This window comes from Eretmochelys imbricata, chromosome 9, assembly GCF_965152235.1.
Source record: "Eretmochelys imbricata isolate rEreImb1 chromosome 9, rEreImb1.hap1, whole genome shotgun sequence".
Lineage (NCBI taxonomy): Eukaryota > Metazoa > Chordata > Testudines > Cheloniidae > Eretmochelys > Eretmochelys imbricata.
The window spans coordinates 32,823,002-32,967,180 of NC_135580.1; the positions used below are offsets into that span (position 1 = coordinate 32,823,002).

The 144,179-nt window shown below is 41.3% G+C and overlaps 2 protein-coding genes across 6 annotated transcripts; both read right to left on the reverse strand.

Annotated features, from left to right (window-relative positions):
* Positions 1-1,404: 1,404 nt before the first annotated feature.
* On the reverse strand, positions 1,405-115,201 carry RASA2 (RAS p21 protein activator 2). Of its 5 annotated transcripts, XR_013347109.1 has the most exons (25): positions 112,609-112,726; positions 95,341-95,458; positions 87,461-87,564; positions 85,475-85,569; positions 65,777-65,853; positions 42,500-42,583; positions 41,171-41,243; positions 38,916-38,992; positions 36,928-37,026; positions 27,417-27,573; positions 26,323-26,471; positions 23,990-24,104; positions 23,277-23,351; positions 22,329-22,452; positions 19,766-19,872; positions 16,819-16,905; positions 16,657-16,734; positions 11,318-11,391; positions 9,807-9,913; positions 7,947-8,029; positions 6,961-7,169; positions 5,071-5,174; positions 4,201-4,390; positions 3,292-3,379; positions 1,405-3,043 (listed from the first exon to the last, which is right to left on the reverse strand). XR_013347109.1 is itself a non-coding variant. In XM_077826369.1 (24 exons), exons 1-24 carry the CDS (start codon positions 115,096-115,098, stop codon positions 3,349-3,351), a joined length of 2,421 nt encoding a protein of 806 aa, XP_077682495.1. In that variant the 5' UTR covers positions 115,099-115,201; the 3' UTR covers positions 1,405-3,348. The 5 variants fall into 5 exon arrangements, 4 of the variants coding, with proteins under 4 accessions (XP_077682495.1, XP_077682494.1, XP_077682491.1 ...); XM_077826369.1 differs by lacking the exon at positions 112,609-112,726 and adding an exon at positions 115,095-115,201 and having other exon boundaries at positions 1,405-3,379; XM_077826368.1 differs by lacking the exon at positions 112,609-112,726 and adding an exon at positions 114,845-114,987 and having other exon boundaries at positions 1,405-3,379.
* Positions 115,202-133,222: 18,021 nt separating this feature from the next.
* On the reverse strand, positions 133,223-137,121 carry ZBTB38 (zinc finger and BTB domain containing 38). The gene has a single exon (XM_077826716.1). The coding sequence runs from the start codon at positions 137,119-137,121 to the stop codon at positions 133,537-133,539; it is 3,585 nt and encodes a 1,194-aa protein (XP_077682842.1). The 3' UTR covers positions 133,223-133,536.
* Between the last annotated feature and the right edge of the window lie 7,058 nt (positions 137,122-144,179).

The following is a 144,179-nucleotide window of genomic DNA, read 5'->3' on the forward strand; positions in this document are numbered from 1 at the left end:
AGCAGCAAAGGAACAACTTCAGTGACTGGCACAACCAAAAGAAGCATCTCAAGCGGTGCAGGTCCTATTCCTATAAAACTATTCTATGGTATACTGACCACACGTTTAGACTACAGATTTTGCTGATACACATAAAAGAAAAATACATATCCTTAAATCATGGTGGAGAGGAGACAGAATAAAAACAAGGTAAGGTAAAAGACAAGTGTGAGATAAAGGCGGCTTGTTTATAAAGTAATTTATCAAACCTATTTGAGTTACAACAGAGAAGATGGTGGTGCTTATTTAGCACTCCTCTTTAGGACAGGAAGTGACAGACAAGTTAAAATGCCAATCAAAATGAGCATGTCATACAATGACAAAGACACCCAAATATCCTTAAATGCATCAGACCACTCACCAATTTAATAGGGTACGCCTTTCAAGATTGACCACACTGCTACCCTCCTGTGCAAATTGTTATGCTAAGGGACCCTCTATTAATAGTGCTTTTCTCTCCACTTAGTAGTCCTAAATCAGAAAGTAATTGAATCTATGAGGTAGCCATACAGGATTACTGAATTTCACTTCATGTTGTTTCTGTAAGATGGAAGATAGATTGTAGCAAATAGTTCTACTTCACTATGCAATTAAGCTACCAACAATTTTTAAGAGAACCAAGCCTCACAGAAAATACATAGCCCGAATCAATATGTCATCATTTATTTGTGAGTTGTTCTCAAGCAATGTTACAAAAGTTTTTAATATTTTATAAGAAAATAAATTTAAATAAAAATACATTTTCAACAATACATCATCCTTACACAAATTAAAAAACATTAAAAAAGAATTTACAGTCCAAATAAAACTAATTACTGAGCAATGTTTTAATGTCTAGGCTAATCAAAGTGAAAGCAACTTGAATATTAATCTCTTATTTGTACCTAATTTAATTCTAGAGTACCTACTGCATTTTTAAACATACTATAAAATGACGAATTACATTTTAAAGGCCTAAGGTCTTAAAGGCCTAGCTGTCCTTTTCTATATAGTCTAGTACCATCAAAGCAAATGAAAAGTGCATTTTCAAAAGGTTTTTTTTTCCTTACAATAATATAAGATTTAAGCTTGTTATATATTTAACTTTGCTGTTAAGTGACAGAAACAGGCTTCAAGAAACAGACACAAGCACATTTTGTAATAAGGCTGGTCACAATAAATAGCAAAACTTAATTCTAACAGGTTTCAGAGTAGCAGCCGTGTTAGTCTGTATTCGCAAAAAGAAAAGGAGTACTTGTGGCACCTTAGAGACGAACAAATTTATTTGAGCATAAGCTTTCATGAGCTACAGCTCACTTCACTGGATTCCGATGAAGTGAGCTGTAGCTCACGAAAAATCCAATGAAGTGAGCTGTAGCTCATGAAAGCTTATGCTCAAATAAATTTGTTCGTCTCTAAGGTGCCACAAGTACTCCTTTTAATTCTAACACTTATTAGTGCTGTTCAAATCTGGCAAACCTTGTTTCTTTGGCAAATAGCTAGGTCAAATTGACCTTGACAGAATACATTTCTGGGTGTCAACAACAAATTGAATTTTTTCTAACTGAAATTGAGGGCAAGTAAAATTCTTTTAAGAATACATCCAATAGTAAAGTAATGCAAAAACAGGACTATACTTGTTGGTAAAATGGCAAGTAGTAATAAATGATTTGATGTTGAAGACACTGGTATCAAATCCCAACTGATTTCAATCAGTTGCTTTAATACTAAGAAGTGATTGTCCTAATAGAAAAGTTACCTTAATTTCAACAGTGATTTCAATCCTGTGATACCAACTGACTGGATTTTAGAAGAAGGCACCCTACAACAGTATTTTAAACAGCTTATTGTTTTGTAAACATTGTGGATCTACATTTGTACTGATGAATTACATTCTCAACTCTGACTGGGGCAAATCATGATTATAAAAAAACAGCAAGTGCTCCAAAAATGAAGTACTACCTGTACACAGTGTGTTTTATTTTATTTTACTTTACCATGTATACCATAATATTTAATACTGGTGAAGGAAAGTTTAGCCTTCTCTTCTCCAAAGTGTTACCTTGCTTCTACGGATTATGTACAGATATGGTTTTCAGCATAAACATTAATTCTCAGAGGAAGAGAGCAAGAATCAAAACTTTCTAAACTCAAGAATGCCAGTTCATATTTGTTGGATCTGACAAATAAAAACCCCCGCATAACTAGAAATTAAAAAATAGTCAAAGCATTTTTTTAACACGTAACAGCACTGATCATTCAACTGATCATAAAGATTAGATACTACAAAGTATCTAAAAATATAATCTGGGGCAGTCCAGATATCTAAAGTGCTTGGAGTGATTATTCTAGAGAGATTATTTAATATAGCTGTAATGAGAGGTGAGCTGGACCGAAATGTGCCAATTTTTTATTTTCAAAAAAATCCTAGATGGGAAGATGTAAAGTGAACAGTATCCAACCAACCACAGCATTGTCACATTTGCATTCTTCTCATTTGCAGGAAAGCTAGCTTCCAAAAAGTGTTGCTAATCTGCATTTTAAAAATAAATAATAATAATAATTTAAAAAAACATCAAGAAAAATTAGTACCTGATTTTTTACAAAAGAAAAACAGACTGTGGTCTTATGTCACGCCATCCACTGCTCACCCCAAATGTAAACAAGAAGTACAATCTAATAACAGATTCCCTGATTTCTCCTTCTTCAGTAATTTTTTTTAAAATAAAAATATAACTAACATTGGTGTCTGCAGTACACAGAACACACTGCATGATTTTATAAAACTTCAGTTGCAGTTACCTTGGAGACCTGACAAAATTAATAGTTTGACAAAGGAAGAGAAAAAAGTCATGCACTGAATGTGAAGGTTCAGATCCTTTTGAGTCATCATATGTTGGGATTTCCACTGCAAGACTTTCAGCACAGCAGGCACTGATGGTGGATTAAATGCGAGTCCAGTATATTGAGAGATGTAATCCAATCAACAATTGGTGTTGATTTTCCTCCTTCAGAAAGCTAATTCCTTTAGGATGTTCCAAGAAAAAAAAAAAAAAAAAAAAAAAAGCAATTGCAGAAATATTTAGATTTACTCACAACTGATACTTCAAGAACATGGAGCTTCAAGTTCTTCATCAAAACAGGAATAACCCTCATGATCAGTTTCCCAAACATACTTCTCTATTAAATATTAAATAGATTGTGAACACAGGTAGCATTTCTGTTCATTCTTAAATACTTCGGACAAGTGTACACCATGAATAAAAAACCCACCAAAAAAAACACACTTCCAGTTTCTTCCGAATCCACATAAGCCACAGTTTAGTTTTGTTAGGAAACTTTTCCAACAATTGGGTTTTCTCTGGAAAATAAAACTGCATATAAGTATTTTTGCTGGAAAAATAGCTGGTTTCTAATAATCATATAATTTAACTTAGTTTGTTTTAAAATGTCAAGCTATACTTTCTGCATAATTTTTAGTGCATGTTGGGAAGTCTCATTATTTGCTCAAATCCTGATGTGCTATCACACGAAAGCAACATTAGCCCCGAAACAGACCTGTTCAAATCACTGAGCAAACAGGAAATCAATGTTAAGAGGTCTCCTTCTCTTACAATTTGGGTCTTCCTTACACAAAGGAAAAAAAACCCCATGACAAACAAAGTATGAATATTCACGATTGACAGTTAAGTCTGAAGTTCTAGACTAGCCTGACTGCTGATGTAACCCACCTTTTACCATGGCCAATGGTATGTCAAACTGACAGGTGTTCACACCAGTCATTGTTGCAGTACTTTTAGTAGTGTTAGTGTTTGCTGACTTGGTTTCCTGGGAATCCTGTTTCAGAAGCAGTACTTCTGGGGAATACTATTATGCCCCATGAAGTGTCATGATAATCTGGTGGTGAATCAGCTCGTCTAAATACCTGATTTATGTATTAACAGTAGTAGTAATACACTTTTACATTAAGATAGTCCCCAAATGTCCAGTTGGGTTTGGGGCCCCCATTTGTGTTGCACACTGAACAAACACTGAAGAAAAGAATCCCTGCCCTGACAGGTTTAAACTCAACAGCTATCATCCGAAGGTGTTAAGGCACTTGTACCGCTTGAAAGCCCCCACCGCCCATCTTTTTTCCCTGTATGTACATACAGGGTGGCCGGAATTACAGAGGATACTTACTCACTGCCATATTTAGCACTTGATGACCTTTTCTTCCGATATTTTTCATGAGGCTCGTTCAGCTTTTCTACTACGGCTATTATTTGTTGAAGAGTTTGGAAAGTTGCTACAGAGTCCTCAATTGTGAAATTAGAATAGTCGTCTAGTTCTTTCTGTGGACCTTGATAGACTGCAATACTTCCACAAGCCTCTACAAAGACCACCACAAATAAAAGGTTACAGTTTTCTACTTTCAGTAAACAGAGCTAACTCATCTCATTGATCAGATAGGGATTTCAAAGTTTTCAAATATGGAGTTACTTTTAACAAACGTAAAATGGACTAAGCCAGGGAGGAAAAATGGTATTAATGAGATATGGTGAGCAACTTGGTTTAGCTTTGTAAGTTCATCCTCAATGGGTCTAACATTTATTCTACATATTGGGTCCCTACAATAGAAGGACTACCGGTAATGCTGCCATAAAACTGATTCTTTCTTGACTCTTAGTCATGCCACCAAGGATTCTTTTTCTCAGCACTAATAAAAAGCAGTAGTACAAGACCAAGTGGCTCTAGGTGTAAGGGAGCATAAGTGACATTCCCTTTGCTCACTGCATGGAAATTGTATATATTCTCGTTAATTTGCAAACAAATCCAATTAGCACATTAATGGGAGTTACATGTGCACATACAGAGACGACAACCTCAAACTGCTGAATGAGAATGATTTGATCATACAGCAATATCAGAAATTTAGTAGAAAGTACATTCATTTTAATTTTATATAAAATTGTAAGTATAAAACATTAACATGACATTATCAGTCTTATTCTCCATGCCATTACAATTATTTTATGCTACTGTAACTCCATTGAATTAGTATTCAGATACCTTCCATCTTTTGTAGTTTAGGCATGTTGATAGCAAAAAGTGAATAAATTCTTTCGGTTTCTCTATCCCCATCAATCTCAATTTGAATATCAGCAGGAACACCTCTACAAAATAAAGTTAGGTGAAGATACAGATAGTAAATATTGCAAGCCATTCTCCTAGAGAGCTTGAACGCAAATAAGAGCTGAATGAATTTCAATATATTTATCCATTTATAATTATAATGCCTGTCACTCACATAGAACTTCACATATTCAAACTAGTGTTCAAGATTTAACAAGTTAATAAATCTTATATGGATGCAAAAACATGAGTTTACACAAATTAAAGTAGAAGACAGTATAGCGTTACTAAAAATGGACTTTTACAGCAGAATTTGCCGTATATTTGAAAATAATTCCAATGCCACAATAAGGTTAGTTACCATGGGGAATAAATGCCGAGTTTTAATAGTCCCTACTATATTTGAAAGTGAAGACACTAGGAGGGAGAGGCATTATTTAAAGTAGTATAATGGAATATTTTTAGGAATAAAGAGATGAAAACATTCTTAAAAAGTGATGTTCATTTGAATTGGTGGAAGTCCTACTGTGTTAACGAATTGAGATATTTTAAAATAATAATACTCTTTCAGTTAATACTATACGGTATTATCTTCCATGGGTCTGGGAGACTGGACTGGATGATTTAATAGTGTTGATTGAATTAAACATTGAGGGTAGCATACAATCCATCAAGTTAAAGATAAATTTATTAGAAATGCAAAATTATGCTTTTTATTTTTTTAAGCAGCAGCCTAACAAAATTAAGTAGCAAACTAATACTTCTATCAAAATGTCCGACAAACACAAATTGTAAGATTACATTGCTTGTTTTCTTCTTTAGGTACAGTATATTTTAAAGAAAATTATTGTAGTAATGGTTGGTAGAATACTAGGTAAAAAGGTAAAGTGGACTACTTGAACAGCACAGTGACAGACTTGGGGCTGAATCATCAGTTGCAAGTCAGCGAACTGTGTACAACTTAGCTAGCAGGGTGTGATATAGCGGCTCTCTGCCATCTGTGGATCCTAACTTGGATCCTGAATCTGATCAAACTAGAGAAGCCTCAAATTTGCTCTAATTTTCAACAGCTGCTAACAATCCAAAAGGAGCAGTTGCACCATCCAGAGGTAGCCAGTGATAAGCAACACTGGTTACACCCCTTCCTCAACATGCCTTCCATTCATTCCGTGCACCAGAGCCCAGAGGGTGAACAGGGGTATCTCTGTATAGCTGGCTAAGCCAGCTTCAAGGCTTCATCCTGCTGGCAGTGTGCAAAGCAGATGCATCAGATGACAGGATCTGGCTGATGGTTGTCAATTACTGCAGGGTGGGGAGGGAAGAGACAGCAGCCATGAAAAATCCAAAGGGTCTGTGGCACAGCTGCTGAGAGAAGCCATTTCTGTAGCAGCAGCAGGAGAGGGACAGCACTGCATTCCCATATTTACAGTATATGTGAAGAACCCACTTGGTTCTAAAAACTACTGCTTCTGTAATACTGGTGGGTGAGGTAATCCAATAATCAATGCCCAGACTAGAGAAATCTTGAGCTACAATATATAGTCTGTAGAGTGATAGCAATAACTTACAGCATTTCTAATTTACATGCTACACTGCCCTTTTCTTGTATTTTAAAATATTAGATGAAATAACATGCCTATCAAAATAAAATATTTTATACTGATAAAGCATGGTTACTATTTTATTTTTATTTTTTAACACGAAGAGAAGCATACAGCTAACTTGTGAAAGAAAACACAAAACTAATGCTTGAACCATCTGCAAGTTGCAAAAGGAATCAATGACTCATTTTATTGTAGAATGCTTTTTACTTCAGAAGCAACTTACGCAGTGCATGGAGTGCAGCCCTTTGTGTTCTCAGTGGTGGCCTTGCAGCAAAGCCAGTTCCCATTCAGAAAAGCGGAGGGATGATAAACACTCAGTCTCCTCTGGTTACACCTGCTTACCCTGCAGAGAGCTTCTATCCACTCACTAGCTTCCACACAGTTATTTGCCTGGATATAGAGTGGCTTCTCTCCATAAATCACTTGAAACATCTGTGGATGAAAGTGTTTTATTCTGCAAAAATTCTATTCAGTGACAGAGTCAACATACTGAGTAACTCTGAAGATATTCAAATCAACTGAATAGAGGTCACTGTAAAAAAAAAAAAAAAAAAATCACCAAAACTCAACAGCCACAAGGAACCACAGGAAGTGAATTAAGCGGAGGGAAGGAGAGGTCTTTCTTCCTCCTCTCTCTATTGCTGCTGCTGCTGCCCCATTTCTAATCTGACCAAGCACCCTGGGACATTGATACTACTTCTCACTCATCATCTCTGCTCCCTGGCTACACCACTTCCAGATACCAGGAAGCACTGCTCAAGAAGGTAAAGAACCAGCTGCCTTGACCCCATGGCCCCTGGTGCTCAGACAGCTGCTCTCCATCTTTGAGCAGCACTCCTTTGGAGCAAAGCAACATGTGGATGAGGAGGGAAGGGAAGAGAAGATGTAAATCCCCCTATTTCCTTCAGAATCATCTCACAGACAGCAGCAACATAATTTCTCCACAAATTAAAAGGCATCAGAACCCTCCAGAGCTGCCTCCTCTATCACCTCTGCTCAAAGAACAGCTATGGTTTCATGACCCCAGAGAATTGTGGGATTAAAGTAATGACAAAAAATGTTTGTTTGGAAGCCCAGGGCAGAAAAAAATTGAGAATTTAATTCTAAAATGATAAGGGATTATTTTATGAAGTTATCACCACTAGTCATTTCTTCAAGAACTCATCAGGAATTATGAATCTATTATTTCAAAAGCTACATCTGACTCACATTTTTCCTATTGAAGGCGCTCTCCTCAAGCTTCTCCACAGTGAGGATGTTTTTGATTGGAATGATGTAAATTGGTTCTTTGTCTGCATAAATTTGTGAATGGATAACAAGAATGAATCAGACTACAAATCATTTCCTGGGATCAAAGCACGGATACTAGAAGTTGAGATTTCACAAGATATGCATCCACATTGTTGACAAAGGACAAACTAATCAAAAGGTTTAACACTAGTGATATGAGAATAAAGGGCTCAGAAATGAGGCACAAAAATAGACATTACGGACAGGCAAAACACATTTGTTTCTCACTCATTTGTTTGTAGTGTTGCATAAATTAATAAACAATACATAGGAAGCAGGTTGAACAAGTATGTTCACTGTTCTTTTATTAAAGTGAGAAGTTGAATTGTGATCAACATAGACCAAATCTCATCAGATGCCATTCTGCAACAGACCAGTGGAAGAGAGAAAGCCTTCCTGTGTAGGAAATCAAGACTTTACTGTATCATGTCCTTTTGAAATCCAACACTTCTAATGGGTCAAAATGTGTTAGTTAAATTAGCATGCCTACACATACTGTATGAAGACTATGAGCGAAGGCAGATTCAGGATGAGCAAGCTAGAAACACTCCAAGACTAGGAAAGCAGTTCCTCCACTTGATAGGCAAAGTGCCAATAATCAGGAAAATACTGATGAGATCCTTACCCTTGCGTATTGTGAATGAGTAGCACAGAACATAGGAAGAGACAAAAACATGAAAGCTAGTTCTTAGCTGTGGTACCATATATGAACTCCTAATTCATGTTGCGTATATAGCTTTAGTCAGGCAGCACTAAGGATGTAATGGATACAGTCAACTATTCAGAACATATAAATGCCTATTCATTGGCCATTGGCTAGCATCAATTTATTTTGTTTGTTACTCATAACTGACAATTATAGTCATGCTGTCAGTGTGTTTCTAAGTGCTCCTCAAAATGTATATATGTCACAGTTCTGTCACCAGTAGACCACTTCCTTCACAGTATCACACAAGTAACAGTATCCTCTTTGATAGGTCTGCAGATAGGGTAAAGGCAGAAATCAAGGTTTCATGGTTGATAACAAAAACAGGCAGTTTTGATTCCTGAATCAAAACTAGGCTCTGCAGCTCATGAACTGAAGATTCCTGAATTTTGGATTTCTGCTGATTGATTAAATAGTAAAGACTCTTGATTAAATGGTGAAAACCCTTAAGGACAGTTCTGTGAGATGAAGAAATTGATTGCTCTGTAGACCTTTTTCCACTTGTGATTCTATAAACAAGTAATAGTCTATGAAGTAGTCAAACTAATTTGTGATTAACACAGTACATTTCCAGAAAACTTTTAGTCACCAGCACACATTTTACTCTAGCTAGAAATCCTTTTAAAATCTTAAAAACTCCCCAATGTTCCCTGATAGTTCTGCTGGTTATGGGGAACCCAACAGTGTGGAATTATAGTAGGGTTTGTCGAAGTCCTTCTGCAGGATGGCTAGGAACTAGATCTCTACAGCTCAGATGGGAAGCATTTGGAATGCAGGGTAGAACAATCCTATATGCAACATGCACCTCTGGGGGGAAAAAGCAAACAGATTTGGGGATAAACAAACAGGATTCAAAATTGGATGCAACCAAGACACTGAGAATCACTTCAGAAAAGGAAATAGCCAAAAAGATTGAAAATTGTTAGTGTTTTGTTATTACAGTAAATAAGAACATGATCATGATATTTAAAGTCACTTAATGGCTGTGACACACACATTTACCATTTCTTAGCACAATTACATAAGCAGTGTTCAATAAAAACCAAATTGCTGAAAAACAGATTAAGATTTACCTCGTTGTTTGTGATAAGTGAGCTCTCTGCTTGTTAGGCAGAACCATCGTTTCTTGAAATTCTTTTTTCCAATCCGAGTTCTTCCTTGAGCTCTTTTATACATTTCACTGTACAGAGAAATCACATTATTAATGCACAAACCTCACCTACTAAAGAGCTTTGCTTTAAAAACTTAGTTTAAAAACTAACTGGAGAGAATGAGCTATGTGTCATGCAATGAAAACACGAAAAATCTAGGTTTAAAGACTACTTTGGTTCACAAAATAGATCTTGAAACTCCCTCTCTTATAGTGACTCCGTCAAGAGATTCTTTAGCAGGTAAGAACTTTGAGCGCTAGACAATCAAAATCCCATCACTTGTTTGAAGCACCAATCCAGGACAGGGGCCTCTTGCATACCTCTGGAGACCTGCATTTTACCAAAATGGTGATGTGCATCCAAATGAGATTCTCTCTCCTCTCCATCTTCCTCAGAGTATATAGCTTCATCTAGCTTAGGAAACAGGTGCAGCTGAACTGATGTTCAACACAGTTCAAAGGCAAATGCAGACCAGAACAAATTACATTCAAACACTGCTTTAACTGCACCCTTTGCTGACACCTATTTTCAGCAATGGGTAAATCCCCCAGCGCCGATAAGGCTTGTGAATCAGGATGTTTAGTGACTTATCTGTTGTAGCTGTCCTCTTCCCCATTTCTATTCAGTATGTTTTGGGAACAAGCATTGTTCTCCCCCATGTTTTGGCAGGGTAAAAGGTACACAATTTTCCATATTAAATAAGTTTGGCCATTTAACTCTCATGTGCCAGAAGTTATTATTCTGCAGAGGATGATTCCGTTGCTAAAAATCTGCTTCCCAGGTATAAACTGAATATATTTAACCCAGGAATAGCTTGTAAATAGATTAACTCAAGGGAGTTTATGGGCAAAAGAAACTTTTTACTTTACCATTAACCATCTCTGCCCCACGTTTTTCAAATATTCCATGATTCATTAAGAATGAAACTTTCATACGCTCTCTAATTATGGGAAGTATTTTTCTGCTTTGGTATATTTGGGGTCTCAGAGCTCAAGAAGCAGAGCATGTGAAGTCATTCTAATAGCAAGTTATGGGATTCTGAAATACATTTTAACGTTTATTAAATCTGCCACTGAGACGGCATGATTACATTCCATCAGAAATACAGAGACACACTTTTAAAAAATTAAGAAATACGATAAGGTGAGTTATAAGAATTCCACAAGAGCGGTTAACGAATTCTACAAACTACATATCATTGATGTATCTCGAATGGAGTATTTTCACAAATTTCATAAATAGCATAATCAACGCAACATGTCTTCTAATTATTGCTCATTTTATAAAGTAATTTGCTGTAATTAAATAAGGGTAAAATTCATACAGATTTACATGTATAAATGCTAAAAGATGGACATGCAAAACATTCTTGCTTTGATATAATTTCTTTACTAAACATTTGTGTAATGGACAGTACTTTACACTTCAATTACCCTTCTTTTAGATGTAGTGGTTCACTCATGCCACTGGGCTCTTTACTTTCAGTAGATGATACTTCATCTAAAAACTAAAGAGAACAAGGAGAATAGGTTATGTTTGGAAAGAAAAAAAGTTGCCCAAATCCATAGTGTTTCTCATAAAAACACCATTTATTACAGTATACAAATACTTCGGTAAATAGAGTGTAACTAGGGGTAAATTGTATGGAATTCAGTTTTAAAAAGGTCAGTAACATGAAAACAGTTTAAAAGAGTACATTAGAAATTTCTAAAACTACACAAAAGATTTCCAAAAGCCTATAGGAGCTGTTGGTTGCTCAGTACTTTTTAAAGTTAGGACACTTATTAGATTAGGAGCCTAATTTTAGGCTCATTTTTAACATCTTGGCCTATGCGTATATGTAATATACAAATATATAAAAAAGTTAAATGGCAAAAAACTTCATTAACGCAAAGTTAAAGTTGACAGGTGCTAGTTTGTACTTTTCAGAATGTCGAGCTCTGCAAAACTCAAATTCCTGAAAAGCAGAAAACGCAGAGTAAGGTAAACGCTTATGCAATCTTAACTCTGACCCTGGAGCTGGCAATAGCCTCTGGAAAATATTTGCATGCACTCCAGTGGCACTCACTGTTTTAGGTGCAGCTGTACTGAATGGTGGAGGAATAAAATTAGAACAGCTGCTTTACAGATGTTCTGGATAGGACCTGCATGAGGAATGCCGTTGAGGTTGCTTGTAATCTTGTGGAATGAGCAGTCAGATTATCTGGCAGGCAATTCTCCACCAGACCATAACAAACATAGATAAAGGAAGTTATCCAAAATGAAATTCTTTGAGAAGAGACCAGAAGACCTTTTCATTCTGTCCACTATAGTCATGACCTATGTGGTGATCCCAAGGGATGAGGTCCACAATTAGATCAACAAGGCTGAAAACAGAGGACTCCTGAACCTCTGTCCAGACTGAACTCCCTTTGTGGAGGGGAAGATGGTTCCACTGGAAAGTGTGACTCTAGAAGATGAGAACTCTGGGTCTGGTTCTATAAGTGGCCTCACTGGTACAGGTATTGGGAAGCCACAGCTAGAAGATGGAATGGGAGAGGATCTCCCTGGTGCGGGTAGGGCTGAACAATGGGGCGGGGGGGATTGCGGGTACGGGAGGATGACAAGGTTTTCTGGGGTGGTAGGATTCTGGAGGCCGAGTCTCATTGCCCCGTGCCATCAGTGTCCGTGTCTTAGTAGTTGGTGGTTCCTTCTGGGGCTGTGGTGGTACTGCTAGTGATGTACTCTTCGATTGTGTTATCGTTGGTAATGATGGTTTAGGGTCCCTTGACACTCAAGTGATTTGTTTTGATTGGTATTGAGGTCCATGTTGAAGAGCATTGCTCCAACGAGCCTTTTGATCATGGTCACGAGCATGAAGATTTGCCCAACTTGCAGAGAGGGATCCCTTCTCTAAGATGGTCTAGGAGGGGCTCTGCTCTTAAGTTTACAATAGTGCATCTTATTCTCATGAGAAGGGCCACGTGAAAGTGTCCTTTATTCAAGCCACTCCCATGTTTGAGTAAGGCACTGAGCTAGAAGGTGCATTCCTTGATGTCTCAGGTCCACATACAGGAGGGTTACCACAGGCTGGATTCAAATGAAGCCTCAAGCCTCATGGCACGTTCTGTTAGGTGTTTCCAGTTAAGAGTTCTCATGCCTGCCATGTTCAACTGGCAAGGAGAGGCAGATGCTGTACTTAGAGGAGATATGAGTTTCTCCAAGGCAGCAGAGGCAGCACTGGTGATCATCGCTGAATGAAGAGGAGTCGGGAAAGGGATGCAACACAGAAGGCTGGGTGTGATTTAAGTCCTGCATCGCGGGATCGGAGGATTCCCTGGGGCAGGGAATTTTAACTATATATCTAACTATAAAAAAACTAATTAACAGGATAAAACTTTTAAATATTTCACAGGCAAGAACGTAGAAGATGATCAGTTCCAGACACTAGAAGATTCCAACTCAGGCCACACAGTAAAAAGGAACTGGAGAGGCATCGGTGCATGCTGCCCCTTACATCCTCAGTGTGGAGGTGCGGACCAGCAGACACCACTTGCTAGAACTCTGCTGTTTCAGGTGCATGTGCAGCCTTGGTGGAACACAAATAGGGACCAGAATTCAAAGAACAACTTGAGGCTGCAGTCTACATAATTTCAATACAGTATTGTGGATATTGTGTCACTAGCAGGGCACTGGGGTCTTCTTGCCATGGGTGAGGAGGGATATGACAGCAGTCTGTGGATTTAACGATAGGTAATGGGAAAATATACGTTAGGTGTTGTCTGTTGTAGATGTATGGAAAGATTGTAAAAGGCTGTAAAGTGGTTAAATTTTATAAGTAATATTCTGTCAAGGGAGTAGGCTCAGTGTTTGATCATCGGGCAAGCACAGGCAGTGGAGAGAGAGGGAGGGAGAAAGCGAGAGCACATGTGCAATGGGTGTATTGGGGTGTTTCTCAAAGAAGGCAGAGTTAAGGCTGCGTAGGCATCTACCATAACTTTGTACTTTCTGGTTTTCCAAAGTATGAGTCTTGCTGAACTCGATGTTCTGGAAGGGCACAAGCTCTCCCCACAGCATCCTTAACTTTATTCTAAAGTTTTCTGCCTTTTAATTTCCTAGTTTTTTAAACAGAAAGAAATGTTTGTTGGTAGAGGTTATTTAGACAGTTGTAGTTCTGATTTAGGTTTGTAATTGAATGCTGCTGTGGCTATTTAATAATCAGAAGACCTAGCTATTATATAGTGCTTTTCATCAGTAGATCTCAAAGACCTACATGTCATTATCTCCATTTTACAGATAGGAAACCAAGGCTCAGAGAGAGAGAGATGAAGTGACTTGCCCAAGGTCACTCAGCAGGTCAGTGGCAGAGCTGGGAACAGTCCCAATCCAGTGGTCTTTCCACTAGGCCACACAGGTCTATGTGATTCCTAAATGTTCCTTTCCTCCCACCTCTGTATATTTTGCTATAGTGAAATGGGGATAATGGTCATGCTTTGAAAAACAAAACAAAAAACAAACACACCAACCCTTAATAGAACCACATTTTCCCTAAATCTTTATAGTTCATTCTCAGATTTTTGCCCCACATGAGTTTCAAACTTCAAAGTTGCTAGAATCTGAATTTAAGGAAATGCTGTTTTTTCCCCAGCAGGCTGTATCTCAAGAACCCCTTGCTCAAGTGACCCCACATTTGGATCACTAACCCTCCCTACACTCCCACAAGGCATAGCAAACGTCAAGACAATCTGTCTAAGCAGGCAGATTTTAGAGCACTTAGAATAGCCGTCATTTAATCAGGAAGGGCTTCCCAACTTTAGCTAGCTCAGAACTGGAGCTCCATTACAATACTGCATGACATCACAGAGAGAATGGAAGGGAGGAGTTCTACACATCCATCAACAACATAGCAGGCTCAGCCATTAAAACAGCCAGTTCACCTCAATGAGATTCTCTGGAGAGAGAATACTTACTGTAGATGAAACAACAGCTCTGAGGTGTGTGAACTTCCTGTCCCCCACACTGGAGAGTTTCTGGTGCGTGTCAAGCACACCTGCACTCAGCTCCTCACCCCATCATCAGCAGCGTGTTCCTGGCGCATGCTTTAAGCATGGCTGTTCTAAACTCCCCACCTAGAAGGACAAGGCTTCCCCAGATTGTGATTCACATATGGGGGTGGGGCTCAGACACCCTCAAAAGGCAAGCTCCCCCCAAACCTGGCTCACATGAGGGGGAAGGCTGGGGGATCATATGTCCACAGATGGGCAGGAGCTTTCAAATCTTGGCACACATACTGGGAGCAGGAAGGGTGAGAGGCTCAGACATCCCTTGTCCCTGACTCACATGGGGGAAGCGGCAGGGAAGAGGGGAGGGTAACAACCCTTTAGATGGGCAGGGGGAACACACACTTGGGAGGGGAATGTGGGCTGACAGGTACCCCTGATCCCTATTCTCCCGTTCTCTTCCCAGGGTCTCATCCCTCTCCTTAGTTCCCATCACCTGATTCCCCCAACCCTTCGCCCCTTATTCGTACCTACTCTTCCACACCTTGTCAACTCCCCTCTCAGAGAGCATTTGCTTGTGTAGTTTATTCTCCTTTCAAAAAAGTTTAAGTCCCTGCTGACTATTCCGCTGTACTCAGAATACATTTCTCCAAACTAAAAATAAACTAACATTGATAGAGGCAGATAGGAGCAATATGCCTGCTTTTTTTAAACTTCAGATTTTTACCCCAACTTGGATTCAAACTCTCAGTACCTGGGGTGGTGCTTGGACTCGATGACCATAACATATTCTTAGAGCCACTCATGTCCTGTAGTGTAGATATAGTTTCACAGATAGATTACACCGTGCATGTCCAGAAAGTCTATTAGGTGCATGAATAGGCGAGTGTGCCTTAACATGCCTAACTGGAGAAGCAACCCCTTTTTGAAATAATGTTTTCATGTGATTTCCCCCAAAGGACTGCTGGGTGCCAGGCACTCTGATCAGGGTACCCTCGAGTATCTGAGGTGATGATCTGAGCCTTAGTTTGATCTCCGTCCATGAGCAAAAAAAATACGGTTGCCAGAAATTACCATCGTTTTAAGAAAAGTGTTGTTTCCCCGAACCCCGCCAGAGCTTGCATCTCAGTAACCCCTTGGTCAAATGGCCCCGTATTTGGATCACTAACCATACCCTGTGCCCACATGGAGGCATACCAAATTTCAAAGCAATCTGATGAAAGCTCAACTGTTCTAAGTGCTCTAAAATCCATACAGTTAAAGTTCAGATCTGCTCTCCATTTAACTATAGCAAAGAGGCAAAAATCTATGCATTGAGTAGAGATGTATTTTGATATCTAGTGTTTTCAGTAATAAGACCATTCATAACAAAACTCTGGATGAAGTAATATCAATATAATAGTTTAAGATATATTCTAATAGGATATATATCAATTCAGAGATCATCCAGAGATATTTAAGAAGCCAAGATCTTTAACCTTAAATTCAATACAATTTTCATACATAAACATTCAATAATCTACTTATTTAAAATATCTAAATATTTTATATTGTTCAAGCCTCAGCTTTGTCATTTCCAGCCAAGATGGCGAGCTGGATTATAGCTCCAAAAATTTGCTTCGGCACTTTTTTTTTTTACATCTATGGTTTATTAAAAACAGATTGCACATAATACTTGGATTTCTAAAACAGAATTGCAAGGAAACATCTTATATCATAGGCATTTTATTATTAAGCCTGGCCTGCTCTCAAAGGCATTAAAAACAGCCAAATATTGTTTACATAGTGGGTACCTTTTGAACAGCTTCTGTAAACTTTTCTTCTTGAAACGTTTTGAAAAACTCACACATAAATGTCTCCTTGAAACTTGACTAAAAGAGAAGAGATAAGCGTATAAATTGATGTCTAACAAGAAGTACGTGAAACAAATACATCAAGAATGTTAATATACTTACAAGCTTGCTTTTGGACAAACTTCCCCAGCTCCCCAAAGTTTGGATGGTTTTTGATATAAGAGTTAATGTTCTAGAAGTTTGTGCATCCTAAAATAAATAATTTTAGGAAACAAATTGAAGACTCCCTTTATATTTTTAGGCAACTCAATACAAAACTTGGATTTCAAAATAGGGATCTGGCAAAACGGCCATCTTATTTGATTTGTCACACATTATTTCCAGCTAGAAAGTAAAGTAAATTCTCGAGAGAAAATTTAAACATCTTCTTATACACAGGTTCATGTATTTCTCCCCTCACTGTAGTATCTTAGTGCCTTGCAGTGCATTAAACAAACAACTTGCCAGGTGTTATCATTCATTCTCATCCTCTTCTAAAGGAGAGCTGTGTGTGCGCAAAGTAGCATTTTGTTTTGGTAGGATTTTTTTCTGTATGTTTCAATGTTTGTTGGTTTTTAGGATTTTGCAATTTTTTTCTCCCCCTGCAACATACTGGTGCTAATAAATAGAGACTGGTGGGAAAATGGGTATTTCCCCTGGAAATTTTCAACTTTTTGTTGAAAAATTCAAAACCTAGTTTTTTTTAAAATCAAAAATTTTCTTTTGGTTTGTGGTAAAAATGGAATTTTCCACAGAAAGCCAAAAAAAGTTTAGTTCAAACCCCAATTTTCTGTTGAAAAATGGTTTAGATAAAAAGTTTTCAACCAGCTCTGGTAATAAGCTAACACAGCTTTACAACACTGTTTGGTATTTCTGAGAAAACCTGAAAAACTCAGTCAAATACAACTACCCATCTGTGAGAGACACTATTGATAATTTATCGTTGCTGATGAATGTCAGAAATGGAGAGTTTTATGGCTCAATCCCAATTCTTTTTTAAACTTAAAGGCATATTTATATTATAGAAATACATATATACTGTGTCAGGTTGGCTGTCTCTTTAAGAGGAGCAAGGCTCAGTGGGCCCGTGACTGAGGAGCAACATTCCCTATGACTGAAGGGAGACAGTGGCAGGGGAGGAGGCTTCTGTGTGAAAGAGTCCTGCAGCATGACCCAAACCAGATGGGATCTGACTATAAGCATCAGGTACGGGTCAGGTGGGAAAATAACCAGACCTCCTTGTGCTCAGGTTGTCTCTCTTCCTCCCGCCCATGGGCTTGGTGCAGCAGCAGCATGACCTGCTCTTGCCAGCCAACACCACCTCTGTGTTGAGTGTGCTGCAGAATAAGTCTGCCAAGGAGTCAAAGCCCTTCACTCCACACAGCATAGCAGGGGTGGCAGATGGCAGGAGCAGGGCAAGGGCACACAATTGCCTGCACATGCAACTGCTGCCGTGCCAACCCCAGGTTCAGGAGGATAGTGGTAGTGCGAACTCAGGTTCGGTGTTGGGTCAGTTTGGAAAACAATTCAACCCTCTGAGGCTTGGGTCCAGCTAGATCTAAGCAGACCTCTACTGTGGTAGGCCTGGGAAAAGGCCAACCCCAGGCAGATGGAGTGGAGACAGACTATGACCAAGGATCCACCCAGGGAAGAACCAGACTGGGTAAAGGACTCCACGGAGAAAGCCCTAGAGGTCAGCAGCTCATGTAGGACCTGGGCCTCCAGGGAGAAAATCCAGAGGATCAACACTCTACAAGGCAGCAGGTAGAAGGGTAGCCAAGGAGGGGCAAAAAGGCCATTTTGTTTCATGTTTTCTTTGGACTACAGACTTCTACTTTACATAGCCTCCCCAAACAGGCCTATTGCTGGGACTAAGAGGGAAACAGAGGTGGCGTCAATGCTGCACCGTGCCACAGTAGGCAACAAGAAGTTGAGTAGGTTGTCACAACACATACACACTTAACATGCGATTTTTCTTAATGGCTTGTCACGTGCACACTGCTATTATTCTGTCTTCCAAATAAATATTTAACCGAATTTCACTATTTACTGATTTCCAGCTTGCACATTTTAACTTAAGAGTTCAACTGTGGCCTTGGGAAATGTACTTTTTTTGCCCCTTTACGACTCCAAGTATTAATTCTATTGATGGGTCTTTATACCATATGGGATTAATTTGCTGTCACTTTGCCTATCTCTGCATAATGTCTTTGGACTAATGGCTAAATTTATTTAAGTAGATTTTTCTTTTGAAAACACCAAGTGCATGGATAATATATGTATGAAATTATTAAATATCAATTAGTCTTGGGGAGATTTCAAAGAGTTATGTTCTCCTTTATATGTAAGCAGTAATTCAATTGCTTAGTCCTATGCTTTGACATTTTCTAATATAAAATGTAGACTAAATATTTATGTACACAAATTCAGAAGGGTATGTTCCATATTACAATTATGATATAGTTACCAGATTATATGGATGGAATATGTATAATTTTTGCTATTATGTTGAACATTTAGAAATACAGGAGAGTAAGTAAAGTCCACATGAGTGCATAAATCAGAGCTACCCAATACTATCATAGAAAGCATTTCTTCCTGCAACTTCTATTTGAGAGACTGGGAAGGGGAGGGAGATTTTCAAAGGCACAAACGACATTTAGAAGCCTAACTCCATACAGGGATGGGGGTAGGAAATCAAGGGAACTGAGGTTCATAACTGCCATTTCTACTTTTGAAAAAATCTCCCGCTAAGATTTCATCTCCACAAAGAGCAGCACCTTCCTCTAATACTCCCCAAAACATATCCTCCAGTAAAAGCAGCTCCATATCATTTAAGAGCTCCCACTATAAATTATTAGCCAATGCCTCCCACAAAGCCACACAGCCATGGTTTCCTTTAGCCAGGTGTGAAAGGAAAAACCCAACCTACAGAAAATTAGTATCCTGATTTTCTTTTTGAATTGCGAGTACAGCCAGTGAAAGAAGCTTCTCTCTATACATCTTTCTATCTAAAGAGATCTGCAGATTATGAATAAAAGTGGTACAAAAAACTTTACAAAAAACTTACTGGATAGTGAGGTCGTAAATGAAAAGTATGAGGTGAGACTACAGCGACAGCAAAGAAACGAAGAAACACAAAGCTGCTCACTGCAGAATACTGTACATGAGGGTCATCTGCAGAGAAAAACCATGAAATGTAACAAACTAATCTTAACAAGGAAACAGTGAAGACAGTCAAAATAAAAACTGTAGGGAGACCGCATCAATAGGGAAGAGAACTATTTTTCTACAGAACAGAACTAATGAGGCGCATGAAATGAAAAGGTGGCAATGATGAGTAGAAAATATTCCATTATTGCTAACACTGGCTTAGTTCCCTCAGGGTTAGCAACACGGCTGCCACAGATGCTTTCACATGCCATATTGATTAGACCCTGCTCTGAGCATGTCTAATTTGCAGAGTTAAAAATGCTTGTGGCATCTGATAACCCATCTACACTAGGACTAGCATAGTGTACTAGTATATTCAGAGTTAAGGTTAAATTTACCAGGTTTCGATTTCTTTTAAGGTATGCAAATGTAGTTAAGACATCCAAACAACCTTAACTCCACCCTGTAATATCATTATGAAACCATATAAACCATGAAGCCATATAATGATTAGTACGTAAGATTTTTAGTCTCAGATTAGATAAAACTGATGAGACTGATTTCTCCCTAACCACCATTTTTTCCTCATGTCACGAGTGGGTGGTATCAAGGCTGCTTGGTGCCATAACTATTTATTTCCATACCTTAACATGTTTAGATTTAACCTTAACGCTACATTTACAAGTTTTGGGGATATTTACAATCTCTCTGATTTTTTTTTTTTACTGGTTTTGGTCTAACAGTATAGTGGGACCACAGTCTTCACTGAGGGCAGCTTGGTTTCACTGCTACTGGGAACAAGGTGAGACAGTGGTCATTTTGAAAGTACTATCTTAAACTGAGAGCATCTGTGTCCTCAGAGCCTTTGACAATAGCAGGAGAGAGCAGCCATTTTGAAAGAGAGCAGTTCTCCATAGAATTTTCTGTAACACATTCATCAGCTTCTGCTGAAGAAACAAATTTCAGTTATGAATAATGACACAAACCTTTTTTAGGATAAGCGGTCTTCACCTGTAGCAATGCATGAGATGTCACTGATTTTTAACGATACAGGACGTTCCAATAGTCTGTTTTATTCCAGTATTAAGGTCATTTGGACAGAAACCGGTCTGACACACGGTGTTAAATTTCTTAACGGATCCTTTTTTTAAAATGAAAGCTAATTCAAAACCAATTAACCTATTTAAGTTCTCAGAAAATTCATTCTGTACTCAAAGAATAAGTACTTTAATTTTGGATAGGATACATTGAATTCTTTATATGTAACAAACTATTTGAATTCCTACATTAACTGCAAAATACCCAACACTACCTTAACTATGGAACTGCATCTGGCACAATATACGTTGGAGTAGCTGTATTTTACATAGAAGCAACAGGAAATTTAGCTTCAGCTTTACAGCACGATATGCTTTTTTATAGCGGTTATTTGACTATTAAAATACTTTCAGTATTGCTTCTGCTTCAGGTATTTCTTTTGGTGGTCCCTTGAAGTTTTTATCCACATGTTGCTACTGTCTTGCAGCATTCAGCTCTGCTGCTTTGGTGCATCAAGAAATCAGAGAATCAGAAAAAGGTAGGGCTGGAAGGGACCTCCAACAGTCAAGTCTATCCCCCCATGCTGAGGCAGATCCAAGTGTACGTAGAACATCCCTGACAGATGTTTGTCTAACCTGTTCTTTAAAACCTCCAAGAAATGATATTCCACAAACTGCCTTGGTAACCTATTCCAGTGCCTAACTATCCTTATAGTTAGAAAGTGCTTTCCTAATATCTAACCTAAATCTCCCTTGCTGCAGATTAAGCCCATTACTGCTTCTCCCACCTTCAGTGGGCATGGAGAACAATCGATCACCATCCCTTTATAATAGCCCTTAAGATATTTGAAGACTTATCAGGTCCCTCCCTATCTTAGTTTTCTTTTTTCAAGATTAACATGTCCAGTTTTTTCCCCCTAAACCTTTTATCATTTTTGCTGCTCTTCTTTGAGCCCTCTCCAAATTTGTCCACATCCTTCTAAAGCCTGGACACAATACTCCAGCTCAGGTCTCACCGATGCCATGCACAGTGGCATAGTTAACTCCCACGTCTTACATACAGCACTCCTGTGAATACATCCCAGAATGGCATTAGCCTTTTTCGCAACTACATCACATTGTTGACGCATATTCAGTGTTTCATCCACTATAATCCCCAGATCCTTTTCAGCAGTACTGCTGCCTACCCAGTTAAAGCTCTTGCCACTATCCAATATTGTTTTATTACAGTATGCCAGGCAGAGAATGTTCGGTTACCAGGTTAACAAAATACACTACACAGTCTAGGAAAAACAAGAGCTGTTTACAAAACCACTAGAGAGAATAAGTGTCAATTTAAAATATTTCACTCTTGGTAAACAGCATGTGGAGATCACAAAAGATGCTTAAATGAAAAAAGCTTTTGTCAATTTCTAATGAAGAATTTTTTTTAAACACACTTACTTGGAAATCTTTTGGCAGCCAGGTGTCTCAGAGAGTAAAACACATCACACATTAAGGTAGGGCAACTTATACTTGACTGTACAATTGTATTGAATACTTTATCTACATAGTAACGCAGATTTTCCTGAAAGGATAAAGACAGGTATATTCTTTCAGAATGTTAATGTTTCTGTTAAATACAACAGAGCACTTTTTTATTCCTACAGACAAACAGCAGCATGGTATATAGGACACATTGCCCATTCATAAATACAGGTGACCTCTTCAACTATGTAATTCTAGTACACAACAGGTTGTTACTGTTAAGAGGTAATTTGGTAATCCTCACTGAATTTCAGAATTAGAAGTCCACTGGAAAGTGCACTACTGGTTTACTGCAATATAGGACAAGGATATATAATGCAAGAACACATTAAACTGCCTTTCAACAATACAGAGACCTGGTGCCAAGATGGATAAACTTCCCAACAGTCCTCACCAAAGAGTTATTTAATTTGCTGATGAAACTGCCTTCAGCAGATGTCACTAACTGGTATGGCTTAATCATAACACTGGCAAGTGAAGAGTTCACTGAACGACGCTTTAAGCATAGTTAACAGCAGAAGCAGTCAGTATATCATCTGCTGTACTAAAAAGAATTCAGATGGGGGAAGGTCGGTGATCAGTACGCATGTGAAACTTGGAAGACAGGTAATGGTTGAAATGGAGAGCAACCAGCAGGGGGTCCTCTGCTGATGCCACAAACAGAAAAACACAAGACAATACACTTTAATACTAGTAACAGTGTAGAAACAAGGTCACAAGGGAATGATACCAATACCAGAAACAGAGCATGTTAGAGTTTTGCCAGTGCTAAAATAAAACTGATCTTTATATAGCTGTACCAAACTTAGATACGAATTAGGAAATTCATTAGGGCGGAAACAAAAAATAAATTAGGACACTTACCTTGTGAACTTCTACATTATCTCCTTCTTTTAATTTGATGGGATCAATTTCACAGGGTTTAGGGGACTCGCATATCTGAGCCAATACAAATTAAAACCTTTTGGTTAATTTTTTTAAGTGACAAAAAGCACAAAGATTAACCTGTTTACTATACCAATTTTTCAACATATTCAGATATTAAATAAATCAGCTAAAAACACAAGTCCTAGACCCGAAGGGCAAAATAGTAAATAGTGTCTTCATGTTCCACAAGGAAGGAGCAGCATGCAAGGAGCCTACCCCATTCTCATGTATCTATACAAGGGCAGTCACTGTGCTTTTAGGGCAAAGGACTACTCTGCCATGATGGACCTCCCTATCCCGCAGTGCCCACCAGTAGAATCACTTAACCTGGTTAGAAGGTGGTGCAACAACCATTGCTCTTATTCTGTTCTTGCTGAAATTCTGAATGCCTGGCAGAATGTCTCCAGGAGCTTCTGCAGGGTGTGAAACAATAGCCTTGGACAAGCAACTTAGCTCATAATACTTGGTATATAGATAAAAATATGCTATATATGCTACAGAACCATAACCCTGCGCACATGCTACTGTAATATCCAAGTACTTAGTATAGTTTCTATACAAAAGAGCTGTAGGAAAGTACATATTGATGGGAGATGGTACCACAAGAGTCTCATCATACTACCGCAAATATCTGCAAGAAGACCCCATACCTCATCTAGGACTGGCTTTAAAGTAACTTTTAAGTAGTGCTTTCCCACTATTTTCATCATCTCATCAAGACATCGAGTAGCTAAGGTGTTTCCTCTGAAGATTGTGTTTACTTCTCTGTAACAAAAAAAGAGATAAAATCATTGAAACTAAAAAGGCAATACATCTAAGGAACATAAGCCTCAGAGACGACTGCTATTTAATGCTACTACTACATAAATACATGTTTAGACAGGTGTTAGAAAACATTTAATATATTTAAACCAGAAATTGCCCACTGAGATTAAACATTTGGTTTCCGAGAACACTGAGGGACAGAAAGAGAAGCAATAACCCCCCCGCCCCCCTAAACATAAAACAACAGTCATGCACTCATTTAAATCATCAACATAATAAAATTTAAAATGTACAGTTTAGGACACTCTAAAATAAAGAAAGAACTCTATGCAGCTCGTGAGAAAAATGCATTCAGAAAAAATTCCAAAACAATGAAAAACGTAGCTAAACAGTATGCTACTAAAACATAGACTTAGTACTCTTCAGCCAATAAATATTTCACTTAAGGCTGTGCTTTGGATGTAGCTGTTGACTATAAATGCAAACTATCTATATGTTGAGTTGTAAAAGAGATGTTTCTAATTTGATAAATCCAATTTAATCAGTTTTAAATTACAATGATCAATCATGATAGAAAAATATGTGCACATTAAAAACATTATGTAAGTTATCATATGAGAATTACACTTTTAAAAGTGTTAATATTTTAAAATACAACCAGATTCTTAAAATATAGGTAGGCTTGCTAGGTTCTGATTTCAAATGATATTTGTTGGTAAACATCAATTTCAGCTGACACACAAACTGACAACATAAAATATCAACAGTTGCCCTACAGCTTCCAAACCCTCACAGCATCTTGTGCCCGTAGGGATTGGTCAGAGAACCTTCTGCAGCCCTGCTGTCATGGGACTGGGTCTTTGACAGCTGAGCTGCAGAGGGCTCCCTGCACAGCCACAGGGCTGGTAACACCTGAACCCTGTAGGCACAAGGTAGTGGGAAGGTTGCAGTCCTACAGGGCAGAGCAGAGAATCCCAGCTAGGGCTGCAAGGAGGATGGGCAAGATCCATTCAGCAGCAAGGAGGCCTCCCCCGCAGCCGGGGGCTCATCCTGCGCCTTGCTCACAGCAGGAGTGTGGGAGTCGTCCCTGGACAGGAACTGTTCAGCAGCACTCTGCGGCCAGGGGCTCACTCTCATCCTTACGGTCCTGGCCAGAGATCTCTGCTCTGCAAGACCAGGACTGCAGCATCCCCTGCACCTTGTGCCCCAGTGTTGCAGGGAACCCCTTGTAGCCCTGCTGTCAGTGTGGAGAACCCCCTACAGGCCTGCTGTCAGTGCTGCCCCAACCATAACCCCTTTAATTTCCAGCAACTGTAAAAAGCAGTTAAAGATGACCACTATAAATAGTTGAAATTAGGAAAAAAAACCCCACAATTTGAATTCTGTCAAGCCTAAATATAGGCCAGATTGTCTCACCCCATGCAAAACTGGAATAAGTACTCTTTTCAGAGGTGACCTCTGTGGTAATGGAATCTATTCCTTTTCCATCTCCACAGCACATAACACCTCAGTGGCCACTACTGTATTCTCTGGGGCGGGCTATAGCAGGGTCTGTTACTTTATGTCCCTGTCCCAAAATATGGGTGCAGTGGATTGACCAATGGATATATGTAACCGCATACCAATAGGCCCTGCTGTTGGTTCTCCTGTATCAGACCCAATGCCACCAAAAGCGGGTGGTTTAAAACTTCCATGGTGCAGTTTTCAAGATGCACAGAAGGGTGTGAACTCCACATGCATGGGATCTTCACACTTGTGCAACAAAACAGTATCCGTGTTGCTTTTCAGCTCATATAGGAATAAGATCTTTTAAAACAGAATCTAAGCTGCAGACTAATGACCTATAAAATTTACAGAAAATGGCCAAACTGATTTTTAGAAACAAAAAACAAAACCCATTTGCTGTTGGACACTGTTCTAGTATGTCATAATTAGTTATGTAATAGCTCAAAAAAAAAACCAAAAACCCACACTACAGCCAAACCAGCCCATCTAAAACAAGGCTCTATGGGAATTCTGATCCTCAGCTAGAACAGTATTATCAAGTGATGTTACAATAAGATAGTCAATGGCAAGTGATTACACGTAGTTACAGTTAACTTAAACTGACGAAGAAATGAATAGTGACCATTTATCAAAAATTGATCATAAAATGATTTAAAACTCTAAAAATAAAACACCCTGTATTATCATGAAGTTATGGAAAGATGAAACATACTGAGTGTCTTTCAAGTCTAGTTCAGCCACTGCAGTGACAAATTGCACTATCTTATGGTGGTGCAGCAATAGTCTTACAAGAGGCAAAACAGCATCATATTTATCTCGACACACTTCACCCAGAATGTAGGCAGCAGAAGCAGAGACTGGCTGTAACAAAAATAAAGGTGAAACCAAAATGAAAATAGTTTAACATACTCTTTGCACATTCTGAACACAACCTAGAAAAAGATTAGATCTCTCAACAAGACTGCAGATACCATGAGTTTTGTAAGAAAACTTAGCACTAGGCCAATTACAAGTCTACAAAAAAATCTTATTGAAAATCGATATTATCTGCTCAGATTGGCTTAAATACCTTCAAAAACATTGACACCAACTAACTATTAAAAATTCTACATTTATTCAATGTAATAATATTTCTAAAGGGTTAGATTGCAGCTTTACCACAAGCCCTGAATAAATGGCAGCGTGTGGTTGCATTGCTCAAGGGTCATATCCAGGTACTTTTTTTTTTTCTTCAATAGCCCTCATCACTGTAGCATCTGAGTGTTTCACAATCATTAATGGATTTTATCCTCACAACACCTCTATAAGGCAAAGAAGTGCTATCCCCGTTTTACCAACAGGGAACTGAGGCACAAGTTAGATTAAGTCATTTGCCCAAAACCACAAAGGAAATCTGTGACTGAGCAACTAATTGAACCCAGGTCCTCGAATCCCAATTCAGTGCCTTATAAACTAGACCATCTGTCCTAGCCAATACTCAGAGTCCAAATCTGGTCTCTGTTTTCCCCCAGCTTGCTCCAGGGAGAAAGTAACTGGTGAAAGCCTTGTAGCTGTTACAGATTACTTTGCCCTCTTCCAGCTTTGTTGTACTGGCCAGGGCTAAGGTTGGGGACAGGTGTGGAGTCAACGTACTACCCACCCAGGAGGAGCACGAACAGTGGCTTCACAGGCTGCTTACACAGCCATAGTACAGGTAGACTACAGAGGAGAAGGAGTCACGTCTCCTTACTCCCATAAAGAAGCACATGCGGAAGGTCATAACCTGGCCCTAGATCTGTTGACTGTTTCTTCTAAAACAAAAAGTACCTGAACATCTGGTGATTTTAGCAGCAAATTTCTTAAAGAAACATAGTACTCAGATGGAAGTACATAGTCTTCAGTATAACAAACATTTAGTCTAAGTGATCCCAGATCATCAGTTTTAGAGGATTTGTTTCCATTTTCTCTTGGTTGTAGTAAGTACCTGAAAACAACAAGGCAACTGTAAAATACTATGTTAAAAGTTACTGTTTAAGTAACTAGATTAATATCACAGTATGGTAAAATGACAATGAAATTTTCCAGTGTACATTAATGCATCAGTCTGAATCTGGCCCTGCTGTCAATGGTTTTAACAAAGTTAAGATAAAAAGACTTCAGAATTAGATATGGGTAATTAAAGGAATTTAAAAAAAATCTTTAACTGAAGGTAGGAGCATTCAGTACACCATCAGGACATAATGCAAAGCATACGTTTTCTCAGGTGAGAGTTGTATGGAATAATAATCTTTGTGGGGGTAGGTGGATAGAAGAGGGATTGTTAAAAATGCTGATACAGGTTTATTCACCATTTTTAAAAAATGTTTTCTCATTTTAAATCTAGGTTACATTTATTCTAACTACCCATTAATACTGCTACAAGATGAGTAGCATTTATCTGCAGAAATTACGTATGGCCTAGAATTAAACAAAAACAGAGCAAAAAAGTGAAAACTGAAGAAAAATATTCAGTAGAGAACACATTACCCAAGCAAAAACTAGGATAAATTTTATTTTGAAAGTACACAAAAGCAACTATGGAAAAATCATGTTATAATTATATTATATATAAATTCAAAAATTGCAAGCTGGAAAAGCACAAACAGAAGGAGAATCTGAAAACCTGAAAACCACAGGATTTTATTCCCAGTCTCAAAGTCCCAGAATTGCATTTGATTAGAAAGTAATCCCAGGGTTCTGGTTTTTCATTATGATTCTAATGTTGCTTTTTCCTATTCAGTATTATCACTGCATAATTATTACATGATTCTTTCTTGGCTTTTTTCTGTAATTTAATTCTACGCCAACAGGTGGTGCAGTTGCATAAGTGACATTTTGATAATCAAAGTAATATCTTTATCATGTCAAATAGGACAACTTTAATATCAACTATCCCACACCAAGATTATACTGATTTTCAAACATCTTGTACAAGTACACAATTGTATTTTTACAAATCATTGTTTTAATGTTAGATGCACCATACTTAAAGGTGTCATGCCAATGTATAGAGTGACTGATTCAGCCTCCATTGCAAATCAGGATTCTGAAAAATACTTATTTTCCCAGTACTCAGTTTTGGAGGCACTCCCTTATCTGTTCTGTCTGCTCTAGTCTGGCAGACTTCTGGAAAGCCCCCCAAAAGCTTTCTGCTGTTCTCCAAAAGCACAGGCAACATTTCTATAAATTAATAAGGGTCTGTTACCTATTTTTATAGGGTTTAAACTCTGTTAGTCAAAAATCTTTACTAATGGCCTAATCCAGCCCCCTTCAACTCTAGTTTTGGGGATTTAAGTTACACAAGCTGCAACTTTGGCAGGTTCCAGTGTGATTGGTGGTAAAGTTTCTCATGTAACTCAGCAGACACATAGATCCCAGGCACAGCCATATGTGTTGAGGGGTGGCTCTAATGCAGCTGGTGGCTCCCACTATCTTATCTCTTCTACCTCCAATATGCACGAGGGGAGTAGTTGGAACTCCAGCTTCCACTCAACGTCCCTTGTCAGGCCTGAAGGCATATAGGGGGTATAAACTTCATACCCACCTTCAGTTTCTAGGCCACCCAGGCCATTGGAGCCAGATGAGTTCCACAATGGAACAACACTGTCAGGTAGTCTGGGATGGTTACCCCCAATTGGGTAATAGTTTACAATAATAATAAAAAAGTGTCTGCATTTAACCATAATACAATGTATGTGTTCCTTTATTTTCATGTCCACATTAGCTGAATTTGTGCTTTTGTTTCTCTGATGCATAAAGGAGGTCTGAATGATATTTCGGGGGGGAGGGGGATTTTCCCCCCCTTCTTGTCTTTTAAGATTAAAATTCAAGAATCATCTACTCTATTAATAGAACTAACAGTGTGACACTGGAGCTACCAAGCAAGGGTATGTCTACACTAGGAAAAGTGGTTGTTAGTGAACACATAGCTAAGACTGGAGAGACTAGACAATCACTCATCTCAGATCTGTATAGTATTGAACTATGTAGATGGGTAATGACTATACATTCCAATTTGCTTTAGCCTAATAATATAATGTTCAAAATAAAAATGTATAATACAGAATCTGTATAATCAGATTTATTTATTTCATGGCTATTAATTGTCTTTCCCCAATTCTTTTCTCTCCCCCCACCCCATCCATTTTGTGTGCGCGCATGCACACAGACAGAAATTTCATGGATTATAAACTGCAATTAGAAAGCAATGACTTCTGAATTTCCGAGCCTTCATTTCCCCCTGCAGATGTGTAGTTTTATAAGAAAAAAAATAAAGATTTACACACACAAAAATTACACCCTCATTAGTAAGCTATTAGTCAGTGGAGCACCTGGAAGAAAATATTTTACATTTAGTACCTAGCATATGCTACATTACTGTATCTCAGAGGAAACAGTAAGATGGTTTTTCTTGCTCTTTGAACCATGACTAAGAATTCTAACATGTACTATAAAAAACGGCTACTAACCTTTCTGTAACTGTTGTTCTTTGACAGGTGTTGCACGTGTCCATTCCAATATAGGTGTTTTTAAGTCCTGATCAGTTCCTGGAATTTTTTCCCCCTAGTGGCATCTGTCGGGTGAGCTCCAGTGCCCTCTAGTGCCATGTGCAGCACTGGTATAGAGGACCCTGCGCCTCCTCAGTTTCTTCTTATGGAGACTCCGATAAGAGGAGAAGGAGGGTAGGTTTTGGAATGGACACGTGCAACACGTCTTGAAGAACAAAACACAGTTACAGAAAGATTAGTACCTGCTTTTCTCTTCTTTGCACGCTTGCACAAGTCCATTCCAATGTAGGTGACTCAAGCAGTAGCATAGGAGGTGGGCTTGGAATTCAAGAACAAGCTGACTGCAAGACTGTGCAATTCAAGTTAGCATTATCTCTGGTGTGCTAGGTAATGGCACAGTACGTTGAGAACATGTGCACCGAAGACCAGGTTGCTGTCCTCAATAGGGATTTATGCTAGGAAGTGGCTGAGGAGGCCAGTGATCTTGTGGAATGAATGGTCAGGTAACCTGGAGGTGGAATGCCAGACAGCTGTTAACATGCATGAATGCATGATGTAATCCAGGACAAGATTCTCTGGGCAGAGATGGGAAGGCCTTTCATCCTTTCTGCTATTGCTATGAACAGCTGGGTTGATCTGCAAAACATCTTGGTGCTTTGCATATAGAATGCCAGGGCATGTCTAACATCTAAGGAGTTTAAACGTTGCTCCTCCCTGCTTGCACACTGCTTTGGGAGGAACACTGGTAGGAAGATTGTTTGACTGCAGTAGAAGATGATTGTACATGGGGGCTCCGATGTGAGGGCATGGATTTCTGAAACCTTTCTGGCCAAGGTGATGGACACTAAGAAGGCCACTTTTCAGGAGAGGTGAACCAACAAGTACGTTGCCAGCAGCTCAAACGGGGGACCTGTAAGAGCTTTGGTAAGACAAAGTTTAGGTTCCAGGGAGGAATAGGCTCTCTTACCTGGTGGTATAACCTTTCTAGACCTTTAAGAAAACGGATAGCCACCTTGCGTGAAAAGACAGACCAACTGTTGACTGGGGATGGAAAGCCAATATCACTGCCAGGAGAATTCTGACTGAAGAAATAACCAGACCTTGTTGCTTCAGGTGCAAAAGGTACTCCAATATGAATTACAATGAGGACTGTGTGGGCAGAACTCTGCTTGGGAGGATCAGATGGGAGAATCACTTCCTTTTTGCAGGGTTTTCCACTGCCTAACAGAACTCAACAGTTGCTCCGAGCAAGCTTACTCCTCAGGATTCAGCCATGGAGCTTCCAAGCTGTCACATGGAGAACTGAGGTTGGGTAGAGCAGCCAACCGGGGTCTCAGGTCCGTGAGTAGCAGAAGCAGGTGCGGGGTCTCCATTAAGAGGCCTAACAGGGTGGTGAACCAGGCTGCCTGGACCATGCCGGGGCTATGAGAATGGCCTATGCCTGGTCCCGCTTGATCTTCATCGGACTCTTGTGTGTCATCGGGATGGGGAAAAGGCATAATACCGGTGATCTATCCATGATGGTAGGAAGGTGTCCATAAGAGACGCTGGAATGTCGCCTGGCAGGGAACAGTACTGGTGGCATTTCCTGTTGTCATGGGTATCAAACAGGTCTATAACGGGAGTCCCCCACTGTTGGAAAATGCCCTTTGCCATTGTTGGATCATATTAAAGAAGTTCTGTATTAAAATCACAAATGAGTTTGATTCCCCATCGTTTAAATTCCAGGGTATTACTAATTAAGAGGTCTCTTGGTTTTTGGTACTGTTTCTCTCCCTCTATGTGTGAATCTCGCAAGCTGCTAATTGCGTTAGTACATTCTAAGACACAGTCTGTTCTCAAAGCAATTCTTTGCAACAACAACTATTCACACCGAGAGATACTCAAAGCAATACTCTTTAACAATAGAAACAGCACCCAGAGACTCCCTGCCCTTTTGTTGTATTCATCTCGCTCTGTTAACAATTGTGCTTAAAATAGAGATAGACGTATGTATGTGGATAACAACTGAATAATCAGGGAGGTGCCAGCCTAAGAATCCAGTGTCCATCGGCTGAAGGCGGCGTCAAGTGGAAATAACCAGAGGACCCCCGGAGGGCAGACTGGAATCCACCCAACAACCTCAAGAATGGGAGAACCAAAGAACAAGATAACATCTGGCAGCACAGAGCTGTCAGGAATGTGACATCTGCTGATTGATTCAGCAACAGCATGATGAAGCAATTCCCATAGACTAACATAGGAAGAAATTCCTATAAAAATGGACTCTGGAAAGTGAGAACTTTGGGGTCTGATTCTGCAAACCAACTTCCAGGAGCATCAGATGTGCATCTGACAAGGCCCTGCTCCCGCCTCATGTCCAGGCCACCTGGCCAGTGGCTTGACATGAGCAACTCTAAGGCTGGTAACTATGACAACAATCTTGCAGAACCTGTGTGTGTGAGAGTGTGTGTGAGAGTGTGTGTGAGAGTGTGTGTGAGAGTGTGTGTGAGAGAATGAATGTGTGAATAAATATGACATTGAATGGAATGTTATAGCTATAACTAACTGCTTACTATGATTCTTTCTGTATTCACAATAAATGTGGTATTTTGCCTTTTCCCCTTTAATAAGATCTGGCTGGTTTTTATTTTATTGGTATAACACCATGTCCAGCCAAAGGGACCATTCACGGTGAGAGAAGAAAGATCTGCTGAGGTGATCCACCAGCTGGTTCTATGCTCCCCGGAGATACGATGCCTTGAGATGGATTGAATGCGTTATGCAGAACTCCCAGAATTGGATTGCTTTCCGGCACTGGGGGGGGGGGGGGGGGGGAACCGTGGGGAAGGAAACAAGCTCCTCCCTGGCTGTTTATGTAGAACATGGCAGTCGTGTTGTCTGTAAGAACCAAAATGATTGATTGTAATGCGGAGCAGGAACGCTTGGCAAACTGGGGACGACAGGCCTTGAGTCCCAACAGTCTGAAGTAATGTTCAAAAACAGAGGGGTAACTGGATCCTATACTGTGGGGACTGAGATGTCAACCTCAAGCATCTTGTCAAAAAGAGTGTTTCGAGCTCCCTGAGTGTCTGGAGACGGCCTGCACTGGCCCTACTGTGGAAGCCAGTGGAGGAGCTCTATGCCTGAACCCCGTTCTTCATCCTCTGCTAGTCATAAGACCATGAGAACATAAGAACGGCCATACTGGGTCAGACCAAAGGTCCATCTAGCCCAGTATCCTGTCTTCTGACAGTGGCCAATGCCAGGTGCCCCAGAGGGAATGAACAGAGCAGGGAATCATCAAGTGATCCATCCCACCGCCCATTCCCAGCTTCTGGCAGATAGAGGCTAGGGACACAATACATGCCCATCCTGGCTAACAGCCATTGATTGATCTATCCATGAATTTATCTAGTTTATTTTTAAACCCTGTTATAGTCTTGGCCTTCACAACATCTTCTGGCAAAGAGTTTCACAGATTGACTGTGCGTTGTGTGAAAAAAATACTTCCTTTTGTTTTAAACCTGCTGCCTACTAATTTCATTCTTTTGTTATGAGAAGGAGTAAACAACACTTCCTTATTTACTTTCTCCACTCCAGTCATGATTTTATAGACCTCTATCATACCACCCTTAGTCTCTTTTCCAAGCTGAAAAGTCCCAGTCTTATTAAAAGACCTGTCTAGAAGGCTGGACAAAGTAATGGCCTGTCTGTTGGGGCCTGTAATGCTTCCTAGATGCAGCTTGGGTATACAGCCCCAGGGATTTCAAGGTCGCCTAAGAATCCTTAAGCCCGTGGAGCCTAGCATCAGTTTGCTCCAAAAAGAGAGAGGACCCTTCCAAGGGGAGATCTTGAAGTGTCTGTTGTACCTCCTAGGGAAAGCCAGATGATGGCAACCATGAACTTCTGCCACATGATCACTACTGTGGCCATAGATTTGGCTGCAGAATTGGCCGCATCCAGGACAGCCTATAAGGAGGCCCTTGTCACCGTTTTCCCTTCCTCGATCAGCAAGGAGAACTCCTGTCCGACATCCTGAGGGAGCAAGTCCTTAAATTTTTGCATAGCCTCCCACATATTGAAGTTACAGTGACACAGCAGAGCCTGCTGGTTTGCTGTGTGAAGCTGTAGTCCTTGCAGCCAAACAGCTCTAACTTTTTTGGGTCCTTTGCCTTAGGTATTGTGCCCGATTGTCCCTGTCACTTTCTCTTATTGTCAGCTGCTACCACCAGGGATCCTGGGAGAGGATGCAAGTTCAGAAACTCGTAACCTCTGGCTGGTATGAAGTACTTCTGCTCCATATGCTTTGCCGTGGGAGGGAGGGAAGCAGGGGTCTGCCACACCACCTTAACTGGGTTCATGATAGCCTCGTTAAGTGGTAGAGGCACCATCAAGGGACCCGCTGCCGACAGAATGTCCGATAGGCTGCGAACTGCCTCCTTGATAACCTCCATCTGTATGCCTAGATTGTAGGTACTAGTACTTGCTTTAATAAATGTTTGTAAACCTTGTGATCATCTTGCAGAGTGGACACACTCGCTGCCAATACAGCCTCATTTGGGGAAGAGGAAGATAGGAACAGCTGAGGGCCTCCACCTCTCCCTCCAGATTGACCAAGACCTGCAGGGCCTCCTCTTAAGGCTTGGTACCAGAGTCTGGATTTGGGGGTGGGGAGGGGGGTGTCACATGGCAAAGCACTACAGGCGCTCTGCTCTCTGAGGCCACCAAGTAGGAGCACCTGAAGAGTGCACGATGAACTTTGGGGAACCCCCAAAGATTCCGAAAAGGCCACTTCAGAAGTGCCAGCCCCCACGGACCCAGTGGCCAATTGCTTGGTGGTACCCCTGTGCTTGGGGCCCATGGCAGAGTAGGAATGTCCCAGGGAGTAACGTGGGCGGCTGCAATGGCAGGAAGAGTAGGATCCCACTTCTGCCTCCAAAGAGTCCCGGCGTGGCAACCAGGGTGGTGTGGACCCCCTTTGTGCCAGTGCCATGGTGAAGCCTGTGATGAGGCTACTGTGTGGGGTTTTCCTGCTAGAGGGCAGTCCCGGTACTGGCCTGGCACTCAACGGGACTGGCAGCACAGAGTCCTATATGGCTGGGGATGCAGGAACCAGCAATGAAAGTGCATCCCTGGCTGCCACAAATGCCTCTGGAGTTGACAGTACTGTGAACTGATTGGCAGTGCTGCCAGCGCAGGAGTCAGTGGAGCCTGTGTAGGTACTAGTGCTGCTGGTATTGGCTGTTGTGGTGCCAGGGTGGAAGAGTGACCCGACACAGATCTTGCTCTACTCCAGTCCCCATCCCTGCTTGACTGTGGCACCAGGGATTGCCACTTCTTCGGCTGCTTCTTATGTTTCTTCTTGAGCATCGGGGGTGGGGACTGGTGCCGAGACTCACAACCAGTGGGGGGAGCGCTTCACACCAAACTGAAGTACTTGGTACAGAGTTTGAGTGTGGCTCTGAAGTGGGATTCAGGGCTGCCTCCAAAAGAAAGACTTTCAATCTCACCTCCCAGCCCTTTTTGGTGCGAGGTTTGAAGTCCTTGCAACTCTGGCAGCCGTCCTTTCTATGAGACTTCCCCAAGAACTTGAGACAGTTGAGTGCAGGTTGCTCAATGGCATCCATTTGCTGCAGGAAGCATAGGGCTTGAAGCTGGGTGACCGAGGCATGCCTCGGCACTGGGGAGTGAATGAATCTCACTGAGCGTAAAGGAGTCCAACTTAAAAAAAGAAACAAAAAAAACACCCACCTATCGCTACTATAACAACTATACACACTAGAAAAGACGACAAATAGCAGAAAAACGACTGGAAAGTTAGCTTGAGGCAACAAGAGTAGTTCCAGAAGTTGTAATGGGTAGTCAGAAGGAACTGAGGGGGTGCAGGGTTCACAAGGTCCTTTATACTGGTGGTATGAGCACGTGGCACCAGAGGGCACTGGAGCTGACTTGACGGAGACCACTAGGGGAAAAAATTCTAGCAACTGTGGTTGGGGTGTGCACACACCTACATTGGAATGGACATGAGCAAGCACTCGAAGAACAACTTATACTTTCTGCATTAAGGAAATCAGTGTAGTACAGGGGTGGGCAAACTATGGTCCATGGGCCAAATCCAGCCCACCAGCCATTTTAATCCGGTCCTCAAGCTCCTGCTGGGGAGCAGAATCTGGGGCTTGCCCCGCTTCGGCGCTCCAGATGGGGAGCAGGGTTGGGGGCTGCTCCATATGGCTTCCGAAAGCAATGACATAGCCCTCCTCCGGCTCCTACATGTAGGGGAAGCTAGGAGGCTTCGCTCTCCACGCTGTCCCCACCCCAAGCGCCACTCCCACAGCTCCCAGTGGCAGGGAACCGCAGCCAATGGGAGCTGCAAGGGTGGTGCCTGTGGACGGTGCAGCAGGCAGAGCTGCCTGGCCGTGCCTCCGCGCAGGATCCGGAGAAGGTACTTGCTGCTGCTTGAGGTAAGCGCAGCCCAGAGCCTGCACCCCTGAGGCTCTCCTCACACCCCCGCCCTGATCCTCCTCCCACCCTCTGAACCCCTCAATCGCAGCCTGGAGCACCCTCCCACACCCCCCACTTTCCTACCCCAGCCCAGAACCCTCTCCCACACCCTAAACTCCTCATTTCTAGCCCCACCCAGAGCCTGCACCCCCAACCAGAGCTCTCATCCTCTCCCTCACCCCAACTCCAATTTTGTGAGCATTCATGGCCCACCATACAATTTCTATTCCAAGATGTGGCTCTCGGGCCAAAACGTTTGCCCACCCCTGATGTAGAATTAAGTTTTCTTTTGGTCCCTTATTTCTCACCATGCTTGGAAGGAATCATTTCCTAACACTTTCACTGGAACCTTAATTTCTCCTAGGAAGACATCTTGCACCAGGTTTCCATTGTTCCATAGGTCAATCCTGAAAGTTAAAACATTCTTTTTAATGTTCTTGCAAATTATAAGGATAAAAACCACCAGCAGATTCCAGATCATCAACAACAACCACCCTGCATCACTAATTCAGCATGCATACAGACAGGAAATATTAGGATTGTTATACCAATCTAGTAAAGTCAAGAGGAACTTGAATGGCTTATTAAACCCACGAAAGGCAGCCATGGAAACAAATTTAGACAGTGAAAGTTAGAAATCACAGACTTTACATCAGTAAAACATAGTGATACTGGTTGATGCGTTTTCTATTTTGAACAAAATAAAATGGAATGAAATTACTGCATTTCCTTTTCAGGTGTTTGCAGTGAACTTTTACCAGTGTACTTATATCCCTATTTTACTGCTGCAAGTAAAACTTGGACAGACTGCAATACCACACTGACGCATGCGCTTGTTTTTTCAGACAACAGCTTGAATATTCAAAACCTAAAGAGCTATCGCTCCAAAGACATGCACCTGGATTGGATTCGATTACTTCTTACCTCTGACATTTCTGTTAGACAGCAGATAGGTTAAGAAGAACAAAAAAATTAATGCTAGAGTTGTTGGGGCATAATTGCTTTTCTATATATATTTTCATCTATAATCCTACACACTGTACAAACTGATGGGTCACATAAGTAAGAACAGACTTAGAAAGGAGTGAGAAGTTGGTTCTTTAACGATAATTAAAATTTACACTAAATTTTTTTTTTGGTGCCAGCTATGAAATGATCACTAATGCTCAAGTTGTGCCCTCAATTCCTCTCTGATGTCGGGCATGTGTGTGTGCGCATGTGCAAAGCTGATGAGGCTAAATGGAGGTGCTCTGAAACACTGCTTGTGCAGAACAAATGTAGGCAAACTATCTTAAAGTATGCAGGAGTAGAAAGCGGAAACACACTGTAAGGTGCTTCTTATCTGCTAGAGGAAGGTATTATGCGTGTTCCACCGAACATGCTGCCAGATGCTAGCAGACATGTAAGAGAGACTAGTTCCTGTCCAGGCCCCCGACACAGCTTACTTGGAGCCCCGTAATGTCGCCGGGTGGACTTTTCTTGACTTCTTGGTGCTAGTGTCAGCGTTTTGACTGATTTCTGCAAGAGCATGTTGAGAGTGAGGGGCTCTTTGTACCACTTACAACCCAGTGCAGGTATCCTGAGTTTAGCTCCAAATGTATGTATGACAGAAAAACCACTATTCTATGAAGTAATCTGGGACTAAGGAAAGAGCAAAAAATTAATAAAATTGATCTCAATTACAGTATGTACAGTGTACCAGTTGCAGTATGGCGCATTGCATTGTTTTCTTTTTGTCCTTCAAACCCCTGCAAAGCAATTTCCAATGCACTGAAGGCATCAGAATGTGAGAGGATATCTACTTGTTCTCCATTGACGTCACTTTCATTATGTAATTCCCCTACCCCCATCAGGAAAAATGGTTTCTGTAACTGGTTGTACATAAGATTGGCATTCCTAAAATGGAGATTCTGCTGTACTGCCTAAGTAATCTAGGTTCTGAAAAAAAGGATTTTGTTTTCATTGACATTAAGCAAATATTATACACTTGCCAGGGAATAAATATTAAGGAAACGTACAACTTTCCATAAATTAAGCTATCTGAAGTTTGAACAGACATTTTAATTACATAAATAATTTTCTCAGATACTCAGAAGAGTTTACAGTTTCACTTTTAGAACTGAAGCAAGTTTACTATGAGGATTTTATTTCTGAAATTGGACGAATCTTCGTTGTAAACTTGAACATTAGTTTTTTGCAGTCACATTATTATAGCCAAATAAAGAAATGTTATGGCATAAAGATTTTAATGTACTTTACAGAAATTGATATTAAATATAGAATCTCAAGAACGTACCTGACTTCCAGCTTCTCTATGTCCTCCTCTTCTACCTGAAACTGGGATTTTTTGGTATAGCTACTGGACCTGGTTACCTGTAAATAAAATTCCTCAATGATTTTTGTCTTTCAGCCTGGTTTTTAAATTACAAATCTTCCATATCTACTGTAAAATCTTTGCTTTTTAATATTATATTGGTCCTGAAAGCAGATTTCTGAAAGTTCTAGAATATTAATTATGCATCATAAACTGAAAAGGAGTACTTGTGGCACCTTAGAGACTAACCAATTTATTTGAGCATAAGCTTTCGTGAGCTACACCTCACTTCATCAGATGCATACCGTGCAAAGTGTAGAAGATCTTCTTATATACACACAAAGCATGAAAAAATACCTCCTCCCACCCCACTCTCCTGCTGGTAATGTGTGTGTGTGGGGGGGGGGGGGGGGTGAGAAAACCTGGATTTGTGCTGGAAATGGCCCAACTTGATTATCATACACATTGTAAGGAGAGTGATCGCTTTAGATAAGCTATTACCAGCAGGAGAGTGGGGTGGGAGGAGATATTTTTCAAGATTTTCTACACTTTCCACGGTATGCATCCGATGAAGTGAGCTGTAGCCCACGAAAGCTTATGCTCATATAAATTGGTTAGTCTCTAAGGTGCCACAAGTACTCCTTTTCTTTTTGCGAATACAGACTAACACGGCTGTTACTCTGAAACGCATCATAAACTGAGATACACTTAGGAGACAAACCGTAAAAATCCCACTTCCCCTCCCCCACCTCACACAATTTTAACTGCATACTTTAGAATCTGTTTTCACTTCCAGATTAATTTTGTGCTCAATTTATTGCATTCCCAGAAAGCCATAAAATTATGTAATTGCTTTGTAACCACTTTGTTCCAACATTTTAATTCACAGAAAAATTTAATCTGGGATTTCATGAGGTAGAACATGAGAGCTAAAACATACTGTAGGCCTGCTTCTGCAAGCACTCCAATCATCCATTTCTTACTGAAATTAATGGGAGTTTCAAAAGCAGAGTTCTCACAGGATCAGAATCTATACGCAAAGCATTAAATTACATACTACTGTCACAGTACTGATTTTAAAAAGGTCAATACTTTCATATAGCTTGATAACTTGAAAATAAGGGCTATATATTTTACTGGCTATTTTATTTTTCACAATATAAAATGAAAAGCAGAACACAAAGATGGAAAACAAACAGTGGAATCATCTTAAAGGGCCAAATTTTGGGCCTCCTGCACCAAAGCTCAAGTAAGCCAAGCTTGGCGTGAGAGTTCTGCAGTGGTCAGAGGAGGAATATCCACCAGTTTCCATGCTTTAGCTCACCCCAAAACTATGAGGGAGTAGAGGAAGCCACCACAGATTCCTGCTCCGAAGCGTGGTATTTACCAGCTCTGTTGCCTTCAGGGGCTTCCAGACTTGTGGGTAGCTGGTGTCAGGATTTGTCCCATAGTAACTCATTTTGTTTACAGAAAAGCACCATTCTACCTGAAGACTCGCTAGAGCCAGAATTCTATTTTGCACATTGCAATGCATTAAAGTAATATGCAGTTTCAATCTATTTCACCGAAGACTGAATAAAATAATTCACACTCCAAAGGTGATGAACCTCAATACGGATATTCCAAGCCTAGGAGGCTTTAACAGAATGTCAAGCAGTATATTGATCTTCTTATGAAGACAAAGGAGATGAGGGTAGGTCCAAAAACTTAATGTCATTTGTTTTTGGAGACAAGGCTTGATCCCAAGGCTTAAGCAGCAAAAAGTTAAAGCACTTACTTATTCTACCTAGAGAATGATTTCAAAATCACTGATCGCCCTGTAAAATTACTGTACTGACTATAAACAGCCAAAACCTCATTTTTTACTAAGTGCTCTGAGAGATGTTCAAATTAAGGGCCATGTATATACAGTATATTCATTCATACTTCACATCATATCAGAACTGCGACTGATGGCCGCCAATCAAGGGCAATAAATAGCCCTTACATTTGTGACTATGAAACTAGCACTTCTCACTAGGTAGTAGTTGAATGGGACTGCTGTGATCTTTCAGCCTGTTACAAATAAAGGTGACTTATTTTGAAGTAAATGCAAGTTTCTCCATGAGACCCTCTTGTCGCTAGCATAAACAAACCAAAACTAAAACAAAACAAAACCAAAAACGGTGCATGAGACAAACAGGCAGGCAGGCAACACACATGATTTGAGAGTTTAAATTTTGAGAGAAATTAGTTACCTCAAAATAAAATGTTTCATTAAACTGTGGATTGCTTGTTTTCTTCTTTACTTTTGTCTTCTTTTGGTCATTCCTGTTTCAATGTGGTACAGTTTTACCATATAGAATTTAAAACACACAATTATTAAAACATTCTATTGTCAAGAAAGGGCCATCCATTTAACTGTTAGGTCCAGATCCTCAAACATATTTAGGTGCCTAACTCCTATTAATTTCAATGGAAGATAGGTCCTAAATACCTTTGAGACTTGTAGCTATACTGCGTAATTATGTAAATATTGAGGTCATTTAAGATGTCACTTGATATAATGGAAAAATATTGAAGAGAAAAAGTTAATACACATTCACAGCATGGTTTGAAAAGTTAAATGGTGATGTTCAAAAGCTGTACCTATTTACATATATATGTGCACCTGGGAGGTGGTCATATTTAGTTTACCATTTCTATTTTAGTTCACAAACAACATGAAATGGACAGAAGTTGATGCAGATTAAAATATGGAATGGATTGGAATGATTTTCACTCCTGAAAACAGCATTTTTGTGTATCTGCCTCCACATATGAAATATTCAGTGTTCCTTCTCCATCCCCTCCTCTTGCTCCACTCCTGTTTTCTACTTTAAGTGGTGGTGTACATTGTTACTATAACCACATAATATTGAAGCCTTTCTTTCCCAAGACTGAACCTGTCACTTCCAAGAACTGCTCAGGTACTAAGTATTTCCTTCCAAAAAAACAAAAAAAAACAAAACAAAAAAAAAACCACCATAAAAAGCCGTTGCTAATTCTAAACCAAAGCAGAAAGTATATTTAGTGATTTTTTTCTATGTAAATAAGCATTCTATTTATTTCTCATTCCAGCTAGCAATTCCTGCTCAACACATTACTCAGTGAGAAGCGCAGCAAATATGAAAATTATTATTTTTTGCTTTTAAATAGGATTTATATGGTCTTAACAGACACAAAGGTACATGACTTATACCATACATAACATATGTTCTTATACCATGGACAACCTTAGCCTGTAAGAGATTCAGTGTAAGTAAAATTAACAGAGAAAAAGTTGTGTTACATGAGACTATGTACCTATACATAGTTCAGTGCTGTATCTAACAGAAGTTTGTGTAGAACACGTACAGTATATCGTAAGAAACTGGTGGTGGGGGGGAATAAAGATTCTTTTCTCCAACACTAAAATCCATCCATCCAATTAATCATTTAACAACTATATAATTGAACACTTTGGTCTAAAGACATACCTGTCTCTTTCCTAATTTAGAACAACATTTAGAAATACTTAATTTGCAATATAATTCAACAAATGTTACCTAGAAGGACCCACAAGAGACACCGTTGCATAAGGGTCACAATTCTGTCCATTTACAAGAGGTAACCCATGGCATTCCTTTATGCTAAAATGAAAAAAAGAGAAACAGAGTTAGTGAATCATGAACTGCGCCATCCCCAGTACTGACAGCCAGTTGCGACCTGACATGGTAGTCACCGACGAGGCCCAGAAAAAGATAGTCAACGTGACGGTCTCCTTTGAGAACAGGACCCCAGCCTTCCGCGAAGGCCGAGCTCGTAAGCTGGAAAAATACGCCCCCCGGCCGACACCCTGAGAGCGAAGGGCTACGAGATGCAGATGGATGCCCTGATAGTCGGAGCCCTGGGCGCTTGGGACCCCTGCAACAAGCGTGTGCTGCGGACCTGTGGGATCGGTTGACGCTACGCACGCCTCATGCGGCGCCTCATGGTCTCGGACACCATCCGATGGTCCAGGGACATCTACATCGAACACATCACCGGCCACCGACAGTACCAGGAGATACGAGCCGGTACGACATCGTGCAACTATGAGAAAGGGACTGAGAGACTTTTTCCATCGGACCATATGAACTGGAAACAAACTCACTGAACATTAAATCTCAGCAATGTAAATGTAAATGTAAACATTAAATCTCAGCAATGGGTAAATCCATCCTCATCATTGTATCCACTCATTATACTCCACACCTGAACATAGCCATTATATGAACAACATACCCCCATATCTCAATGTCTGTACTTTGATCCGTTAACCTTTTACCCCCAATCGGGGAGATTGCAGATTATGTATTCCTTACGTCACCCGTTCCTAAACCGAATTTCGCACTCCTTGATAATCTGTACCTTATTCCCTGATAACCAGAAACTTCTATGCTTAAACTCTGTACCATTTTCTTTTTATATCATCTTAATAAAATTAAGAATTTTTGACAAGCTGTCTTTTCTTTTAAAGCAAAGAAGACACTTTAAATCAAACCAATAAAGAGTTAACATCAGCCAGTACATAGTTTCTGCACAGCAATGATTAATATATCTGAAGCATATCCAATTCCACATGATGTTATATGTAGTGTGGATATATAGTACAAGTGGGCTCCACCACCAGACTATCCAATGCACAGTTTTCTAGGCATAACTTAATGCTAGATGTCAATCAGGTGTACAATTAATCTGAAGCAGGTTAGTGGGTCTTCAGGACTCTTGGGGGGGATTAGATACCATGAAGTACTCAAATACCAGTCATGTGTTCAGCATAAATAAAACCCAAGAACTCAGAAATGATACACAGAAAATTACCATGAATGAGAAGACTGTAGATCTACAAGTTACCTGTTAATTTGACTTAAGAAAGACAAGACGACTTGCCAATAGACCTCATCTACACTGACCCAAAGATAGGGGAAGTGGTAAATATTGGGCCAGCAACAGTGTTCGGAAGCCATCTGAATGGGGATTAAACATTGTTCCACCTAAGCCAGTTACTAACTTGGGTTGGTTGATCAATGCAGTAGGGTCAAATTGTGCTGGATTCATATTTTAAAGTGCACGTCCAAACCTTTTAAATACATTTGTAACAAGGTTTGTATGTATCTACTCTAGTGGTCAGATGAGAGAAATCTGCTTACCTGGAAGAAGTCAAACTACTTCTAGGCCCTGGTCTACACTACAGGGTTACGTCAAATTTAGCCACGTTAGGTTGATTTAAAAAATGGACCGCGTCCACACAACCAACCCCGTTCCGTCCATCTAAAGGGCTCTTAAAATGGACTTCTATACTGCTCCCCTATGAGGGGAGTAGTGCTAAAATCGACCTTGCTGGGTTGAATTTTGAGTAGTGTGGATGCAAATTGACAGTATTGACCTCCGGGAGCTATACCAGAGTGCTCCATTGTGACTGCTCTGAACAGCACTTTGAACTCCAATGCACTAGCCAGGTACACAGGAAAAGCCGCAGGAACTTTTAAATTTCATTTCCTGTTTGGTCAGCGTGGTGAACTCAGCAGCACTAGTGACCATGCAGTCACCCCAGAATCGCAAACGAGCTCCAGCATGGACCGAAAGGGAGACACTGGATCTGATTGCTGTATGGGGAGAAGCATCTGTGCAGACCAAACTCCCATCAAAAAGAAGAAATGCAAATATATTTGCCAAAATCTCACAGGGCATGTTGGAGAGAGGCTACAACAGGGACACACAGCAGTGTTGCATGGAAGTTAAGAAGCACAGGCAAACCTACCAAAAGACAAAGGAGGCGAACAGTCGCTCCGGGTCAGAGCCCCATACATGCCGCTTCTATGATCAGCTGCATGCCAGTCTAGGAGGGGATTCTACCACTATCCCACCACTTTCCGTGGACAACTGCAAAGGGGGAGTCTCACGCAACAGGGAAGAGGATTTTGTAGATGAGGAAGGAGAATGCGCAGCAGGCAAGTGGTGAATTCGTTCTCCCCAGCAGCCAGGACCTTTTCATCACTCTGGAGCCAATACCCTCCAAAGGCGGGATCCCCGACCCTGAAGCCGGAGAAGGCACCTCTGGTGAGTGCACATTTGTAACTACAGTACAGGGTTTAAAGCAATAGTGTTGAATGACTAATTTGCCCTGAAGAATTGGGATGCATTCATGGCTTGTAAAGCTACTGGAAAACTCTGTTCACATGTCTGGGGATGGAGCGGGAATCCTCCAGGGACATCTCCATGAAGCTCTCCTGGAGGTACTTTGAAAGCCTTTGCAGAGGGTTTCTGGGGAGGGCTGCCTTATTTCGTTCTTCACAGTAGGACTCTTTACCACGCCAAGCCAGTAGCAAGTATTCTGGAATCACTGCAGCACAAAGCATGACAGTGAATGGTCCTGGGTTTTGGCTGAATTCAAGCAACATTCGGTCTATATCTTTCTGTGTTATCCTCAGTAGAGCGATATCATTCATCGTCACCTGGTTGAAATAGGGGAATTTTTGTAAGAGAATAGTAAAAGGACCCCGTTCATGCTAGGCTGTTTGTGCTTGGCTAAAAGGGATCATCCCAGAGAATAGCCACATGGTGGGGGGTGGGAGGGGTGAAGGGATCATCCCGGAGAATAGCCACGCAGAGGGGTGGGGGGAGATGTGTGCTGCACATCCACCTGAAAACTGCAGCTCCTCCTTTCAAATGTGAAACCCAACCCCTTGCTTGCTCTGGGAAAGGAGGGCTCTGCAGTTTGAAAACATTCCCACATGTTATGAAGGTGTAAGAAGCCAACCACGCGTACTAAAAGGCTTACCATGGCTGCCTGGAAACCAAATTCTGTTGCCCAGCTGTGCGCACGTGTGTGCGTGCGAGATGTGTCACCATAGTGGCAGGCGCTCAATATAAAAGGAAAAATGCGACCTTGTACCTAAAGCACGTGCTGTCTGCTGTGAATTTGATTGATTCACTGTGAAAGAGTTTCCCTTTTGTTCTCAGAAATGTATCATCTTAAATTTTACTCTCCCTTTTTATCTCCCCCCAGGGGCAAATGTTTCTACGCTCCCCATCATCTCCATCCCGAAGATTATTGCAGATTAGAAGGCAAAAAAAACCGCACTCGCGATGACTTGCTCGCCGAGCTCATGCAGTCCTCCCGCACTGATAGGGCACAGGTGAATGCATGGAGGCATTCGGTGGCAGAGGCCAGGAAAGTATTAAGTGAGCGCGAAGAGCTGAGGCAGGACGCCATGCTGAGGCTAATGGGGGAGCAAACTGACATGATGAAGCATCTGTTGGAGCTGCAGGAAAGCCAACAGGAGCACAGCCCCCCGCTGCATCCACAGTATAACCACATGCCCTCCTCCCCAAGTTCCATTTCTGCCTCACCCAGATGCCCAAGAATCCAGACACCCAGCCACTCCACTCCAGAGGATGGCCCAAGCAACAGAAGGCTGTCAAACAGTTTGATTGTTAGTGTGACTACAACAATGTGGCCTTGTCCTTCCCTCCTCCCAACCCGTGGTACCTTGTCAGTTATCTCCCTTTTTTTTTTAAATTAAAAAAGAAAGAATGCATGGTTTCAAAACAATAGTTACTTTATTTCAAAGGGGGAGGGTGGTTGGCTTACAGGGAATTAAAATCAACAAATGGGGAGGATTTGCATCAAGGAGAAAAACACACAACTGTCACACTGTAGCCTGGCCAGTCATGAAACTGGTTTTCAAAGCCTCTCTGATGTGCAGCGCGCCTAGCTGTGCTCTAATTGCCCTGGTGTCTGGCTGCTCAAAATCGGAAGCCAGGCGATTAACCTCAACTTCCCACCCCGCCATAGACGTCTCCCCACCTTACTCTCACAGATATTACGGAGCACACAGCAAGCAGCAACAACAGGAATGTGGGTGTGCTGAGGTCTGACCTAGTCAGCAAACAGCGCCAGTAAGCTTTTTAACATCCACAGGCACATTCTACCACCATTCTGCACTTACTCAGCCTATAGTTGAACTGCTCCTTACTACTGTCCAGGCTGCCTGTGTACGGCTTCATGAGCCATGGGAACAAGGGGTAGGCTGATCCCCAAGGATAACTATTGGCATTTCAACATCCCCAATGGTAATTTTCTGGTCTGGAAAGTAAGTCCCTTCTTGCAGCTGCTTGAACAGCCCGGAGTTCCTAAAGATGCGAGCGTCATGCACCTTTCCCGGCTATTCCACATTGATGTCAGTGAAACGTCCCTTGTGACCCACCAGTGCTTGCAGCACCACTGAGAAGTACCCCTTGCGGTTTATGTACTGGTTAACAAGGTGGTCCGGTGCCAAGATGGGGATATGCGTTCCGTCTATCACCCCACCGCAGTTAGGGAACCCCATTGCAGCAAAGCCATCCAGTATGACCTGTACATTTCCCATAGTCACTACCCTTGATAACAGAACGTCAATGACTGCATTAGCTACTTGGATCACAGTAGCCCCCACAGTAGACTTGCCCACTCCAAATTGATTCCCAACTGACTGGTAGCAGTCAGGCGTTGCAAGCTTCCACAAGGCTATCGCCACTCGCTTCTCAACTGTCAGGGCAGCTCTCATCTTGGTATTCCTGCACTTCAAGGTTGGGGAAAGCAACTCACAGCGTTCCAGGAAAGTGGCCTTATGCATGCGAAAGTTTCTCAGCCACTCGGAATCGTCCCATACCTGCAACACTATGTGGTCCCACCAGTCTGTGCTTGTTTGCCTGGCCCAGAATCGGTGTTCCACTGTATCAATCAGCCCCACTGCCGCCATAATGTCCCAATTGCCACAGCCCATCCTTTCAGGAATGTCTGTGTCCATGTCCTCATCAAAATCCTCCTCATGCTGGTGTCTCTTTGCCTGGTTCTGCATATAGTCCAAGATAATGAGCAAGGTGTTTACAATGGTCACAACAGCAGCGGTGATGGTGAGCTGAGAGGGCTCCATGCTTGCCACGGTATGGCGTCTGCACAGGTGACCCAGGAAAAAAGGCGCAAAACGATTGTCTGCCATTGCTTTAATGGAGGGAGGGGCGACTGACGACATGTACCCGAAACCACCTGCAACAATGTTTTTGCCCCATCAGGCATTGAGCACTTAACTTAGAATTCCAATGAACAGTGAAGACTGCGGGAACTGTGGGATAGCTACCCACAGTGCACCACTCTAAGTCGATGCTGGCCACGGTAGTGAGGACGCACTTCGCAGACTTAATGCGCTTAGTGGGGACATACGCAATCAACTGTATAAAATCTACTTCTATAAAATCAACCTAATTTCGTAGTGTAGACATACCCTAGGATAGTGAAGACTTAAGGGTAGATTGTGCCTTTAAGGCACAAGCCTGCAATATGTGGTGGTTTATTTCCGCAGGCGATCCCAAAGACACTGGGCCAAGTCCTCAACTGGTCACAATCCATGGATTATAAGCACAAAATGGACCATTGTGATCATCTATTTTGACCTTTGATTTAATTCATGTTTGAACTAGAGGATCTCTTTTAGAAAAAATCATCTTGATTTAAAAATTCCCAGTGATGGAGAATTCACCACAAACCTTGGTAAATGGAGCCAATGGTAAATTATCCTCACTGTTAACATTTGCACCATAATACCAGTCTGAATTTGTCTAGCTTCAACTTCCAGCCACAGACTCTTGCTATATTTTTGTCTGCTAAAGTGAAGATCCCATTATCAATATTTTGTTCCCCATGTAGGTACTCTGAGCATGATCAACACACCCCTTAATCATCTCTTTGTTAAAATAAATAGATTAAGCTCCTTAAGTCTATCACTATAAGGCATGCTTTTCAGTCCTTTATTCTCCTGGCTCTTCTCTGAAACCTCTGCAATTTATCAACATCCTTCTGGAAGCATGGACGCCAAAACTGAATACAGCATTCCATTAATGATCGCACAATGTGCCAAGTACAGAGGTAAAATAACCTCCTTACTCCTAATCAACATTCCCCTGTTTATATGTCTAAGGACTGCATTAGCCCTTTTGGTCACAGAATCACACTAGGAGCTTCTGCTCAGCCAATTATCCACCACAATCCTACAGCATCCTAAAAGTATAGCCTTCAGTCTGATCCTTGACATACAGCTTCTTATTCAGCTGTGTTAAAATGCATATTGTTTTCTTGCCCCCAGCTCTGTCCACTTCATTATTTACCGCTTCCCCTGTCTTTGGGTCCTCGAAAAACTTCAGTGATGATTTTGTGTTTTCTTCCACATCATTTTTTTTGGGGGGGTGGGGGGGCCACGCGGGAAGAGGCTACATAGCATTGGGCCAAGAATCCATCCCTGTAGAACCTCACTAGAAAAACACCTGCTTGACGACAATACCTCCTTTACTGTTACATTTTGATATCTGACAGCCAGTTTTTGATCCATTTAATGTGTGCCATGTTAATTTTGTATCATTGGAGGTCTTATGGGGGGGGGGGGGGGAACCAAGACAAATACCTTACAGATATCTAAATATATCAAATCAACACTGTTACCTTTATCAGCCAAACCTGCAATCTCATCAAAACAAGATACCAAATTACCTTCCTTTAATTCTTTACTAATTGAGTCCCATATCAGCCATTCCATTATTTGCCTGGGATCAATATCAGACTGACAGGCCTATAATTACTCAAGCTATCCTATTTACTCTTTAAATATTGGCACAACATTAGCTTTTTTCTAGTCTTTTAGAACTTGAATAGTGTTCCAATGAAAATCAACACTAATGGTCCACCATGTTCCTCAGTCAACTTTAAAACTCTTAGATGCAAGTTATTTGGACCCGCTGATTTTAAAACGCCTAACTTTACTAACTGCTGCTTAACATCTTCCTGAGTTACTTCTTAAATGGAAAGTGTCTCATCATCCTATGATATGACTACATAAAGTTTTTTACCAAATAGAGAACAAATATTTATTGAACTGTTCTACCATTTCCATTTAATAATGAACCAATACCACTGTTAGGATTCAGAGTAACAGCCGTGTTAGTCTGTATTCGCAAAAAGAAAAAGGAGTACTTGTGGCACCTTAGAGACTAACCAATTTATTTGAGCATGAGCTTTCGTGAGCTACAGCTCACTTCATCAGATGCATACCGTGGAAACTGTTAGGATTCTTTTTGTTCCTAATATACTTAAACTCCTTGTTGTCCTTAACTGCTGGCCATAGATTTCTCTTCCTAACTGGATTTAGCTCATAATGGTTTTTAGCTTTGTTGTGAAAGTGGCCCTTTTCAAACACGTGTGTGTATGTGAGTGAGAGAGAGTGTGTTTTAATACATTACATATTATTGCTTTGGTCTTTATCCTGTTTGCACATTACAAATGTGATCAAGTCACGATCACTTGTACTGAAGCTACCACTAATTTTTAGTTCTGTGATCATTCCTTTTTATCTGTCAAGACAAAATCTAGTATAGACTTCCTCTATGTTGGATGCAATCCTTTTTGAATTAGGAAATGGTCATTATCATATTTAGAAATTCTGAGGATGTTTTAGTACCAGCACACGAGACCTCCAGTTTAGGGTCACTCAGACTGAAATCCCCCATGACCACACAGGTCCCTCCTACACATTACATATAGGTGCTTAAGGAGGTTATCCTGTTTCCTAGCGTGATTTGGTGTCTGTAGCAGACATTAACTAGTCCCCATCTTGTGCTTATGTTAGAACATGGATCCATAAGCATTCAAGACCATTTTCGTCTAAGTTGTTAGTGACTCAAACAGATAATATTTTGACAGTGTTATTTACCCTCTCCTTTTGACCACTCGATCCTTCCAAAGTAGAATATACTCACTGACTTTAACAGTCCACTCATGCGACTCATTCCACCAGGTTTCAGTAATACCAACAGACTGAATTTATGCTTATAAATGAGCAATTCCAATTCCCCCGTTTCCTAGCACTGGTGTAAAAGGCAAAGAATTCATTCTCCTTGCATACTCTGGGTTCTTGATTAACTTAGTTCCCAACATCATGATTTTCGGCTAAACGAGTGCTCATTTGTTCCTTGTTTTCACCATCCCCTTTTGTCATTAGCTTAATGCACTCCTCACTTCTCGGGCCAGCCTGTTTCTGGGAAGTTTAGCTCCCCTTCTACAGAGATGGAAGCCATCCAAACTGTACAGCCTCCACTCCCCTAGCAGGTAGACCCAATTTTCCACACCAAAACCCTCTACTTTACACCAGATACCTAGCCAGGAATTCACTTCCAGATCTTCTGCCTTCATTCTTCCACAGGATAGGAAGGATCTCCAAGGAGATCACTCAGATACTATTCTTCAGCACCCTACCAAGTTCCATGAAGTCATCTCCAATCTGCAAGACATCACACGATGCAATGTCATTAGAGCAGGTATGTACCATTACCAGTGGATCCTTGCCTATAAGCTTCAGAAGCCCATCCAATCTTAAAGTGACATCTCACACCTTGGTTCCAGGATGACAGCACATTGTCCTGTTGTCTGCTTGTCCCTTGAATGTTTTTTCCTTTCTTCTTAGTATAGATTCCATGAAAAGGATCATCTATCTTCTTTGGATAGTTTCAGACCTCTTTGTGGGTATGCTTGATTTTCTTATAGGTTGGGCTGAGCAGCCATCTACAGGTGTGTCCCATATACCTCTCCACTCCACTCCACCAGATGGATCTTCAGAGAGATCTTCTGCAGTTTCCACGCTAAGGACCCTGTATCAACCTGGAACTTCAGGTTGTGTGGAATTCCTCATGATTCTCGCCTCTCTGATGGTCGCAGACTGCGCATCCTGGCCTGCCTCCAGTAGTACAGAAAACCAGCTTGTCTTCTCGCCTCTTGTGGTTATGAACTGCCACACCTCTAATTTTCCTCCTCACTCCAGTTCCTTGGTAGCCAATTCCTTTGTTTCTTGTATCTGGGGTAGTGAAGCTTCCCAAATCTGGTTGTCCAAGAACCCCTCTCTGATGCTGCATAGTGTCTATAGTTGTCCTTCCAATCCAATAATCTTTTCTTCTAGCACAACCGCCAACTTGCACTTCATACACAGGGAGCTCCTTCTGACATCAGACAGTAAAGAAAACATGGCCCATCCACTGCAGGTTGCAACCACTGATCACTAGCTATCACAATATCGAATGCAGAACTGTACTAAAAAGGAAAACCTCTTTTAGTCCCTCTACAAACTCCCTTCAAAATTCTCCTGTTTGCTACTCACAAGTTCACCAAGAAAATGACTTATTCTAAGCTTCCCTGCTCAGCTCTACCCCCTCACTACCAGGGAGAAATGACCCACTCTGACTTCAAACAATGGGGCTGATCAAAGGTGGTCAGACCACAGCTACGTAGGCCTTCCACAACATGAACAAACAGATCTGTCTCATTTGCCTACCCAGGGGCTCACCGACCGACCGACCAAATGTCAAAGATAGATGCAGCTCCACTGACTTCAACATTACTCCAGAAACTCTGGGAACAGCCTGGCTGAGAGCAACTCTGTTGCACATTTTAAAAGGACATGTGCACCAACCCACACATGGGCCAGTTTTGCTGGCTCATAAATAGAAGCAAGGGATATGGTTATATCCCATCTCCTTTGGGAAGACTAGCACCACCATGAGTACTTGCCTCAGACAGTCTGCATGCTCTAAGAAAAGGAGTACTTGTGGCACATTAGAGACTAACCAATTTATTTGAGCATGAGCTTTTGTGAGCTACAGCTCACTTCATCGGATGCATACCGTGGAAACTGCAGCAGACTTTATATATACACAGAGAATATGAAACAATACCTCCTCCCACCCCACTGTCCTGCTGGTAATAGCTTATCTAAAGTGATCATCAGGTTGGGCCATTTCCTGCACAAATCCAGGTTCTCTCACCCCCTCACCCCCCTCCCAAAAACCACACACACAAACTCACTATCCTGCTGGTAATAGCTCATCCAAAGTGACCATTCTCCCTACAATGTGCATGATAATCAAGGTGGGCCATTTCCAGCACAAATCCAGGTTTTCTCACATCCCCCCCACCCCCATACACACACGCCCCACAGTATGCCAACATTTTTATGGCTGATTTAGAACAACGCTTCCTCAGCTCTCGTCCCCTAAAGCCCCTACTCTACTTGCGCTATATTGATGACATCTTCATCATCTGGACCCATGGAAAAGAAGCCCTTGAGGAATTCCACCATGATTTCAACAATTTCCATCCCACCACCAACCTCAGCCTGGTCCAGTCCACACAAGAGACCCACTTCCTGGACACTACAGTGCTAATAAACAATGGTCACAAACACCACCCTATACCGGAAACCTACTGACCGCTATTCCTACCTGCATGCCTCCAGCTTTCACCCTGACCACACCACATGATCCATCGTCTACAGCCAAGCTCTGCGATACAACCGCATTTGCTCCAACCCCTCAGACAGAGACAAACACCTACAAGATCTCTGTCAAGCTTTCCTACAACTACAATACCCACCTGCGGAAGTAAAGAAACAGATTGATAGAGCCAGAAGAGTTCCCAGAAGTTACCTACTACAGGACAGGCCTAACAAAGAAAATAACAGAACGCCACTAGCCGTCACCTTCAGCCCCCAACTAAAACCCCTCCAACGCATTATTAAGGATCTACAATCTATCCTAAAGGATGACCCAACACTCTCACAAATCTTGGGAGACAGGCCAGTCCTTGCCTACAGACTGCCCCGCAACCTGAAGCAAATACTCACCAACAACCACATACCACACAACAGAACCACTAACCCAGGAACTTATCCTTGCAACAAAGCCCGTTGCCAATTGTGCCCACATATCTATTCAGGGGACACCATCACAGGGCCTAATAACATCAGCCACACTATCAGAGGCTCGTTCACCTGCACATCCACCAATGTGATATATGCCATCATGTGCCAGCAATGCCCCTCTGCCATGTACACTGGTCAAACTGGACAGTCTCTACGTAAAAGAATAAATGGACACAAATCAGATGTCAAGAATTATAACATTCATAAACCAGTCGGAGAACACTTCAATCTCTCTGGTCACGCAATCACAGACATGAAGGTCGCTATCTTAAAACAAAAAAACTTCAAATCCAGACTCCAGCGAGAAACTGCTGAATTGGAATTCATTTGCAAATTGGATACTATTAATTTAGGCTTAAATAGAGACTGGGAGTGGCTAAGTCATTATGCAAGGTAGCCTATTTCCTCTTGTTTTTTCCTACCCCCCTCTCCCCCCCCAGATGTTCTGGTTTAACTTGGATTTAAACTTGGAGAGTGGTCAGTTTGGATGAGCTATTACCAGCAGGAGAGTGAGTTTGTGTGTGTATGGGGGTGGGGGGGGATGTGAGAAAACCTGGATTTGTGCTGGAAATGGCCCACCTTGATTATCATGCACATTGTAGGGAGAATGGTCACTTTGGATGAGCTATTACCAGCAGGATAGTGAGTTTGTGTGTGTGGTTTTTGGGAGGGGGGTGAGGGGGGTGAGAGAACCTGGATTTGTGCAGGAAATGGCCCAACTTGATTATCATGCACATTGTGTAAAGAGTTGTCACTTTGGATGGGCTATCACCAGCAGGAGAGTGAATTTGTGTGGGGGGGTGGAGGGTGAGAAAACCTGGATTTGTGCTGGAAATGGCCCAACCTGATGATCACTTTAGATAAGCTATTACCAGCAGGACAGTGGGGTGGGAGGAGGTATTGTTTCATATTCTCTGTGTATATATAAAGTCTGCTGCAGTTTTATACAGTATGCATCCGATGAAGTGAGCTGTAGCTCACGAAAGCTCATGCTCAAATAAATTGGTTAGTCTCTAAGGTGCCACAAGTACTCCTTTTCTTTTTGCGAATACAGACTAACACGGCTGTTACTCTGAAATCTGCATGCTCTGTGAGCACAAGTTTTGAAGTTAAGTGGTCCCTCAATGGGGGCTTGAGGAACTGCTCCTTAAAATGTAAGAGCTCTAATCATCAAAGAATGCAACATATTGCAAATTATTTCCACTGGTTTATGACAAACATTATACTGTAAATACATGCATATTACCACCATTACTATAACGGAAAGACAAACAGGCATATCAGCAGCAGAACAGTTAGATATTAGATCAGCTAAAGAAAATGAGTGTGAACTTTCTACAGCTCGGTCCCCACATAGTTTATGGATTGTGCAAGTGGACAGATTTCCCCACTACCCACCTCCAGTCCACACAAACAAAACTTGAGCCAACAATTTTAGCCTGTTCCAAGTTTGTTGTTTTCTGCCCCGATCTAGGAAGGAATCAGTTTCTGTTCAAGAGTACCCCTTTTTCCTCAGTTGTATCTATTTAGACTGTGCACTCAACATCACACAGCAAAGTAGTGGAAAAAAACCCGGAACAAAAAACAAATAACTCAGGTCGCTTTGCTCCCAGTCCAATATCTTCTTCACTAAACTACACTCAACAGCCTTAATTCAATAACTATAATCAACAAATGGAAACTAGTCTATCTTTACCAGGTCCTGGATGCAGGAAAGGAGATTAAGTCAGCTACCAAGTCTCCGGGTGGCTGCAGAATTTCACTGTACAGCCCTTTCTGACTACTTCTGTAACCCTACCTAGTGATCTGGAAAGGGGGCATAGCATTGGGCTGAGAATTAATAGAGCCTTATCCCTCAGGGATTCAATCTGTTCAGATGCATACGTGCACAAGGACTGAATTCATGCGCACAAAATCTGCACAAAGAGGAACTTTTGAAAAAGGATGGTTTGTTCGTAATTGAAGGTCTGTAATATCTCCTCTGTACCGGGCTCCTCGTCCGTTTACCCTCACTGTGTACTTTAAGAATGCTATTAAATGTTTGGACGTCTACTGTCAGACACACTTGCCCATAAGTTGCTTCTTACTGTGTTACTTCCAGCGGACCTACTCAAAGCAAACTGAATCCAACAGTATAAAAACCCAAAGAGAGATCCTGTTTAGCATCAACTTTACATCCATAGAGAATATATGTATATCCAGATCAGAAGAGCACAAGCATGTAGAATCAGAGGTATAATGCTAATGATGTTGCTTTGTAACTGTGGGGCAAGGACTCCAGCCTACTCACAGTGGGCTGCATGAATATAAAGTCATTTTCTGAAAGGAAAGCAGATTAAATTTACAAGGTTAGCTATGAATGCATTAATTACTGGGGGGATGACAGTCTGATTTTGACTTTAGGATTATACAGAACTTCTGAGACAGCTTGGTGAGCCTCAGTCATTGGTAGCTTCCATGTTCTGTAGGACTAAACCAAAGACACACAACTTTCTTAAGGAGACAAACAAACCAAACACCACACACCACTCCCTTCTCTCCATCCTGTTCCTCATTCTCTTCTATACAGCAGACACCCATAATTGAAGTTAGGTTATTTCCATTCTGGATCCTTTCGCAACATCCCACTGAACCCAACCTGGAAGGAACAGAGCCCTTCCTAGGAGTCCCTGTTGGGATTCAAATTAGACAACTCAGCACAAAGATGAAAATTTGTATTCTGACGGTGCACATTTTTCCTTTTACTTCTCAGAAGAAACAGTCCCCACACAACCTCGAGATCTGGCTTACTTGTCTTTAGTCTTAACCACCAGGGCTCTACATTTAAACCCATTATGTTAAGAGGGATCTTTGGAAGGCTCACACATCTTGATGAACACGCTGGTGGAAAAAACGGGAGACCTAGTTCATACCTGATTGAACTCAACAGGGCACTGGCACTTTCTCCATTAATGTGAGTAGGGTCAGACAACACTGTTGAAATGTTTGTTCCCTTTCTACATTATTTATTATTTTAGTTGCTGCCACTGATTGAGCTATATCTGTGGTGAATTATGCAACTTCCCACCACCCCTGCAGGCAAAGTCCTAGAGGTGCTAGTCTGGAGGAGTGTTGATGCCAGACACTCCACTGGTCTTGACCTCACCCCTTTCTACAGATGGGAGTGCATGAAACCCTTCTATAGTAAGCTGTGGGAACTGCCTGAGTTTAATTACTTCAAATGTCCACACAGTGGTATTCTGCCTACCTGTATATCCATCCTTCAGCCCCTCCTATTCCCCTTCTTTGATTGTAGCAGTTAAAGACATTTATTAAGTTGGTGTCCAAAAGGCCTCAATCAGAATCAACGTTCATTGTGCTACACATTGGATAACCAGATAGCTTCAGTGTCTAAAACTGCCTTTTCACTTCTAGCTCGGTAGGAAACTTCATCCCTTCCTCCCACATGGGTCAATCATAATAATCCAGCATGTAAGTGACAAGTGATAAGTCACTGTCTTAAATTGAACATGACGATAATGCACAGATTGTAGCTGGTACCGAACATGGATGTCTGCTTCCACCATGGTCTTGGCTGCCATGAGCCTATCAGGCCTCTGCTCAAGTTCTTCCACTGGCTCTCAGTCAATTTCTGTTGACCATTACAGGCCTTTGGCCCAATCTCCAAAGCAATTAGATTAGATCAAACATAGCTGGGCCTTGATCTATGCACCACTGTGGCAGTTGTGCCCCTTTTGGACATTGCGGATCACGATATCCAGGATGAAGCACATGCAAGCTAAGGAAAATGTAAATGCAGCTGAATCATAAGTAGAGTGTGTCCTCAAACCAAATGGACTGAAATTTGGCAAACATGTTGGAGACTGGATAAGAAGTTGGAATGTTCAGGAGAAACAGAAATTACACAGAAACAGAGACTAAAGTCTCCCTTTTACAAATGCTTCATATTTAACCAACACTTAGGTGACCAACTGCACCTCTGCATTCACATCCTACTATCAATATTGTAATAATCTTTGTACAAAATAGGTCTTGTGAGGTGTCATTTGAAAACTTCTCACTCACACGTCAGTAATATCTTGATGAAATTTATGCAGCAATATTAAATGTAAAGTTATGAATTCCCTCTGGATGACGTTGCTAGCACATGTTCAAACCCACACAGGCCTAACTAGGTAGAAGTTGTTAAACAGGTCTATCCTAAACAAAGAGATGTGTTTACACCTCTATTTACATATAAGTAGTAAACAGGGTCCTTGGGTCAGCAAGAGGGGGCAAATTGGTTTCTCAGAGACAAAGGATAAGCTGACACCTCTAGCCAGGTGTTAAAACTGACTGGTAATCACCCATCAAGTGGCCATTCTTTGGCAACAAAGGGGGAAAGGAATTGATCGATCTGCATTTTAGCAAGCAACAACCTAGAACATCTTTCAATACTAGACTCCATGTCTATGTCCTCGCAACAGGAAGGAACTTAATCTGGGGATAATCTTCAGGAAAATGCATTTTAAAAAATGACTGAACTATAAAAGTGAAGGGCAAAAACACCCTGGGTTATATTTCCTCTTCTCCTCTCTTTCACCTAAAATGACAAAGAAACCAGTCCTTTGACTTTGGGAGGGATCCTAATATGAAAATTTGGTCAGCAATGCTGGGAACATGTGGTAAGGATTTTACCTTGAACCAAGCCTAGTTTTTGCTCCTAGAAAGGGTATCTTTATTTTTCTTATAACGATTTCTGACTAATACTTTATACTTGTACTCACTTAAAATACTCTGCAGTTAAATACACTTGTTTTATTTTTTAATTCAAAACTAAATTCAGCATTGTGTTTAAGCTGAGCTGTTTGATAGCTCCATCTAAAGTAGCAGGCTGTTTGGCTATTGACCCCCCACAGAGGCAACGGACCTACAATATCTGAACTATCCAGGAGAGGGCTGGACAGTGCAAAACACAAGTTTTGGGAAAAATTTGTGACTGGGAGTGTGTTCGGTTCACCCAGAAAATAGTAACCAAGGCTGGCGAAAGCCGGAGTGTTGCTGACAGGTTGCTGGGGTCAGAGCTGGTAGACCAGGGCTGCAGCTATACACAGGCACTCAGGTTGTGACCTACATATTGCTCTCTGGCTATCTGAGAGTGGCCCAAGTTAAAAGTGACAACAGCAAAGCATTGTGAGGCACCTAAGGTTGCGGGGGAGGTGGTGACAACTCCTCACTGGTCTGGATTGCACCCCGGAATGTAACAACTTATTTCTGCCTTGATATTTAAATTTCCATGTTCTGAAAGCCTGCAAATCTAGAACTGCTCTTGTACTCACTCACCCATACCCTCGATCAATCTGGTGCCAGAAAGGGTAAACAAGGATTAGCTGTTTGTGAGAAAGTTGTGAACAGCAAAGATGTTTTTGAAATAACTTTTTACAACAGAATTCCCAAAAGAGGCAAATTTTTCAAGTGTTTGATCTTTAAGGCTGAATTTTGTAAGCACTCAAAACATTTAGCCTGACAGAGTAATTGGGACTCGATATCCAGGACCAGTCTTTTGGACTTAAAGCCCACTTCTCTCCCAAACTTTAAATTTCTGAGGACCCTTTACAAAGGATAAGCCACCTTTCACTTGGGAATATTTTGAGCCCATTTAACTGTGAAGGGAACATTCATTCAAAACATAAAAATGAAAACTACAATTGAAAGTTTGTCAGAAGGTTTTTGATGAAAGTCATTTTTAGGCATCGTCTATCATCCCTGCATTCACCCAAGGCCATTAAGCCCATGATCCAAATTTTGCCCCTTCCCAGCTAATTTTAGATACCCCTAACTAGTTAGTGGTTAGGAGGGGAATTACCTGTACCACTGCTAATTATGCCAGAGCATCTTCAAACTACATCTTGACCACCAATTGGCCAAGCTACCTCCTCCTTCCCCAAGTTATTACATGCATCTTCCTAACAAAACAAAAAAAGACAGACAGGCATCTAATGATAAATTGACATAGTTCATATTCATAGGCATGAAGAGCTGGGAAAAGCACATCATTCCTCTTCACATACAAGAATTTTGTAGTTACTTCAAAAAATTAAGGGCCAAAGTCTCCTGTTACATTTTAGCTAGAACTATGTCTATGGATAGGAGTGACGTTTCCCACTGCTGTCTTTTTGTAAGCTGCTTACTATGGTCTCAAACTTCATATGTTCTGCAAGTTAAGGAAACTGTCAATTTTTAAAAAATAAAGGATTTTTTTTTTGTTTTGTTTTTTGGCCAGAACCAGTCCCAGTGGAGGCCATAAACCAAGAACAAAAACAGTACTAATGACTACATACAGAATGTTGTGAAAATGCACAAAGTAAACAAACTTCAAAAATCGCCCTTTAATTTTTCAGTTACAGTAATAAGATAGTTGAACATGTGAATTTCTGCCTTTGTTACATAGATTTTCAAGTTGATGGTATCCCTTTAAAGTAAGACAAACCTAAAGGGCCTCCACACAAATAAATAAAAAGGTCATCTTCTAGGCTCTTCCAGAAATTCTACAATCTTGGAGAATCAATTATTGTTTTATGTGTAGATATATAGGTGTATGTTTAATATATAAAAATATATATTATGCATAGAACATACAAATGCATTTGCCATCAGTTTTGGCAGAGCATTAACAAATGTGTCAAGTTTTAAAAGGTAAAAAAAACTTCCCCACCCCCCATTTCATAATCTCAGATGAAGGCAAAAAAAATGCTGACGTAACACTGAACTGCTTAACGCACAAGTTTCTACCACATCAGGCACTGGATGACTACAGCAACCACGAGAGAACCCTAATTTCCTTTAGGTCATTTCCCTCTCTCTCAAAGACATCCAAAAAGAAGGTACAATAACCCACTTCCTATTGACAATTGCACTCTGCAACAGTAACTTTCTAAAGCAACTTTCCCCCCCCAGCATGAAGTCAAAATAAAAACACAATTTTAAGTGTAAAAACATCTTAAAATAGTTAAGTACTGTTAATTTGTATATCCATGCACTCTAAGTGCAAGAACTGACTGTGCAAAGTTAGGGTTGGAGAGAAACTACAAAATGTTTGGAATTTCCTAACATTCAGCTTTTGCTTTTTGCTGAATCCACGTGGGGGAAGCTGTTCTAGTTCTCCCTCATATGCAGATGTCTTGCTCCCCCTTTTTCAGTGTCCCCCTATTGGAATATGTACAACACTGATCAGACTGTCAGCCAGTGTGTTTAACTTATGAGCACATGCAGTTAAAGCAAGCTGCAGTGCCTACTTTTGGGACAAAAATAATTGGTTACTAATTTTGCTCCTATCAACAGTGTAATGGAAGAGTCAGCTAGATTCCTTTTCCAGCTTCTGTACCAACTGAACTGGTCAGCCAAATTCAGATTGCATAGTACCACTTCTTTTGTTCTTTATTATATTAGAAACCAAGAATTAAAAAAAGCAAATAATTGTGTCTTAGTTCTTGTCTCCACAGTCCTTCCTGCAGAGGCTTTCCCTCCATCCAGATCTTGCTCTCTGCAGGCTTCTCCATATCAGGCCTTCCACCTGATCTGTATGGAGACTGCCCCTCCTTCCACAATTCTCGGTCTCTTCACCTGCTCTCCTGCACGAAAGGCAGGCTGTCTTATATGCAATTTCAGAGAGAGCATATAACTAGAACAAGAATGTGACTTACAACTACAGCTCCCAGTTTTAAAAGGCTTACTCAGACGCACAGAACTTCTCCAGCACTGGGGCCACAGAGGCAGGGAAGATAAAGCTCCTCTCTAGGGCTGGGTGGAGCAAGGGAAGATTGAGCTCCTCCTGGGGCTGGGGGGAGGCAGTGAGCTTCTGTGCCCTCTCCCCCAAAAAAGGGTTAAATTTAAATTCCTGAACACACCTCTGACCACTTACATGTCCCAAGCCCAGTGCCTACTTCTAAATGGTATGCATAACAGGATAGCAAGATATACAAAAAGTCAGTGCAAACACACAGTAGCCTACTTCCACAATTTTACGTAGTTGGTTAGCATTATGAATTTATTATTTGTGTATTCACAAGATATCACAGCTCCTTTATGCAAATTAAACAAAACAAGAGCATCTACAATGAATTGAGTCAAGTGACAATATCCAAAAGAGCTCAAATCCCAGAAAGCATCCTGCACTTTCCACATCCAATAGTTAAATAAAGTGGAAATCTAAAAAGTGTTAAGATTTGAAATCTGAAAGAACAAGGATATTCAAAATGTCAAGATTCCATCTTTTAGAAGTTCCATATCTGGACACACACACAAACATACTACATATTCAGCACTTGATAAGTCTGAATTCAGAGACAAGGAAAGTGTTCATACCAAAACCAAAGTGCCACCAACTTTCAGCCACTAAAAGGATTAAGTGGAAAGATCTAGCAATGGACAGAGGGAAAGAATTCTGTTCCTCCTCCTGCAGTACTGAAGGATTGAAATGCAGAAGTAGGCTTCCTACTCCCTTGAAACCTACTAAGGATAGAGGGAGAAGAGAAGAGTCACAGGAGTACTTTGACACAAATCTACTTCCCAAAAAAGTGTTTGAAGGTGACTGATCTTGTACCTCCCCCATCCTTCCCAAAGTCACACTGGCTCCCAGAAGCCAACAGAAGGATTGATAGCCTGCTACACCTCCAAAAGACAAAAGGAAAGCAAGGTAAAAGACAAAAGAGTTGCTATTTTCCTAGTGAAGAAATATCTTCATGATCTTTTGGTTTTGAGGTAGACCCTCAACTCCAAGCAATCTTGATTTTAATACTATTTTTTGCACAGCTTTACCTGCAGAAACCTGGGTTATAGCTGACTATACTGAATGTGTATTCAAAAAGCAGTAGAGCAGAGCTGGGGAGGAAATAATGAACTGGGAAACAACCACCAGACGCATATTGAATTTTGGTCCTTTGTAAGAGAAACACCTTTAAACTGTGCACTGTGGTGTTCTTTGCAAATATGTTTTCTAAATTACTTAGCATTATTATAAGCAGACCCAATAGTGACAGCTCGAGATAAGACTGCTTAATACTTCCCATTAAGCATTTTTCAAATGCTTATAAACTTTGCTAAACTGTTTGGTGGAAGTTTTTCATGTTTCCTCTCTGCCCCATGCTTAGCTCTCTGCAAAGCTTTCTTTTCTAAAGATTTCAGTGAAAACCGTTCATCTATTTTGAAGAATTCGGTCTTACAAAGCTATTTTTATCTATATTAAAATTTCCATCAATTTCTGTGAAGAACTATAGTACCTCTGTGCTTTGGACCAGAAATGTAAGTTTAGCATATAGACAAAGGTATTTTTTGCTACATGACAATCCATCCAAATTTGGCAGTTATGTCTCTGGAAATGGCAATCTGCATATGCTCATTGTTCGTTAGAGACCTATTGCTAAAATTTCAGAACATGCCAATTCCCCTGAGCATGCTCCAGCCCCACTACAACTCTACATGATGGAGTTAGAGCTCTAGGTGGGGAGATGAAACATCAGTCACTGCTATTCTTCCCTTCAAGTCAAAGGTTCACTGAGTTGGGAGCCAGGAAACCATCATGAATCCTAGCCTCTGTTCTTATACCAACTAGTGTTAATTCTGTGCACTTCACAGCTGTTACAATTAAGCAAGGTCTTAAACCCTTATGTTAGGGTATATCTACACTGAAACACTTGATTTTTCACACCCCTGAGAGATGTAGCTATGCGGATGTAAATTCCCAGTGTAGACCAGCCCTTAAGAGAGAGATAGCTATTCTTTATTCTACAAGTAAGGTAATGGACGTTGTACAAAGTTACTTCTAACAGAGCTTGAGCATAGCCCATCCCAGCCACACTGCCATTCAGAATGTGTGTACCAAATTTATGTCCTTGCTGTGCTACCTAACTAAACACTGGACCACACTGCTCTGCAGAGCAAGACAAAGCCAGCACTCCCCATCTTCAACACTCTCTTGGTACTTAGCAAGTAGCTATTTAAGCTACTTGCAAAAAAGTAGTGCCTGGTGGGACTAGTGGCTGGTCCCAACAGAGACTAATAGTTCTCTGCTGCCAGTTACTCCTTTAGCTCATATGGTAGACGTATGCATGGTGTATTTAGAGGTGCTGGGTTCCAAACTTGCTAGTGACACATCAAGGGTTAATGTGGTTCCACATGATGAAATTTGTTTTTTCAGGTCGCTCCTTTAAAAATCTAAGAGATTACACAGAAAAATATTATGTCCCAAGAACACTAAAGTTGCAAAGTCAAAGTTGCAATCAAAAGCTAGGAAAATCCAGTATTATGAGTATATGTGCAACCTTAATTCAGCCCCATCGCATGTATCTAAACACCACCACATTCTTTAGTTACAGGATCGCATAACATTTCTGATTTTGCATAACATGCACAGTGAATGAGGCGGAGGGTTGCCAGTAGGGAAAAGAGGTTCTCTCGTGTTTAAGACACTAAACTGGGACCTGAGATAGCTGGGTTCTATCCCTGGCTCTAATGAAACCTACTATGATGCTGAGCAAGAACAGCATAATGCATACATACTGAAGGGAGCCAGATTAAGGCAACCCTAAATCTGGCATTTCCAACTTGAGTACTTGACATTGCAATATTAGCATTCTTTAATTTATAGTATTTTGTATAGAATATTGAAAGACATCTGGAGACAGCAGGATCTAGCAGTTAGGTCACTGGACCACACGTCAGGAGACCTGGATTCTATTTAACTTCACCACTGAGTTTCTGCGTGTCCTTGGCCAACTCACTTCTTTTTATGCCAGTTTCCCCTTCTGGAGACTATACTTACCTGCAGTCTCCTTTGTAAAGTACTGAGATCTACAAGGGAAAAGCACTTATACAAGAGATATCAAGCTGTATTCTGTTTCATGTCACTATGACAACCTGAAGTTAAAGTGAAGTCTCTGTACCCTTATCCAACTGGTTGATGGTCAGGTCACAGCCATTTCAAAAGTATCTAATAGATGTACAAGACACCTCCCCCCTGCCCACTACCTTATTTAAGTCTAAAATTTGCTGCCAATCTTGCTCCCATTTTCATCTACTGCCCCAATCCGTCTGGCATGGCTATATACTACAGCACTGTCAATTAAAGCTTCAATTAATGTTTTTATTTTAACTTTTAAAATATGTATTTGTGTACTCAATATTCCAAGTTTTACTTTTCATTCTGCTGGGAGAGGCAAGAGACGGAGGAAGCAGCACTACTGTAAATTGTAACAGTAGTTACAGCTAAGCAGAAAAATCTATGAAAATCAAATATCTATTCCCACCTAAGTAGTCTCCTGCTTAAGGACATGCTGGGCCAGGATAAAATAATTCTGAAATTAAACCAAAGCTGAGCCTCCCAGATAACTGAAGGTAAATCCACACAGTCTCAAAGCGTCTAAGGCAACTGACTGGGGCTTGAGCTGCGAGGTTAAAAATAGCAGGTTAGATGTTTGGGCACCGAGACCCTCGTTTCAGAGCCGAGATCCAGCCTAAGTCCGAACACCTACACTGCTATTCTTTGCCCCACAAGCCCTAGTCAATTGACCCAGGCTGAGACTTGCTTTTGCAAGCTTTTTTTGTTGGTTTGCTGTGTACCCAAAATAGACTACATGTACAGTAGGGAAATTTTGGGAAGTTCCCACCAATGCCATCATCAGTTCAAACATTGCTACCATTGGCAGAGCTGAAGTCCTAGCTCTGGCTGCCAGTGGCACTTTTAGCCTTGTCAACCAGACCTGCTTTGAGCAGGATTAGAAGACACTGTGCTTAGACACCAACGCGCAGCTTACATTAGGGCTCCTGACACAGATGGCACTCATGTAGCTTTAAAAATCTGCTTGCAATGCTGAAAAACTTGTGAAGTCTCTCTAGTGTACATATGTCCCCTACAATTAGGCAAATTCGAACACAAAGGCATTTAAAAAAAGTTTTGGTGCTGCATTGTGTATAACATTACAACACAGCCTTACTGGTTCTTTTAACAGTAAAATCAAGCTCCTTTTAATGATTCATAAATATTCTTACTTTACTACTAGTTGCTGGCACACAGATCCATTATCTGTTATCAGTTCATTCAGTTTTAATTCAAGGTGAACTTTTCCCTGCAAAAAATAAAAATACCATATGTAAATATTTTTGAAATCCTTTATTTCAGAAGTAGTAACAGCACATAGGAAAGTAACTCACACATACTTTTAAAATATAATTTATCCCCCATATAAGATATAGAACTTACTCATTTAAAAAAAACCAGACATGCTGGCAGAAAACGGAGGTAATCAACAGCATACTAATGCTAAGTGGAATATTTCTAGGTAAAGAGCTCACCCCTGCTCCCACTGACTTTAATGAAACCCATTATTAATCTTGCTAGAGGTAACTAGTAATTTAGGGCCCCATCCTGCTCTCACTGAGCTAGCAAAAAAGAGACAAGCAAGCCTTGATATGAATATATGACCAAACACTACTATACCCAGCAATATGGGACTCTAGAACCTTCCTTGTTGCCTGTTCTAACCAGCCTTTGGAGGATGAGAGGCTGCCAGAAATATTTATGAGTTACTTAACTGAGAAACAAGTTGTTACTGTTTATTACATGCACAACACTAGCAATGTGCTAAGTGCTTTCCAGATTGAGGAAGTGACCTCTTCTCGTTATCTGTTTGATCTGAATGATGGAGTATAGAAAGTAGTGAAGAGCAGTGAGAGTGAACTTTACTTATTTCTATGATACATCTCTGCACAAAACTGTTATGTTAGTCTGAATCATTCATTAGTGACAGCGAAGGTTTATAAAACAATACTCAAATATTTATATGCTGTTTGATACAATGAAAGATATCATTTCAAACAGATTTTGAAAATTATTGTGGGGAGTTACTTGTTAATAGACTTTGTGCAGTAGTCGCCCAAATAAGTGTACTTAATGTAGAATCTCATTCATACATAAATAAAACAGCAATTGTTTCAATTACATCTTTATGAGGACAAAGAGTTAACCATTTTTCCCATACCCTCTGTAAGTGATAATGTATCTAACCAACTTTGGGACAATACTGCAAAATTAACATACATACATCTTTGGGCTCTTCCTGCCTACATCTGTGATAACACTCATTTGACCTGGATACAAAAACAGACTGGTTATTTATTCCACAGTAACTGCAGTTCTTCTAAAATGTTGTAGTTAGTGTGGATTCCACTGTAGGGGCGTATACACCTCATACACAAGTTCGGACTTTTTTCCTTTTTACTAGCAGTGTCTATCAGGGCTACACACATGCCCTATGCCTCTTTGTGCTCTCACATGAGATCTTAAAGGGCAGGGCAGCCATGACCTACCGTCAGTTCCCTCACAAGTCAAACCCCATGTTGCTAAAGCCTCTAAATAATGGTGATAGAGGACAGATCATGGAATTCACACTGACTGTAACAGCTTCATGACCCAGTTTTTGTAGGGTATGCAACTATTTTCTCTTTTTCATGTATGTGTCAGTGTGGATCCCATGGTAGGAAACGCACAAGCAGTATCCTCATTGGACAGTGGTAACAAGGAGTTTCAGCTGTGTCATTTAAGCCGACTGAAATATTGCTCTTCTGAACCTGGCTACCATGTGAAGTGCATAAAATATTTTAACAAAAAAAAGTTAGAGGGCTGCTTCACATAGCTGCCTTGCAGATCTTGGAGATTTGAATGGTTTGGAAGCAGGCAGACAATGCCATCTGTATCCTGGTAGAGTGTGCCTGGCCATTTGAAGGGAGAGGCTTGCCCACTTGACAGGAGATGGAAATTCACCGCGTGATCAACTTTAAAATGCTCTGCAATGAGCTATCTGGTATATCAAAAGGCCAGGCTGTCACAAAAGACTAGACCTGGTGGAATAGGGCACGGCACCTTTTGAAGCTGGTGTTCTCTAGACGGGGTTCAACATGGGTCTCAATCTTGTCAAATTCACAGATGTGTGAAAAGACCAGTGTGCATTGCCAAAGAAAAGCAAGTCCTCAATTATAACCTGTGTCTCTTTAGGCATGGCCCAATGGAGCTTAGAGCCATGATACTCTGTGCATGGTAGCTACGGTAGCCAAAAGACCTGATCATGATGTCCTAGGCATCCATCACTGCTTACAAAGCCATCTTAACAGCATAATTAAGGAAGGTCAGCTGGTGGTCAAGCTCTTCTCTACTTTCACGAGGGATCTTTGTGAGGAAGGCTATCATCCTGTCTCACATTAGAAAGTTATACTTGGTCAGAAAGGCCTGGCAGTCAGCCATGCACAGATATAGTGACTCTGAAGAGTACAACTTCCTCCCGAACAGGAAGAGGCATGTGGGGTCTTCATCCTCAGGGTATTTTTGTTCTCTCTACTTTTCTTATTCAACACAACTAACAAGTCTAGGTTTATGTGACTGCACAAGTACTCAAATCCTGAATGGGGTACCAGGCACCTCTACATGTTCTGCCATTGGTGGCTGGTGTCTGCCCCAGGGCTTCAGGGGGGCTAGTAGTCCTCTGTTAATGGGGAGGGTAATCCTGGCTGGACCACAAACTGACAGGGTGTCAGCTTGTGAGACTTCTGAAATCTCCATCGGCAGAGTCTAAGGAATCCGTAAAAGGCACTTCTGCAAAACTGTGAAGTTACCGGATACCAAGGATCCTGCTTCATCCAGTGTCACGAAGGAGGGATCCTTTGATGTTGACATGGGATACTCATGTTGCTCAGCCCTGGATCTGCCTCCTCTTGAAATTCCCCCATTGGTTGTCTGGCCAGAAATGCCCCTTGGGAGGGAGATCTCTTGCTCTTCCTCTGTGGTGGAAACTGGCTCCTCAGTAAAAAGGTGGGCCCCAATGTTCTCAAGAGGGCCACGATGGCATACTGTATGGGTACAGATAACTCAAAGGCTGTTGGCTGGACCAGTGCCAGTCTTGGTGGGACAGTGGTTGCTAGGGCTTGTAGGAGAAACCTGCAGATGTCTCAGTAACACTGATCACAGACCTTGGTTGGCGGGGGGGCGTTCTTTGCTAGATGATGGTTAGAACATACACCACAGTGTTGGTGAGTAGACCTCTAGGAATAACAAGAGATGCACTGATACAGAGACAACAGACCTGGACTGCTGGAGTCCGGGGTCAATGGCGTGAGGATAGCCAGTGTTGAAGTATGCTGCCTCACAGTCTGCTTCTTCTCTCCACCCAACATTGCGTAAAAGGCTGTTCTCCAGAAGCTGTGTCTGCACCTATGGGAGGACACTGAGCTCCTTCTTGAATTTCTGCCTCTTTCAAAGAGTCCCTTTCGTTGCCCGACTTCAAAACCAGAGACACAGATGATAGCTTCAACATCAAAACTGGGATTGATTTTGGTGTCAGTTCCGGGTCTTTCACTGGCTCTATCTTCTTTGCAGTAATCTTAGGCATTGCCAGTCTGCTTAATAGATGGTGGCTTGTCTATTAACAGGATTCTGGTGCTTGTTTTCTCCAGGTCTGATGAGACCTTAATGGACTGTTCCAGAAGGTGGAGTTTCAGCTTTGCACCTCCACATGGAAATCCTCACATAGAAGGATAAGCGTACAGGGCATCTACTTGGAATGCGCAATTCCCCCAGACAGAATAGACACCTATTTTGCCCGTCCTTCAAGAGGAATTAGGCCCTGGCAGGAGGGACAGGGCTTGAAGCCCACAGGTTTCAAATCCACTACTTGAGAACCCCTGTATGGTGGGGGAGGGGGAGGGGGAGGACGGGGGGCAAGGGAAGTCTGACCAAAGAAGTTCAGTCCAGACCATTAAAAATTAGCTCATGGCATTCAAAACAAGAGATCAGAAATGGTTCTGAAGATCTGCAGAATATTTTGAAGTTCAACCTGAACTGAAAACTAGGGGGTTGAACACTCACCAAGATCCATCTCGCTGCCACAGACAATAAGGAAACTGAGGATTGGTCATGGCCAGCCCACCATTCACTCCCTCAAATGGGATCCTGAGTCAGCAAAGGGCACACGTGCAGCCCTGATGGACACTGCTAGTAAAAAAATAATAATCCAGTTTTGCATGCATGAGGCACATGTGCACCTAGAGTGGGATCCACAATGACACAGCCAAAGACTATCCAGTTTTGTCAGCGTAACAGCTTAAACAAAAGCCATAACACCAAGTGGAAAATGAGTTTGTGCTGTATCAGCTATTCTGTGTAGCTATATCTATCTGTGGATTCTGGGGGCTTGTCTACACTTACCAGGGGATCGATGTGCGGCGATGAGCCACATAATGAATCGTCAGGATAAACACTAAACAGCTACCCATTCTATAAAAAACATCCATCCATCATGGGTCTAGTGAAGACGTGCTAATTCGACCACAGATTGCTCTCCCATTGACTCCTGTACTGCACCGTACTGAAAAGAGTAAGGGGAATCAACAGGATATCGCGTAGTCTGGACCCCGCGGTAAATTAATCTAAGCTACGTCAATTTGACTTACACTATTCATGTAACTCAAATTGCATAGCTTAGATCGACTTTTCCCTGTTGCGTAGACAAGGCCTGGGAAAATCTGGGCTGCTATTCTAAGGTGCCTCAGCAAGGGACAGAGTGCCCACGGATCATACATATCGGGTGGGGGGAGCACAGCAGAAAACATACAGGGCACTGCACTTTAGGAAGTAGTTCTGCAGAGCCAGGAAGAAGGAAAAAAAAAAAAAAAAAATCAGCCAAACAACCAAAACCCGCACAACCCTCTACCCTGTTTGGTTTCAGCGGGGTTTTGTACAAAAGCCTTTTGTAGGGCTTGCTGGATCCCTAGGCATAGCTAACAGTGTGAACCAAAGTACGCCTTGTCAGAATAGGAGTACTTGTGGCACCTTAGAGACTAACCAAACTTGTCAGAATAGGAACACTTAGGTAGCAGCTAACCAAGTAAGCACCTTCCTGCCTAGAGAGGATGATACAAGAACACACCGACCTCTCAAGAGATGGTACAAGGACTCACAGACCCTGTGTAAGATAAGGATGGAAGAAGTAAAATGAATGAGGCAGGGAACTGCAAGAAGAGAAAGGATTGTTTCCTGGTTAAGGTAGCTGAATTTAGCCCTGGAGAGCTGGATTGTGTCCCTGCCTGTGCTACACAATTCCTTTGTGATGCTAGGCAAGTCATGTAAACAAAAATTTTCACAGATGATGACTAACTGCATGTCCTTCATTTTCTGGGTAACCCACTTTAGACGCTAGAGTCTGATTTGCAGAAGTGGTCGTTAGGATATAGATATTCAGGCCTGTCTGTAAAGGCCTATACTCTAAGAACGTACATATATGACCAGCAGGAGAGTGAGTTTGTGTGTGTGGTTTTTGGAGGGGGCTGGAGGGTCAGAAAACCTGGATTTGTGCTGGAAATGGCCCACCTTGATTATCATACACATTTTAAAGAGAGTGGTCACTTTGGATGGGCTATTACCAGCAGGAGAGTGAGTTTGTGTGTGTGGGGGGGGGGGAGCGGAGGATGAGAAAACCTGGATTTGTGCTGGAAATGGCCCAACTTGATGATCACTTTAGATAAGCTATTACCAGCAGGAGAGTGGGGTGGGAGGAGGTATTGTTTCATGGTCTCTGTGTATATAATGTCTTCTGCAGTTTCCACAGTATGCATCCGATGAAGTGAGCTGTAGCTCATGAAAGCTCATGCTCAAATAAATTGGTTAGTCTCTAAGGTGCCACAAGTACTCCTTTTCTTTTTGCGAATACAGACTAACATGGCTGTTACTCTGAAACCAGTTTATCATTTAGCTAGTAATAGAGGTATACAAGAAAGAATCTGTGTAAGGGCCTTCTCTCACTGTGACAGTCTGAGGCCCTGTTCTTAGGCCAATGCCTTTGGCTAAGCAGCAGAGGCAACCATAAGCTGGGAAGCGAACGGTCACATCCACACATTCCAAACTAGTCAATATGGGGCTGTTAGGAAGGTGATCTGATCTATCACCTCCAGAGAAAGGGAAGAACCTAGAAGATGTAAAAGGAAATTTAGGTTGATAGTTTTCTGTCTGGTAAGAACTCACTTACCAATAGACACAGCTGGGAAACCCTTATGTCTTTACAGATGTAGTTGTGAAATCCTCACTTCTGTCATTATAGTTCCCACTTTGCTATTGTTTATTGGCATGGTCTCTGTCTGGTTCTGTGATTGTTTCTGTCTGCTGTATAATTAATTTTGCTGGGTGTAAACTTATTAAGGTGGTGGGATATAATTGGTTAGCTAATCATGTTACTATGTTAGGATTAGTTAGTTAAATTTCAGTAGAATGATTGGTTAAGGTATAGCTAAGATTATTACTATATAAATTAGGGGCAAACAGGAAGTAAGTTGGGATTCGAAAATAAGGAAAAAGGAATTTGGATTTAAGCTTGCTGGAAGTTCACCCCAATAAACATCGAATTGTTTGCACCTTTGGACTTCGGGTATTGTTGCTCTCTGTTCATGCGAGAAGGACCAGGGAAGTGGGAGAGTGAAGGAATAAGCTCTCTAACATCTTGGTGCCGAGACTTGGGTACATCGCATTGGATAGGTGAGTGGCAGCCTGTAAGTCCCCCTCCCCAACAGTCCGCGCAGCTGCTTGGAGGGGGTATGGCGAACTCTCGTGATGGTAGTCGCGGGTTCTGGCAAGCTGGGGTAATGGATTTTTTGAACAAATGGATAAGGAAGAATCAAGGCCCACACCAGGTGCAGGGGTTCACCTGGGATGAGACTGACAAGGAGATGGGAGAGGTTTTGGGAGACCCCAAGGGAAAGGAGTGTGAGAAAAAGGGAACGGTATTACAAGGTTTGTGTGCTTGGATGGCATACTGGGTAAAAACGGAAGCTGATCTCCTCCAGCACATTAAGGATTTGGAGGGGATTGTGAATCAGCAACAGATTTTAACAGAAAAATCTGTGTTAGCAGTAGAGGTAGCGGATTTGAAGGCGTGGGATGCTGCACGGACAGAGGAGTCTTGTGAGGCAATCCGGAGAAAGAGGGACGAACTGCTGGGGAGAGTAGGAGACTTAGAGGAGGAACTGTATTATTGTAAACATGGGGGCAATGGACTTGGGGACTACAAACCATCCGCCGCACTAATGGAACTGAAAGAGACACCTCCACCACCCTACCCTGAAAAAACACTGTACCCACCGCCAGTGAACGTTGTAAGCTGGCGATCCACAGTTATAGCCCCTGCGAGAGAGGCTACCCGGGAGGAGGCAGGAATAGTGGCCCCGGTTGCGGGGTGGGGGGGACCATGCCCCACAAGTAGTAGAACAGGCAGAAATCCGCCCCTTGTCCCTGAAGGACTGGGAGGTAGTACTTGTAGGCAGTATTTGGTACCCCGGAATGATTGGGATCAGTTTGTGCTGAGGCTAGTGGAGGTGGGAAGGGAGATGGAGGGTCTAACTCGTGAGGACCAGGTGATCTTATGGCGTAGTCTTTTGGAACGAGGTATCTTGGGAATCAATGTGGCAGGAGTGGCACACCCATTTCTAATCCCCGGACAGGTGGCAACACAGTTGTTTGGGGTGTACTCTCGTACTGCGGGGATGAATAAGATGAAGCGAATCCCTGGGGAAACAGGGCAGGATATACTTAATCACATACTGGCATGGGCATGGTGCTGGGTGGATCCCCTGGACGGTCCATGGGTGATGCCTCAGGCAGGGGCACCGGGACCTGGTGGGGGTGTGGAGCAGGGTAGGGGTGTGGAATTGCTGGAGAAATGGTTGGAGCTCAGCAATCCGCAGTTCGTGGGGCATTTAAGGTTGCAGCATCCTGAACTTGCTCCCAATCAGCTACCCTAGTTTCTGGAACAGGCAGATGTGTGGAGGCAGATGTGTCAGGGGGAAGAGCCAGTCCATTCTATTACTGCGGGGGATCAATACAAGGTGGAAAGGGGTGGGTCAGCCTGGAGAGGAGGAGGTAGAGGGAGAGTTTGTGGCTTGGGCGGCGGGGTGAGGGGGGTAGTCAGGGACAAGCGTGCAGCTATAGAGCACCAGATCCAGAGACTGCAGGCTAAACTGACTACCCAGGATCTTACGAGATCAGGGGGAAAGTGGCCCCGGAGGCCAAGGGACTGGGACTGCCTGAAATGCCAGACACACAATTTTGCGTGGAGACAGGAACGTGTTCGGTGCCAGGATCCCTGGTCCCCCTGTGAACCAGTGGGAGGGACAGAGGTGGGTGCTGCAACTCAGGGGTGCCCTGGGAGGCGTCCTGTCCATGTTCTCAGCTTAGGACGTGATGTATCTGGTCGTCCCACACTCCAGGGGGCAATCGAAACGAGTCCCATAAGGGATTTTTTGATAGACACTGGAGCAGCCATCAGTTTAACCACATGGGGGCAGGGGAGACCCTCAGAAGGGACTGTGACAATTGTAGGAGCAACGGGAGGGGAGACACAATTAACCCTGAGGCGGGGACAAACCAAGGAATCTGGGGGGAAGGGGAGATTATGTGGGGTTGTAATGATATGCTTCATCTGTTGGGGGCAGGAGATTTACACAAACTGGGACTTGTACTGGATTTAGCCAATTGGGTGTGTTTACTGGGGCAAACGCAGGATGGTCAGGACTATACCATTCCTATAGGGATAGCCACTATGACCATTAAAGCAGCACATGCCCTCCCACCACCCCCGGCTGGATGGGAACACACCCCTGTGTGGGCGAAGGATAACCTGGATTGTGGTAGGGGCAGCATGGAGGTACTGATGGAGGGAGGGGACCCTCCCCCACAGAAACAGTATCCTATTCCTCGGGAGGCGTTGGCAGATGTGGGGGCAACTATTGGGGAACTGGAACAGAGGGGACTGATTAGGGCAGTTGCATCCCCTTGTAATGCTGCTGTGTGGCCAGTGAGAAAGCCAAACGGTACCCGGCCCCTGACTGGGGATTACAGGGCACTAAATGCTCTGGTCAATTCACCAGCCTCAGTGGTGGTGGCGTACCCTGAAATGTTGGCCCATATTGGACCCCAATTCCAAATTTTCACTGTTTTGGACATAGCTAATGGGTTTTGGTCTCTGTCACTAGCTACCTCGTGTCAGTATAAAACTGCATTCACATGGGAGGGCAGACACTTCTGCTGGACAGTCCTACCCCAGACATATAGGGACTCCCCTGCAATTTTTCACAGATACACGAGACAGGCTCTGGAGGGGGTGGATTCAGCAAGGTGCATACAATATGTAGACGACCTGTTGCTAATGTCAAGGACAGAGGAAGAAGACAGGGAACTAACAGAGCAGGTCCTGCAAGCTTTGGCAAGAGCAGGATTGAAGGTCAATGGGAAAAAGGCTCAGATGGGACAGACAAGAGTGACCTACTTAGGAGTGCAAGTGTCTCAGATGGGAAGGGAAATCGATAAGGGACGGGTGCAGCTGATCCAGTCCCTGCCACTGCCTACGGATGTTAAAAGCTTGGAAAGTTTTCTGGGTCTAACTGGATTTTGTGGCCAATTATTCAGAAATAGCCCAGCCTCTATTTGACCTAACCCAAGCCTCAACTTGGGAATGGTCAGAAGAGTGTACTGAGGCAGTGAGAGTGCTAAAGGAAAACCTGGCCAGTGCTCCAGTGCTCGCCCCCCCGGATGGGGAGAAATTCTTTTACCTGTATCCTTTGGTATCGGACACTACCATCGGTTGTGCATTAACACAGGAGTATGGAGCAAAGGACCGACCTGCGGCTTTGCCTCTCGACTTTTGAGTGCTGTGGAACTGAAGCATGGATGGTGTGAAAAGGTGCTGTTGTGTTCCTACTGGGGGGTAGGGAAATTCAAATACTTCACGGGAATGCAGAAAGGAATAGTTCAATCTCATCATGACCCCCTGCGGCTGTTAAACATGCATACTATCTTACAGGGACAAGTGAGTGGGCAGCGTATTGCCAAACGGTTGCTGGTTCTACAGGCAGAAAACATTAAAGCAGAAGTGTTAAAGGAACCCATAGTCTGGGTAGCTGGATTACATCTGGCTGGCACCCCACACCAATGTGAAGCCAGCCCAGGTAAAACCCAACATCAGGTGTTTCGGGCAGCTAACCCCAATCAGGTAAAGGAGGGGACACTGGTATGGTTTTTGGATGGAAGTTGTAGGTATCAAGGGGGACGGAAAACTGCAGGCTTAGCTGTTGTGGGAATCAGAGGCAATGAGACAGTCAGCACCATTGGTTTCTCACTAGAAGCAAGGTCAGCTCAGGAGGCAGAACTGGCAGCCTTGCTAACAGCTTTAAATGAAGTGGATCCCAAATTTGAGCCAGAAGGTTGGATGGTGGTAGATTCAGATTATGTATTTCGTGGTGCCATATTAATGCTGAGATGGTGGGCAGATAGTCATTTCAGGGCAACAGACGGCTCCACAATCAAGCATGCTACCTGATGGAAGCGAGTGGAGGAGCTCAGTCACTGTTTTACATGGATTAATGTGGTAAAAGTAAAGACACACAAGAAAACAGGACCCCCAAGCAAAGGAAATAATCTGGCCGACGTAGAGGCTAAGTGGGCTGCAACAGAGACACCCCCATGGCCCTGGGAGCCAGAAGAGAGTGTGCCTGTAGCAGTGTTAACAAGAAGCGGGGTGGATACAGATCGGGGAGGGAGAATTCGAGAGCTGCAGGAATCTGACCCGAGACTGGAAGGCATCATGAAACTTGGGGACAAGCATGTGCCCAAGGTGGAACTAATGGAAGGGATTTGGTGAGTCTTAATAACTGAGGGACCAGTAATGTTGTGTCCTCAGGGAAGTCGGATGGCTTTCTTAAGCTGGGTGCACGGAAGTTTGGCAGGGGGACACCCCAGGTTTGAGGAGGCACTGGGAATTTTAAAAAGGTTGTGCTGGTGGCCAGGAATGGCAGCTGTTTTAAAATCACATCTGGAACGTTGTTTGGACTGTGCCACGCACAGCCCACCTCAAGGTGCTAAGGGGAGAATTAATGAGACAAGCTCCAAGGGGACCATGGGAAAGAATACAAATTGACTACACAGGACCCCTTCCACCAGATCACAGGAAAAACTGATTCATGTTGGTGGTAGTGGATGCTTTCAGCAAGTGGGGGGAAGCTTTCCCCACAAAGTATCAAACTGCCCAGGTAACTGCTGAAATACTGGTAAATGAGGTATTCACTCGCTAGGGGATCCCAAAGGTGATTGACTCAGACCAAGGAGCTGCTTTTCGATCAGATCTGTTAGGGGAGCTATCGGCCCTCACTGGAATCACACATATTCCATATTGCTTATCACCCACAGGCTGCGGGGCAGGTGGAACGCATGAACCGCACTATTAAAAGTGAGCTAAGAAAGGGAGTGGAAATGGGAGGAAAAAACCGGTCACAGTTACTGCCCTTTGTCTTAATGAGACTAAGGGCCCGAGAATCAAAGGGCACAGGATTTTCTCCCTATGAAGCTCTCATTGGAAGGCCCATGGAACGGTGGGAAAATCTACTTACTCCAGTACCTGGGGAAGTCACTACACACGGCTTAACACAAGAATGGATTTTAACTCTAATCGAACATGTAAAACACATACAGCAGGCAGTGGCCTGGCGAGACGAGCAAGGAGCAGTAAGAGTCAAAGCATGGTATGACCTGCCTGGGGAGTGTAATCTACCCATGGTGGGAGATCTAGTGATGTACAAGATTCCAGGTCAACACCATCCATTCCCAGCTCCTAAATGGAAGGGACCCTATCCTGTCCTTGACCAATTAGGGCCCAGTCTGCTATTACTGGATACAGAGAATGGGAGTGGGTTCACTGCACGCAAATAAAAAGGTACAAACAGAGGATTGGGAAAGGGGACGTGTAAATTTTGTTGTGTGTGTATTACAGGTTAATTCAAAAAGGAGAAAAGGATGAAAATTCCCTGGCCGTGGATGGAACAATTACTAGTGTTAATCACAATTGTCACATTTACAAATTCTATTCAGATCCCACGATGTGAAGTGTCAAAAGGAGGAAACACATGGACGGCTACACATGCAACCTGTGGTAATAAAGCTAATGAAGACTATGAGAATCTCCCCATAGAAAGATGTACCACTAATACTCCAACAGGAATTTGGCAGTGTCGGTATATGATTTATGGATTAGATGGGGGAATCCCAACCAGGTGGAGAATATCAAATTTATCAGGAAATATCGCATGGTACTCCCTGGGTGCTGCCATGATTAACGATAATGGAAGACACAGTTACCCAGCTATGTGGTTTGTTACAGAGGGTCCAAAGAATATAATCCTCTGGTCTCCTGCAGCAAATGAACCCTCTTGGGAAAACAGGGCCCCACATTTAGGGTGTGATGTTACCATATGTAATCACAATGGTACTTCCATGGAAGATAATCCCCAAAGGTGTGATTGTTATGTACATATTACATTAGGTGTAAAATCCCCTTTGGAACCCTGGGTGTATGGTGAGTTAACCATTTTACAGAATGTAACCCTACAGGTGATATGGATGCCAAGTTGGAAGAATCCAAACTTAAAGTGGCCACAGCCTGGAGCAGAGAATATTCCCCAACGAGCAAATGTATGGGAGCCATTTTGGGAGCAGGTGCAGCCAGCACTTTTTAACGTGTCCTTTCACTTTATTACATGGGTGGTACACCCCAAGGAATGGTGGGTGGACCAAATTCATCCTAATTGTAGTATGTACATAAAAGGATTGAAACAACAATTCAATGGATGGGTGAGGGGACACACCTGGAATTGTCATCGGAAAAGGGAATTGTGGGAAGCGGTAAACACCATGCTGGGTGCATGGAATCTGGGGGACGAGTGGGTAACCAAACAATTAGTAAGCCAAAATGTGAAATTTCAACAAATGAATGGCACAGCAACTATTAGCAGTTGCCACAGGGTGGAGGACAGCAGTAGAGGTAAACTTGCAGTTAACTAATTGGGAAGGGCACCTGGTGACATGGGTAGGGGATGGCTTCAGAAGACTAACACGGGGAGAAGTGTGCGTAGGTATTCAAAATGCTCAGTTAATAATGTTAATGGATATTATGAGAGATGCTTGATCAGAACAATGGCCTTCAGTATTAAATCGGGAGGCTAGCCCATATTTATCCACAATTGCAAAAACATACCCATCTACCTGGAAAACAACATCCCCGACCTGTGGGGACCATTCTTGTGTAATTGTTACTATGATACCATGGGAAGGAAATGCAAATAAGGTGGTTCCCTTGAACCCTATGGGAGTAAGTAGGAAGGGGGAGCGTGTTGGGAGCCACTAGGAAATAAGTCGGGGGGTGGAATGGGTAAATTGGACTTGTCATCACATTAAGCAGTTGTATATCCAGAGGAGGAATATGGATGTGCCCCTCTATGACTATGGAGGAGCAGGATCAATGGCCTATTGCAAGGGGGGGGGCATTTAGGAGTAATGTATATGGGGTACGGTGTATTCTGTTGGGAATGTATGCAATCCTGCAATATAACACTAGGAGGCAAAATCCTTCCAGTGTATGACCAAATTATGAACTTCTATACACTGCCACCTGGACTATGGTGCCCCAATGGATCAGTGGACTTAATCGTTGTAAACAATCGAACCAGCACCTACTACCCCATACCGTACCAAGTAGCTGAATTGGTTTGGACAAACAGGGAAGTCCTGTTTCACTCCTTGCAACCCATGGAAGGGGCACGTCGAGAGATCTTTGAAGAATTTAGCTCTAACAAGTTTCTACTTGGCAAGTGTGAACTGTTATTTCCAGAGGCTCAAAACTTGGCCAAATGAGGGCCGATCTTTTACAGGGGTGGCAAAAGGCACTTCCCTGTTGCTAGGGCCGCACTCCTGCCATTTCAAATCCCCAGTACAAAGCATGGAGGTGCTAGAGCTTTGAGGAAACTCTTGCAAGCATGGTTTATTGGTTTTTTTTTTTTTTTAAAATGGACAAAATAAGCATTTCCCCCCAATCTCATGATTGGAAACAGCTGAAACATTTTAGCCGAAACTTTGAAAAAATAATTCAGTCTATAAGTTTCAATCCTAACAACTAAAGGAAACTGAAAACAAACAGTCTTATAATGGAAAGTGTTGGGCAATCTTAATTATAACCAGCACTACCTGTTCTACCTATAACAGGTAAGCGGATGCAATACATGCACACACGGAGAGGAAATGGAGAAAATATTGGTCAGCATGATAAACAGTGGCGGCAAATGATAGTTACCTTTATGAAAATTGTGACACCATGTTGAGCATCTGACGAATCGTTAAATCAGCTACACATCACATCACTCCTCCTCCCTTTCCAACTACAGAGAAAGGAAGCATCCTATCCCTCTTTAAGGCAGGGGCACCACTTTTCTTTCCCCGTGCTGAGAAGTAAGCATCTGGTCTCTGTTACTTCCCTCCTCCCCTCCCACCCAAACTAGTTTGTCCCCAGCAGGGCCTTTTATGGGATCTTTCCCAGCAGTTCAGTTGCCCAGTTTGGGGTGGGAGTGGTTGTTACTATCCTGCCATCCAGAGGAAGACCCAGCTGCTCCCCATCAATGAGTCCATTTTACTGAAAGTCCTGAAACATTTGATACTTCACTTGAGGAAGTTTCATCATCTCCTAGACTTTTCCAGGTCTAGTTGTGCACTGTGCATCTTCAACATTCACAGTGCAAGTCATATATTCCCTTCCCTTTATATTATATTCCAGTTTACATAAAAATGAATCCACCACCCACTACATGCTAGTCATTTATCCAACTGTTAATTCTCCTCCAATTCACGCTTTTGAGTAAGGCACAATTGCTCTCCTTTCTACTCTTGTACATAGAAAACCTGTCCGCTGCACTGGTTCAAGTCACAGTTTATACCAGCACACCACATATACACTAGGGTTTGCACTAGTGCAGCTAAACAATGCTGACAGGCCTAGTGATCGCTCCACTTTTGAAAGCACACAAACTTCTCAACGAGTTATTTAAAAGAATAAAAAAGTTAGAGCTCAAACTTGGCAAAGCAGAATATAAACAGTTCTCAAATTTTTATGTTGAAATTAATGAGTCAATAACTGGTTCTTCTAACATAGTCCATTAACACAGGTTTATCTAAATACTTATGGTGATTAAATATGTACAAGTTTAGATTACCTAAAAGTTAGCTAAAAGATTCTATGGTGAGACACCATAAGATTAGATTCATAAAGAACACACTGCTCTGAAGAATTTGGGGAGTGGGTGGGAAGATACAAGACTGATTTTTACTAGCTGGAACAAGCTACAACTTGACCTATAAAACACTGCTACTGTTGCTGCCCCATAAAGACAATAAAACCCTTAGCTGAGCTCTTGCATGCTTACATCAAAACATGTATATGTCAGAAAAATGAAACGTTTATGTTCTAATTCCTTTGGGGCAAAGGCCGTTTTCCTCTGTGTACATCACTGGATGCATGGGAGGAGCAGAAGAGAGGTGGAGACTTAGAAGTTTCTTTCATAAGGAAGTTTCAAGAGTAACTATTTTGGGATTCCTGCCAAGTATTTCGTAAACTGTTACTACATGCACTGAATGACAAGTACATTAAGAAAATATTTGTCAAGCCTTGTGTAAGCACAGAAATGATGTCATACAAAATAGATTTACAGGGTAAAACAACGAGATACTAAAGATGATGCCAGTAATATTAGAAAGAGCTCTTGAATACCAAGTGAAGAGCTATCAGTAGCAGGGTGGATAAAAATGTTTTTAAAAAAAATTTTTTTTTTTATTTAAATCAGCTTTTTTCCTCACAAAGCATTTTATTAAAAAAATCTATCTAAAGATAGTTTTAATTAAGATACATTGTAGCTCAAAGATATCTCATCATGGAATACGGATTATACATTCTAATTCTATAGTATGAGACAATGTATTCATGCAATGTTTAAAAAAAGTTTTGTAAATGAGTTGCAATAGTTCATGGTTTAGGGACCCAATCTCATGGGGCTTCAGTATAGATTATTTAGGTTAATCTTTCTATCTACCCAATGGGACCCAGTGCTCAGTCTAAACGATACTATCAGAGATGTTTAGTTTTGCAGTTCTCAAACTGGATTTGTGTATCCAGAGGTAACATGCTTGTTAACAGCAAAAACGTTTTAAAATAAATAAATATATAGAGATGAGAAACAACAGACCTCAACTCTATTGTCCCTCTGCAAATTTGTATACACGGTCAATCCCTTACTCTCTCTAAAAGTAGAAAGATTCAAAAAGTTCAATGAATAGAAGTTTGTTGGGGGCGGAATAGATCTGGACAAGGAGAAGTCTGGAGATAAATGTGAGAAGTGAGGGACATAGGTTTGTTTGGTTAAAATATTATAGGTTTTCTGTTGAAGAAAAAAAATCCAGAATACTTAACGTTGTTGTTTTGGTAAAATAAAACCTTTTAAATGTCTGGTGATGTTCTCTTCCTAATACAGCATGGCAAGAAAATCCTCCAATTATTAATGATTAACCTGTTGAATTAGAGACAGTTCACCTCCCAATGACTTCATAAATATCTGCTTCAATTACCTTTGATAAATGAAATAACCAAACAATCATTCGTCTTCTGATATAGCTGTAAAACTAATCTGAAAAGTTTTCAAAATAAATCAGTTTAAAAATGTATAGTGTGTACCTTCTAAAAATGAAACCTACATCTCTGAGTTGTGAAGAATATGTATTAAAAGGTTATAACAACCAATAAGAATGCACTTTTATGTAGAAAACCACAATTAAATTGAGTCTTCTTAAGTAGGGATTTAAATCATGATTTAAATCAAATCGATTTAAATCAAATCCACCCTGATTAATAGTGTTACCATAACATTGTTAGCTTAAAGCTAGCTACAAAAAACTTCATTATATAGCCCCTGATTACTGATACAAGGGACTACACAACTTATGTGACGTTTTTTGTTTTTAAAACCATAGTGAATGGCTTACAGAACAAGATAGTTAAGGAAACCATAACCAGCTTAGTGAAAAACTTCGATTCAGAACCAGAGAACCAGCCTACCTCAGAGAAAGACCCTGAGTCCCTGTCCACGGAGGTGCTGTATCAGGGGATATCAAGGTAGGTTTACCCTAGACTGCAACAGTAGAGAAAACACCAGATGGTCTGATGCTTTATCACCCTACAGTACCAAACCACTAGACTCAAGGAAGCCTATAGCCAGTGTCTGTGCACTCATTGGTACCAGGCGAGCTCTCTCCTATACCATTGGGAACTCCTGCATCAAAGGCTGAATAGGTTTAATGTTGTTGCACATGCCTCTGACATCGTACCAACAGACTCTTGTTGCTGATCTTGTTGCACAGAAGTAGTTGGCACCATGGCAGGGGTCAATCCAGATGGTACGGGTTCTAGAGCTGGAGCCAAGGACCCCTGATATGAAGACACTGGAAGCAGGGAGCTTCTCATGTCAGAAGACCCTTTCCCCAGTCCTTCTGATTGCTTATTGGTGGATGACACCAGGGACCTAGATTGTCTAGTGGACCCAAGGCCTGGTCTACACCATGACTAACGTAGCTGAAGTCAACATACTTAGATCTACTTACTGCGGTGAAGACACCGCGGTAAATTGACTGCTGACACTCGCCCATTGACTCTGCCAGCGCCTCTCGCTCTGGTGGAGTACCGGAGTCGACAGGAGAGTGCTCAGTGGTTGATTTATTGCGTCTTCACTAGATGCAATAATCGACCCCTGCTGGATCGATTGTTCTGGAGGTAAGTGTAGACACTCCTTGGATAAATCCAACCTCTTGTGCTTCTAGAAATTGTCAAAATTTGTTGAAATACTGTGGGGTTTTGCATGGTTATTTTCACTTATCTGAAAACCATGTGGCAAACAATGCACTCCCCTCAGAAATGGTAAAATGCACTGCTGGTAGTATAATGCAAAAGAAATCTAGATAAGCTTGTTAGTAAGAAAAAAAAGTACTTCATGATTCCATCTAGTTTTGCTGCATCTGCAAATTGTATACCAGAACACAGAACAGCTCTATAGTTAATCAGAATTAGCATCTCTATTGCTGACATTTCCTAATTAAGTGTTAATGTTATATCAGCAATGGCCAACATTTTGCCTCTGTATGAAAATTTAGGTCATTCATCAGGCATATGGCAAGCACAGCTTCACTAAATTAATAAAAAGGTAGAAGAGAAAAAAAAAGCCCAAAGAGCAAAAAAGTGTATCCTGAATACACCAAAGGAACATATACGCTCCTTCAGTGCCACATCATCCAGTTGCACCCATAATTAGGGATGGGGAGGAGTCAGGTGGAAAGCAGCAGAGAACAGATGGCTAAGTGCGTAGTCTGAAGAGTGGACTGTATAGAAAAAGTGGCATTTACAAGCCGGTTTTGGAAGAAATGAACATTTTGAGCTGTAGCTCACAAAAGCTTATGCTCAAATAAATTGGTTAGTCTCTAAGGTGCCACAAGTACTCTCTTTTTTATTTCCTGCATTGTTATTTGAGAGAGCCAAGTTTGATATTTTTCTGTATCTAGAACACTACACTAAAGTTGTTTATGAACAGCTTCATATTTGCCTAATACATGTAGAGTATACAGCTAACAGCAAGCTACTGTTCCACATTTCTTTGCAAATAAGAATCAAGTGTGATATCCACTTAGACCAAAGAAGGGATGACATTTCTGCATTCTGAATGACTTTCTGGGAGAAGGGTATGGTTGATTAGCACTCACATGGTATTGGAGGGAAGAATGAGATACTAAATTAAGCCTGTTTTGATTTATTCTACTAGTATATGATATTAATTCAGATGTTGCTTTGCACAAAGACAGATTTTCCAACAAGTTTGGGCACACAATTCTGTGCCTACCTGCCTGCCCAGGTAATGTAATTCTACATGTGTATGATTACAATGCACAAGTGGGTAATTCTGGGCATTAACATGTCTACCCTATTTGAAAATCTCACCCATAGATCCCCCTTTTACAGAAAGTTTCAATCTGAAGGGTTGTGGGTCCTGCCCTTATGTAAGTTTGAGAAAACTGCACTAAGTTTAAGATATATGGTTACCACAACAGCAACTTTCTAAAGGAGGTTCTCAAGAGCCTCCTGTTGAATTTTCTCCATCAAATTGAAAGGAGGACTAATGCACTTTCCCTGCTTACAGCAGAATCCAACTCAACTCTAGGTGCTGCTAAGACAACACTGCCAGCAAAACTAAACTCGGAGGCTCAAGAAGAGAAAAATTATTATTTTTAGAATGTACCCTGTGTCAGGTATTTTAAAACTCCCTAGAAAGGGCACCCCAGAATACTCCAACCCTGAGGTCCTTCAAACACCATTTCAAATTATATATATTGAACACTGTGCTATACTACCAAGATACTTAAATAGAAAAGACACAACAAGTTTGTATGTTTCCCAGTTCTTCACCCCTCCTCTCTGCAGGCACATGCCTCTTGCACAAGGTTTTCAAGTCAATATATATTTGTAAAGTAAACACACACAGTTACTATAATTTCCTTCCAAGATTGCTCTCTCAATAACGTTACTTCTTGAAAAGCTGTCACGAGAAACAATACAACATAGCCATTTTAGAAATGCATGGCTATTACTATTAGAAATGAAGCAGGCATTTAAAAAGTTACAGAAATTACCCAGATGCTCCCCATCCATCTGGCAAAGTTTTCTGTAACTCCTAAAAATAGTTATCTTACTGCAACTAGAACTTTTACCATATATGTAACATTTTTTCTTTATTTTAAGCATTAATAGTTACCTGGACCTCTGAATTAGAATCAACAGGCTGAAGCAGAAACCATGTCTCTTTGCTGGTATATTTGCATAAGTCCTCTTTTTTGATTGCTACCTTTCCTACAGAAAAAGAGAGTGTGTGATAATGTAAGAAACTGACTTTCCCATGGAAGCATAAGATATTGCTTTTAATAAGAGACAACTTCAATATAAAATTAAGTCTTTTTTAAAAAATTCAAGTTGTTTAACATTGTAAAACATAAAAAGTGGAAAATATACTATAATTTTTAAAATTATTTTTCTCCTTTGATGCTGTATGAAAGACCCAAACAAATAAGGGAAACTACTCACCAAGAGAAAACAGTGAAAAAGGCCTATACAAACAGTAAATCAACTGGAGAAAAATCTCTTTAATTATACTCAGTACCTTGGATGTGACAAGTAACATTACTAGGTAAAATTAAACTTTTGCCTGAAAACAAGTTAATATGTCCCTTTAAATGCTAAACAAAATTAATGTTTAAGAGAATAAAGGTGCCGAAGAATGTTTAAAAAATAGAAAATTGAAAGGTAGATAGCTTTTGCACTGATTGCTATTTGAAAAGCGATTATACCAAATTATCTGGCATGCTTGCACAGAGTATTTCCTTCCTCAGTTCAAGTAATGTGAAGTAACTATTTCCACTGAACAGTTAACAAGAGTTTTTAAAGGAACTATTTATCCAAAGAGTCTTCATAAAAGTAGCGGCAAAAGGGCAAGGATACAGTGAAAATGTACATTTCCTTCCATTTTATCAGGTAAGCCCGCTCACATAAAACATTTTGCAGTATATGTACCTTTTAGCCATTTCATGACCAAATGAAATGTCTTAGGAGGTCTTCAGAAAATTGGGTGGGGGGGTGTAAAGTACTTCCACTATATAGCTCCAAAATACAAGCAATGATCCACATATTTTGTTGGCATAGAGTTGTAGAAACCAAAGGGTAAATTACATATTTTTCTGAAATGCACTGAATATGGCGAGTAATTATATCAAGTTGTTCTATCACCCTCCAAAAGGGCCAAGTTAGAATAGGACAAAATTAAGCAGACTCCTGTACCCAATATAGAACGGTACTGCATTTTAATTATTTTAAACTGTGTGCTGAGCTAAAACTGTCTGTACAAAAAAAAAAAAAACCTTTAGACCGGGGTGGGCAAACTATTTGGCCCAAGGGCCACATCTGGGAATAGAAATTGTATAGCAGGTCATGAAAGCTCACAAAATTGGGGTTGGGGTGCAGGAGGGGATGAGGGCTCTGGCTGAGGCCAGAAATGAGGAGTTATGGGGGAGGGAGGGAGGGAGCTCAGGGCTGGAATAGAGGAGTTCGGAGGGCGGGAGGGGGATCAGGGCTGGGGCGGGACTGGTGATGAGGAGTTTGGGGTCTAGGAGGGTGCTCCGGGCTAGGACCAAGGAGTTGGGGTGAAAGAAGGGGTGCAAGAGGGTACTCCAGGCTTAGATCGAGGGGTTCAGAGGGTAGGAGTGGGATCAGGGGTGCAGACTCAGGGCAGTGCTGACCTCAAACGGCTCCAGAAAGCAATGGCATATCCCTGCTTCGGCTCCTACACAGAAGCATGACCAGACAGCTCTACACGCTGCCCTGTCTGCAGACACTATCACTGCAGCTCCCATTGGCTGCAGTTCCCGGCCAATGGGAGCTGCAGGGCGGTGCTTGGGGTGGGGGCAGTGTGCAGAGCGGAGCCCCCTGGCTGCCCCCACGTGTAGGAGCCAGACAGAGGCCATGCCACTGCTTTCAGGAGCAGCCCCTGACCCTGCTCCCCAGCTGGAGCACCGGAGTGGGGGAAGCCCCAGACTCTGCTCCCCAGCGGAAGCTCGAAGGCCAGATTAAAATGGATGGCAGACTGGATCTGGCCTGTGGGCTGTAGCTTCCCCACCCCTGCTTTAGACTATAAACATATTTTATATAATTTCAACAGTAAAGGTTATTTTCAGAATATACTAGTTCTTACCTATACGTAGGACTCTTTGTAAAACGCTCTTATCATAAATATAGAAGGACAAACACTGGAATGTTCTTGGAATCTCGAAGTAAAACTCTTCACCAAAGAAAGGACTGGGAAAAAAAGGGGGGGGGGGGAGTAACTGTAAATAGCAAAATATTTTGTTGTAGAATTTATAGAAGATGACATCTGCTAAAATTTAGCAAGTTAAATTTTAACCCAGATGTAATGTTTCACAAAAAAATTAAATTACATGCAGGAGAGATTTTTCTCTTCTCCAGAGTTCAAGAATCCCATTTTCCAAAATGTTCAAGTTATGAAGGGAAATCTCGCTCCTTCCCAGTTCACCAAATAACTGAGGCACTCCAGAGTTTTAAAGTTTTGTTTACTCATTTGTTTCTGTGGCCACAATATTCTAGTGATATATTATACTAGTAACTGAGACAGATGTTCAGGTCTATGATGACAAAGATTCCAGTGTTAAAACAAAAACATTTGTAAATTTAAGTGATCAAAAGAAATTAAGTAAAGCACTAAAATTTCAGAGGAATTATTTAGGTTCTTTCAACATATTTATTCGCATCTTTCCAGAAAAGAAAGCCTGTACCCTAAAGGACTTATTTCTAAAAAAAAATGGAACCAAGATTTCTTCAAACTTGTGTAGTTGATCCCTGTGGCAGAAAGTGACCCTTTCTTTGTCTGCTAGATCAGAATATCATTGTTCTGTGCACTGATTTACTTTTCCAACTCAGTACGTGGGGTTCGTAGTTTGAGAGAAGTCCAAATTCACAGGTAAATATCCTAATATGTAGCTCTTGACTGATATTTGAAGGTTCCAAAAATCCCCTTAATTCTAGTGTCAACTTCTTACCAGAGATGTTTAACCAGAGGACATTTCCACAACGTAATTTATATTAGTAGTTGTTACTACAGTAGGACCTCAATTTGGACAAGTGCCTGTGAGATGTACTATTTAATGATGTACCAAGCAAATAAAGTAGTATCATGTAATTAATATACTTTATTTGAAAACGGTCATTTAGGTTTAATTATAAATTTGTAAAAAGTATTGTTTGTAAAGTTAACAATATGACTTTATACACCATTTATCATCTATACTCAGAATTGGGAAGAGTTAGCTCAATTAATAAATACTAGTACAACACAGAATGGCAAGTTTCCCCTTTTCTGATTTAATTTGGTATTCTAAATTAGCATAGCAATGAGCCACAATGGGGTGTGCATTAGTAGACTTTTTACCTCAAGCATAACAGCATGCACCAACAGTCTACTAACGCACATCCCACTTTGGCTCATTTGCTGCTAGAACATAGCTTGTTTTATGGCATTTCATAGATTTGCACAGACAAAAACCAATGTTAGACTCCACTGAAACAGTAACCATCTTAACTCTTTAGTGAAGTTTTTCCACTTTATTAATATAAGTTGTATGTTGGAGAAATTCAGTGGGCATCCAAGATCCTGAGTTTTCTCAAGAAAAAAAACAAAACGAAAATTCTATTACAATGTTATACATCAATAAGATTTAAGTGCCAATTTCTATTATAGTTAAGAGTCATTTGGTTTCAGTATATATAATATACACACACACACTTTTAAATTAATTTTATAAATATTGTTGTGATGGGGTGTTCAGATGGGCCAATTTACCTATTGGACTGCAAGCTGGGAAAATTAAGACTGAGAGGAAAGCCCTAATTCGAGGAAGCTCACCTGTGTAGGAACAGGCAGGGCTTGTATGAAGCCACTGAGCGGATACAGAGGGGCTGCAGTGACTCCCTGGGAGAGGGGAGGAGTGTTTGGGGCTGCTAAGACAAGTAGCCTGCAGTTGCTCCCTGGGAGAGAGTAGCATAGTGGCAACCCCAGAGATGGGAAGGGTGCCAGATGGTAAGGAAAGGGCTCAGGGAAAGGCAGCAAGGTCTAGAAGGGAACAAACTTTGGTTGCTGATTAGAAGGTCCCTCAGCTGGAAGAGAGAGTGGGGCTGGTTTCCCCTGCCAGCCACCGAGGAAGTGGTACTATGAGGCAGTGAAAGGAAAGACTGCCTGGGATGAGAAGGCAGACTTTGGTATCCCAGAAGTGGATAACATGTATAGTGACCTGGCTGTAGGGCTGAGTCACGAAGAGGCAGTAGTAACTCATGGACCAAGAGAGGGGCTGCAGACAGAAAGAGACTGAATATAAATGCAGGAAAGGGAGTTGACCTTGTGACACTAATCCCCAGAATGGTCAGAAGGAGGTGGTGTCATCCACTAGCGAGTAGAGTGCCCCATCACAATTGTACTGTGCAACTAATGGCTCTCAATGTAGTTATGTTAAGAAGTTAAAAGGAGAATCCTCTTTTTAATAAAGAGATACTTACAAGATTTGGGTACCACCATATAAATGTTCTTATAAAAGTTAATACCGAGAAACTCTGTTTTTAAGTGCACTGAATCGGTAAAGGTTTTGACATGGCCAATAAACCTGAACTTTTACAGATCCAGTGCACTTAAAAAGAATGGCTATAAACCTTTATTGTATATGTGTATTTATAAACAAATAGAAATGTGCACATTCACTATGTTTCAACACTGGTGACAAGATTTCAGAAGCTTATTTCCAGTGCATATAGCAACTAGGAGAAAGTTACCCAGGCCAGGTCTACTCTATAAAATTAGATCCAAGTGAGCTGCCTTACGTCGACTAATTGTACATTGTCTACACTTAAAATTTGTTTCCCCATCAATGTAAACTCTCCATTATACTGACAAAGTAACCCAACCTCTGAGCGGCGTTGAGCCATGGTCGATATATTGAGGTTGATGAAGCGCAAACGTAGGGGTGACAGAGGTAACACACTGTCTAACAGTCCCCCAGAAGTTGTCCCACAATGCCTCAGACTGACTGCCCTGTGTCACAATTGTGACCGTGACTGCCCGGGGGTCACAGAGACCAGAAGGTGCCTCCCTCCTTTAAAGCTCTGCAAATTTTTGAAGTGCCTTTTCTTGATTATCCAGCTTGGCGAGCACACCTAGCAATTCTTCATTGTTGTGCACAACTGCCCAGCTGACCATGGCAGCTGCACGCTCCAGATACGCTGCAGCTTGGGGTAGACAGGAGATATTGGATCTCCTGGGCCTGTGAGAAGAGGCTATGCAACATCTACAGAACAAACATATCCATAGAAATGTGGCCATCAATGAGCCAAGAGATGCAGGAGAAGGGATATGACAGGAATCATCATGGCAGTACCATATGAAAGCAAATGAACTGTGGCAGGCATTCCAGAAGGCCAGTAAAGCCAACAGTTGATCAAGTGCCAAGCTGCAGACCTTCTATTTTTACAAAGAACTACACCTCTACCCCGATATAATGCGGTCCAATATAATGCGAATTCCGATATAACACGGTAAAGCAGCACTCCGGGGAACGGGGCTGCTTTACCCAGTTATATCTGAATTCATGTTACCACAAGCGGTTCCTCTGCGCTCCCCCTTTTACTTGCTGTGGCCCCCCCCGCCCCAGCTCACCTCCACTCCGCCTCCTCCCATGAGCACGCCACAGCTCCAATTGGCACGGCAAGCCTGGGAGGGGGGAGAAGAGGAGCTGTGGAGCGCTCGTGGGAGGAGGCGGAGGGGTGAGCTAGGGTGGGGAGCAGTTCCTCTCCCTACCTAGATATAATGCGGTCTCACCTATAAGATGGTAAGATTTTTTGGTTCCCAAGGACCACGTTATATCAGGGTAGAGGTGTACATGCCATACTAGCAGAAAGCCTGCATGTGGTTGTGGATACCTCTAAGACGCCTGAGTCACAGGGCCCTGATGTGAACAGCAAGGATGAAGAGGAGGTGGGACATGCGAGTGGGGGAGGGGAAAACCCAGCTACGACATGAACCAGGACCTGTTTCAGACTCCACCGCCGTTCAGTCAGTCCCAGCAGTCAAGCACAGACAAGCCTGATGCAGGGGAAGAAACATGGAGTAAGTGTGTAAATTTATTTCCCATTACAACTTAGCAAGACACAGCTATGGCTTTTCATTAACTTTCTTGTACTATAATAGGTATTGGTACATCAGAGAAAGGTAAAGTTAGTTGCGTGGAGGTAGAGGCAGTTACGTGGAGCAGTTTATGTACACAGGGATGTCCCTTGAATCCTCCTGAGAGATCTCGATGAAACTTCCATGGTGATACCCTGCAATCCTCTTCTGAAGGTTTCAAGGGAAGCAGCTTTATTTCTTCCTCTGTGGCAGGACACTTTCCCATACCAATTACCGATAACTTCAGCAGGCACCATTGCAGCACACAGGCTAATAGCATATAGGCCTCGGCAGCTTCAGCACTCCTGCAGCAGCTGTGTTCTCTGTGTCTTTGTTCTGGTCAGGAGTGAGATGTCAGATTAAAAAAAAAACAAAACACTACAGCTTGTGGAAAGTGGTGCCAGTATTCAGTGCCATTGCCCTATTCTCAGTTTCATTCAACCAAGCAATTCCCTCATCCCTTGCAGGACATACTTACATGGCTGGAACAGTGACTGGTACTAGGCACAAGCACCCCGAAGCAGAAGTGTCAATAAGCATGTCTTGTTTAAAACTGCAGGGGAGCAAGGGAAGGCAGTTCTAAACCTTAACGTTTGCTTTTTGTTGTGATCAAAATGGCAGTAGTACTTCTGTGTTTTATTTCTAGCTGCTGCCATTACAGGCTTACAGGGTTCTCCCTCCACACCCACAGAACACCTGAGCGAGATAAGGAGAAGAGAGGATGCAGGATTACATGTTCAGTGAGATCCTGCAAGCCACGGCTGCATCAGACCATGAATTGAGGGTCTGGAGGCTGACTACTGCAGACTGTATGGAAAAGGAAAGAGTGGACAGGAGAAAGGCCCAGGAGTTGGAGATGCAACATGACATAATGGGGGTTCTCCATCAGAAAATACAAATACTGCACACTCTTGTAGACCTATGGCTTCAGGAGTCCCAGGCTTGCCTCCCTTTGCAGTCCATGGAAAATTCCAGTATAGCACCTTCCGACCATCTCCACACCCCTCAACTTTGCATGTGGCATCAGGGGCCACATCCTTAACGCTCACTCCACACCAGGGGATATTAAGGCCAACCACAGCTTCATATATACTGACCTATGAGAGTCACAGTTTATGTATATGTAGCTAAAATGGACATGAATGTTTCTTTTCCTTCTTTAATCTTTGTTCAATGTGTGTTATGGTGTTAATATAATTGCTTTTAACGCGGAGTATTTTTGATGTGGTTGTTACTCAATAAAAACCTCTATTGTTTGGGAAATAAATTCGCTATTATTAGTTCCCAACATATGCTACAGAATAGCTGGTGGTATTGAAATCACCCACTTATTTGAGATTGTATACTTGTGATACACTGTTTCTCACTGGTCCCATGAAATGTTTCATAAATGTACATAAAGCACCACAAAATTAACAGGCGCATTGTCAGTGTTACAGTCACAGATGCGTACTAAGCACCATACACTTCCTAACAGGCCCCCCAAACTGCAGAGCCAGGTAAAGTGCAGTACATCATAACGTATTACCATGGCTTGCTGTTAAAGTGCTCTTTCAAAGCATCCCTGAGTTCTTCTGATAGCCGTTGTATCTGGCTGTTCAAACTCAGGCAGCTGCTCCACCTCCATCCCAGCAGCAACTTTTCCTATTTTGCTTTACAGATACTATGCAGATACAAAAGGCAGGCATAACCATTGGGGATATATTTCTCACTGAGATTTGATCTTGAAAGCAAACAATGCCAGTGCCCCTTCAACCTTCTAAAAGCACATTCAATTGTCATTCCATATGCGGAGATAGTCATTGAATCTGTCCTTGGTGCTGAGGTGACTTGTGTACAGCTTCATGAGCCACGAGAGCCAGGCTAGGCTGGGTTCCCCAGAAGCACTACTGGCATTTCAACATCACCAATGGTAATTTGTCAGGAGAGCAAGTCTCCACCTGTAGCTTTCTGAACAGTCCTGTGTTCTTAAAAAGACCAGTGCCATGAACCTTCCCTTACCAGCCAACACTGATGTCAGTGAAACATCCCCAGTGATCCATGAGCACTTAGATTATCTTAAAAAAATAGCCCTTTCTGTTTATGTACTCTGTGGAAAGGCAGTTTGGTGCCAAAAATATGGCTGTGTGTGTCATCTATTACTTCACCGCAGTTTGGGAACCCCATGGCTACAAATTCATCCATTATGACCTGCACACTGCAGAGAGTGAGAGAAACAGTCCTGTGTAGCAGGAGATAATTAATGGCCCTACACACCTGTATGACAACGAACCCCACAGTGGATTTTCCAACTCCAAAATTATTACATTCTGACTGGTAGCAATCCAGTGTTTCCAGTTTCCAAAGTACAATTGCCACTTGCTTCTTAGCAGTCAGTGCAGCTCACTTTCGTGTCCCTGCAGTAAAGGGCTGGGGTGAGCTCAGCACACAAATCCAAGAACGTGGCCTTGAAGCCACATGTGGCCTGTGAAGCTAAAAGTTCTGCAGCCACTACTTGTCATCCCAAGCCTGTATTATGATTTAAACCCACCAGTCAGTGCTCGTATCTCGGGCACAGAAGGAGTGCTCCACTGTTCGCAGGTGCTCCATGAATTCCACCAACAATCATGAATTGGTTCTTGCTTTGTCCCACAGCAATCTGACCTCTAGGAAATTGTCATGTTCCCCGTGACTCTTCTTGCAGCTCTCCAAATACTGGATGATTGTGTGTCCTATGCTTGCAATAATCAGGACAATAGTGCAGGCTCCATGCTTCTATGAGAAATGGCAGACGGTGACAAGTCCTTTGCAGCTTTGTGGGATTTTCAAAATACATGTGAAAATTATTGGATAGAGATGGTATTATGGGGTGGAGAAAGCTGCATGATGGGGACTTGACCCCATAGTCCTTGTCATCCCTGCATGACTGGTTTCTGCCCCACCATGCATTGCCAAAAGAGGGCACTACATGATGGTGAGTTGTACGGATATCAACCCATAATGCACTACATTGTGCATCAAAACAAACACTACTGGTGAATATGCAGAATGCTGATGAAAGAAGCCAAGTATGTATGCACACAAGTGATATGCTAACCGCAGCAGCTTTATGCCAATGTAACTTGTGTCGGAAAAGTGGCTGGTTTAGCCACTAAAGAACTATACTATGTTCGCGTAAGTTACACGTCCAAGAAACAAGAATTTCAAGAGTTATATCAATATCAAATAAGGAGATATCACAAAAACTAAAGACTGAGTGGGAAAATTTGACTCCTGTACTCTAGAAACAGGTTCTGCAGGATTCAGACACCAAAGTAGAATTCTAATAAAAGGCTGAATAATGAATACAGAAGGCAGAAATAGTAAATTGTATAAGAGACCAAAGAACAAGTGCAACCCTCTTTCCCTTGAAAATATCCAGAATGAGAAGAATGTTCAGTTTACCAAAAGAAGTTGGTTGTGCAATGATTTTCAGTATATATTAAGCATTTCTTTATTTTAAATACTATATGTGTAGTGCTTTTGAACTAGTTGTTTTCATTTTAGTTACTCTCAAGATTTACAAGTCAGACAGTTTTGTCCAGATCGCAGCCTTCAACTCCCTTTAAAAAAAAAAAAAACACAATACACCACACAGACAGACACAGTAGATAGGATACTACTCAGCAAACAAGAAGAATGAAGAACAGAGGTAGGCAAATATTTTGTATTATGAAGAGAAGAGGGGGTACTTAAGAACTACAATTTAAAAAACAAACAAAAAAACACAAACACACTACACAACCACCACAACAACCCACAAGACAAGCTATCCATTTCGCACAATGCTAAAGTTACTTCACAGAAACGTAAGTCTAAAAACGTAGATGTACCTTAAAGACTTCTCAACCACCTGTGTACGAAAAACTTCTTCTTGGTCCAAGTTTATGGTACAGAAACAGTCTCTCATTTTGTTGGGTCCAGAGTATGGCACTAAATTTTTGGCTTCACCTGTTAATAAGCAATGAAGTAATTTTAAACTGAGGAAAAAAAAAAAAAAAGGTTACCAGCCACTAAAATCTTAGACTTACCTTTTGTAACACTCTACCCCTGAGCAGCACCCTAGAACCTCTATATTCACCACTGTCATAATTATATATTTTGTACAAAATATGTCTTTGTACTAAGTCTTTTTTTAAAAAAAGTCTTGATCTGAAAAAAAAAAAAGTCTTCATCTAATATCCTGGTGGATTGTATGTACTATCATTATATTTGAAGTTATGAAGTTCTGCTATGTGTGTGATTACTGAAATATGTTGTGAGGTTGGGAACAACCACAACCAGCCTTTCAGGGACAACAATGGAGTAGCCAGACAGTGGTTAATGGCTCAGCTCATCAATACCCATCAAGGAAAGAATCCACTATCCCAGGAACTGTGCAGAATGGAGACTTCTCAGAGAGAACACGTAGACAATGGAGACTTGACCAAAGGGGAATTGACTGACCCCCATGTCACAGCAAAAGGTATTTCCAGTAACCTGGAAGAAACTATAAAAGAAAGAGGGGAAGTGACATCATCACTGGGCCTCACTCCCTCCACAACACAACACCTGAAAACACATCTGGAGGAAAAAGATTTTGAACTGCGGGAGGGTGGTCCCATGCTGGAAGACAATCCCAGCCTGTGTATTGAGGATCTGTGACCTTTTTGTACTATCTGTCAGGGTGAGAATTTGTTCTTGTTTCTTAAGTAACCAACTCTGATTTCTATGCCTGCTCCTTATAATCACTTTAAAAAAATAAATCTATCCTTCCGTAGTTAATAAATCTGTTCTATATTTAACCTAAAACAGTGTGTTTTGGTTGAAATGCTTGGAAATCTCAGCTTAGTTTACAAAAGCTAGTGATGTGTCCTCTTCACATGAAGGGAGGGACAGACTGGGTAATGAACTTACACTGACCAGCCTTCTGACCAGTGCAAGACAGTATAGTTCTGGGATGCAAGGTTGGGGAGCTGGGGGGAATTGGCTGCAGCTGCTCTGTTGTCAGTTTGTGAGTGGCTGAGAAAGCATTCAAGTAATTCAGCTGGGTGTGTCCCTACCTACGGATGTCTGTGTAAGTGCAGTACCTGCAAGAGGTTTGTGGCTTGACGCAACATCAGAGTGAGAGGGATACCCCAGGTTGGTGGGACAGAGGGTGCTGTGGTCCCACAGTCCTGGTTTCACTCCAGAAACCCTGTCACACCATTAGACAAGTAATTTATGCAATTGATATCCAGCCATTTACAAAATGTATATTGCACCTTTCATCCAAAATGAGCACAAGATATTATACACACGTGAATTACTTCACCCACTACTGTAATGGAGTTACTCGTAGATAGCACAAGGCAACTGTTTAGCAGTACACAGTAAAGCAGTTTTATTTAAAAAAAAAAACTTAATATACCATACACAATCAAAGCTTATGGGGAAATTATATATAAAGAAACCAATTAACCATTCCCTACTGTTTCAAAAATTGCCAAAGAATTAATCACAAGTAGCCAAGACTTCTGTGCTGTATTTTATCCAGAAGGAGGAAACTACCAGAAAAGCACATTATACTAAAGACATGGTTCACTACTGACTCAGAAAAACACCACCACCACAGATTCATTAACACACTGATTCAACAACACCACTTCCTGCAACATCTGCACTTTCCCTAGAGAAGTCTCATCTTAGTTATGATTTGGATGCAAGTCATAAGACAAATATATGATTTGGCTGAAATGTTGACAGGGTTTTTTGTTTTTGTTTTTTTAAACAAACTCTCCGGTTTAAGTTGGTTCGTTATAGAAGATCTTAATCACTGAAGCGCCATTTGGTATGCAACTGTGAATAATTTTTATTTAACAGTATCAATGTATTCTCTGTAAGAAACAATACAGTGTATTTTCCTAGCTATTGGGGGAAGAGAAAAACCAATACCTTCTGAAAGAGGGCAACAGAAAGATAAGCAAGAGAGCAAGTACCCTGGAAAAACAATAAAGGACAGGATTTTTAGAAGCAGTAAGTAGTCAATGGGGTCAAAAGGTTGAAGAACTCAGTAGAGGCTCTGGGATTTGGTCAGGAAAAAGGTTACTCAAGATTTCAGTAAGAGCAATTTCAGTGAAGTGGAGAGGTCATAAAAGACTTTGATTTCTGTCAATTCTACTTATGGCTAACTTGCTTGGTTCCATCCTGGTCTATTTGTTGCTGGTTGTCTTGTCTCCCTCTTGGCACTGAAACTGAGACTCCCCCCCAGCCACAATAAAGTTCTTCACACCCACACCTGCCCCCAAACCCTATAAACTAATCAGATTATTTTTCCTACAGACTTGAAGGAAGATAGATATTGTAATTTCTACCTATTTTAAAAATCTTTGAGATACAATCACTACTGTGATGAGGTCCACACAAGTAAAAGTGCCTACCTATACAGGGAGGGTTGGAAGATTTTGTACAGGTTATTGCTTGTCGTAGTCCAGTTGCAAGTGGACAAAATGTCTGCATCCTGAAAGACTGCAGCTGGCTGTCTCACAGTGATCACTAACTAGGAACAGAAAGTCATCTCTCCAGGTCAGGATTTAGATACAGCAATGATGGTATGTGCTTCGCCAGCAATGTAAGAATTCTGTAGCCATCCCCAAGAATGTCAGTGACTGCTACATTGACTTTAAAAAAAGCAGACGTGTCCCTGAACCTAAACCACCAAAAAGAGAAGTGTTAAGGAGTTATAAGTTCTAATAAAACTCTAAAAAGTAATACTGAACACAAGGTTACAGTCAACTGATGTGGAAAGCCCTAGAAAGCAGCATTAGGGATAGAACGTCACTTGATATACGGTATCAAAACTAACTTCTTAGAACTGTTTGAAGAGAAGAAAGATTCTCCTATGAAATTGAAACTAGTAATTCTGACAGTGCCTTTACTGAGATGTGATATAAATTTTATGTAGTTTCCAACAAACATACATGCATGCTTCGATCAGTTAGAGCAAGTTATGCAGGTCATCCTAAGTACCAATAAAAGTTTTATATAAAAAACAGTCTCAATATGCCATATTTTCTGAAAAATATATATATTTAAAAAAATACAGATCTACATTATAGTATTATAGGCACCTTTTTTTAAAGTATGTGGACATTTTGAAATTGCATAGAGTTTTAGAGTGTTAGATGTAGCTATGCCAGAGGTGGCTAAATGGGCAGAGGGCAAACAAAGGCAAAATACATATGATTCATCACATAGCTAGTGCAACCACTCCATGCCTGTGAGGTATGTGTACATATATTTACACACACACAGAAGAATAAAAATCAAGATACGTGGGAAAATCTATTTTAAATCATTTTTAATGGTTTTTAAGATGTGTGATTTTCTTCTCTCTCTGAAAGTTTTGTACAGCTACTCATAGTAATGAAAGCAGACTTGTTTTACAATGGAGCAGGGTGCAGCAGGGGTGGGGTGGGAGACTAGGGAGTGGGGTTTTTTTTTTTTTAAGTTAACATTTCTAAACTGGGTACACAATGCTGTACACAGGTTTTATATTCATTGGGGTGACTTGCACAACTCCACTCGTGAGTAACAAAATGACACCAAACCAAAGAATAAAAAAAATTACACCACTACATCCACATCCCACCTCACCCCCAATGAAGCACTGTATAGTACTCCCATGGATATCCAAACAGCTCTTCAGAACCACTTTGTGAAAATGCTGCTTTAAGCAGTGAAATAAATGTGGGCTGCATCCTCCTGGGAGCATGAGAAAGACTAGCTGGGGTATGGTGCAAGCAGATCTCAATTATTTGCCTTAGGAACATAGGGACTGCCAAACTGGATCAGACCCATGGTCCATCTAGCTCAGTATCCTCTCTCAAAACAGTGGCCAGCACCAGATATTTCACGGTGAAGTGCAAGAAATCCCACAATAGGCAAATACGGGATAATCTGCCCTGATAAAGGTCTCATACTAATCCCTCTTAATTATGGATGATTTTAAACATAGAAGCATGAGGTTTAACATCCCTTCCAAGCTTTTTCTTAGCATTAGCTGTTATAACTCCAGATATTTTCATTATCTATGTGAGGTGTTCAACCTTTCCCTGAATCTCACTAAATTTTTTGCCTTAACCATCTCACAGCTTTCATTTTTAAAGAAAGCTGAGACTTAAAAAAAAAAAAAAAATCTCTAGTTGTTATACTTGCAAAAGACACCCTAAAAATAAGACACACACACACACCAAACTTCAGAATGTGAAGCAAGCACAAGCAATACAGAGATCTTCATTCATTCAATACATACAACTTAGGATGGCTGTGAAAGTTAACATAGTTACCTATTTTATTGCTCAAAATATGTAAGGAGAGAAAGCATATTCTGAAGATCTACACCAGCATTTTCCAAGGATCAAATAATTAGCTTTTGGGGGATGGAGGGGATCAGAAGATGTGAGATGTGCAAAATAAGATAGGTAGTAGGCCTTTAAGGCCATATAATGAGGTTTCTACAGGGTGGGAATGCAATTGTTTTTCTGAAGGAAGGCTTTCAGAAATTTGGGTTATACTGAGCTGAAGTGTGGTTCCATGCGGAAATGTAATTATAAATAGGTCACTCAAATTTACATCCAAAATGCTAAATTTATCATTCACATTTGTGAAAGATACTACAATGATCCAAATAGTGAAAAATAAAATGCAGAGTATAGTAACATTTTATTTATTTTGGTTGTTTTGATTTGTCTAATATCAATTCATCAGTCAGGTTGGCCCGGTGTCTGAAATAAACTATTGAGGACAAAGAATGTGTGTAACATACTGCTTTTCTGGTAAATTTAGATTAATGTTTTTAGTGATATATTTCACACGAATATCAAAATAATATTGTGTCCAAACCTGCCTTTCAAAATAAGGTGCAATTTTATAATTCTCAGGAATTGAAGCTTGCTTCATTGCCACCAAGGTGGATTGATTTAAAATCAAGGTGACTGAAATCACCAATTTTAATAGAAATTTAAGTCAGCAAGTAGCAAACCTCGATTTAAATCCTCAATTTTAATCTTGTTTTGGATTGTACTTTTTAGTTATTTTCTTAAAGAAAAGTTAATTCTTACTGGTTGGAAATCATTAAAATGTGATGATTTGCAGCTAACCACACATACACACACTTATATAATTACAAACTTAAGACTAAATAAACCTATGGGGTTTTTTACATTTTTTTATTATGCTGGAAAATGGCAAATCACATTTATCGAGTGGATTTTTTTATTCAAGATGTGTGTCAAATTACATTTGGATGGAAACTGGACTTCAATTAAAATGTACAAAAACAGCATTTCAAAATGATTAAATAAAATGACCTTAAAATATGCTAGATACATAAAAAAAGTTTATCAAGACATGTTTTATATTTAAAATTAATGACTTTATTAAACCAAAATATTCTCTGCAGTTTAGTGAATTGAACTAATAATTTTTAGTCACCACGTCCTTCAAGATTTTAGAACTAGCAGATCTCATCCTCTCACACCTAATTTTTATTCATAGATTGGAAGAGGAAAACAAGCTTTCCTACTTTTTCAATCCCCAATAAGTTTTTCAACTTTGAATGAACTACTCACTGAACTGAACTAGCTGAACAAACTGACGAAGAAAATTCTGCACCTGCAGACAAGGTTACCGCTGCCAAAATCTCGTTTAGCATTTTAACAAAACCTGACTCCAGCTATTTTCAGCAATTGAGTGGCTAGCTTTCTTTAAAACTTCAGAAGCAAACATGCAGAGGTTGAATTTTTTTTTAATTTAAAATATTTTAATAGATTTAGTACATTTAGACCTTAAAATACATTTGAAATTATGACAACCTAACTTTAATTGGTTTATTTTTAAAAAGAAAAATTTACTTGATTGAAATAAACATTTTCCTTAAAAAAAAAAATAAAAAAAATTATTTTTCATCCACCCTAATAGCCACTCAAGTTTTCAGTTCAGGGAAAACACTGAATATAAAAAAAATCCAGACTAATAATGTATGCTATTATCGGCTTGCATTTTGGATAAAAGCAATATTAGGTTTTGCTCCTACACAGTACCTAAAGCTGTCCCACTTCATAATGTACTTTTTATATAAAACAGATTAAATCAAATTAAGGGAAAGCTTGGAACACTGATTAAGCAACAACTTAATTTTTACATTTAAATGTAATTCAAATTCCCCATACTAGTGACACGTTGCAAGAGTTAGTAGTACTAGCATTGTGACAAAGTATCAGAAATAACACCCCATTATCTACACATTTCCAGGATTATCACACTGTCACTCTGAAGCCTAAAATGTCTGTACAGTTAGTGACACAAGATAGGTAAGGTAATATCTTTTATGGACCAACTTCTGTTGGTAAGAAACTTTTGAGTTTATACAGAGCTCTTCTTCTGAAGTTGCTCCAATAAAATATATTACTTTGCCTACCTTGTCTCTCTAATAGCCTGAGACCAACATGGCTACAAACACCACTGTACATGCAGACAGCTGAAGCAACGGAAACAGCTACAAAGCTGTTAATTGAGAGCTTTTTTTGTTCAGACGACCACTGGGCTGAATCACTACTAGGTTTCATGGTCTGATACCATCCAATTTTTAATTTTTCAGCCATTTTGACTTTATAATGACAAAGTATACAGCTACAGTAAGGTATGCATTTATGCCATGCCAAGAGTCCTGAACCATAGAAGTAACACAACCAAATCACCACCCTTACTCTCCAGCTAATTTGCAAGCACCAATTTCGTTAGTTGCCAGAGGGAGACTCCATAGATGGTGGATTACATGGCCCAAATGCCATAGTTCTTCAAAACCACCCACCAATACCACAACCAGGACACAAAATAACCCCAAACATACCTCACAACAGCACACCCTTCATTTGCCACCCACACACAACACAAATATAATGGGATTCTCTGTTACTCTGAAGCCTGCAATGTCTATTGAGTCAGCATGAGGAGATGGAAACAGCTACAAGCATCATTAAGAGCTCTTTTTGTTGAGAATAAGACCAGGTTCAGCCATCACTGGGCCTGACAAGAATCAGGTGGAACGTTAGAGTCCAAGGTTCTGTGGCAATTGAAGGTTCTCTGCCAAGTTCTGTGGCAATTGAAATGTGACAGCTGATCAGAGAAGATGGGAACAACAAATGTGGGATAACAAAGTGGTTGTGCCTCCAGTCAGATGGCAACTCTGCACAAACAACGACATTGCTCCCTACAACATAGCACATAGAAACAAGAGCCCCAAAATACTAACCCTCTATATTATTTCCTGTTCACTAATACATACTGCTTTGCACAGTGTTAGCATACTTACCATTACTGTGGTTCGTGAATGCGTTTCCTGCTATGGTGTTCGGTGCAATAGTATACAGGCACAGTGGTGTGAAGGCCTGCCGTAAGTACTGGACTTATCTGATTCCAAGCCACACAGAACTGGGCAAAAGTGAAAAGAAGTTCCCATACATATTGGTATGCAGTGGCACCGTTGCCAGTACCACTCTAAGCTTTGAGCACAGAAAGCACCAAGAAAGCAAGCTACCCTCACCAGCCACACAGGGTATGTCTACACTGCAATTAAACACCTGCAGCTAGCCCATGTCAGCTGACTTGGGGTGGGGGGGCTATAAACCTGCAGATCACAAACATCTACACCACAGTTTTACAGTCCTATAGCTCAAGCCCGAGTCATGGGCCAGCTGCAGGTGTTTAATTGCAGTGCAGACATACCCAGAGGCTGCTAAAGACAAAGGGAGAACACAAAGGAAAAATACATCAGATACAGGACACAGATGGTGGATTACTTGGCCAAACTGCAACATCCATGAGACAGTACATGCTTTCATCTACTAGTTCCTTAACCTGTTAAATGTAGGTATTGCAGCAAAACAACCAACAAGTCCATACTCAGCACCTAATGAGCCATCTTAGCCAAGCAGAATGATGGAATCCTTTTATCAAGTGACGTGCATTTGCAATGGATCAAGCAGAGGAAGATATGGAATGACTACTAATGAGTAAGACAGGCTAGAATTATAAAATTACAATCAGTTTCACTCAGCAGAAAGTATTGTGGGTATCATACATACATGCAATGCACAATGCTTCCTCTAAACATGGCAGACTAAGGAGATTTAAATGAATTAATATTTAAACATAACACCTTTCATTCCAAAGAATCCAAAAGCACTGAACTACATCCACTACTGAAATGTAGTCTCGTCTGAGGTAATGCAGTGAGCCAGGCCTCAGCCAGGCTATGGCTACTGGGAAGAGAGGCAGACATGAGTCAACACAAAGATAACCGTAAAATTTATATTATTGTTCCTGCCAAATTTCTGTTTTTTTCCCCTTTATAATATAAACAGAATAATAGTAATAATACTCACTTAGGAAAACTATAAATCATCACAATAAAAGAAGTTCTTCAGCAACAAACTGTCACCCCAAGAGGGAATCAACTTCTCTTCTCCAGGACTGCAAAATCCAGCTTCACCCCAGTTGTTCCACCTTCACCTATCTCTGGCTTACGATGCTCCTTTGCTTGGTCACTGCAATGATTGCACTTTTTTCTAGCAGGTCAACCTGTGACTGACAGCTCCTCACCTGGAGCGCCCAAACCGTATTCCCTCTGTCAGCATCCTAGTGGTCAACTTCACCAGTCATATGCTCTGTGCCCCTCACAGCTGGGTTCCTTACACACAACACTCCACAGTGCAGCTTCCTCAGCAAATCTCCTTTTCATCCAGCGCCACCTATTTTTGCCCCCTTCTCCAACCACCTTACACCTGCTCCCTTTGGGAGGATTCTGAGCCCCTTCTCCAGCTCTAGCTGCCCTCTCCTTGGCTCTCCCCACCCCCCTGACAGCCTTCTATGATGCTGCACCACAGCTGAAGCAGGTGCTAATGCCCGGACCAGGGTTACTACACTCACACTCCATTAACGGTATATGTCCTCATGCATACCCCTACACTCATAACCATTTTATATATTTAAACTATTTACATTTTACTATAATGTACATTTAGCAGATTCTACCACTCCTAGGGATCCAGTATTTCTATTCCAATCACTTCTTGAATCAATCATTTTAGAGGGATCCCAAGATTTGATCTCACAGATTGCCTGGGGATTTGCAGCATCTTCCCCGTCTCCGATACCACGCTGTTTTTGCTTACAGGAGTCTCCCATGGTATCAAAACACATTGGTCTATTAGAACCCCACATAACTCTCTTCATCAAGAGTGTGACCCTGCCTCTCATGCACAGTCTCAGGGTTGTGAGTTGCTACTTTCACTGGGATATTTACTTCAAACCTTCAAGGTTTCAGCAGGTTCTTGTTTGTGTCTTTAGTCACTTGTTCATTAGAATCCATTCACATTTTGTATTCAGGTAAATTTGCTTAGGGGATATCAGTCTCAATATATGGCTCGGGCATCCATCTGTTATCTAACTTTCCACCCGTTGTGTGTTTCAACCAGACTCTTTCTCCATTTATCAAGGTCTCTGCACTGGGTGGTATATCATAGTATTCTTTTTGTTGGGCCTTAGCTTTTCCCATATTCTATTCCACTTGGGTTCTTGCCATATTCATTTGTTAATATGTCTGAGTATGTGATCATCATAAAGGATATTCCACTGTCTCAACCCCTAATTCTATGTCCATCAGCAACCTTCCATGTCTACTGAAGATCAAATAGTAGAGGACTGTAACCTGTACTGCAATATGCTGAATTATTATAGATATAAATTAACTCAGGTAATAACTTCAGCCTCTGCTCCCACTGCAGACTGCGAATCATTCCAATTATAATAGGATTAATTTTTTTCACACATTTGTCTGCGGATAATATGCGGTTTTCATTTTATGACTGCCATAAAATATCCAACCACTCACCACACAAAGGGCCAGCTTCCTCTAGGACACAACTGACTTCCTCCACTAACTCCGCAATATTAACAGCCTCCCTCAGAACACTGTCCTTACCACCATGGATGTTACTTCCCTATACACCAACATCCCTCACAATGATGGCATAGCTTCCTGCCTCAAATATTTACAAGACACTGGACAACCCTCAGATATCCACCCCAAAAACACTCCCAAACTCATCCATTTCATCCTCGCCCACAGCAAACTTACATTCAACACCACACACTTTTTCCAAACCATGGGAACAGCCACGGGAACAAGGACAGCTACCCAATACACCAACCTCTTCATAGGCTACCTTGAAAAATTACTGGACAAAATGCACCACGAAACAATTATATACCTGAGACACATGGATAGTATTTTCATCCTCTGGACAGACTGCTTAAACTCAATCATAGATTTCCACTACAACTGCCACAAGCACCACCCATCCATTAAACTCTCTCTGGAATGCTCCCATCTTAGCATCAACTTTCTGGACACCACAATCAGCTTCAACAATGGAACCCTACACACAACCATATACAAGAAACTCATGGCTCACTGCACCTACCTTTACAGGTCCAATAACCACCCCAATCTACATCCAGATACTCAAGGTATGTCTTCACCAGCAACGTTAAAATGCTGTAGTCACAGCACCAGCGCAAGGAGAGAGCTCCCCCAGCACTGTGTTAAAAAAAAAAAACAAAAAACACACACTACCCCCAAGAGGGGAGTGGCTCCCAGCGGTGGTGCACGGTCTACACTGCCACTTTACAGCGCTGAAACTTGCAGCACTCAGGGAGGGTGTTTTTTCACAGCTCAGAGAGAAATTTGCAGCGCTGTAAAGCGTCAATGTAGACAAGGCCTCAGATACCACAGAATATGCTCTCAGGAGCAAGTCCAAAATATACATCTTAACGCACTTATAACTGCATTGACCAAACAAGGACACTCCAGCAGAACAGTAGATCACGTCACTGAATAAGCCACCCAAATACCCCAAAAAAACTTGCTTCAGAACAGAAATAAAACCCCCTCTGAACACACATGCCTAGATGTTGCCTACCACCCCACCTTGGAACCTATACTGGGCATCAAACAACTACAACCCATACTCAATGGGGACCCAATCCTGAACCCCCTCTTCGAGCCTTAAAAAAAAAAACAAAAAACCCAACCTTTCTAAGTTCATCATCAGAAGCAAGCTTCCCACAGACTACGACACATCAACTCAAAGGGGCACCAGACCCTGCCTGAACAAATATAAAACCTGCAAACATATTTCCACTGCTACAATGATCAACACCCCCCACATCTTTCAAAATCTATGGGTCCTACACATGTCTATCACAACATACGGTATACCTCATCCAGTGCACTAAATCCAGAAATAATTATGTGGGGAAACCATATAATCACTACACTCTTATATATGAGCTCACAGAGGAAAATGATAAAAAACAAAAACACCTTATCACCTGTGGGTGAACACTTTTCACAAAGCAATCACTCTATATCTGACCTATTAGTTATCCTCAAAGGAACTCTGCACAGCACTTTCAAAAGTTGAGCCTGAGAGCTTAAATTTATTACTCTGCTAAATACCAAAAACCATGGACTGAACAGGGACACTGGATTTATAGCTTATTACTAATACCAATTAGTATTACTAATACAAATTAATCACAAATTTAGTAAAAGTCATTGACAGGTCACGGGCAAGGAACAAAAAATCACAGCCCATGACCTGTCCATGACTTATGCCATAAATACCCAATTGAATCTTAGGGGGGAGGCACTGTGGGTAGGGGGGGAGAAAAGGGGGAGAACCACGGCACCAGCTGCAGGGCAAGCCTGGGGGCTGCTCTGGCCACTGCCAGGGAGGGGAGGAGGCCAGGGTGGGGTGGGGTGTCAGCTGCTGCTCCAGCCGGAGCCCAGAAATCTACACAGCAACGAAACAGCCCCACAGCCCAACCCCCATGAAGCTGAGTCAGCTGGCCTAGGCCAACCGCAGGTGTCTTGCTGCTGTGTAGTCACATCCTCTCTCCCGAACAGAAGATATCACCTCACCCATCTTGCCTCTCTAATAAAGCGCACAAAGTTCTTTAACAACTGGGACTCAAACCCAGCTCCCTGACTCTCAACACTGCTGTTGTGTATCCATAAAGCCTTGCAAAATATATTCAGAAGGCCTGGGGTATACTTTGAGAAGACAAATCCTTCATGGGAACCTCCACCACAAACTTCAGTCATGATAAACACATATGTAACTCCATCCCTGCCATATTCCAATTTTAAATGATCTAATCCTACCAATTCCAATAGACCATTGCTATCAATAGGATGCAAGGAAGCTCTATCAGAACTAACAACTTTATTTTTTAGGTTGCAAGTTTCACAGTTCTGACACCACTGTATGATTTTTTCCTTCATCCTAATCCAAAAGAAACTTTCTTAATGGTCTATTGGAATTGGTAGCAGAGGGTATCTGATGCACATAGGTTGGGAAGATATCTTGGAGCCCAAGGAACAGGTTGGGGAAGTAGGACACCTGCAGACAAGAGATCCAGGATGGTGGAAAACATCTCTACACCTGGACGAAGGACACAGACTTGGGAATGCCTTCAGCACCTGCAGAGCAGATAGAAAGATCAGTACAATTGAGTAAGAAACATGAAGCAGCTCTCTCACAACATCATCTGGATTTTTGGTGTGTCACCCAGATACAGCACACCATACTCTCTGGGATACATCCTCCAATTAGGGAACGATTTTGACCAACTGCTCCACGATGTCTTCCCAACCTATATGCATCAGATGCCCAACCACCTGATTTCTGTATAGTGTCATAGGTCTGACCCCATAATTCAGAATCTTAACTGGTACTAATTCTTTTTTCACTGTGAAAAGACTTTTTGCCACTATGGCATCTCCTTCTTTACCCAAAGAAGGCTTCTGTAAAGCAATACAATCTGACCCTGTAGATCAACTTTTGTTTTACAAATTTGAATGGTTTCAGTATTTGGGTGCTGCTTGATGGGATACAGATATTCTATTCTCACTTTCCCATACTGACTGGCAAAATTTTGATAACTTGGCATATGTCTAATTACATTTTTTGTTTTGGTGAGGGAAGCTGCTAACCCCGATCCTTTAATACTTGCAACACTCCTTGTAACTATATTACAGTAGATTGATACCAATGATTACGGGGAGTAAACAATCACTGTTGACATTAGTACCGAAAAAACACACACAAAAACTTGATCTGGTATTTACTAGTTCAAATTTGAATTTCAGCTTCTATATAGCCGACACGTGGGCTAGCCAAACCATTTCTGGCTACCAATTTCACCCTGTTCCTGCTAGTCAACAACCAATTGAGAGTCCAATGTTTCCTAAAACATTAGCTGTATAAGGTGGTAACTTGAGACTCAACATCCAGCAAGGCCTATGTTTCTATCCCATTATTCTTAACCAACACAGTCGGACAGCTCCCCATAGCAGTAGCCTGCCCTTTCGGTCATTCAGGTCTATTCTCTGTCTTCCTGAGACCTGACACCCTCCCTTGCTGAGACGTTGTGTTTCAAGACATGGCATTAGAATTTTGAGACATGCACCTCCTTTCTATAGGTCTCACCTCACTGCATCTTCTGCAAATAGGGCTGCCATCATCATCAAACTTATCTGTTATCCTATGCCCATTCTGACTCCCTGGGGCCTGCATTTCTATTGTCTAGGTGCCAGGAGCTCCTGTTTCAACATATGAGACTCTATTTGAATTTCTCTCCTTATGTGAAGGAGTGCTTTCTTCAAATCCTCTATATCCCTTTTAAAATTTTCCTCTGAAAAAGTATCTTCCATTCCAGAATTACCATCCTCCGATTTCTGGCTAGCCTGCATCACACAGTGCCCACCATCTCCAGGCCACAAGGCAATGACATTTGTATCCATGCTGTGGACATACTTCAACTGTCCTGTGTGGTTCTCTATGTCCCAGAAGTTTTCTAGCATCCTTAAAGTCTAGAAGGAAATTTCTGGATCCTTAGTTATAGTTCCCTCCATCAAGTATCTTTATACAGTCCCTCAACAAATTTGCCCTTCAGCATTTTATTAGTATCTTGGACTTCAAGTAGTTCTAACTTTTCTATTGCTTGCAAAGTCTCTTGTAATTCCAACGTGTATTCCCTTACACTTTCTGCTGGACTCTAGACTGCGCAGAACAACCTCTGCTTCAGCTTTGACAAGGTATGAATGTCAAACATACAGCCTAGCCTTCCAAATACCCTGTTCTACAGTCCCTTTTATATTTTCTGGCCATGTCCGCACTTCCCTTTTAGCTGCATCCTCTAATTGCCCCAGCAGAATCTCTATTTTCTGTCTTTCTGGCAGCTCACGCAACCTGAGCATCAGCTGAAGCACTGTCTTAAATTCCCTAATAGTCTCCTCTAGAAAAAAAAAAATCTAGGCAACAAGGATGCGCCAATGAAATATAGCATGGTTGGGGTGTCTGTAAGAGTTGTCCTCCTGTCGACCTTTCCTCTGCATTACCCTGTGACTGACTCCTGTTGTTCTAAGATGATTATCTCCTGTTTTGAATTCTTCCTATCCTGTTCATGATGCCAACTGCAGTGACCCGGGCCTCAACTAGGCTATGCCAACTGCGAAGACAGGCAGACACAAACTAATACAATGGAGATTTCCTTTATAAAGTTTGAAATTTAAGGTTAACACAGAAATTTGGAAGGAACAATAACATAATGTAAACAAAAGAGTAATGATACAATATAAACATTCAGTACTCACTTCAGAAAACAAACTCTAAGTTACCATCATAATAAGAAGTTTTTCCAACACACTATCATCCCAACTCGTCCTCTCCCTGGTTGTAAAGTCCAGCTTCACCCCAGTTATCCCGCCTTCACCTCTTTCCAGCTTACAATGCTCCTTCCACATGGCAATGACCACACCTCTTTCCATCAGGTTCACCTGCAAACAGCTCTTCTCTCAAAGGGCTACACCTATTGACCCAGATTCCCAAACTGTATTCCCTGTATTCTGTGAATCCTGCAGACAAGTCATAATACTGAGTTTATTTGCCATGTAAATGACTGCCATCAAATTCAGTTCCTGTGGGGTGAATTAAGAACATATGGTCTGAGAGGAAACAAACTCATTTCAACACCAATCTTAAGGAATTTCACATATTACTTTCTAATCATCAAATACATGTGAGAGGTAATTGGATTTGGAGGAGAAATATCCTCAGGTCTTCCATGGCATAAAGCCCTTCTAACTATGGTGTTATTAGCTGCAGGTAAAATCTGGAGGGTAAGCATCAGGAATAAGATGGTTTCAGAGCAGCAGCCGTGTTAGTCTGTATCAGCAAAAAGAAAAGGAGGACTTGTGGCACCTCAGAGACTAACAAATTTGTTACTCTCTAAGGTGCCACAAGTCCTCCTTTTCTTTTAATCAGGAATAAATATATTGGTTTCAATAAAATAAAAGTCACTCTCTGCTTTACATCCCACAAAGACTCAAAAGTGATCCTATGAGGCTCAAGATAATTGAACACTTAACTGGACACCATTAAATTAGGCTTGAATAAAGACTGAGAGTGAATGGGTCATTACACATAGTAAAACTATTTCCTCATGTTTATTTTTCCCCCATACTGTTCCTCACACGTTCTTGTCAACTGCTGGAAATGGCCCATCTTGATTATCACTACAAAAAGTTTCTCTCTCTCCTCTGCTGGTAATAGCTCACCTTAACTGATCACTCTCGTTACAGTGTGTATGGTAACACCCATCGTTTCATATTCTCTGTGCATATAAAATCGTCCTACTGTATTTTCCACTGCACACATCAGATGAAGTGGGCTGTAGCTCACGAAAGCTTATGCTCAAATAAATGTGTTAGTCTCTAAGGTGCCACAAGTACGCCTGTTCTTTTTTTGGTGGTACCAAAGTATCACAAGAAAAAGCTGTTTTTGCTTTACTTCTGAACCAATTTACGTACACCTGAAATCAAGAGAAATTCTAAAACCTAACCAAACCTTGAGATTTTGCCTCTTGAGCATGCAAAACTAGGCAACAGCCTTTCAGTAATACTATCTCCTCCCTTTTTTCTCACCCTCCCCAATCACACAGGACACTATCCTATCCTCATGACCTGGTCTTCCATTGACAAAGGTCAAATTCAAACTTTAATATCAAGTTTGAGAATGCACTTGGGTTCTTTTAAAGTATGTTCTTTACTCAAAATATAATTTAATGGGAAATTCAAACTAATTATATCTTTTTTTTTAAATTACATCTTTCCTGACTTTAATATTTGACAATAAATGATCTCTCAAATATTTACTGAAAAAAAAAATCAGTTAAACTGCCAAGATATCACAAATTATGTTTCTGTATTACAACTAATTAACAGAATGAAATATAGAAATCAAAAGCTAAGAGAAGGGTCTACCCCATATGGTGCTTATAAACCATGGAGATGCATATATCATATCACAGAATCATAGGACTGAAAGGGACCTCGAGAGGTCATCTAGTCCAGTTCCCTGCATTCATGGCAGGACTAAATATTATCTAGACCTGTGGTCCTCAAACTAGGGGCACCGCTTGTTCAGGGAAAGCCCCTGGCGGGCCAGGCCGGTTTGTTTACCTGCCGCATCCGCAGGTTCAGCTGATCACGGCTCCCACTGGCCGCGTTCACCGCTCCAGGCCAATGGGGGCTGCGGGAAGCGGCATGGGCCGAGGGATGTGCTGGCCACCCTTCCCGCAGCCCCCATTGGCCTGGAGCAGTGAACCGCGGCCAGTGGGAGCCATGATTGGCCGAACCAGCGGACGCGGCAGGTAAACAAACCGGCCCAGCCAAAAAGTGGCTTTCCCCAAACAAGTGGCGCCCCTAGTTTGAAAACCACTGATCTAGACCATCCCTGACAGGTTTTTGTGGAATCTCTATCACTGGTGATTTTAAAAGCAGGTTAGACAACCTCCCTAGGCAATTTATTCCACTACTTAACCATCCTGACAGTTCGGAAGTTTTTCCTTATGTCCAACCTAAACCTCCTTTGCTGCAATTTAAGCCCATTCCTTCTTGTCCTATCCTCACAGGTTAAAAACAATAAATTTTTCTCCCGCCTCCTTGTAACAACCTTTTATGTGCTTGAAAACTGTTATCAGGTCTCCTCTCAGTCTTCTCTTTTCCAGACTACACAAACCCAGTTTTTTCAATCTTCCCTCATAGATCATGTTTTCTAGACCTTTAATCATTTTTGTTGCTCTTCTCTGGACTTTCTCCAATTTGTCCACATTTTTTCTAAAAGGTGTGTGCAGTTCTGGGCGCCAATACTCCAGTTGAAGCCTAATCAGCACAGAGTAGAGCAGAAGAATTATTTCTTGTGAATATATAAAACCCCTAAACAGATCAAATAAATCAAGAATCCTCTGTGTAATTACAGTTCTAGCCCTCTACATGCATCTTTTAAGTACATAAAAATAAGTTTCGTAAAGAGAAGTGAATTTTAATACAGTATAACATTTTCCCTGGGGGAAAAAAATCAAATAATTTTGCAGAATTGGATGTTATATTGAAGAATTCGTCTCTAAATTTGTTTGTATTTTACCATTTGAGTTAACACTGATAAATCCAAACATATTTATAACAGATCCTTAATTCTACTCCATTGCCAAATTTAATTATATTGCATTTCACTCTCATGAATTACTTTATGAAAAAGATTGATTAAATGCGTGAGAAAGGAAATAAATGGGTTACATTTGAGTTGTATGAATGCATTTTGATAACCCTTCAGGAAGCCACCACACATCCTGTTTCTCTTCGCTGCTTTGAAGTCCTTGTCAGTCGCATCACACATTATCGTCTCCCTCTTCTTCCCCTCCCCCCCTTACCCCCCACCCATAGGCAATGTCTTAGGGCATTCATCATTTACCAGGTTACTGAACTTATGCATTTTTAGCTATGACAGCCCTTCCTCACCCACCAACAAAAATCAGACTCACTCTTTTTCTCTCTCTCTCTCCCCTCCCACCCCACATTAACACAAGTTACTATTTCCAGAGTAGCCTTGTACCAACTTCCTGCTACATCAATAATTTCGCAAGATTTGCTTGACAAATAGACTCTTATGCCTAGGGTTTTGTGGAGCTGAGTTTTTGTTTGTTGGCATAAAAAAAATGCTTCACTGAAACATGCACTCATTGCAGCATCTCAACTGCTCAACAGCACCCTCAACTACATGTCCATTTCCTCTGCATGTGTCATTTCTGCTCCCAATAACTAATTCTCAGCTCTCAAACAGAAACCCATTCCTCCCAGGAACAACTTACACAGTGCCAATTGACTATGCATGCGTCAGTCATGCACCTCGTCACCAAGTCCCTCTGAACTGCATACAGGGCCTTACCCCAATAACTCACTCACTCCCTCCCTCTTACTACCAGCTTCTTCTGCACATATCCACCCAGCTCGCAGCCTCAATAACTCCTTTGCCAGAGATACATCCAGACAGCAACCCATCCCAACACTTACTCCACCACCTCCAGAAGGAAACGCTGATCTCCTACTCATGCTTGCCATACCTTCCAACACACTCAGAGGCCTCCACCCATACCCAGAGTGAACCCCAGTACCATCCCCATCCATACCCACCCTGCCCCCACATTCCCAAGTCCTCCACTCATACCCCTGTACAACCTCCATACATGCCCACACAATCCCATGTCCTCTACCTATACCCCAGTGCCACCCCACCCATACCCCCCCAAACCCAAGAGCCCATAACCCATAGCTCCCACATACACCCAGACCACCCCAACCCCACAGAGCTGCCCGTGCTCATGCTCACCCTTCACACCCCAGAGGCCTCCCCACCTCACACACCATGCCACAACCCCACAGAGGTGCCTGTGCCCATGCCTACCCCGAGGCCTCCACATCTCACACACACACCCGTGCCCACACCCACAGAGCTGCCCGTATCCATGTCCACCCCGCACAGCTGCCTATCCCCTACCGTACCTAGTTAGCACCTCCATTAAGATACCAGTTGCCTGTAGCCCTCACACCCCTTGTCCTCCGGAGCAGAGCAAAAGCCGCCCACCCCGAGACGCCTCCTCTCCCCCTTCGCAGCCACCGCCGCCCCACATGCCGGCGCAGGAGCCGGCCCCAAGAGGCAGGAAGAGGGCGCGGACAGAAGGGAAACCGGGGAGAAAGGACAGCTCCCGCATGGGGAGGAACGAGGGAGGGAGGGAGCTCCAGGGCAGCAGAGGTGACTCAGTGCGGCAGCCCAGAGCAGAAAAGCCCCCTTGGTGGCCGTGCCCGGCCGGCCCCTCCCCAGGCCCTGCTCCCCTCCCGACTCTCTCACTCACAGATCTTCCCCCGCAGGTTCTGGAGCACTCGGACCCCTTCGCCGTCACCATCCTCGGCCGCCATAGTGCCGCCGCCGCCACCTGCGCTGCGCACTAGCAAGGAGGAGAGAAGAGGAGGAGGAGGCTGCTCCCCGTCCCCTCTACGGCCCTCTCCCTAGTGCGGCAGGGAGCGGAGGCCCCAGCAGGCGGCACCTCGCCGCGCCGCCCCGCCCCGCTTCTGCCATTGGACAGCGGAGCGGCAGACACATACGCATTTCCTTCTCTCGCGCGGGCGATTCAGCCCTGCTGAAGCCGCTGCCCTTTTGATGCCGGGGTGGGGCAGTTCCTGTCTCTTCGCCACGCTGAGCCTCCCCGTGCAGTGACGCCCGCGGCCCGTGACAGCCCCGCCCTCAGGAGAGCTGGGCGGGGCTTCCATCCATGCCCAAACTCAACGCGCGTGGGCTAGTGGGGCCGTGGCGAGGGTGGGCGGGCGCTGGACGGGCTTGAACGAGGGAGACGAGTGGGAGTCCTGGGGGCAGGACGGGGTAGAGGGACTTCTAGTGGAAACTGTGGGGAAGTTTATGGTTTCCACTCCGAAGTAAACATCTGTAGTGGGTTGGGCTGGGTTTTGCCTTGAGTTGACCCCAAGGCTGCACGTTGAATAGGTGCCTTGTAAACAAACTAAAGTAATCCCATTACTTCCTTGGCGTGTCGCACCCTCCCCCACCACCTGTTGTGTCCAGCAATTGGTGCTCATAGATTTAGATTGTAATCGCTTCAGGGCAGGGACCATCTGGCTATGTGGGTACAGTGCCAGCTAAGCACAATGCGGTTGGGGCCTCTGGGCACTACTGCAATACAAAGAATAATAGGTGCAAAGAGCTTCTTCAGCCCTAGTGCTCCAACCACTTTGCAAAGACAGAATTTGTGGTTTTATTTAACCACCAATCTCACAGTGAAAACAGTCCCCAAAAATCTGGCATTAAGCCCTGCAAATGCTCAAGGCCATGTTTTGCATGACATTAGGACTTTCTTGGGGCTGGCTGGCTGCTTTTTGAAGGACAGTGCTTCTTTTTTACTATCTGCTGCAGCAGCCTAGGGCTATATCTACACTGGAATAAAATACCTGTGGCTGGCCAGGGTCATCTGACTTGGGCTCATGGCACTTGGACCGTGGAGCTAAAAATTGCTATGTAGACATTCAGACTTGTGCTGGAGCCCAGATGCTAGGACTCTCCCCTTTCATGGGGTCCCAGAACTGAGGAACCAGCTTGTGTCCAAATGTCTACACCGCAGTTTTATAGCCTGAATCAGGCCAGCTGAGGTTGTTTAATTGCGGTACACTATAAAGATGTACTAGATGGTGCTGCAGAATGCCACAACTAAAAAAGAACGAGTTCAGTTAACTGTGATGAGATGATAATCCCACAACTGACATTTTTGCTGCAAGTGAGAGGCCAGAAGAAAGCTGATACTGGGGCTGTGCCAGAAAAGCTGAAAAAACTGCCACCTGTGAACCAGGTTATATATCAAGTAATATTATTTTCTTCTCTACTACTGTCTAAAGATAAAGCAGAATTGTATTGGATGATACGCCATTAGGAAAAGAGGTGGGATGATGTAAGCAGAAGGTTTCAGAAGACTCCATGGCAGTTGGGCAGGATAGCAGTTGGATGCAAAGCTCTCTTTAAGGTTGGAATATTGAAAGAAAATTCAGTGGCAGTTGGAAATTACAGTTGTTAGGACTCTCTAAATGTAGAACAGCAGTTCTCAAACTGGGGGTTGGGACGCCAAAGTGGGTCACAAACCCTTTTTAATGGGGTCACAGGCGCAGGCGTTAGACTTCTTGGGGCCTGAGGTGGAAGCTGAAGCCTGAGCCCCACCGCCTAGAGCCAAAGCCTAAGGACTTCAGCCCTGAGCGGCAGGGCTCAGGTTACAGGCATCCTGTCTGGGGCTGAAGCCCTTGGGCTTCAGCTTTGGTCTCCCCACCCAGAGTGGTAGGGTACAGGTTTTGGCTTTGCTCCCTCTATCCCCTGCCCAGGGCTGCAGGGCTCAGGCAGGCTCAGGCTAAGGTCCCCCCATCCTGGGGTCATGTAGTAATTTTTATTGTCAGAAGAGGGTCGGGGTACAATGAAGTTTGAGATCCCCGATGTAGAATGTTTGACAGGGCAAGCTTCTATCAGTTTCTGTGGCAGTTATGAATGAACAAGAGTTGGAATTAGTTCTTTCTGGTAGATTTTTTTAAAACAAAAGCCCCATCGCATTCAGAAATTGCTGCATTGCATAGCCAAAGTTGTGAACATCAGTTCTACCTGAACTGGTGCTCAAAATGGTTTACATGGTAGAGTCAATGGGACTTAGGGTGACCAGATGTCCTGATTTTATTGGGACAGTCCCGATATTTGGGGCTTTTTTTAATACGGGCTCCTATTACCTCGCACCTCCATCCCGATTTTTCACATTTGGTATCTGGTCACCCTAATAGGACATAGCAGTTTGCAGCACCTATAAGAAAACATAAAATTGCTTCCTCCAAATCTCAGACTTTCTGTAATGCTGTCTGAAAACATTTTTTCCACCTACATTACAGTTTTATTTTTGGCAGCAGTTCAGGGCACCAGTTGCTATCAAACAACTTCAGCAACCTGTAAGAACAGATCTTTCATAGGCACCATTTCTACATTGTATTTTGGCAGAACAGAAGTGATATTGGTATTAAGATTACAAAGTAGTAAGAATAAGTAACCAGTGTTTTGTAAAACCGTGTTTTGTAACTGGTGATGGGAGTTTTATTTTGTTTCTTTCAGTTTCCAAGAGAACATTAACAGTGATAGAATCATAGAAATGTAAAGCGGGAAGAGACCTTAAGAGGTCATGCTGAGAGACTATGATTACTAGTTTCAGTTTTTGTTGCCTTGATGGACTTCGATGCACAGAGACAGATGATCTGAAGGTGGTAGAGATATGGATTCATGCAACATCACACCCTGATGCAAGGGAGCACTCTAATGGTGAATGTGTACCACAACAGGGAAATTTGACAACCTCCATTGGAAGCCTATTTCAATACTTAACTATCCTTATAGTTAAAAAATCTTTTCCTAACTAACCTAACTTTTCCTTAGCTAATCTAAATTGCCCTTGCAACAGATTAAGCCCATTTTTTCTTGTTCTACCATCAGTGGGCATGGAGAACAATTGATCACTCTTTATAACAACCCCTAAAATATTTAAAGAGTGTTACCAGGTTCCCCGCTCAGTCTTCTTTGCTGAAGACTAAATATGCCAAGCTTTTTAAACATTTTGTCATTGATCAGGTTGTCTAACCTCTTTATCATTTTTGTTGTTCTCCCCTGGACTCTTTCCAATTTGTTCACATCTTTCCTAAAATATAGCACACAGAACTGGACACAATACTTCAGCTGAGGTCTCACCAGTGCTGAGGAGAGTACCTCCTTTGCTTTATATACAAAACTCGTGGGCATACACCCCAAAATTACATTAACCCTTTTCTTAACTCCTTAAGTTAAGCATCTGATTTACCATTAACCATTTTAGTGAAGACTGATGCACAATAGCCATTGAAGCACATACACCTTGTTGTCATCTGTCATTATCTCTCCTCCCTGCTAAGTAGTGGGCCTACATTTTCTTTTGTCTTTCCTTTGCTCCTCATGTATTAAGAGACAATAAGAAGAGGTTCTATCATGTCCCTTGCTAGATGTAATTCATTTTGTACCATGGCCTTTCTAATTTTGTCCCTACATGCTTGTGCTATTCTTCTGTCTCATCCGTTTCTACTTTTTCTAGGATTCCTTTTTGATTTTTCAGGTAATTAAAGCACTCCTGATGAAGCAATAGTGGCCTTTCACTATTCTTCCGATTTTGGCTTTGCATATGGATGGTTTGCTGTTCTACCTTTAATATTGTCTCTGAGAAACTGCCACCTCTCCTGAACTCCTTTTTCCCTGAGATTTTCTTCCCAGAGGACCTTACCTACCAGTTCTTTGAGTTTGTTGAAGTCTCCTTTTTTGAAGTCCATTGTCCTTATGCTTCTCTCATTCCTTCCTTTTCTTACAATCACGAAATCTGTCATTTCTTGATCATGTTCACCCAAATTGCCTTCCACCTTCGGACTCACAAGCAACTCCTCCCTGTTAGAATCAAGTGTAAAATGGTTGTCCCCCAGGTTAAAAAGCCATATCTGAAGCCTGTACTTCCATACAGTGAACAGAAGAATTGACTTTGGAAAGATTCTAGCCCACAACATTTGAATGACTGACCCTTACTAAACCAAGCAGGGTATTTTTGCTTGTTAGACATCTAATATGTTCTCCATTGGGCCACACAGCCCACAAGGGAGAACCAAGAAAAAATAATTATTCAAATGTAGTTTCTTTTTCAAAAGAAAAATAGAATATTTATTTTTATACGAATGAGAATGTTCTAGGAAGTGCCACATGATTCTAGAGACCTGGAAGTAGGTTCCCATTTCCAGGTTTCAGACTTATTCACAATATGCAGGTGTCAACATGCAGTGGCCCGGTCTCTGGCCAACCTTAAATCAAGAGGATAGGTAACCTAATTGTCCTTGAAGAATGAGTCTAAATGGAGTTTCAGAAGTTATCTTTAGACAAGAGTGAAGGCTTTGCCAGCTAACTAGTAAAGCAGTTTGCATTTCTGTTCACTTTCAACTTGTCATTAATAACAAGTGATAAATTTTTTTGGGGTTGAATCTTCATTGCTCTTATTTCTGTTTTATCTACCTTTGTAGGGAAGGTTGGACTGGAATACACTTGGATTGTCCCAGAACACTTACAGTTACACCAGTGGTGCTTTATACTAGGAGGTTTCAGTTACACCTGCTAAATCATATGTTGCTTCATTTAGGGCTGAATTGTAAGCCACCTTGCACAGGCTATCCTCATCATGGGTAGCAGTGTAAGGGGGAGAACATCCTCCATTGCATGACTACCACCTCTCCCCAGGAAAACATAAATAATACCTGCAATTGGGAGCTGATCCTGCAAGGTGTGGAGTGCCCTCAACTTGATTTTTCTCTGAAATTGAAAGCACTTAGCACCTTGCAGGGCTGAGTTCTGAGTGACTGGGATCACTCAGATTCTTTGAATCAGTCTTCACAAGTGGAGTGGGCTATAGAGAGAAACAAACTCTTTCATTCAATCTATGTAGAAATGATGAAGCAGAGTTTTTATGATTAATTCATGTTCTCTACATATGTGGAATATATATAACACTGGCTTACCTGACTTCCTCCTTAACATCAGGCTTTCAAGAAAACGGCAGTAATCCTACACAAATATTTTTCTTGCAGAACAAACATTTTCCATAATATTTCAGCCATTGGCAAACTGGCAACCTGTTTATTAACTTCTTAAAGCTAACAATAAATTGAATCTGTCACCTCAATGACATGCAGAGTCTATGTAGGTTTACTTTGTAGCACTGGTGGGCCCATGCTAGACTGAAAATTTATTAAGATACCCCAATAGTTAGAATGAAAACTATCTGATGACAGTGAAAAAGGAACTTTGGAGTACTTCTCATTAATATTAGCTTCAGTTCCTTGCAATAGAGACACATTGCAGTTTGTGTGTGTTGACACTACACATCTCAGTTGCATCAGATCTGTTATGGAACAAATACACTTCAAGAAGATGGAAAGGAATAGTTAGAAATGTACTATTCATATCTATTTCCTTAGAGCCATATAGTCCCTTTTTTGAACAATGAGGCATGGAAATGTGCAAAAATATACAAGAAGTAGTCACAGTAATATGAATACCATTGGATCTGCAGGAAAGCTGTCTACCAAATCACAAGTGGTTTGACTTGAAGTCCCCTTGTAGAAAGCTAAAAGCCAACAATCCTGTTTTGAGGATGATTTGTAGCAATCTGACCTTTCATGTGTGATTGCAAATGGGGTACAGTGCTAAGTATACCAGAGAGATATGCAGTGATCGCTTCCAAGCTCATTGTTGGAGATAAGGATTACATCTAATTGCAGATGCTTGGACTCCACTAGCAATTTGTTATGAAGTAAAGAACTGTGGGATATTTGTTGATAGTAAGTTACTGTTGCTCAAGTGCTAATTCTCCTTCTCCCCCCAGTTATTTTGCTGGCATTGTACTTCTCACTGAGGCTTGGTCTAGACTTAGAACTTATACCAGCATAGCTACAGTATTTCAGTCAGGGATATGAAAAATCCACACCCCAGCAATGCCAACTTGCATTGTAGACACATCTATGCTGACAGAAAAGTGCTTCTGTTGGCATAAATAATGCTGTTTGAGGTGGTGGTTTTCCTACACTGGCAGAAAAACTCCTTCTGTTGGTGTATGCTGCATCTATTCTAGGGATGCCGGCTTAACTATGCTGATACTCTTGGGGGAATTCTGCACCAAAAAATTAAAAATTCTGTACACAATATTTTAAAATTCTGCCTACTTTGTCAAAATAACACAATATAATCATGCCAGTTTCAATTATTTGGTAATTTATTTAAAATACCTGTTAGTAAATATGTCTGTAACAAAGAAAAAAGATTCAGGAAATGTTTTTTGACAAATAGATTCCTAGGCATATTAATACAGAACTTTGAGTAATAATTCATTTAAGCTACAATAGAGAAATGTATTTCCTGTACCTCTCAGCAGCAGTGCAAAGGTGTGGGGGAATCAGGGGTAACAGAGAAGCTGAGGGAGAGGGAAGTAACTGCTGGGAAGGAGCCTGCAAGTGAACCTGCAGGGTTGCTCGGTGTGGGTGGGGGAACTTTTTTTTGGGGGGGAGGGGCATTGTTAGGAAGTTGGGGAGCCTCCCCCATGCAGACCCTGGCTGACCCCTTGCCTCTCCCATTTAGTCAGTCACATCTTCCCAGTCCGTGTGTCCTTGCATCCCCACTCCCAATTCAGACAGGCATATCTGCACATGTGGCCCTGCCTCCCATTCCCTTCTGTCCCCATGTGACCCTGCCCCCACACTCAGCCAGGCAAAGCTGCCCATCTCCATGTATCCCTGCACCCCCATTCAGCCACCACCACTCCCCCTGTCCCTATGTGGCCCTGCATCCCCACTCCCATTGAGCCCCTGGCTCAATGTTATCACCCTAGATGCTTTTGTGCCTCCACCCCAGTCTGTCCCCCCTCATTTGCCCTTCTGAACTCCAGTCAGTGTGACCACCCCCAGCAGCCTTGTGTGCCCCACTCTGTCCAGTTCTCTATATCTTGTGCCTCCTCACCTGGCTCCGCAGACAGGGCACTGTGAGGAAGGCTGCCTCTGCCACCTCCCTCTCCATGCTGGCTGCTCCAGCCCATGAGCCAGCTGCCTTCTCTTCTGGCACCACATCAGGCCCTACTGGGAAAAAGGTGTAATTGCAGCTTCCCTTCATCTCCCATCAGAATCAATTATTCTACAGGGAAAAAATAAATGTATGGGGACATTAATTCTGCATTTGTGCAGTGGTGCAGAATTCTCCCAGGATTAATGCTGACATAGGCTCTGTAGCATAGACACAGCCTCAGGCTTTTCACCAGTTCCAAACACTACACCCTGTAGATCTTCTGTGTGTTATACCAGAGTAGGAGGTTTTAGCTACTTCTTCAGTTTTTGAGGCAAGTTGTGGAGTAAATTGCTCCAATTTCTTGCACACAGTGGTACAGAACCCCCTGGACTATGACAGAGATGCAACAAGTATATGGAGTTTTCTAGGATTTTTGCTATTATTTTTTATGAGATTGAAAACAATATAAAACAGGCAGAAAATGGCTGAACATTAGCTACTCTCAGAGTAATGATTCAGCCAATTGCATATGAAGTGAATCTGAGGTGAATTACTGTAAACCAGGGGTTCTCAAACTTCTTTGCACAACAACCCCCTTCTGACAACAAAAATTGCTACACAATCCCAGAGCAGGGACTGAAGCCTGAGCCTGGCCACCCAAGGCAGGGGGGCCAGGGCCAAAGCCAGAGCTTCAGCCCCAGGTCGGGGGGCGGGCTGTAACCTGAGCTTCCCCCACACACACACTCAGGGCTGATGCCCTTGGGCTTTGGTCCCGGGCAGTGGGGCTCGGGCTTTGGCCCTGGGCCCCAGCAAGGCTAATACTAGCCCTTGGCGACGCCGTTAAAATGGGATCATGACCCACTTTGGGGTCCCAACCCACAGTTTGAGAACCACTACTGTAAACAGTTCTTCGTTAACTCAAGGCCTAACTCAGCAGTCAACAAAGTGGTGCAGCTTAACTCCACCACATTCTCTTGCCATTGCACCAAGATGTGGACTCCAGTATGAAGTCATTTTAGGCCTTGCTTATAATTGGGATTAACCCTGATTCAGAATTCATCCAGTAACTGGCATATCTGCACCAATGCAAACTCCAAGGGTAAACAAGGAAATCTTCAATTTGCACCAACTGAGCTTCTTCCTGCTTTAAACCAGAGTAAGATCAACTGTATATGTCTACACTGGAGTTTTACACTAGTGCAACTACACTGGTTGCTGGCCTCCAGTGGGTGAATTGGGGCTAATCCCAAGCACAGTCAAGTCCTTTCACTAAGGGCTTGTCTATGCAGTGAGGTAATATGCACTACGGGGGTGTGACTTCTAAAGCACACTAACGTGTTGTGTATTAATTGGTCCCTGTAGACCCTGCTGGTGCACACTAGATGTTCCCAAATGTGCTTTAACATAGTGCTGTTTCAAACACTTCTGAGCTGATATGCAGCAACCTGACCTTGTGTGATTTCAAATGGAACAAATGATTGAGCAGAGTTACAGGAGAATATGTAATGGTGGCAATATTGAAGTAGCTGGAAGAAGACTGTGACACTTTTGTGACTAAGTTTGTACACTCCCTTTCTATATGTTTCAGTGAAATGGATGTTTGCTAGATCCTTATCGTATTTTTCACAGGTGACAGCAATTCGTTCCAGGGGTGATAATTTGTTTTAATTTTTGCACATCTGCTAACCGAGGTTGACTAGCATATTTTATGCCTGAATCAGTCAGCTAGTAGAATGACCATAAACTTTTTGGTATTAGCAATATGAAATGGGGAAGGAAGAATATTTAATTGTATGCTCCGTATACTTCTAAACTTCCTTGTTTTGGTTAGACATCTGTTTTCAGTGCTGTGCCACAAATGACCTGAATCACTGCTTTTTTATTACTGTAAGTTAATTTATTTTTTATGCATGTTGCAGACTAGTGGCACACAGCTGGAGGGAAAAATATTTTAATTTGCATTTTTCCTTATGCTGTATATATTTGCACATTTCTGTATACAAATTAGATATTTTGCATTCTGGACTGTGTGTCCTTGCCCCAGTCCCAAAATAATTGAAAAGTACAGTGTGGAAAACTCATATTCATACTACGTATGCATGATTAGAATTTAGATTAAAATTACATTTTTAATTTGATATTTTAGCACAACTTATTAAAACAGAGAAATGTATCTTTTTAAAGCATATGAAAAATTAAAAGCATATGAAAACCAGTCCTATCAGGTACTAAGTAGTCAACTTTTATTCACTTGAGCATTTATATAAACACATTTCATATTCAAATGTCTGATCCCATGAAATGTTGAGCACTTCCTCTGAGTTGCTGCGTGCTCTCACCTCGTTGTCTCAGCCCCTCAATAGAAGCATTTGCTGTCTCATAGGGATGGGCCTTAAGGATGAAGTGTTTATAGACTTTCTTCTCTTGGACAAAAAATGGAATTGTGAGCTTTGCTACTGCAGGGAGAAATTGTATGAACGGTCTAATTGTATGAACAGCAGCTACTAATGTTAGAGATTTAAAAGCAGCAGTTCTGGATAACTTGCATCCATAAATTTTAAAAGATTTGGTTGAGGAACTCAGTGGACCATTAATGTTCATTTTCAATAAGTCTTGGAATACTGGCCAAGTTCCAGAAGATTGAAAGAAAGCTAATGTTGTGCCAATATTTAGAAAGGGTAAACAGGATGACCTGGGTAATTATAGGTGTGTCAGTCTGACATCGATCGTGGGCAAGATAAAGAAGCAGGTGATACAGGACTCTATTAATAAAGAATTAAAGGAGGGTAATGTAACTAATGCCAATCAACATGGGTTAATGGAAAATAGATTCTGTCAAACAAATTGGATATTTTTATGAGATTACAGTGATAGTGTTGATGAAAGTAATAGTGTTGATGCAATATACTTATCCTTCGGTAAGGTGTTTGACTTGATACTGATTAAAAACTAGAATATAAACTTAATATGGCACACATTAAATGGATTAAAAACTGGCTATTTTATAGGTCTCACTGTAAATGGAGAACCATCTTTGAACAGGGTCTATTTCTAGTGGTGTCCTGCTTGAAGCGGGTCTTGGCCCTACACTATTTAACATTTTTATTAATGACCTGGAAGAAAACATAAAATCATCACTGATAAGTTTGCAGATGTCACAAAAATTGGAGGATTTTTTCTGGATCACATGGTAAGCTAAGTACAAGCAAACAATATGTGTGTTTTAATATAGAAAAATGTAAATACATACATCTAGGAACAAAGAATGTAGGATGCGGGACTTTATCCTGGGAAGCAGTGTGTCTGAAAAAGATTTGCAGGTTATGTGAGCATGGACCTCCTGATGCCAACTGGCAGCGGGGCATACGGGGATGCATAAGGGTACAGGAATCTCCTGGGTCTGATATTTACATTTTCATTCACCAAATGGGGACCTGTGATGTCTCAGACAAAAGCCTGTATCATACGGGTGGTCATCAATATAATTCAAAACACATGTATGGATGTTGTGTAAAGAGTCATGTATATAAAATGAAAATTATGTTCTTAAGGGCCGTGTCTAGGGACTGGTCACCAACAAATGTGAAAAACAGGTTTACTTTCAGGCAAGAAACGTTTGTCTGTTTATATGTAAATTAAGTATTGTATGGTTCATAATGGGCCTCCACTCACCAGTCTAATCCGAATGCTAATAAAGGGTTGTGAAATCTTCAAATAGAAGAAAGTAACAGGAAGAAGTAAACTAGGGAAGGGGTGGAGGGAAATCCTATTCTGAGGTGCATATCAAAAGGTCTGTGCTAGTATATTTAGGGTTGCAGAAAGACATCCTAGCATCCTTCACCTACAAAGTAAACAGACAGCGAGTTTGCTTCATGAAAAAGGGATATCAACCAGGGTGTGCTGAAAAGGCTGAAGAGAACTCTGGGTGAGATATGCTTCTTTAGACAGGAGGATAACTTGTTAGTTAAGTTTTGTCTCTAGAAAGTGTGTTATGATTTTGTTTTAAATTAACAATTTATTTTCTAATATTCTTAATATCACTTGAATCTCTGGTCTTTGATAATAAACTTATTTCTGTTTTCACCATAAATATATCTAAGTGCTGCGTGTTCTTTTAGGAACAGCAGGCCTAGTAATTCTGCGAATGTTCAGAGTTGCACACTACAGGGAACACTCAAAGGATTTGTGTGGTGCAGTGTGGCTATTGCTAACCTGTACTGAGAGTGAGTCTGCAGAGGCTTAGAAGCTAGTGCTTGTGTTGCCAGAATCTGGTAGTTTCAGGGAGCTGATCCACAGCAGGCACAGACAAGACTTCCTCACATTAAGGGCAGGTGGTAGGGAAGTACCTCACAATCCTGGGTACTCCTGGGAAGCATCACAGGGGGTGTGGTACATTATCAGCTGAACATGAGCTCCCAGTGCAATTCTGTGGCCAAAAAGGCCAATGCAATCCTTCAATGTATAAACAGGGTAATCTTGAGTAGGAGTAGAGAGGTTATTTTACCTTTGCATTTGGCAATGGTGATGACCACTGCTGCAATACTGTGTCCAGTTCTGGTGTTCACAAATCAAGAAGGATGTTGATAAAATGGAGAGGGTTCACAGAAGAGCCACAAGAATGATTAAAATATTCGAAAACATGCCTTTTAGTAATAGACTCAAGGAGCTCAATCTAATTAGCTTGACAAAGAGAAGGTTAAAACGTGACTTAATTACAATCTATACATATCTGCATGAGGAACAAATATTTAATAATGGACCCTACAATGTAACAGAGAAAGGTACAACATGAACCAATGGTTGTAAATTGAAGCTAGACAAATTCAGATTGGAAATAAGGCATATATTTTAAACAATGAGAGTAATTAACCATTAGAACAATTTACCATGTGTTGTGGTAGATTCTCCATCAACAATTTTTAAATTAAGACTGGAAGTGTTTCTAAAATAAATGGTGTAGGATTTATTTTGGGGAAGTCCTATAGCCTGTGTTATGCACGAGGTCAGACTAGATGATCAGAACGATCCCTTCTGAAATTGGAATCTATGAGCAAAAGACTGCAAGCCAGACACTCCTTTGGTCTTCAGGATAACCCTGAGTGAAATCCTGGCTCCACTGAAGACAATGCGAGTTTTGCTACTGACTTAAGTGGGACCAGGACTTCACCCCCGGTCTTTTCCATGTCCTATAAAATGTCCTTATCTTAAAAGAACTTTTCAAATGTTTATTAATAAATAACTATTAAACCTACATTTAGAGAACACTAAGGTTGCATGCACATGCACACAAAAGCTAGGAAATAACCATGAAAGGTTTGCACAACCTTAAAACTGTACATCTGTGCATATGTATTATAGTGTACATCTATGCATATGCATTATATATAGTCTTTAATTACACGAGCGATCATATGCTGTTTCTCCTATAATATAATATTAGTTCATGTTGGTAGAAAAGTTAAAAGCTAATTCAGCAATTAATTGGTTCTTTTATTCCAATTCCTAGTGGGCCAATATCCATATCACAGAAGCTATCATGCCAATTGGCCTGGTACTGAATGAGGATGGAGACTGAATTACCTTTTTAATTTTTGGCGGTGGACCCTATAGAACAGTTTTGATGATGTTGTAGGGAAGCTTGCAGTACTGCTGCCCAGCTTGTTTTCTTTGCATAAACTAAGCATTTCTGTATTCAAGGCTGTCTACCTTTTACGAAACATCAAATTAAATTAACTTTAGAAAATGTTTTTCAAAATGGTATTATTTTGAGTTTATAAATATGGTAGCTACTGTGTTGTCATCCCTTCATACTTAATACAAATTTTATATTGAAATAAAAAATACTAAATATAGCAGATGAGTAAAATAGGAGATACAAATCTGTTGACAATGTAAATTATAAAAATAAGTCAATATTGAAATCATTTTAAAAAATGGAGAGACTTATAAAAATAGGAACAGGTTATTTTAATCAAACACAACCAGAATTATAATCACTCTTTCTAAAAATAAAATAGACTTTTCCCCCAACCCTTAATATCTGCATTTAATAGTATTTTCTAAACAAAAATTCAAATGCAATTATGTAACAAATTACATTATTTTACAGTGTACAATATTTCCATCTTTTACACTTATTTTAATTCCAGTTTGGTCATTAGTACTTGACTCATTACTTTAACATGTTACTTGCGATAAAAGTCCTACAATTAACTATAAACATGACATGGCCATTTTAAAAATTCCTTTGCTATAAACTGTAGAGATATACAGAATTATAAAGTCATTGTGTTTTTATCAAAATATGCAACCACCAAGCCTAACACAAGCTATCAATATTTTTCTTATGAACCATACAGTTATATAAACTATTTGTAAAATTATCTTTTGTGTATAAATATTCTACCTGATTTGCTTTGGTCTAGAACGATCAGCATATAAATCAACTTAGAAAATATCCCCATGTATTTCATTACATTTATATTGTATTTATTTCATAATCCCAGTTGTCTGGACCTAAAGCTGCTATGAAACCAAACCTCTCATTGATTCATATAATTCATCCCTGGCAGAATAAATAAGTGGACGATACTATTATTTCATTGATTACTGCACTATCAGTTCAAGTGTAGTTTTATCATACCCAAGATATCACTTCTTTTATAATGTATAATAAAAAACCAAATAAGTAAACAAATTGTGTATCATATTTTTATGTAGAATGAAGCTGAGGTTCACCAATCTGTGTCCTGCCCTTTATTTTATAATACTGTATACAGATGAAAATACATGAATAGATAATACAGATGCAGTATTATGGATACTTATCAGATCAGCCCTATGGTATAAAATGTAGATTACAGTCATCTACCTTCCTTGACCATTTTTAAAAAGTATTTTCTCCATCTTCTTCAAAATTAGATCCTTTGTTCCAAAACAATATTCACTGTAAAACTCTGGTCTTACTGGATGTCTCTTTTGAGCTGACCTCTGCCAGCCTTGGTAACACAGGACCTTATAGAGCTCTAAGGGTCACCAAATGAATATTCCTGTCTTCTGGCTGTTGGAGGATGACTATGGCTGAGGAGCCATCATCTAGCAATCTAGGGTCATCAACTGACAGTCTCTCCATTACCAGCCATCCCCACAGGACATTGGACACTACACAACAGCCTGACTGGGGGAATAGGATGGAATTTCCCAGTTGGAGAACAAGGGCAAAAAGGGACAATTGTATTTAAGCGGGGTGGGAGGCCTTCCATTGCCACAAGCCAGAAGATGAGACTGGAGCAAGAGAGAAGGCAGGAGTGTCTGCCTCACCTGAAACAATGCTCAGATCTCAGGCTCACAGAAGGGGTTAGATAATGCTAAAAGAAGGGCATCTCAAGGCTGTTCGTTATTTTGCAGACTGCTGTAACTCTTTAGTGCTTTCTTAAGTGACTGTGATTAAGAAATGTCTTTGCTCAGCCTGTATTTTTTGCTTGCCTGCCGTTTTGTAGGAGCTCAAAGCTCCCACACTGAGAGGACACATATAAGCCACTGGGGGGTTGGGAGTGCTGAGGCACTGGCTTCAGGGTTCAAGGCAGGTCAGGCTGCAGTATCCCACATCCCAAGGAAGAATGGCAGACATGGGGGTCTGTAGTTAGGAGTGCACCTTAGGGCTTGTCTACACAAACAATTAGTTCACAGCAAGCTGGGGTGTGAATCTACTCTGCACTAGCCTGCCATAGATTAACTGTCTATGTGGACTCTGCTGACACATTTTAACAATTCATTGATGCAGTCTGATGTGCATCAGCAGTGTCCACATGGACAGTTAATCTGAGGCAGGCTAGTTCGAGGTATTTTTGCTGAGGCATTGGTGGAAGAGATCATGCTTTATTGGATCTTTAGTGTCTCTGAGCTGATTTTTCTGTTTGCATCATTTTGGAGATAAATCCAACTGGAAATTATAGAGGAATCTTTCTGTTAGCAACTGCAGGAAAGGTCCTTGCAAGACTTTTCCTGAACTGTCTTCTTACTCTTGCCAAAGATATTCTTCCTGAATCTTAGTGTGGGTTTAGACCATCTAGAGGCACTAATGACATGATCGTCACTGCTCGCCAGCTGCAGGAAAAATTTAGAGAACACCACAGACCACTATACATAGCATTCACTGACCTGACAGAAGCCTTTGACTTCATTAACAGGGAAGCATTGTGGAAAATTTGTCTGATGTATGGTTGTCCACTGAAATTTGTCACTGTTCTTCATCTCTTTCATGATGACATACAAGCAGTTATCCTCCATAATGGGTCTACTATGGCTCCTTATAAGGTTAAGACAGGTGTCAATCAGGGCTGTGTCATTACCCCCACGCGCTTCTCCATCTTCCTTGCTGCAATGCTTTATTTGATCACGGATAAGATCCTGGTAGGAGTGCAGCTAATTTACCAAATGGATTGCAAGCTGTTCAACCTTAGCTCCTTCCAATCCAGAATGAAAACATCGCCGACTTCAGTCACCAAGCTTCAGTATGCTAACGACACTGTAGTATGTGTTCACTCAGAAATAGATCCTCAGGTGATCATCTTCATCTTTGCTGAAGCATATCAGAAAATGGGACTGACACTTAACATCCAGAAGACAACATTCCTCCATTAGCAAGCTCCTGGAGCACAATTCCCAGCACCGGCAATACAGATCCACGATAACCCACTAGAGAATGTTGCGCACTTCCCATATCTTGGAAGCCACCTTTCACAGACAGCTGATATTGATGAAGAAATCCAATACAGTCTCAAATGTGCAAGCTGAACTTTTGGTCATCTGAGAGAGAGGGTGTATCAAGATTGCAACATCAGAACCAAAACCAAACTCATGGTCTATAAAGCTGTTGTGATCTCCACCCTACTATATGGCGCTGAAACGTAGACAACATACAGGAGACATTGTAAGGCACGGGAGAGGTATCAACGCTGTATGCATAAGATTCTCCAAATCAAATGGGATAACAGACACACTAATATGAGTGTCCTGTCACAAGCCAATATTACGAGCATCAAGGCGATGGTTATTTATCATCAACTTCGCTGGGCAAGCTATGTTGTCTGGATGCCTGATTCCAGACTGCCAAAAACAAGTTTTCTACTCTCAGTTCAACCAACGCAAATGCGCCAGGAGGGCAGAATAAATGCTACAGGGACATCCTCAAGGCTAATATGAGGAAATGCAATATTGACATTAACTCGTGAGAGCACATAATCCAGGACTGACAACGGAGAAACTGCTTGAGGCAGAGAACTCAGCACTTCAAGAATCAGATGCAACTACATGTAACAGAAAAATGGAAGCGACAGAACGACTGTGCTATGGCCCAAACCAATATCCCAGGTTCACCCACCCTGCTTGAAAACACGTCTGCAATGTGGCAGAGTCTGCAGCTCCAGAATAGGCCTTACAAGCCATCAGAAGCCCCACAGATAATTTGAAATCGACAATCCATGAAAGACAATCATCCTCAACTTCAAGATATTCATGCTGATGAGTGCAGGGTAGATTCACAGCCCAACTTGCCACAAACTAAACATTCCTGGAGACAAAAACTCAGAGACCCAGAGCTAGGGACACTGACCCAACTCTAACCAGACCTAGGGGATTAGAAGCATGTGGGATCCAGCAGTTGTGTTCACCACAAAAGACTGGTGTCTGTCCAGAAAAGAACACCGAGCCAGGTTGTGAGCATGCAGCCTCAGAGACTAATCCTTAATCAGAGAGGAGTTGTACTACCTTCTAACAGTCTCAGAATACCGGCTCCTTTCTTACTCAAACAGAATCTGCATCTTTACCAAGACTGATCAGCATATATATAAAAATCAGGCTCATAGCATAAAGTTTGGTGGGGGTTACCTTTCCCTGGATGAACATTGTTCATCTAGGGAAGAACCGTAAAGATGCTGCAACCCAAAGCATATGATTAGCTCTCTATTTATTGTCAGACAGCAAATTGGGCCAGCATGTGGCCCAAAGGTTAATACACCACACACTAAGAAACAGCAACTTGATTATGGGCATGGGCATGGGCCAGGGCAAGCCCCCACTAAATTAAAAAGACTGCCAGGGCAGGAGGCCACTCCTCCTCCACAGTAGACTGGCCTATGCCCCAGTTCCACAGGGGACTGTCTCAAATGTGTGTATGGATGAAAGTGTATAGAGGCAATGACACAGCCCTGATGGACGTATGAATGAAAGAAACTAAATATTCCCTACCCTACCACTCAAAAAAGCAAAGCAAAAGGGTAATTTTTTATTTGTTGGTTTTAGCCCACTCATTTGAAGCCCAAGAGCTAGTCCAACTCCTGCTCATGGCATGTGTGGAATTATTCCAGCTGGAGGACTCTCATGGACTAAGCATCCTGCAACAAGAAGCAAGATGGTTCAAAAAATTCAAGAGTTGCAGAGCCACTGGAAGGTGGGGAATGTATTTACACAAGGTCTTTACACTGGACAGTTCCACAACTCCTTGATCATGAAGCTGGAGTGTGTTTCATTTGGCTTCTACAACAATAAATCTGGACTTGCCCCTGGATTAGTTGGCCTGCCATACAGTTGATAGCTGGACCTTCCAGGACTAATGCAGCTTGGAAGACTTAATATTTAAGATGAACATTTATTGAATACCACAGCGGTATCATGAATCAGGGTTTCCAATCCTCACTGACACTCAGATACCCACTGCTTATCAATGTAATTGTAAAATTGACTATAGATAAGGTAAAATGTAATATTCATACAACAGTATAAACCAAGGTTTGAGATAGAGAAAAGTTTTCCAGAATTGAACTATACTTCATACTCACATTCAATAAACATTTTCCATCTTTACTGGATTATTTTAAAATACATTAGGCCATGGTCTTTTAAATTTTGTTTTTCATTTATAAACACAATACCATGAAAGTCTGAGTATAACTGCATCACATCATCTTCTGTAGCACAAACTCTTCATAGTGAATGTATTCTGAACCTATATATCTGGCCGTTATGTCATCCAGAGTGATTCAGAATTAAATACAGTATTGTACATTTAAGACAGTTCAGTGGCTAGTTACTTGTAACTCCTATCAAAACGGTTTTGATTGGACCTACTGTTTTCTTCAGTGTATGTATTACAACCGTTTACTGTTGCAGAACTATTTTGGATCAGGCTTTTATTCTCCCTCATGCTATGTTTACACTATTGCAAATAGCTTTTCTGTTGCAGTGTATTTTTTGCATATACTGTACTAATATATGAAAGTTATTTGGATGAAGAAATGTCATCTTCATTTTTTGAACCTGCCCAAATCTGGAGTTTCCTTTGCATTCCACACTTCTATATATTTTTCTCCATATATTTGTCAGTGCTCTTTTCTTGTTTTTGACAACTGTCACTCAAAGTATAATTTTTGGAGTCATACTCTGTATACTATTCACTTCATTCCCATCTGAGTCAATGAAATCTTGACTTTCCAAAGGTTTAGAGCTTTCATTACACAAATACTCTTTTCTATCCTGTTGACTTGGGCTTTTGAATAGATGTTTCTTCTGGTGCATTCCAAGAGCAGCTGCTGTCTTGCAAATTTTGGGGCACTGAAGACAAGCATATCCTTTTCCATTGTGTTCATGTACATGTCTTTGCTCATGATTTCTTTTGGTAGAAAGATATAAAAAACTCTGTAAGCAGAATTGACAATGGTAGCGTTTTTCTCCAGTATGTATTCTTTCATGTATTTTGAGAGTTTCATTTAAAGTGAATGCCTTACTACAATATTGACAGACAAAATCCTTGACACCCAAGTGAATGCGTTCATGTTTCTGTAGGTTTCCTGGAACTGAAAAACACTTACCACAGGTTTTACAAGTATACGGCTTTTCCCCAGTATGACATCTCATATGCATTTTTAGTGTGGATGGGCTCTGGAACTGCTTTTGGCATAATTCACAAATATAAGGCTTTGAAGTAGGTACATGCCAATGTATAGGTTCTTGGATTTCTTCAGTGGAAGATTTCTCTATCTCACAGAGCTCACAATGAAGATTAGGCATTTCCGTGTTTCCTTCTTTATTAATGCCCTTTTCTTCAGGAATGTTTCTAAGTGCATACTCTCTATTGCACGTATTTTGACTTTCACTACTGGAGTTCTTGTTCCCATGATTCTTCCTCCATTTGACTTTTCTCATTTTTCTTAGCTGTTTAGATTTCTTTTTTGGTTTGTAATTATAATAAGGTCTCCAGGGTTTGTCATTGGAATCCTGATCACTTACATCATCGCACATTTCAGTCAGTTCCATACATTCTGATCTGCAAAGCCTAGCTGGGCTTCTTTCTTTTCTCTCTGTTTCAGTCTCCTGAGGCTGATTGTCCTGTTCAGAGTCACATTTAGACCTTCTTTCTCTTTTATAAAACAGTTTGGATCCTAAAATATGTCTTTTTACGATAGCCTCATTCCCAATTTTTACTGTTATTTGACAAAGAGGAGCAACGTTACTATCAGTAGATGTTCCAGGTAAGGCAGGCTTTGCAATGTAGGTTTCAGTTTTACTTGATTCTTGGAAAGTATCTGTAGCCTTGTTAGATGAACCTCCAGATCCTGTAATATTCTGTAACTCCTCGAGTGTTTCTCCTCTATTGTACAGAAGTGTTTTCTTTTTTTCTTTAATAGTTTTTGCTTTAGTAATACCTTTGCCATAATTATCTGACCCATGTTTACAGTCATCTTTTATGGACTGACTGGCTGTATTATTGGAGGATATTGTCTTACTGCTTCCCACAGAAGTGACTGCATTACTGTGCATTATTACTGATGAAACTCTACTACTGTGCATTATAACCGAAGGTGCTGAGCTGCTATAGTTAATAACAGAGGCTGAATTTTCACTCACATTACTGAAAGGCAGAATGGAGGAATCACATTCCTGTGAACCAGAACTAAGTTCATTTGCAGCTGTGGGCACTGATTTTTCTGCAGTAAAAAAGTCACTTTGTAGGTTAGAATTTAACATTCCTACTGCCCAAGGTGAAACATTCTGAATATTCATAGACAATGTTGCATCATTGCATGAAGATGTATTCAAGGAAATAGTGGTATTGTTTGTTAATATATTATTTTGAAAATTCAGCGAAGGTAGTTCAGAGTTGAGAGAATTCTGAATAATGCAGGTACTAGAAGTTGCTTCATTAACTTGGTTGTTTGCTTGTACATTTTCATACGAAGAATTCTGGTAGGACTTATAAGGTAGCCTTCTGCATTTCATAGGTAAAAGCCTATAAAGTTTGTAAGGATACATGCTAGGCTTTAAGCCTCCATTAGCTGTTTTTTTATTTACTGCAAGTCGATGGTCAATTGCATGGAAAGATTTCTGATGATTTTTTAGTATATAATAGGTCATGAAAGTCTCAAGGCAGAAAATGCACTGATAACGCCTTTCTCCTGTGTGCCAGATTTCATGTCTGGTACGATATTCAGCTAATGCAAATACTTTGTTGCAGTAATGGCAAGGATAAGTTCTTCTCCATGAATGCACATTTGCATGTCTTCGAAGGCTGGACAATGTTACATAGCTACGTTTGCAAACAATGCATGTATATAATATCTGCCCATCAACAACTTTAACCAAATGATCTGTTTCTGGCAAGGTGCAGTTTGCACTGGAGTAATCAGTAATATTGTTTTCAGACATCAGAGGCTCTGTGCTTCCATGTGAGCTTCCATTTCTTTCATCAGTAGTAGTATAGTTATCTAAAAATTTTTGTTCATTTCCACTCTGAACAGATATGCTGCCTGAACTCCTGCAGACTTGTTCATGATTCTCCAGTCTGTTAAGATTTGCAAATTGTTTGCTGCAGTATTTGCATATTAAAGGTTCCCGATGATTTGTGTGAAGCTGAAGATGAGTACTGAGTAAAGCTCTGTCATCAAATAATCTGGTACAACAGTTACATCTGTAAACAGGTGGAATAACTGTTCCTATGGATCCAGGGATGTTAGCAGATTTATTTTCCTCTTCTGTGGAAAAAAGTAAGTCTCCTGCCTTATCATGAGGAAGAGGAATAATCGCTTGATCTGTAACTGCTCCTTGTTGAACCTCTTTATTGGTTACTTTGGGGGCTGATATTTTTGCTATAGCCAGACCAGTACACTGGGGTTTAAAGGCCATCTTTGGTGTACCACATGCTTGTTTTATTGGTTGAAGTAGCGATGTTGTCTGGAGAGTTCCATAATTGTCTTCACTCATTTTATTCCGGGGGCTGCTGTCATGTTCTAAAAAAGGAGTTCCTTGAAAAGCATCACCTCCAGAAGAAACTGCATAGGAGTGTTCAGCTAACGTACTGGCTGGCTCAGCATCTTTTCCAACAACATCCCTATCAAGGCCAACATTGGTTACTTTACTGGTCTCAGATACCTTTTTAAAACTCGCTCTCAAGTCAAGTGGAGAAAACAAATTGTTATTATTTTCATTTTCAAAAATTGAAAATGCATTTGTGATTCTTGGCCCGTTTGTGATAGCTGAATCTTCATGTCTTTTTTCATTTTTTTCTTCTTTGACCACCCCTTTTTCAGTAATACAAAATGCAAATGGACAAGGGGAATTTGAAAAATTAATGTCTGTAAGATCTTCCAGAAATGATATTCCCAGTTTTTTCCCTGCAGCTGCAAGGTCTGTTACAGTCTCCTGTCTCTTAACAACTACTGTGGAACTGTAGATATAATTAAGTATTTCAGTAAACACTTCAGCCTTAAGATCATCTAACTCCAGGACATGTCCGGAAATACAGATCGTATGACTCCAAAAAATATTTTTGAAATAAAGGCTTGAAGCTGCTAGGACATTACTGTGGGCTTTAAATTTGGTATCTTCCACAATTATAGTGACATCACATAAAATACCCCGGATGCGCTGTTCATTTAAAATGGAGAGTACCGTGTCACTATGAAAGTCATCCTTGAGATCCTTTGAATGGGACATGACTGTCATCTACAAAAAAAAAAAAAAGTTAATAGTTAAATTTGCTTTTAAAAGCTATTACAAAAAAAATCAGCTCTGTAACTGGGGATATTTTTCAGGTTTGTTTTGTTTTTAATTCAGGTTAAAAGGGAGGGTGAAGTCATGCAATAGCATTTTCAGGTAAAAAACTTGAGTTTGATCCTGCAAACAATACTGATGATAATAGGGTGAGTTGTCAGGGAAGTAACTACAATTCCTACTAGTAAATGTTTGTAGGGTGAGGCCCTGCATTTCAGAATTAATTTTAAAGGGTCCCCTCTACCCCCCACTCAATTTTCATGCAAAAGTTGATTCATTCTGTAGAAATGGGTAAATTATCCAAGGAGCTAAAGAAAATAACATTCATTTGTAACTCAAATGCATTTACATACATCATAAGTTATATATTCAAAGTATGTTCTGTCATAATATTTCATTCAAGGTCTACACAAATCTTTAAATAACTTTTACAAACAGATTTGGGATGGAGGAGCTCTGGCAGCTCCACAGTAGCAGTGACAGGAGAACAAGCATCTCTCTTGTTCATTAATTACCAGATCAGTGCTTTATATTTGCAATCTGGCTGATATCCAGCATTTAAAATCAAAGCCTCCAGCCTTCCAAATGGCCAGTGGTGCAAGTGATGAAGTTTAGCCTGAATGAACAAAGAAACTGAACTCAACCCTAGAGATGGTCCCTCCAAGGTCAGGGTTGAGACGTATTGATATGGCAGTATGAGGAAACTTGAACTGCTGCTGCCCCTATTGTATCTGTTCCATGGATAACAGAGGACTTAGAGCTCCAGGACTGTGTTTGGCAGATAATCACATTTAATAATTGATCTCATTAATAAAAAAATTATAGAAAAATTAGAGGTTCCAAAAATTAAAATGCTCCAATGACAAAATACTGTTTTAAAAACCAAAAGATAAAACACATAAATCATGACTTTAACATCAATATATGTTCTTTTATATAAGAATTCTTTTATATAATTCATTTAAATTAGTTGTTGGGCTTTATTAGATAGAACTTTATTAATAATGACTGGAAGTTTCATTGTGAATTACTGAATTTTGTGAATTAAAAATACAGTAATAATAAAAACAAGGATAATGATAAAAAATGTATTTTGTTTATTTTGTCATTTTGGTTTTATTTGTAATAGCAGTTCACAGTATCCTAATAACTATGCTTGACTTTTTTTTTAATTATACCAAATAATGAGAGCTCATTGCAATACTCTACTGTTTAATGTTTGCTGAGTGATATTAAGATGCCTCCATTTTATTTTATTGAGGATTATAAAGTGTTCAGACTAGCAAGGCATAGTATAAAGTATATTGTATAAAGTTTCTTCATCAGTTTAAACCACAATGGATCCGAAGGAGAATGACTGAATATGGACACTTTTATGGTTTATAATCAGGGTAAAATTATACCACTATGTGGTGGGTGAGCCAGTACAGTTTTCTGTGCTAAATGTAAGCTTTCTGTTTAAAAAATTTAAGCCACTAGCCCTATGGTCACAAAGATTATCTCCAAAATGTGAATCAAATATATATCAATAGAGTGAGTCTTCTGGAATCTATGGCCAGCCTAAAACAAAAGTTCTGAAAGAGGTGGGAATTACTCCATTCCTCTCACTGCAGCATTAGCTCTGAACTATAATGATAATTTAAAAAAGGCAACTTTAATTACTTCACTGCTAATCAAAGCAGATAAGAAAGACAATCCATATTATGACGATATGCACAATATATTGAGAGAGACATTTTATTTAGGTATCCTAAGTGGAGCTTGAGATTAAAATCACTTATTTTTACAATCTGGCTCAGGGCTCCTGTTTGTAATAGGGAAGTTTTAGCTATTGATGCACAAAAGTTGTGCACAGAACACAAGAAATTCAAAGTTATGGTTCACATAGCAAATCATATATGTAATGTATCAGAGTTACAGAAATGAATTCAGTAGTATATACTGTGAGATAAAATACTACATATGCATATAAGCAGGGTATTGAGCAACAGTGCCCTAAGAAAGTCAAATTGATTGTTGCTGGCCCAAATCCTCAGCTGGTGAAAAATGGAAGTCAACGGAGAGATGCCCACTTGCACAAGCTGAGAATCTAGATCGCATTGTCATGCATATACATTTTAAATGATGTTGCATTATGTAGTTTTTTCATTATATTTGCATAGGTTATAATAAGAGATATTAAACATTAATTCACTTTAATTAGAATACTGACCTGAAATTTGTATTAGTTTAAGACCACTATCTCTTTTGGCCCACTATCCGAAAATCCAGATGTAATTAGTTTCTAGTACATGAGACTATCTTCTACATAAAGAGTACTGATAAAAATATGTTCCTTTAGGCAAGCAGCCATTATCCCAGAGTTACTATACTAACAATTATTTTTTCATAGACAATGTCTGACATTACATCAGACTTGCTCATGTGATATGGTATTAGAAACACAAGCATCAGATGTCAAAAACAGATCTCACAAAAGAAGCAATTGAGTTATTTCCTGTGTAAGAAAAAAAATACTGTCAACTCTACCTCTCAGCAACCAAGGTAAGAGAAGCTTGCCAGTATTTTTTTTTTTTAAACATTCTTTGTAATAACATAGTTAGTGTTAGTTTGAAAGGACAGATCATCTGACACACTGTTGCTAAACTAAGTACAGCAGATAGCTATTTCTACACTAAAATTAATTTATATACAAAGTCCATAATAAGTGAACTGAAATGTTCGTAATAGAAAGATTGGCTGATTCTTCAGCCAGTTACTTCAGCATACCATCTTTAGGGGAAAATACTCATGATTTAGACTTGTACCTGCATGCACGCAGATAATTTGTAGTCTCTGAATCATGGCTGTTGCACTCTGCTTGGTACAATACCTCTTTGCATAGCTTCTTTGGAGAAAGCAGAAGTTATGATTTGTTATTTGGGCATTAATCTTTATGTTCACCATCAGATATATTTCTCACTGAAAAACTACATGAAAAAACTCCAATATGGAGCAAACTGTTTTTCACATATAATACTTTTTGCTTCCCTTTGTCTTGGCTAGTACAATCCCAAAATAGTTTGCTTGCATAGTCGCTGACTCCGTGGGTGCTCTGGGGCTGGAGCACTCACGGGAAAAAAACAGTGTGTGCTCAGCACCCACTGGCAGCCCTGCGGGTAAGTTCCTTCCCTTCTCCCCCAGCCCCCCCCCCCCCACACACACACCTACAGGCCCTGCCAATCAGCTCCTCCACCTCCCTCCCAGCACCTCTCGCGGATCAGCAGTGTTCAGGAGGCACTGGGGGGGGGGGGAGAGGAGCAGGGGCAGGAAGAAGCGAGGGGGAGGAGATGGAACAGGGCGGGGGTGGGATCTTGGAGGAAGAAGTGGGGGCAGGGCCTGGGGCAGACCAGGGGGTTGACCACAACTCCGCGTGTCCCCCCACCCCCCCAGGAACTATGGAAGTCAGTGCATCTATTTGCCTGTACACAAGTATTGATCTCCACTGCCTTGCACCCTGCACAGTCATCTACAGCTGTGCAAAGTGAGTGTTAAATGCTACCCTAACAGAATTCTCCACTCACTTTACACTGGTGGTAGCATTCTACACCCACTTTGTAAAAGGTGTAAATGAGAATACAAGGTGCAAGGGAGTAATCAATCAGGCCTATAGTTTCCAAGGGATCCACACTAAGGTTGTGAAAGCAAATAATCAAGAACTCTTGATGGGTTACAAAGTTACACACTCTCTATAGGAACTCCTCATGTTGGAAGCCAATTTGAAGTATTACTGTTTGAGCGTCTGCTCTCCTTCATTATAGGGCTATAGACAGAACTTGTAATTTTGATTATAGAGTGTGGCCCAAATCATATATAAACTCCATAGTCATGGCAGGTTTCTTGGCTACATTGGTCAAAAGTCTGACCCAAAGGGATTAGTTCAAATTTTTTATGGGCCCATGTCCTTGAGAATGTAACAGGAACATAGAACTGGAAGGAACCTCCTAAGTCATTAAGTCCAGTTCCCTGCTATCACAGGCAACCTCCTCAGACAATCCCTATCATAACTGATCATAATTCTGAGGTTCTACTGTATTTTAAAAATAGAACTTGAACACATCAGGAATGGAGACTATTCATAACTCTGAAATGATCATAGCTCTGAACAAAATGTTACGGTTGTTCTTTCAAAAGTTTACAATGAACATTGACTTAATACAGCTTTGAAACTTTCCTATGCAGAAGAAAAATGCTGTTTTCAACCATCTGAATTTAAATGAAACAAACAAAAAAAACAGTTTCTTTACTTTGTCAAATTTTTTAAACTTTCCCTTTACTTTTTTAGTAGTTTATATTTCAAATAGCACTTTACTGTATTTGCCTCCCACCCCTCTCTGCTGTTGCCTGGTGTACTTCCGGTTCCAAATTAGGTGTGTGGTGGACCAGTCAGTTTGTAACTCTGGTGTTTGTAACTCTGAGGTTCTATTGGAGTTAGGTTGTTCACCCCCACTATTCCTATTGGGAGCCTATTCCAGAATCTCATTCTTCTGCTCATTAAAAACTTCCTTCTAGTTTCCAGCCTAAATTTATACATGGCCAGTTTATACCCATTTGTTGGGCCAAGACTGTCCTTTAGATTAAATAGCTCTTCTCCATCCCTGGTGTTTATCCACTTGATGTATTTATAGAGCAATATCCGTTCTCAGTCAAGCTCTCTAGTGTCCTCTCAAAAAATAGGCTCTTCATTCTCTGATCATCCTGGTAGCCCTTTTCGGCACCTGTTCCAGTTTGAGTTAATTTTTCTTGAACATGAGCGACTGGAACTGTGCACAGTATTCCAAATGAGGTCTGATCAATGCCTTCTAAAATGGCATTAGTACTTCCCTATCTCTACTAGAAATATCCTGCCTGATACAACTAAGATTGCATTTGACTTTCTTACAGCTGCATTACATTGTTGGCTCATAGTCATCCTGTGATTGACGAATACACCCAGCTCTCCCTCCTCTCTCATTTCCAACATATAAACTCCAGTTTATAACAGAAATTTTTATTAGTTCCTCAGTGCAAGACATTGCACTTTGTACTCTTAAATACAATCCCGTTTCTATTATTCCAGCCAAACCTGAATGTACTGTGGCCACAATGTACGAGGTCACAATGCCATTCACTCAGTTTTGGCCCCACAGCCCTCCCAACATGCCAGAGGTCAAGTGATCCAAATCTGAGTGGGCAGTGCGGCAGCCAGTGCTGCTCCTTCTCAACTGCCAGTGGTACACACTGAGTGTAATGTGTGTATGGTTGCAGATGCCACTGCATGTAGGAAGTTACTACTCTATCCTCTACAGAGGAGTAAAGCTGTTGACACAGTTTCATAAAAATTTCTCACACATCAAGGACCTTAAGCACAAAGTTCAATAAGACAAAAATTACTGGGTTGCCAATTCTGGCAGCAAATGAAGATTAGTCCAGGCTGATCCTTCAACCATGGAAATGGTGACCATCACTATAAATAACCTCAATATTAAAGATAAATAAAAAGACTGAAAATTGTGAAATGTAAGTACAAATCTGACTAATCATACTTCAAGGAGGCATAGATAATTATATAATAACATACAACACCACAGGCACCTTATGAGTGTGTGTGTTTGAAGATGTGGACTGGTTGTAAAGTGAAAAAGCTACTGGTGACCCGTCATCATTTTGAACATTGATGTATGGGCTGAGGGAAAGCAGACAGGTGCAGGGGAGCACATGGTTTGGATAGAGACATCCCTCGGGGAAAGCTCTATTAACAGGTATTCTCTATATCCTAATAAAGAAGAGAGGATACAAGTTGATAAAGTACAAGTAGAAACTGAAGAGAAATGGTAAAAAGAAAAAGAGTCCCATTCAGTTACATCACATGAAGGCATACAACTAAAAAGTGACACATTTTATAAGTACTTGTATACAAATGCTAGAAGTCTAAATACTAAAATGGGTGAACTTGAGTGCCAGATATTAAAATGTGGATATTGATATAATAGGTATCACAGAAACTTGGTGGAATGATGATAATCCATGGAACATGGTAATACCAGGATACAAAATATATAGGAATGACAGAGTAGGTTGTGCTGGTGAGGGAGTGGCACTATATGCGAAAGAAAGCATAGAGTCAAATATAGTAAAGATCATAAATAAATCAAACTATACCATAGAATCTCTATGGAGAGAAATTCTATGATGGAATAATAATAGTATTTCACATGAGCATTTCACAGTCACCATCCTGGTTAGGAATATACTACCAACTACCTGACCAGGATGGTGACTGTGAAATGCTCAGGGAGATTAGAGAGGCGATAATAGAAAACTCAACAATAATAGGGATTTCAACTATCCCCATTTTGACTGTGTACATATCATCTCAGGATGGGATGCTCAGATAAAGTTTCTAGACACCATTAATGATTGCTTCTTGGAGCAGCTAGTCCTGGAACCTACAAGATGAGAGGCAATTCTTGATTTAGTCTTAAGTGGAGCACAGGATCTGGTCCAAGAGGAGAATATATCTAAACTGCTCAGTAATAGTGACCATAATGATATTAAATTTAATATTCTTGTAGGAGGGAAAATATCAAAGAAGCCCACCATAGTAGCATTTAATTTCAGAAAGCGGAATAACACAAATATGAGGAAGCTAGTTAAAAAACAAAAATTAAAAGTTAGTCACAAGAGCAAAATGCCTGCAAGCTGCATAGAAACTTAAAAACACTGTAACAGAGGCTCAAATTAAATGTATACCCCAAATTAAAAAAATGTAGTAAGAGAGCAAAAAAAAAAAAAAGCCACCATAGCGAAGCAACAGAGTGAAAAAAGTGGTTAGAGGCAAAAAGGCATTTTTTAAAAACTGGAAGTCAAATTCTACTGAGGAAAATAGAAAGGCCCATAAACTCTGGCAAGTCAAGTATAGAAGTATAATTAGGCAGACCAGAAAAAGAATTTGAAGCGCAATTAGTAAAAGACAAACAAAAACCACAGCA

Excerpts from the sequence above, each read along its gene's own strand:
- RASA2 (XM_077826365.1), bottom strand. The coding sequence starts at position 112,726 with ATGATTAAAGGTCTAGAAAACATGATCTATGAGGGAAGATTGAAAAAA. Across the intron at positions 27,574-36,927 it reads AATGATTCCTTCCAAGCATG|GTACTTACTACAACCAAGAG; the intron begins GTGAGAAATAAG and ends TGTTGTTTTCAG. Across the intron at positions 16,906-19,765 it reads ATTTACGACCTCACTATCCA|GATGCACAAACTTCTAGAAC; the intron begins GTAAGTTTTTTG and ends TATTTATTTTAG.
- ZBTB38 (XM_077826716.1), bottom strand. The coding sequence starts at position 137,121 with ATGACAGTCATGTCCCATTCAAAGGATCTCAAGGATGACTTTCATAGT.